This window comes from Lutjanus erythropterus, chromosome 7 (genome assembly GCF_056507025.1).
Source record: "Lutjanus erythropterus isolate fLutEry1 chromosome 7, fLutEry1.hap2, whole genome shotgun sequence".
Classification (NCBI taxonomy): domain Eukaryota; kingdom Metazoa; phylum Chordata; class Actinopteri; order Lutjaniformes; family Lutjanidae; genus Lutjanus; species Lutjanus erythropterus.
In genome coordinates, this window is record NC_139323.1 from 40,619,541 (window position 1) to 40,722,553 (window position 103,013).

Sequence of the window (103,013 nt, forward strand, 5' to 3'; positions counted from 1 at the left end):
CCTTTGCACGTTGCTCTGCACCAAGATTATGTGCAGTTTATCCGGTAAAAGTGGAGTTGGGTACAACCTAAATGCACCTGCACCACGCACTACAGATCGCCTCAATTAATATGTAAAGTGCTTTAAAGCAAACTAAAAGGTTTTGGTTCTGTACTGGCAATCTTGTTAAGAGAGCACAGAGATAGAAGATAAACAGTAATGTGGGTGAAGATGGTGAAAAAACATAATTACAGAAATGGAAACAAATTTTACTGCAGTGGCAGAGAAAAGCAATATAAAGGAACAGCAATAAGGACAAAGTGTACAATTGCAAACAAAAATTGCAAACACTGTATTTGCAAGTCTCAGACAAATAACTACTATCAAAATATTCTGCTGACCAAAACAAAATAACTTACATTTTCTTGCACCTTTAACCTTTGATTTTGTATATAACACATGTTATTGAATGTTAATTAAAAAACATAAGAAACATGGGCATGTACAACAATTTGAATGACCGGTTAGCAGGCTACTTGATAATGTCAAAATAGAATTCATAAGACACTGAAATAAAGTGTTATCAATCATTGTTTACTTACTATACCTTTCATGTGGTATCATTGTCATTAATGTAAACCAGTGGTAGTCAGTGCTGGTCATTGGTGACACACTGGTGTAAACCTATTCACTTTAAAAAATAAAAAATTAAAATTAAAAAACACTGTTTCCTTCCTCCAAATGAATAAAACCCCACAGTATTAAAACTATAGGAACTTCTTCGCTATGTACAGTAAAACTAAATGAGTCCCATTGGTGCTTGTTTCTTTTTTTTCAGTAAAAGTCTTTGATATATTTTTCATAAAAGGTACCTTAACATATATTTAAACTGCTCTCTCCATGTGTGACTTTTCTCTTTGGTATCTTAACTGAGGACATAACTTAGGTAGTTACACTGTGATTTACTCGTAACATGGACGGCTACACAAGGCAAGGATCTGCTGTCTCTTCAATATATTTGTTATTTAACAAGACACTGCAAACTTACACAGCAACATTAACAATCATAGCATTCTGCCCACATAAACTACCTTTCTGGTGGGTCGAATGTATCTGCTGGACCATGATGAGAACTATTTGTTTGGACTTTGATTCTTTTACACGTCTTCATTGTAATTTTACCAGCCCTAAAAACCTCACAATATGTGATAGCCATATACCCCGGAGGAAATGTTTTTGGCATCAGTGACTAAGGTAAATAAAACTGCTTTTGTTGCAGCCTCTACAACTCTTCTAGGCTGTCAAAAAGAGACATTCTCAATTTTTCAAAGACTTTACATAGGTGTCAAAATGACTTACATTCAAAGTGTTGTGGAGACATTTGCCCATGTTCTCCTCCCGGCACATCTCTAGTCTACCATCTAAATGATCCTTCCTTTCCTAATACATTCATTAGACATGATCGCCCTGCCAGCCTTCCAGTGCCAGGGTAAAAAGTGCTACACAACAACGCTTCAACCGTCAATAACACTCTATTACGTCTCTCAGTTTTGCTGCCATTGAGTGAAAATCTCTCCACTCCAGTTTTACCTTTGTTCTCGAAGTTTTCGTGGACTTTTTTGTGCCATTTGCTGACCAAGGATATTTGCATTGATGTACTGTTTTGAGGATAGGGAACAGGTAACACTTAACTTTGACTTCACTACATGAAAGTACAGAGGACGTGTGTTTCAAAGCCATACATACACATCAGTGGGTTACAATACATTGATTTTCGGTGCTGTAACACTACTGAAGTCTAAGGAATGGGAGGTCCATCTGACATAAAAGTATAATCTTTAGAATCTTTATCCTGGGGCAGAAAAGTGTCGATGTCAGTCACGTTATAGACTGTACCATTACTCTGAAAATACAAATCTGTTACAGGTCCTACTTATCACAAGGAGCTCTAAACTCTGGAGTTAGTTATTGTATAAAAGCTGATAGATGTGTACGAGTCCAGCATGAAGAGCGAGGAGAGAAGTGGGGAGGAGTTCTGCAAGCTATAGTGTGTGTAACTCTGGGCTTAGCTGCCCTGTGTCATGTTCTGCATGTGTTTGGCAATGTCGTACACGTAGGTGATGTCCGGCCTCTTCTCCGGGTCGGGGTTGATGCACATATCTACCAAGTTCCTCAGCTGGTGAGAGGGACAGGGGGTGTGTTGGTTGGGGAGTAAAGAGAGAAATAACACAATCAATGAGAGCCAACTGTGGATTTTAAAAGAGCAGCTCCAGAAACGAACAAACCCCCGCTAACAGGGACCTGCTCGTCTTTTAATGAGCTCTTTCCATAGTGACAATAACGAGGCAACAAGTAATCGAGCTGTGATAAGGATGCGAGGCCGAGTTGGCGCACTAATCGCTTATTGGTCTGCTGAATCCACTTTTACCTGAGCCCACACACACACACACACACACACACACACACACAAACACACGCACACACACACACACACTCACGCACCCATGCGCATGCACACACTGCTGCCACTCCATTGCCATCCGGAGACAGCACATACACTTGAAGCCGAGCGAAGCGGCTGATTGGAGCAGATAGATAGACAGGCTCGCAGGCGGAACAGCCACCGCCATCATTAAAAAAAAAAAAAAAAGAAAAAAAAGAGGAGAATAAAAGATGGAGAGGAAAGAAAAAAAATAACATCTACGCGAGGTCGCTATGGTAACCGTCTGCCGACTTCCTGGCCGCTGTTGCGTGGCACCGGCTTGGACGAGTTCTCGTCAGCCGCTGTGTTTATATGTGTGTGTGTGTGCGTGTGTGTGTGTGTGTGTGTGTGTGTGTGTGCGAGAGAGAGAGAAAGTGAGAGAAAGATGCAAATTCAGACAGTCTGAGAATTAGTCCCACAGAATGGAGATGGGGGGGAGAAGAGATGCAGATATGTAAAATATTCATGCGCTTCTTTGCATGGCGAATGGGGTGGGGAGGGGTGTCAGGTGGAGGGAGGGGTGGTGGGGGGGGGGTAGGAGTTAGTGAAGGGAGGCGTGGGGGGGAAGCATAGACGGAGATGGTTAAATGACACAACAAAGATGAGCAGCTGACAGTTTGCTGCCGATCCTTCAGGAGCATTGTTTACATCCAGACAGGCGCTGCAGGCACCCCCCTCATCTCCATCTCTCCATCGCCCTGTCTCTCGCTCTATCATTCCCTCCCTCTTTCGCTTTGTCTCCCTTTCTCCTGGATGGGGGTGACATGCGGGGCAACGCAGAAGCTCACTGTGCTGTGTGTGTGTGTGTGTGTTTGTGTGTATGTGTGTGTGTGTGTGTGTGTGTGTGGAAAGGGAGCTCTTGTAAGAAAATATACACTTGCACAATTGCTCCTGCACATGAAAAACACACACATAGACACATAGAGGCGCGAGACACCTCACAATTAGCCTTTATCAAGCTAATGAAGTAAATACAACGGTATAATAAAAGCCTCTCTCTCAGGGTTTACCATTTGATTAGAAAGACTTGGATAAGGACAGCCACTTAAATTAGCCAGCAGTGTGGAGGGCATGGAGATAAAAGACACAATAGGTTGAACACCTTTTCTGCTTTATACCAGTGTGTTTACAGGTTTTAGCCCCATAAGTATATGATATAATGTATGCTTTACATTTGTGTTAACACATTAAAAATACACTGAGGTTACTAAAACACAGTGTCATGGTTTGTGATGTAAATTACATGTAGAGATGCATCAATCACAATCTTCTTGGTTGATTCAGAAGTTTGACTCTTACGCCCATGTTGATGTGTTATCAAAACCCCCAGGTGGGCAACGGGCTTTGAAGCCAATTTGACATAGTGGCCACATGATGTAAAGTGATGCAGGGTAAACCAGGAGTTAGCCACTCAGCCAAAGGAAGTTTCTACTGCACTTGGCTCCACGCGGCCGTGCAACACAGACGCATATACAGGAGCTCCATCACCAAAGTTGGCTTCATGCACCGCTGAGCACCTATCACAATGCTGAACGGAGGCCTGCATCCAGTGACATCACTGGACGCAAGGAAGAAAAACAGATGTTGCAGCAGGAGAATAAAGTTTTCTCTGTACGTTTACCATCAACACTGATTGAACATCAACATTTAAAGTGCTGAATTTTCCCTTTAAGGTTGAAAAACTCCCATATGTTCTGGTCTCAGGTTCTCAAATGTGAAGTTTGCTGTTTGTCTTAGATTTATATAACTGTCAATGAAATGTCCTCATGTTTTGGATTCTTAAAGAACATTTGTAGATGTATTCTGACATTTCACAGACTCAACAACTTATCAATCAATCAAAAAGTATTGGGTTTATCAATTAATACTGAAAATAACTTCCCTAGCATAATTTATGGTATGGGCTTTAAACGTGCAAAAACACTGGTATGTTCCTTTAATTAGATCACGGATGCCTTTTAAATATCAAGCAATAAGACTTTCTGCTTTGTAAGGAAACTCTGTAGTAACAGTTAACTCACAAAGCTAATAAAACACAGTGTCATCACTACATGGATCTCATACCTGCAGTATGTGTGTGTGTGTGTGTGTGTGTGTGTGTGTGTGTGTGTGTGTGTGTGTGTGTGTGTGTGTGTGTGTGTGTGTGTGTGTGTGTGTGTCTATGAGTCAGTGTCTGAGTTTTTGCATGTGTGTACACTTGATTTAATATATTTAAGAGAAAAAGACAGAAATCTTAGGGAAAAAAATGCCACCCACAAAAATAGGGCATGCAAACGCAAAGCCATGCACATTCATACGCACGTCAACAGCAATCAGCAATAAGGCAATCTTTAACCGCGGCCCGACTAGATTACATTTTTGTGCGTGGGTAAGTCTACGCAGAATTACAGCAGATGATTTAACATTTAGTTAGGGAAACATGACACTCCAGCCCATTTAGCTTCACCCCACTCTGCAGCGTGGCCAGATGCTTTTGATATGTGCATTTAATTTTCAAACGGCTAAAATCATAGCCGGTCTTTTGATCACAGGGCAAAATCATACTGTACTGTAGCTCAGACAGTTGGGTGGATTTCACTTGCATATAAAAAATTTACTTTAATCGTCAACACAAGTCAAAATCAGCAGACTGGCACAGAGAAAGAGAAACTGGCCATGACTGCTTAAAACAGTAGTTCCCCAAAGATATTAAGGATTTTCTTTTAAGTTTCTTTTAAGGGAGTTCTTTTAAAAACACGGAGCAGGTCCATACCTCCGTACCACAGCAGTAAAAGAACCGATGGAGAACTTACCTCCTCTGAGTAGTGATCTGAGGGGAGAGGGGGGTAGTCACACTGTTCTATCTTCTTACAAAGGGAGTAAAGGTTCATCTTATCCCCATAGAACGGACTCTGTAGGGCCGCCATCTGAAAAATGAAGATATGAAGGAGCAGGGAGAAGAAAAGCTGTGAGAGAACGAAGAACCTGAAACACCGATCAAACTTTAAACTGGTGCTACACAGACGACACCATAGAGAACCCTTAAGGTTCCAGGTAGAACCTTTTTTATAAAGGTTCCACTTGGAACCCTTTTCAAAGAGTTCTTAATAGAACATAAGGAACCTAGAACCATGTGTGAAAGGTTTCACCCAGCACCCCCTAAGAGAGATTCTACAGAGAACCATTCTGTGGTGTAGTGAGGTGTTCTACCAACAACCGTTCCACCTTCTAAGAGCGTTAACTAGAATCCACCAGGGGTTCTACTGAGAACCTATTTATATTACAAGGATTTTATTTGGAACCCAACCAGGGGGTTCAATGGAGAACCTTTTTATACTCCAAGTGTTTAATCTAAAACCCACCAAGGCGGTTCTGCTGAGAACCTTTTTATATTGCAAAAGTTTTACTTAGACACTGAGGGTGCTCTATGGGGAACCTTTTTATATTCTAAGGGTTTTTGCAAGAACCTACCCATAGGATTCTACAGAAAATCTTTTTATATTCCAAGGGTTTTATCTAGAACCCACCCAGGAGCTTCTAGTGAGAACCTTGGAATACTCAAAGGATTTTATCTAGAACCCACCAAGGGAGTTCTATTGAGAACATTCTTATATTCCAACAATTTTATCTAGATACCACTCTGGGGGTTCTACAGAGAACCCTTTTATATAATGGTACAAAGTGCCCTTGACATTTCAACAATCCTTGAAGAACTCTTTCTTCCAAAAGGGTTCTTTGAATGTAAAGTGTTCTTAATGGAATCGTTAGTCTTATAAAGAACCTTTGACAAACACCCTTCTTCAAAAGAGGGTTCTTCAGAGGCAAATGGTTCTGGGTAGCACCTCAGCCCTTCAGGAAGAACAGCTTTGGAACCTTTATTTCTGTGAGTGTATGTAAAAGTAGAGCCTGCACATATTATTGATTAAATCAGGGAGTGTTTGGGTGTGAGAGACAAATAAATCCAGACAACAAGTCGATAAGTCTAAACTTTTGTGTACATATAAAATCAGTACACACTTATTTATGTTTTTTTTTTTTTTGGTGGAATGAGCAATGGTCTAAAATTCAAGTGAACCAAAACTGAAAAATCCATGAAAGCTTCTCTTAGCTCATGTGTTTCCTCCTAGTTTGCAGGCACTTTCTGCTGCACTGCTTCGAAAAAAAAAACATAGTGATGAGAATGAGAGAAAATACAGAGTTAAGAAAGGAAGAGGAGAAGGTGAGGAAGAGGGAGTGCAGGCGTATGAGAGGACAGAATTTTTCAGTTTGCTGGAGCAGCGAGGGAACTGTATCCTCTGGAAAACAAATGCAAGCAAGCAGAGCGGAGGAGAGGCGAGGCAGATGGGAATGGCAAGGAAGAGTGGAAAGGATGAGGAGATTTTTTCTTGGGTGGAAATAGGTGAAGAATCCCTCCTGCCTTTCTAAGAATAGAAAATGTAGCATGCCATTATAGCCAGGCTTAATAACTGACTCAGTTTCTATGCATGTGCATGCATTAGGTGAAGCCTGCAGCAGACTTGCATAAAAAGCAAATTCTTATCTTTTTGTGATTTTGTGCTTTTGAAATAAAGACTATGTTAGGCTTATGTGTTGGGCCAAATTGCATAAGTGATGATAAATAAAGATGGTTGGATTAGCTGTCAGTGTTGATGATGATGAGCTGCTCTGAGATCTTGGAGTTTGTTGACGTGGTTTTCATTTATTTACACAGGAAGAGGTGGGTTGCATCACGTGTTTAACCAGCATGATATCAAAGCAGTTTTCTCTGGGTAGCAAAAGGCTGCACAATCAAATATGTATACTGTATGCAAAATCCCACATTGCAATTTCATGCCCTGCAGCTGTTAGGGCAGAGCGCACTTCTGAGCACCTTGAAATGTTGCTGTATGTCTCAATGACTTCTGGGACACAGGAAGTGTCTTCTGGACTAATGTGAAACAGAATCTAGGGCCATTAATCTGCACATTAACGCAGAATAAAGAATATCACCTGCGACAATTCTGGGACAGTACAGAAATAAAATCACAAATCACAAAATAATCAACGCAAATTTCCAAGTAGGTTTTATTTGGATAAACTGACGACATGTTGGGAATCTAATTGGTGACTCTCGCCTAAAATAATATTAGGGTAGCAACTAATGATTATTTCAGTATCAATTAATCAACCGATCATTTTCTTGATTAATCAATTAGTTGTCCGGTCCATAAAATGTCAGAAAATGGTGAAAAATGTAGATCAGCCAAAGATGACGTCCTCAAATGTCTTGCTGTGTCCACAACCCAAAGACATTCAGATGACTAAAGAAAACAGAAACTATTCACATTGTAGAAGCTGAAATTAAAAAAAGACTTTTTTCTTTTGAAAAAATGACTCAAATTGAATAACTGATTAAAAAGAAGGCAATTAATCTAATGACTGACAACCAACTGATTAATCCACTAATTGTAAAAATGTAAAAACTTAATAAAGTAACATATAAACATGCCCAGGAACCTGCACAGCTTAAAATATGACTTAACTCTGAATTTTCTCACCCTACAATTAAAATTAACATCATATAAAGCAGAAATGTAATATTAATTACTCACTGCATGTGTGTATGTTCACATTTGCAGTGGCACAGCTTTACATTCATCTTTTTCAAAGAAGGAGTATCAATCAAGTCAGCAGCAGTAGAGCTGAAGGCAGCCGAGTCTGTATTTTCTCAACCTTTGACCTCTGTCGTCTGATGACAGAATCTGCATTAACATGCAGTTATCTGTTCATACAGGTTAATATTTTCCCTACATGTTACACCCTTGTTAAATTGAGCAAGGTGTGTTAACATTTGGCTCTGTGTATAAATGGTCACAAACCAAAAAAATAATATTAATACATTTGGGTTTTTTTCTGTTGTGTTCCTTCATTATTACTGGAGGATGTACCGTATGTGTTTGACAGCCTGTTAATTGTTAGAGTGAAAGGATGATGAGAACAATGAAGGCTCACTACTGCGCACACTTGGCCTTAAAATGACGTCACCAGCACAAAACGGCAGCGGTCGTATCCAGGATCACCTCCTCCTACAGCGTGCAGAACATGGGACCTTGGCTTGGGTCTTGAGGAGATGCAGCAGTTATTTACCAATAAATAACCTAAAATGTAAACATGCTGCACGTCATGGCTTCGTTCACAGCTAATTAATTCCATACTGAATACAGGAAAGTAGTGTAACTGTGCCACCTGACAAAATATGTGTAAATAGGACCATAAAGGAAACAGAGGCAGAGTAACAGAAGCTGTCTTTTAGTTACAGCAGGGACCAGCTGCCCTATTCCACTGTGTGTATGAACATTTTGGTAGCAATCAAAGACAACACCAGGTTATTTCTTAGCATTGCCTTACAAATGGTTTCCACCTCGGAGTTATAAAAGCGCACTCACTGGACCACCTACGTCTGCTACTTGCAGAATACTTTAAAAAAAATAATAAAAATTTGTTATTTGGACTCTTCGTCAGATTACCCCTTTAGTCACAAAAAACACTACTACTAAAAAAATCATGCCAAGTGGAAATTGGCTCACTTTGTTGCATGTAGATACAAATGTAACCCTTGCCCAAAAACTGCCAAGCACATCACCAACTTGTAGGCAGCTTCTTCATTTCAGTTTTCACTGAAAAATGTGTCACACACTGATGGTGCAGAGACAGAAAAGTTCTTGTTCCCTATCGGGCAGATTTTGACAGAGTCTCTGTCACAGCTTCCAGTGGGAAGTCAAGATGACGGCAGCAGAATCTCAGTGGGCCGTCTCTCCTCTGGACATCATTTACCATCATGCATTCATCTGCCCTCTTAAATCAAACGCTCACATTAATACTGTATGTCCTCACAAAAAAAACACGTGAACGCTGAGTAAAGAGGATCTCCTTCTCTCTGTCTCCGTCTCTCTGTGGACACCTCTCTCCCTCTGCTGCAACGACAACAACTGAGACGGGCGCAGCAGGAGATTGACAGTGATGAGATGTGTGAGGAAATGTGTATTCCTGCATGTGTCGGCAATGATGCACTTCCATTACTAACAAAGCCTCATATCTGTAACCTAAGATTTCAGATTTTGTTCTGCAGAGATTAAGAGACAAACACAGACACAGAAGCATAGACACAGGCACATAGAGAAATTATACATCCATGAAAATGCAAACTCAGAATTAACACTAGGGATGCGCTAATACCACTTTTAAATGAGCTTCTTGTGGATTAGTTCTGCTGTGAAGAGTACAGGAAGGTGCTGCAGTAATGTTACATAAACAAGAACATTTAATTTCTTTTTTGTGGCAGAAAACACAACACACACAGTAACTATTATACAGTGATCAGAGGTGATCTACAAACTGTATAGCTGACTGAAATAAAGTAACTGATCCTCAGCAGTGACCAGTGGAAACTGAAAACTTGAATATGATGATACAGTCATCTGCTGTATCTCACATGAATTCATGTATATAATCAATATATCGGCCAGCCCTACTGAGAGGTGGGATTGCATTTAAATGAGCACTTCCTTGGTCAGCGTTTTGATTGTCTAAACCTCCAACAATTAAATCACAAGCTCATCTGCCTGTAAATACACTGCTGTGATGTCAGAAAACCTTTTGATTTTATCGTCAGACATTTGCCACAAAGGTCAACGGACATCTTGCACTTTTATGTCAGAAACTAAATCACTTTCCAACCAACAATCTGAGCACTCTCATAATGCAAAAAGAAAAAAAAAGAAAAGAGGCCAGTGCCAGTTGGACTCAGCTGGCTTTCTCTCTAAAGGGTATGAGTTGATGTGCCCATGTGTGTGCAAAAAATGCTGACTACTAGCAGTAAAAGTTGACTTCAATAACTTTGAAAAGGTCCGTTAATTGCTCTACAACAAATATATTTACACCTTTTAGTGCTGTAGACGTAGTGGATGTGTGTCCCAAAACTATAAATTTCTCAGCAAGCAAGAGGAAAAAGGAGAGTGAGACAGAAACAGACGGAGAAAAAGAAGAAAATCAGCCAGCTATAGACACCGGGAGGCAAAGGGTTAAACAAGACCCCATCGTATTTTCATGCATCTTCTGCTTTTGACAGATGAAAAATGTCAACTGTCCTGTTTGTATTTGGGAGTTTTTGCACTATTCATCTGCTTCATTAGTGCCTGCTGCTCCTAGCCCCTGACAGCTGCCGGCCCCCTGCTCTCAGCACGCACACACACATGCACACACACACCTCAACACACACACTTACTCCTTTTTTCAGACTGTGTTGTCGCAATGGGTTAGATGATTGACTCACTCTCTGACCTCTGAGGCCCTGGTGTGTGAGTATGAGCCTGTGTGTGTGTGTGAGTGTGTGTGTGTGTGTGTATGGTTCATTGATATTCGAGAGACATACAATGCACACGCATGCCTGCTGTCTGTCTAAGGGGTGTGAGCTGCTGGTGGCAAAACACACACACGCACACACACACACACACACACACACACACACACACACACACACACACACGCACACACGCACACACGCACACACGCACACACGCACACACACGCACACACACACACACACTCCCTCCTTTGTTCCTCGGCTCTTCTTCAGCTGGCCAGGCTGTGCTCTCCCCAGCCCAGGCATGTAAAGCCAGCATCCCTGTCCGTGTAAAAGGTCTGGATGGGGCCTTCCAGCTTAATTAACACTGATCCCGCTCTTCTCTCTCCAGCTTCTCTCCCTGTTCGCCAATTAAAAGGAGCTGAGAGAGGCTCCCGTCTTCTCCCTCCACCTCCCTTTATCCCTGGAGCCCTTACAGCCTGGGTCCTCACAAGTTACTCATTTATAGACACACATATAATTATGATACATCAAAATAAACACCTAGATGGTAAAACACACACACACACACACACACACACACACACACACACACACAACATAGATGCATTTTTGTATATATTCTCTGTTTCACACACTTTTTCTCTCTCATACACATGCACAAACTGTACAAGTGAGGAGAGCATGACTTTTTTATGTGCTCATTGGTCCTTCATGTGGTTTTATGATGATATATTAATCAAGGCAATAAGTCACAGTGTAGGGACAGTCATTAAAAATACACCTACACCCAGTGGAGTCATCACTGCTCTACTTCAACACACTAAAAAGGGAAGACGGAGCGAAGAAAGATGAGAGGATGAAGAATGGACGGGTGAATTAAAAGTGTCAGATGGTTCCAGTGGGTTGAACCTTTGAGGAAAACTGCTAAAGTATGTGTTCTGGTGTCCCTTCTCACTGGAGCTAAACTGAGCGTTGGTATTTGAAATTGTGGAATTTAAAGGAATAGCTCACAACTGGAAATAGGTGGAAGCTGCTAACCTGGTTTTATCCAAAAGGTGACAAATCTGCCAACCAGCACCTCTAAAACTCACAAATCACTTTAATCCATACAAAAACTAAAGTATAAAAAAAAACAACAATTTGTAGTTTTAAAGAATTTTTTTTTCATATTTAATAGACAGATATCAGATCACGTCTCTATCACGTCTCAGCGAGAAAGTGGATACGTGTGTTTCTCAAAATGTCAAACTACTCTGGCACGATAGCGCCAGAAGTGCACAATAAATGAATGATGAATTCAACTGACGCCATTATTTTAACATTTCTATAGATACCATGATAATATAGTTATTGTGAATTCGTCTGGCCACGGTAATTTATGTTGGAAATCACGAGAAGCGATTCTTCGGTACCGACTCAACGCCAAAATTCTGAAAATGTGACAGCATTTTTTTTCCACAGTACTGTGGGTACTGGGATGCAATTCTTCCAGAACTGACGGGAACAGTATATGTGCCTACAAGTGTTCTAGTCTGTGGTTGAATGCCGAAGGAAGAAGAACATCTTGAAGAATAACAAGTTGTTATTATTCCATGCTGGTAGGCGTTGTTGTCAAAAACATGATGGCAAAAAAAGTGCAGCTGGAGTGACAGCTCCACATCGACTTGAAAACATTGACATATGTTAGAAATAAGACAATGACAGCTCCCTAAAACTAATGGATCTCAATCGCCCCCTGGTGGCTGGATGCAGTATATGTTTATATTTTTCCCCAAGATGGTTTCTGTCACTTTAGGTAGTTCTTATCACGATGTATGTTCAAGTGTTTTAATTAGTTAACCGATTATATAAAAAGGGAATTTCATCCTATGATTGACAGCTGAGCTCTGCTCTCGATTGAGTTGGCTGACTGTGTGGGTGGGAACTCGAAAGCAAAAACTCCAAAACTGATCACAACTGCGCAGACTCTGGCTCCAAATGTTGTACAGTGGGGAGGAAGTGGAGCCACGGCAGCCATCTTTATTTAAGATCAATGGTCAAAAAGAGTGTGAAGACAGTGAAGAGTCACGTATGGAAATACTCTGCAATTGAGGGAGATCATAAGGAATTAATAAAAGAAACCCTGCAAAAAACAATACGCAAAAGACAAAGGAAGAAAAACTTCCAACTTAGCAACTCAAGACATGCAGCTGGTGAGCGAGATTCAGTCCATGTTAACGTTGCATTTACAACGTATCCAAAGCGTTATCTTTATAATCCTTGACCTGAAATACACACACCATCATTTTTGCTTCAGACACCTGCCGATACTGTCTAGTTAACTATATTCCACAAACTTTGTAAAGGCTAATGTAAACGTAATGTAACTATAGCTCACAGTAGTTATAAGCTACTGTCATGACTCCTTACTGTTCAGTCTGTGTCATCTGTCATTAATGTACGTACATGAAATTTATTGTTTTGTTTTGTTTTTAATATGGTGTCAAAATTGGTAAATATCACTGGTATTAGTATGAATTTGGCACAGCCTGATACTGACACTGGTAGGAGGAACATGTATCTTAATGCACCAAAACTACATGAACTAGATAAAAGGGTAGCAAGGCTATCCACAGGCAGCAGGCTTTGTTTGCAAAACCCCCACTCCCATTTTCAAAAACATATAGAGAACTAGCCACAGGGCCAACTCATCACATGCAAACGCCAGCTGCTGAGAACCCAGCGTTTTTAGGCCTCATAAAACCAAGAGCAAAACAAGAGGGGAGGGAGAGGACTAAGGCAGGAGGCATGAGACGTGGGCACAGTCAGAGGTATGGATGGCTGAGCTCCTACAGGAAGGAGACGCATTCCTGTAAAGCTTTTCAAGATACTCTCCCTCTCTGCTAACCTTTATACAAAACACAGCAACCACAAAAACATCCGTACAAGCTGGAGACCTACGGTGCGTTTAAATGCATCTCTTTTACACAGAACACACTGAGCAAGAGGAAGAGGGTTACTAATAGAGCCGGGACAAAACTGTTATCTCCTGATTTAACACTATCACGATACTTGGGTGCCCATTCGATTTGTATTGCGATTATTAAGCATCGCAATTCTACAAGTATAGTGATTCAATATTGTGATTTCTGTTCTTTTAAACACAGGACATGAAATACTTGAATGATACATTTCTAGAAAATGTCTAACATAATTACATATAACAGATTACTTCTCAGTCTTTATTTCTTTCACTTCATTTCAGCAGCATGATTGCTGTACTACATATAAAAGTAGTAAATAAAATACTTTTTGAAGTAAACTGGTGCACTCAGCTGTTCCTGCTCAGCAAGCTAGTGCTAAAAGGAACAAACAAAAGCCTTTAAACTAACGTTCACATCGTAAACTGAACTTGAAAAATATCCTTTCATCACCCTGGACTTGACTGCATATAAACGTGGTAAATAAAATGCACAACTGATTGAAAAATGGTCAAAGGACACTAATAAAAAAAAAGTTACACTACACAAACTACACAAGCTTTCCGGACCGATGTTCAGTTTCATGTAATCTTACAAACAACAACAACAACAATGATCATCATCCTCATCATCACAAACATCAAGAAAAAAGGAGCGCTGCTATCGGTAGCTATCCAAATTCAGATGTTGGAATCGGATCAGAACTGAGAATAACTGGATACGTAAATTTTTCACATCAATGGTAATTCCCATTAACACTTAACAGCGAGCTAATGGCTTGAACTACTTATTTTTATATATAAATATGTAGATATACATATAAATAAATGGTTTCAGCAATTCAGAAATAAGTTGAGCAATCATAAGAAAAGGGTCAATTGTTTTCTCCCCCCACTTAGTTAATAACATAAGATATAAGAAGGTGGTTTTGACAGAGATCAGGAGGAGGAGGAGGAGACAGCACTAGGAGACCGCAAACACATAGGCTGGCGTTTGACCGAACCCCCTCCTTACCCTCCTGGTCACCCTGGGAGACAACCCCGGCGACTGCAGCATCCCTGTTTACTGCAGCGTAGGGGGTTTGGGTGAGGGGCACAGGGCAGGGTCAGGTGATGTAATGAGGTTGGACATGGGGAGAAAGGGATCAAACAGAATGGGAGATAAAGATAGACGCAGATACAATGACCAGGTATTGATGGACAGACCCTTCGGACCCTTACCCAACCCCCAGGCACGAGAATGAAAAAGGCAGGCTCTCTCAAATGGAGCCGTTTCACACATAAGGAAACAAACTCCCTGGGTTACAGGCACACACACACACACACACACACACACACACGGATGGACACACATACAAAAACATACACCAGCACCATCCTACTGTACGTTCAGAGTAAAATCAATGAGCACCAAAGGGATCAGGCGTGGATTTCTATGTGAATTCCTTATGCCTGAAGGTTAAGTGAGGAAAAGGGGAGGCATACGGAGGGGAACATAGCAGAGAGGAGGAGAATAGAGCAAAGAGGAATAGAGGAGAGAGTTTTCAGAGAGAAAGAGGCAAGTTTCCTGACACTGAATGCACTGTGGAGCTCCTCTTACCATGAAGAGTGGAAAGCAAGGGTCTGCTCTTCAAAGAGAATATGCATGGCGTGGTGAGCACTGCTCTGGTAACAATAAGGTTGTAAAATCTTTATCTCCACAGGCTCCTTGCATGGCTCACCTTGACCCGATGGCTGGAGTTCTGTCTCTGCTCTTGTACCTGCAGTACTTTCTCTCTGAATGAATACCCCCCATCCTTTTCTTCTCTCCAGCAATCTATAACCCTGCTCTCGCTATTTGTTATTTTCCCCTTCCACTTCTTCCCCTCTGCTCTTTCTCTCACTCTAACCTTCTATCTCCTCTTTCTTTTCATTCTCTCAGAAGACTTCTACTGCCTTCTCTTGCTTCCTATACTGTTCCCATATAGATTCACAGACTTGTTCACCTTACATCTTTATTCCACGCCTCCTGACCTCCTCAGGGGAGAGTCTCCCTCTATTTTTCCAAATTTGCTCTCTGGTTCTTCCCTTCCCTCTCCTCATCTCTGGTCTCCATCTTGCTTTCTCAGTGTTTAGTCCAGACTGTGACCCCTAGCAGTCGTCCTAGGGGTGAAAGCGATAACGGATCAATGGACTGTGCCCCATCTGAAACGGTGCAACAATCAATGCTCAGGCTGCACAAGCAGCTCTATGACAGTTTCACAATGAACCGCTTCCTCATCAAAATACTGAGAAAAATCAAAAGAAGTCAAGTTCCACCATGGACAGAATCTTCAAGCCAAATGTTTGATGATTTTTGAGGGACTTTATAATACCTTCAACTCTCAAGTATGTAAGGATTGTATAAAAGTTTAAAAATAGTGTCCAGAGCATCTGATGAGCTCTGTTTTATGTCATTACTCCTCTCTCCTTCCTTGTATTCCCCGTCTGTATCTCTGCTGATGCTGTCAAATAAAAGCAAAAATGCCTGCCAAAAAAATCTTAGCAACAAATCAATAATGTCCAAATATATGGCAACTGATGATACAATTAGTTAGTAAGGACCACTGTGTAGGATTTAATTGGATCTAACGCTGCGCTTATAGATTGCAAACACCTCGCCTCACCCTCTGCTTCCAAGCGTGCAGCATGGTTTTATATTTTTCATTTGTTTATATTTTTAGTTTATTTTGTTTTCAATTCAGTTTAATTTGAGCTAGTTTCCAGAGCGGATTTGCTCATTTCAGTTTAGTTTTCATGACAGCTGCATCGATTAATTGATTATTAAATTAATCTGCAACTATTTTGATGATCGATATGATATGATACAGGAATATTTGTCAGGGACAAGACTGAAGTCTAGGTATTACAATATAAACATTTTGTGAAGGCAACTGAGTCATATGTTTAATGAGAAATCCAAATCTCAATAAACATAGGCACCAATGGCACCTAATGCTTGTTGTGTTGACAAATTTGACCAAAGTGATAAAGACAAAAACTTGTCTAAATCATTTAAGTTTTTCCTTAAGTCTTGTTTTTATAATTTTTTAAGTACCAAAAATGTTTTTCCCACCTAGTTTTAGTTTTAGCTGAGTAGAACACTCTTGGCAAGTAAGAAAACCTACAGTGGTTGTGAAATACTTTTGTATATTATATTCCATTTCTGCCACATTCTGCCAAGAAACAGCTGGGGTGGTTAAACAATCATGGTACCTGCAGAAACTATGGAAGAGGAGTAATATAAACTAGAGCAATGTGTTTTTTATTAACAGTAAATGTAGCATCCTCCATGTAAAAAAAAAAAAACAACAACACACACATACACCACACATATAAAGAGTACAAAAACAGAATGTGACCTACAGCAACCACCGCTCTCAGCCAACCACAGCCATGAATTGCCGCAGTGCATTGTGGGGAACTAATTAGCATGAAGGACTGTGGTCTCTGAGCAACCATGACCTGCAAGCTGAGCTAAAACTTCTTCCTCGCGCGTTCTCCACCTCTATGCCTGAGGCGCTGTGCAGAAGGTGCAGTCACTGGTGCGTTGAAATGCAGCCCAAGTGATCAGCAACTCAGGGGAGCCGGGAGAGAGGAGGGGAGGAAAATGTGGGTGTTTCCTTGGCCGACAGTGTGCCTCTGAAAATGCGTGTGTGTGAGTGTTCAGTGCATGTGAAGGTTGGCAAGGTGAAACATCAGATTGACTGCTATCATCCATGTCTATCATTGTTCTGCTCCTCACTCCTTCCTCTTTGTTCCCTCCTCCCGGGATTGTTTCCACTCAGTGTGGTCTGCAGCAGAGCCCTGTGGTGTGTTGCTCCTGACTAATCAAACTAGTCAGTGTCACTGGGCGGCCTTATCTAAAACACATGGTCATGTCAGTTCCCTTCACTCCCTGGCTTTTCAACGTTTAGCAGGTTCCCGGGCAAAAGAACTTTAACTCAAAGAGGCTTCAGGCTTCAGCTCAGCCAGACCACAGCCAAAGAAGAAACAGGAGACAGCAGGTAAAGAAATGGAACATACCGTTTCAATAAAATATTAACACAAAGATGTGTGTATTTTTTAATCTGCACATTATGAATTGTGGCAAAGGTGAATGTAAATACAGTATAACCATGTGGAAAAGAATTTTACTTTTACTCGTGTATGCATTACACTATGTAATCTACTTCACTACTTTTAAAATCATAATAAAACAAGAGCCTGCTATTTGAGGAGAATAATTTGTGTTTTTTTAACACCGCTAGTTTTACTTGTAGTTCATTTTCATTACTTCTAGTAATATTTCAGTAATGCATAGGGATGCATCTGAAAATGTTATTCAGGAAACCATAAACAACGTGATGAAAACGGATATTTCTTCCGTCCAAAGGTGCTTGTTATTATTCTGGAGAAATTTCCAAAATGTAAGGCAATAACAGTATTGTATTTTATGTATATATATGTACATGTATAATATTCTAGTACTGTGAACTGCATCCCATCAAGAAACATGAACACAGCATCATTACAATTTAAGATTTTTCCCTCTGACTGAATTCTTTTTTAATATCTTTACTGTTAAGACTTCTATCTTCAATGCAAAATCTGCAGAATCTTTAAATTTCTAAAACTTTTACTTCAGCTTCTTATTGTTCAATATCTGCCAGTGAAAGGACAGATTGTGAGGTTAAGTTCAGAAGACTTAGTTTAGTTGTTAAAAATAAAACTGAAGAGAAAGAGAGAGAGATAAAAAAAAAAAAAATACTGGATCAAATTAACATGACTCTGAGTAGCTATACACCACGCCCATGTCCGGTCTTCTGTCAAAATACATGTACAGAAACAAGTACAGGTACAGATAACGACGTCTCTGTGCACCTGTAGTATTGTAGCAGTACTTCAGCCTGAGTACAGATTTTCTGTACTCTTTCCACCACTGAGAAAAGTGCATGAGGATATATTTGAATATATTTTCTCACCGTACTCTATTATATGTGGGATTGAGGATGGTTTGTTTGTTTATGTGTGTGTCTGAGCCAATGTGTTCTCATGTCACTCCTACAGTCGACTGCAAGGTGACAGTGTGTGCACACATTCCCATAGTTTACCTCGTAGAGCAGGCATCCTAGCGACCAGATGTCAGATTTGAAGTTGTATCCGTTTTCATGTATCCTCTCCGGTGACATGTAGTAAGGAGTACCCACTGGAACACAGAGGGAGAGGAGGGGAGGGAGCAGGAGAAGAGGACAGAATGAGATAGACACAGGTAGAAACAGGACAAAGAGAGAGTGAGCTTTAACATTTTGCATTGCAAACCCATCCTTCCCCCAGTTCATCAACATCACTGACACCCCTCACACAGTACGGGAAAACAGGTGAGGAATGGAGGTGTAATCTCAACTCTGACATGTTCAGAGGGTGGGATACTCACCATATTTCAGCGAGAGCTAAACAAAAACTAGAATTGCCAACCTGCTGTTTTATGCCTCCACCAATCAGTCATGTTCCAATTTACATCCACGTCTGTATAATATATGTAGCGCAGACTCTAAAGGGATTTAATAAAGGGTATTATGTGTATTTTTTATCACTCTATTGAAATGTATGATTTTGTGAATAATTTCTATTGAGAAACATGCTGTAATTAATTAGAGAATTTTTTACAGAAGAGTACAGAGAACTGATAGAGAGCTGAATGTTACATCACAGTTATTATGAAAAGTGAAATTCCTGTAAGATTTAGCACTGGCATGTTTTGTGAGATCACAGTGACCTTTCACTTTATCCTTGAGTCCAAAGGGACGTTTGTGATAGTGTGTTCATCCTTGAGTCCGAGTGGACCTTTGTACCAAATTTGAAGAAATTCCCTCCAAGCCTTCTGGAGATATCATGTTTATAAGAATGGAACAGACATGAGGTCACAGTAACCTCGATTTTGACCTTTGACCAACAAAATATAATCAGTTCATCCTTGTGTCCAAGTGGATGTTTGTGCCACATGTGGTGAAACTCCCTCCGGGTGTCCGTGAGATATCGTGTTCACAAGAGAGGACATGATGTCACAGCTAACTCTGACCCTCGACCACCAAAAGTTCATCCGGGAGTCCAAGTGGACGTTCTGTCAAAGTGTTCTCAAGATATCGTGTTTACAAGAACGGGACGGATTGCCTTTAGGTCACAGTCATCTTTAACTTTTTAACTTTGACCTTTGACCACAAAAATCTACTCATTTTCACATCCATGAGACTGACGTGAAGTCTTTGACCACCCACATCTAATTCATTTATCCTTGAATGAATGAATGAATAAATGAAGTGGACATGTGTGCCAAGTTTGAAGAAATTCCATCAAAAATGAATAAAGATATAGCGTTAATGAGAATGGGACAGACGGACAGATGGACGAACCAAAAACACAATGCCTTCAGCCACAGCTGTCACTGGCGTGGGGGCACAGAAAAGCAAACTAGAGGGAGACTTTAAAGTGCATTGCCTAAGTAAGATCAAGTAAGATTAGATTTAATAAGGTTAGATATCATCATGCACACTCATACAGCGCATGCAACTGCACAAGTACCACAAAGTTACATACATATGTACAGCAGACATACTCGCACACACTAAATATACATAAATCAGTTTTGATTACTGGGGCTCAGTAATGATCTGAAACAGTAGTCAGGGAATACGCCTAGGGAGCAGCGGTGGAGCCTTAAAAGTTGGCCCGTTTCTGGTTCTGGTTTGGAAACTCAAGAATCCCAAACTGCCATGGCGACTGGCAGAGCTCCAGAGAATCAGACCTTCACCCAACTGGACACAGAGAGGAACCGCAGCTCAACATCACATTCATAACACAGTGCAGGGAAATTTGGATATCTGCTGCTTTCTTAGCTGAATCTGACTGGCTGCTTTTTTCATTTGCTTTCTGTTTGCTGTGATTTCCCATGTAAAAGTCTATCAAGCACATCCAGCAGAGGTTTTATATTAATCACATGTGGTTAAAGGATGGAAATTTTACCAGACCTCTAACCGGTGCTGAGCGGCTCTCAGACTCTGCTCAGTCCAAATCCTCTCAAGCAAACATGTGAATGGAGGCTTATTGAAATATGAAGATGACAACCACACACAGGCTCAGGCTGAGTCGGCATGACAATGTGTGCAGGCATCACTGTAGAGTTTGTGTTCTACATGTCAAAATAATCAACATCTTCTTACATTTTCCCAGGGATTCATACTGATTATTAACCTGAACACTGATTTGTTACGCTTAAACATTGGACCTAGATTACTAATTAAGCTCCTTGTGTTTCAACAGAATAGTCTAGATTTTTTAGCGGCTGTACTACCTAAAGCAGATACCGACTTCAGTAAATCTAAACGTACCCTTTAAAACACCAAAGTCACACAATAACAATTGCACGCCACTTTCCTAACATCCAGACTGATTTCAACCTAAATGGATGGGACAATTACACAAAGAAAAGACGTTACAAGACGTAATAAGAAAAAACAGATGATAGACTCGACTGCCAAGAAAATGTGAGTTTCAGTTAACTTTGCACAGAAACAGCCAGTAGAAACTTTTTACTTTTATACTGTGAGTACATTTCAGAACTTTTTCACTTTTTCTTGAGTGAAGAAGTTGAATTTGTAAATCTACTTTTACCCGAGTCTTTTTTACACAAGTACCTGTACTACTTGAGAATGTTTTACGAGTGTCTTTTGTTGCTTCTGCTTATACTGTTGAACAGTGGTGTCCCATTGGAAAAGGCTGACTGCAACGTAAAGCAGTGAAAACATTTTAAATATAGTGAACATTTAAAGGAGAAATATGTAATTTATTTACTGGACTAAATGACAAAGACATCTAAATCATAATGGCCATGACATGTTGACTGAAATACTGGGTCCATGATACTACTACAATGCTACTACCAGTACTTTAAAATTTCCATTCTGGACTGGAAGGTCTGTTTTTGTTTTGGCTCGTGTGACTCTGCACACTGCCCGTTTCAGGTTTATTCACTTTATTTGGGGCTAGCATTGATACCAAATTATGTTAAAAGTTTGTCAAATGAGTTACTGTCTGTTTATAACTGATAAGAAATCATTAATGATGTTTTAGAAGGAAGATTTTTAAAGTTGAGTGATAAGTTAACAGAGTCTGTAAAGTTGGGTCTTTCGTTTTTTTTTTAGATGGATAAAATTACATGTTGCTGCTGAGCCTGTCCACAGCATTACACTGATGAACTTCCTACACAGGTACTCCAGCTGCTTTACCAAACTGGGAGTGCGCTCACCTACATCTTCTGTGAGTCAAACACATCAAACCCTCGACTTAAAAAAAAACAAACTTAAATTACATGAACACTGAATTCCAAGTCTGATTACAACATGAGATAGATTACATAACGTTGCACTGTTTCATTTCTTCCCCTCTGTTTATGACTTAAAACTCTTCATGTTGTGTCCGACGCTCTCAGGTTTTCAGTCCAATCAAACAAGACAGCGACTCATTTTCCTTCCTTCCTCTGGAGTTGTGCGTGTACACATTTATGAAAGAAGCTTGTGGGGTAGTTGGTGGAATTAAAACTTAAACAGTACTTGACACCACAGGCTGAAGGGGAAAGCTACGAGAATCTTGCATAGCTGCAAGGTTGCATAAAAAATAAGTTGAAAATGCCGTTGTGCCTCATTTGTACTTCGCTTTGGACAAAAGGCTATGCCAACGGAACAAGTGTAAATATAAGAGCTGAATGCAACATAATTTAGGTAGGTTGACAGAGCGTTTTTATAAAGGGTAACTGGTAGTCGGTGAGTTTACAATAGGCGCCACACAACAACAGAAGTGAGCTGGGTAGGTGAGAACAGCTCTCAAGTGGAAAGAACTCAGGAGAAAAGTCGGCTTACAGTAAAAGGTAGGAAAAAGCCATAACTGCACACTCACCAGCAGTGCACACATACACACACACACACACACACACACACACACACAGAGACACACACAGAGACACACACACACAGAGACACACACAGAGACACAAACTCTCCAGAGCCATTCTGCACATTAACAGGTCGGAGGAAACTCAACTAATGTAATTGCAATTAATAAAACTATTACAGAGGGAGCTACGATATTTGAAGTCTATGGGAAATGAAATGAAAGCTAGCACTTTTAATTTTGGTGCGGATCTAATTGGGTTGAGAAAACACACTTTTATCTTAAATGTGCGGTTTTGAATAATGAAGTGTTACCTGTCATTCCAAAAATAATCAGCATCTGCACAGGCAGAGAAGAAGCAAGAGAGAGCAAGTGGAAGAATAAACAGGGGACTAGGGATTGCTGTTTTAATTGGTCATCAGGTTGGTATTGTAGTTTGTGTGTGCCTGTGTGTGTGCGTGCGTGTGTGAGCTGTGAGGTCTCATGGTGCGGTCTGAACAAGCTCCCCTAACATTCATTATTAGTTGATTAAAAAGAATCAGCCTCTCTTATGCTAATAGTTGCATTAAAAAAAGGCAGCAGCGCTCGGCTCAGGCTCCTTCAGCATGCTAAATTAAGGCCACATTACTTATTCATGCAAATAAATTGAAAGTCATGTTGGGATTGATTTCCATTATTGTGAATGGCTGTGACAACACTGTATTCTCTGCGAAACAGGGTAATCGTTGTTGTATAGGAGGTGAGATGCCATCCAGTATAAAGTATAAACCCCACACTTCTAACCCCCTACTGAATGTACTGTAAGATAAACCATTATTTGTGTTTTTTTAAATACATTTATTGATTTGATTGCACAGACTTGTGGCAATTATTTTTTAATTTAAACCTAATGCTTTTACTGCAGCATTTAAACGCCGTGAAGCATTTTATGGGGAGTTGCCATTAAATTTCCAATGAAGTCAAAGTTGATGTTTAGGTGTTTTTATCACATATGTATTACACTATATGTCACCTATACATCTGGTCCAATGACAAAAAAGCTGTTTTGCAGATATTCTCAGGTATTTTTAATGGTTTTTCATTTGTCTTGATCAAGAACTGTTGATCTCTCATCATGCACTCAGGGGCACAGACTAAATTTGCATCTAATGAAATGCTTTCTTGCTTTTGATGCTAGAGAACATGCAAGAAGAATACATCGATTATTTGGAGAGGACTGGAGTGTTTCTGGGTGCCTCTCTGTACAAAAGCACCACTTTATAACTTTATTCACTGATATGGGTGAAACTGGATTGTATTTCAGGGACAGAATATTATCTGGTTTCACCTCTGATGTCCTCTGGCTGCTCATCTTCAACTCTCAGTCATTTAGACATAGACAAAGGCTATGACAGAATATTAAAACATTTCTTATTATTCCCTGTGTTTTTGCAGTTGGAGAATGTAGGAATCAATTTAAGCATCCAAAAATTAAAATTAAAATGTTAAAAGAACTGTAACTCATTTCCATATTTTTTTTTTTTTGTCAAAGCAGCTACGGAGGGACCAAAGAGCCACATGAGGCTGTGGAGCTGCAGGATGCAGACCCCAGATACTCCTGTATCTCAAATTCTACTGAACTGAATGATTGAATTTCTTGAATTCACACTCAAGGCAGCAGTTTGGAAAGCTCTGCTCTGTCATGCTTTAACAAATAAAACATTACGTTACAGCCAGAATGGACTCCATCTCATAGTCAGAAGGCGTTCTCTGGATCCCCTTATAATCCTACAACGTTTTTCTTAGTGTTCTATATGTCCTGCTGAGCTCTCGCCCCCCCATTTGGCTCTACGCCTACCCCTCTCTGTTTCACGACTCGCTTGCTCGCCTTTATAAGATAACCAAGTCTTTATATACATGTTGAATTCGTCACAATTATTTCCAACATCAGCCTCCCTGAAGTCATTCTGTTTCTTGTTCTCCCTCCTCCTCTCCTCTCTTTCCTTTCCTCCCTTTCCCCCAGTACTCATCGTTAACACCTCTCTCATTACAGGTGTTAATTGCAGGTATATTATACTACTTATTACTGCCAATTGGCTAGTCTCTCATTCTGCTAATGATTGCATCAACTTTCCAGCTACTACCATTCTTTTGTTCTTTTTCTCTTTAATCCAACTCTTGCCATAACCCTGCATACCCATCCTCAGTGCTGACAAGTGTGCAATGTGTGTCTTTTGCATGCTTGAGAGTTTTATTGTCAGTCTCGTGTCCCAGAGTGTGGATGTATATGTGTCACAGAGTGTGTGTCTGTTCGTATGCATGTGAGCATGCATGACTATCTGCCTCATAATGTGTGTGTGCATGCATTCAAGCCCATATGCACACACTTCCCTGTGCATATATACATCTGTATAGGAGACAAAGAGTCTGAATGTCTCTCAGTGTGTGCAAGAGTGTGTAAGAGACAGAGAAAAACTGTGTGTGTGTGACTGCAGGCTGCTGAGCGGCTGAGTTGAAAGCCTGGGAGCTGACAGGCTGTATGCCTGGACCTCCATCTCATCTCCACCACCCTGCTCTACTGTTCAGCTGGGTGGCTGAGCTCATTACAGACCCACGCTGGCACGCGACTGCACGCACACGCGTACACACACGCACGCGTACACACACACACACACGTACGTACGTACACACACACACACACACACACACACACACACGCACGCGTACACACACACACACACGTACGTACACACACACGTACACATGCACATGCACACATACACACACACACACACACACACACACACACACACACACACACACACACACACACACACACACACACACAGCTCTTTCTCACATTCTTTCTTTCTATCCTTCTCTCTGACTCTTGCTTTCCTTTTTCTCCTTCATTTTTTCTGTCACATTGTCATATTCTCTCCCTTCTTTCTCACACCCTTTTTAACTTTTGTCTTTCTCTTCGCTTTCTTTTTTCTCCTCTTTTTTTCTGTGTCACTCTGTCACATTCTCTTCTCTTGCACGTGGCACATTCTACCTTTCTTTTTCTGTTTCTTTGTCACCCATTCTTTTCCTGACATATTGCTTTCGTCTCTTTCTGTCTCTCTTCCTTTCTCCAATTCCAGTTTTCTCACACCTCTCCCTCAGTTTCTCTAAAAGTCACAATACCAGAGGGGGAAAGAGAGGGAAGGAGAAGCGAGGACAAGTTAGACAGACAAACAGCAGCAGGAGAGAAGGACAGGTTACAGAGAAAGATGGAGAGGAGATCTTCTATTTGAGACAAACTGTAAGAAATGTCAAGGGGAAAGCCAGGGACAGAGGGTGGACAGATGACGCACTCTGAGTCCCTTGGGTCAACAGACCATGCTAACATAGGGAGATCATCTCCTTCTAAAGCACAAGATCATTTACTGAGTGAGGTCTACCAACATCCTCATATAGAGAAAACATTCTTAAAATGCATCATTATACAGTCTCACACTTCACACGCTTAGCTGCAGTGATTAATGTTAAAATCTCAGGGCACATGAAGAGAGAAATACTACGCTATGATTTGCTAACGTAAGAATCTTGATCGCTTCAGAATAATGATGATAAGATCTTCCAGATTTTTTTTTTCAAAATCCCACACCTCTCTAGACTCAGATTTCCAGTTTATTCTGTAAATAAATGGTTTTAAAATCAAACTTTTACGTGTGTTACATTCTGACTGTGTAATACGGCTGCATGATTAATCATAAAAAAAATTTGGGATGTCAGTTCATCCACCTAAATGAACACGATTCACTCGATCCCATGGGGCAAACAAACCACATCATAAAATCACAGCCACCAGACCACGTAAATGTTACACACTGCTCACTCACTTTTTGATATATAATCTGTCATCTGTTTAAAGCCCTGCGTAGACAAAAAGCATCTCAGACAAGTTTCTTTCTTTTTACTTGCGTATCTAAGGGTGCAATAAATGTTTTTGTTGGAAAAAATAAGAGCCTTGTGAGAAAGTCGTGATGTCAATTTGTGGGAAGAAAAATCGTGATTCACATTATAGCAAGAATCATGCAGCCCTACTATGTCTGCTACCCTGTAAAATAATTGCCAGAAGACCGTATCTAAGACGCAGAAAGTTGGACATCTGTTCGCTGTTAATTTTAGCCCAAAAAGGAAGTAACCTCAACAGTGCTACCTTCACCTGTATTATTTTCCTGTAGCATATTAAATAAACAATATCATATTATTGTGCCCCACATACTTTTTTAGTCTGTCATATAAATAATAAACCAAAATGAGCTGAAAAAAGTTAAATAAAAATAATAATAATAAAATATTTAAGGTGTCTGTAAAGCCTGTGTCCATTAGGGCTGCGTATCATTTAAAAACCAGTATTCTTCAGGTGATACCAATAAAGTACATCATTTAATACCTTCTTTCAAAGGTTCTTCTTTATGAAGAACACTTGCAGTGATTGGCTGTGAGCAAAAACATTTAAATTGTAATTTTTTCTAAATCTGGGTTCCAAAAGCATTGAATGCAGTTATCATCTAACTGGAGAAGTTTCATTACTACTTGGTACTGGTTATTTCAATCAATACCTTAATACTGAGTATTGATCCGCAGTCATAAAGGTATGGTTTGCTGTAAACTTTAATGTTAAGACAAGCTAAATATTTGGTAGTGTATAAATGCAATTCAAAGATAATGCCACATTTTCTTTCAAACTAATTTTGGTTGCAGATGTGTGGTACAGTTATGAGACTCCTGGGGTAGAGGCGTTTTGCAGGCTGTGACGTACAGGTGCAGAGGCAGCTTCATGTAAGAGTGTGCACTCAGGCACACACCACACCACTCGCCTTGCTTCTGATGACATCAACCTCACTCTGGCCTGCGCGGTCTCACACAGTGGTTAAAATACTGCTCCAAACTCCATGAAGAAAAAACTATGTGCCTCTATGATGAATTTATTTTTTCTAAATTCTATGTTTTAGAAAACAGAATGACGACAATAGTCTGCAGATGCAAACATTTTTCCACACTCATTAAATTCTACACTTGTCCAAACTGCATAGGAACCCTGTGATTAGAGAATTCCAGTTGACCCCTCTGCTTATGGGGCTGCCTGTCCTCTGTCAGCCTAAAGAGGGTGCTGTGGACTCAACATTTAATGAGCAATCACAGACTGTTTTACCCGGCTCTGCTGGCACTGCAGGCTGCTTAGTTGATAGGGCTTCTGTTGAGTTGATCATGTGATTCACACTTTCTCAAAGGCTGGGCTGCTGCTGTACAGGGGCTGAGAATAGCACGCTGTTTGTGGTAATAACAGTTTGACATAGGGAAGTGAGACAGTGCAAATGACAGCGTTTATATTTGTCTACGGATTTTATTTTTCTACATTTTCCATCACGAAGCAGCTGAAATTGCAGAGGGGATGAAATCAGTGTAACCACCTCCACAACAATGATCTGAGCCACATTCTGCTGGACATTCGACTGTTCAAAGGAGAAACCTGTAATATATTTACCGTACTAAAGCATAAAATGACCACAGTAATTCATCAGAGATCAAGGCTTCTCTCACAACAACACTACAGCCACAGTGTCCTCCTTTGAAAATTCTATTCCAGACCAATATAACTGTTCTGTATGTTGATTTCACATTAATCAAAGTTCAAATTAATGCTGAATGTTATCTGAATGAGTAATTGTCTGTTCATGAGTCAGAAAAAAATATTACAAATCTTTTAGAAGGAGTAGATGTTTATAACAGTTAAATTGAGCATTATGTTAAAGGAGTCTGGCAGGCAGTCGCTCAACTTCAAGTCCAGAGTGTGTTCTTTTAGAGCAGTGAGCTTTGATTTTCAGGATATCGGGCTTGACTTCACATTGACAGACAACTGACAGCTGATCAGCTTACAGTGTAGGAGTGGTCCTCGCTTGATATTATCAATTTACAATGTTGTGCTCGTCTTGCATTCCTGCAGCGGTTCTGCAGCCTGCCCGAGTTTCCTCAAGTCTGGGAAGGAGGGGGCAGCAGGAAGCAACTCACTTCAACCATAGATCATATATTAAAGAGGATTTCAACCTATTTAATATACAGTCTATGGCTCCAACTTGCTATTTGCACTGCTGTTCTGATTTTTGCATGCACAACTGCTAAATATTGTTTTTTTAAGTACTGAAGGTGTGGACATTTCTGGATTCTAAGATGCATCATGATGCAGACATGGAGGCCATGGAGGATTCTGCATCAGTACAGAGACATAAAATAATCAGGAGTGCAGCCTACACAACATTAGAGCCTACAAATGTTGACTGTTGATTTTTTTATCCTCAGCTGGACAGTGCATTATCAGCTAAGAAGTGAAGAGGCCCTTTCAACGTTGCCTTCCAACTCTGAGAGAGAGAAGAGGATCACCAAATCTTTCAAAGCTAAGGAGGTGAGGTGAATCAAACAGGTACTAGATTCAGCTTTTTATATTGTAGATGGTCACAGTCTGATTTTTAAAAGCACTAAATACAAAAGGGAATTCATATTTATCTGTTTGCTTGTAGTAATTGATGAAAAAGTAGCCATGTGCAGCAGAAAACTGAGGATGAGATTCACTGAAGCATCAAGAATCACTGTGCATCTGAACATTGACAGGTTAGCTGTAATCATTATCAAATTAAATTGGAGTATATTACAGGTAAAATCAAGAGAACTATTTACCAAACTACTTCTCAACAATTCTACTGTCCAGAAACATGTTTTTAAATGTGGTGGACAATCTTCAGGACGTCCTGTCCTCATTTCTAAAGTCATGTCCAAAGTGTCTCTTGAACGATGCCTTAATTTAATGTCTTGAGCAGTAAATCACTCCCACATCTGATCATCAATGACAGACTGGACAGAATGAAGACATTTCTCCTATCATAGATGATTATTTCTGGAGAGGCTTTAGTGTTTTTATTGATTGATTTCTAACATTTTCACTTCTTAACAGTCTATCATGGTTTGTATGGGTGCTGGAAATCCTTGAAAATACTTGAGTTTTAATGTAACTGTAATTACTTTCATAATAAATAGCTATTTGACTAAATAGTTCCCCTTTTAGATAAATGACATAAAATAAGCCTCAGAAAGTCTAATTACTTTTGCCTTTCGCACAAAATAAAGACGACTCTGCTCGAGCCTCGCTTGCCACTCTGCTCATGTGGCTACAGTTTGTGTGATCTGTCAGTCTTTTTTTGATGTGTGTCCTCTGATGGAACAGAGTGGGAGGCTAACAGACGACAAGATGCCAGGAGGTTGCGATGAGCGCTGGTTTGAAAACTCAAAAAGTGAAAAAGATTTTATTGAAACTGAAGTTGTTTTGTCTGGAGATTGTTTGAGTGACTGTTTTATTGGCTCAGCCTGAAGTGTCGAGTTAAAGACAGGAGACACATTTTCAATCATGAAACTTTGTTGTGTTTTCCTCTAATTTGTCACCTGCATGTAGAATACTATCATGAAACATAACTGGTTGTTTATAGGACAATAACATGTGATTTAATCTAATAAACAAGTGAAATAATCATTTTGAGTATATCACCCAGTCTTGAAAATTGGGACAAATCATGTCCTACCCCAAAAAAACTTAACTTAAATATCAACAGTCTAATTCCAATTTTTTGATTAAAATGTATTCTTTAAGCATTTATATGTGAAATATGTATAAGTTTGGACATGTTCTGGCTTGCTTTTTTTTTTTTCTAAATTTGCTCTGAAGTTGTTAATTCTTGTCTGGACAGGGACATTTTCAGGCACAAACAATTTAAAAATATATTAGAAACCTTCAAAATATAAAACTAACGATACCAACTGATAACATAGGTATAAAAAGTGCTATTGTTATCATTATCTTAGTCTTAAAATAATTATTTAATGAAAATGTTTGTCAGATTTTAACAAAAACATGTTTTAATTCAGCATAAAAAGGTTTAGCTATAACCAAAGCTCCCCTGTCTCACTTCCAGGTTTAAAAAAGGAGGGAAAACTGCTCAAACACTGGTGAAAGTTATTACATAATATAGTTATCAGATGTGTTTCAAACATAACATGTCAACTCCACAGCCCTTAAAAATCAAAGCGAAATAAGAATTATGGTTTAAAAATGTACTTTGATTAGAAATAAGAGAACTCTTACCTTAACTCTTAACTTAAAAGAAAATAAAATGGCTGCTCACTACGACTACGCTGTGAAATGAAGAAATGCAACATTTGTCAACTGACATCTACATGTAATAAAAAATGTAATCATTTGAAGGTTGGCCCGTTACAAAGTTTAATAAGAACGAGTGGTATATAAATAATTTACCACAGCTGTAAAGTGCTGGAAAACCTTGAAAATTCATCCCAAGAATGCCTGAAAAGTGCTTGAATAAAAAAGCGTGTGAACCCTGAATATATCCATCGGTCAACGTCTCGTTCTTGACTTTGCAGCACCGTGATACTAAACAACAAAGAAGCAGCAGAGACTTTAACAATAGGGCTCAGTGATGAAGGCTGGTCGGAACAGGCTGTTAACAAATTGTTAATAGGTAACGCTTGTGTTTTAAACACTAGGACACCCTTGAACTGAGGTAGATGTGTGTATGTGAGTCTCTGTGTGCATTTGTGTTAAACCCCATGTCTCCAGTAAAGTGAGACAAGCTGCAGGTTTTCTCTGACACGACAAAGCTTAAAATGGTACAAGTGTCTCTGTCTATTCCTGTGGATATCAATAATCACTTGAACGTTGTTTCACTTTCTTTCTTAAAGTTACAGACTTGACTCCAAAAGATTTACAGTACAAGGCCCAAAGTCATTAAACACCTTGTGCTTTAAAGAACGTATTGAAACATGTGGTACCGTTCTGATTGTCAGTTTGTACAGTCTCACGTTCAAACTTGTTTTTTAGAGTCTTAAACTAACCCAAATGGACAAGTCTTCATTATTGCGGCAACTCTAATTCTCACTTCTTTGAACACAACAATAACATTATATGATTTTATTTCCTACAGGTGACAAACACACCCATCAATGCCAACAATAACCCTGATTGTAAAGTTGGCTGGCTTGTTTTATGGCACACAGTCACAATCAGAGCTGTGTGTCGAAGGCCTCTGCCCAGTCTTCATCTGTGTTGGGTTTAAAGGTCAAGGCAACAGGAAGTGGCTAAGTGGCCTATGAAGGGGCTGGGCAGAGCCACGGCCAGGCAGCATGACTGTATGACACATGGCTCTGGGCTCACCGTGCCTTAATGAAACACATCCAACACCGGGTGATTACTGGGGGCCGCTGTGTCTAAGTGTCTGTGTCTGTGAGCATTTGTGTGTTCATATGTGAAGAGTGTGTGTTTAAGTGTGTATATCCACATATGTATAGACGGTTGTAAATTACCTAGCGAGTGAGCAGCGGTCGTTTTGGAGCTGAAGAATCGTCCCAGTCCCAAGTCTCCTAGTTTCACTACTCCTGTAGCTGTGATGAATACATTGGCTGGCTTGATATCTGGAGGGGAATGAGGAGAGGGCAAACACAAAAATCAATCCAGGGCAACAATAAACCAAAACAAGTGTGTGTCTACCGTGATGGAGATTAATTTGGGAAGGTTTCGTTTTTGGTCTTTGCTCAGAAAACAGGACTGAATTATTGAAAATAATCATTTCGGCTGACGTGGGCGTCAGCAAACTGTTTCTGTTGCTTTTTCTAAAGTAATGTTAATGTGACACGCATCAGCCTTTGAAATTTACTGCTCCAATATAATTGTAAGCGGCTTTTGAATAGGGAGTCTCTGCTAAGTGGTCATTAAAGCCCAGAGCTCAGGGTTCATTAGTGTCCCTGCGCCCTAATCAGAGTCAGTCCAACGGAAGTGCACCACCTGTAGCTGAGTGTGTGTGTGTGTGTGTGTGTGTGTGTGTGTGTGTGTGTGTGTGTGTGTGTGTGTGTGTGGCAGCCTATGCACATGAATCCAGCACTTGATTTGACTGGCCCCTACTGAAAGCATGCGTGCCCATAAACACTGTGTTCTCTGGTCTATGTGTTGTTTAACACCTACACTTAAGCCTTCTGTCATATGCAACAAGGTCGTTCACGCTGAGGAAAATTCTCTGACTTCATGTTCCAATTTTATCCTTTTTTTTTTATTTTAAGGACTTAAATAGAAAATGGAAGGTAGGAAAGCAGCGACTTCGTAAGATCATTTTCCCACCTTCCAGACATCCACTGGCTTCAGTTTTATTTAGCACGCTATCAGAATTCACTTGCAGAGACTTGATTTGTTTGACTTGACTTGTTTGAGAGAATTCATCACAGCCAACAACTTAAAACTTTCATGTCTGTCAAAGTTGTGCTACTGTTGTATATAAATGCAGTTGCAAGCAGTGACTGTTTGGATAACTCTCCCTGTTGTGGCACATTCAGGACTGCATCTAATTTCATCTGAAGTCCAAGAGCCTTTCGTTAAAAGAGAAATTGGTAACATATTTACTGTAATTTATCATAAAACGACCATGGCACGCCATCAGAGATGAAGGAAACATGCTTCTCTGACAACAACACTATAGCCGCTGTGTATTCTTGAGAGAAATTGACAGTTATAAACAGCTGATCAACTCTTCTTTGCCTGCTACTATCAATTAACAACGTTGCGCTCATCTTATGCTTCTACAGCGTTCCTGCAGCCTGCAGGAGGAAACAACTTGCTTCAACCACAGATCACATAATAAATATGGATTTGACCTATTTCATATACTCTCTCTAACACACTATTTGGACTGTAGCACTCATTTTTGTACAAACAATTGTTACATATTGCTCCTTTAAGGCCTCTAGACAATTGGACTAGACCCAGTATTGCTGACCCATTTGTAATGAGGTCAGCAAACCTCACTAATGGTTAAAACTATAAACCAGCACAAAAATGATAATTTAGGAACCAACATAAACCACCATGTTCTGAACAGAGCATGGTGCAAACACTATCAAAAAGCAATATTTGCATTTTGGAACATGAAACAGCAAACTTAAACTACTCCGCTTGGGCATCATGGGAAATGTGGGCTGTCGCTACAATGTTTTAGTACAAAAACTCACTTTGATCCACTCCTGTTTGCCTTGTTAAAGTCATTGCTTTATGCTGTTAATAAAAAATTCAACTCTTTTGGAATTTCATGGTTTGCTTTGTTCATTATCAGTTTATAAATGTAGATGTTCTGGTAATTTGTCTTGTATTTTTGTGTGTTTTCAGTTGTTAGTTTGGGTCCAAGGGAGAAACATTTTTTTTCTTTAGGATCTTGAGTTGTTTGTGAAACTTGTTCTTCTTCAACATCTGAGCATTATTCAAACATTATGATAGAAATTAATATCAGTAAATAACTGACTGCAACAGAGTTCAGCTTTTTTAAGTCATTCAAAGTCTCTGCAAGTTCATTTTCACAACATAATGAAAAAAAATGAAACAAAATAGATAGTTTTGAAGTTTTCCATTAGTCCTTTAGTACTTTAAAACTTTGTCAAAACATTCATGGTGACTTAATTCTATGGATTCTTGTAATGAACCAATGAGCCAAATATGTGTGTGTGTGTGTGTGTGTGTGTGTGTGTGTGTGTGTGTGTGTGTGTGTGTGTGTGTGTGTGTGTGTGTGTGTGTGTGTTATGTTCAGTATGTGTGTGCATCAGCGTGTGCTACCTCTGTGCATGACTCTCCTGGAGTGCATATGTTCGAGCGCACTGCAGAGCTGGACGAAGTACTTCCACACTGTTCTCTCTGGGATAAGTCTCCTCTGCTTCTTAAAGTGCTGTAAAGTGACCACAAGCATGCACACACACACACACACACACACACACACACACACACACACACACACACACACACACACACACACACACACACACACACACAAAAAAAAAAAAAAAACAGAAAATCAAAGCAACATTAGTATACCTGAAAGAGGGAACAAATAAAATATTTTAATAGGAGTGGGAAAAGGTCTTGTGTGGCACGGAATACAATTTTAAGATGGTAGCAGAGTGTTTATGTCTGTGTGTGTTTATACAGCATCCATCCAGCCCAGCCTCAGTCCCCAGCTCTACTGACTCCACTGTTAATGCAACCCAGACCGCTCTCCTCTCAGTCTGTCCCTTGACTAACCGAGCGCCGTCTCATTTTCTCTATGGCCTTCAATGGAAAGCACATGCATTCTCAGGAACAGAGAGAAGAAATTTGTGATACCTTCCAAAACTCTCCCATCTGGCACACAGCTCGTTTGTTACGCACGGTACAGCTCTCAGTGGCGCAGTGGTGTGTATTTATTTATTTATTTTGGAGAGATGAGTGAGATGTTCTGGATCATCAGGAGTGTGGTCGGTGTCCAGAAAAGCCACAATGATGACAGAGCTTCAATTTAGGCATAACGGCTTATTGATTCACAATGAGAATCATCAACAAGTGAGGACAGGAAGTCGTCCTCAAACAGCAGCGGGTAAGACTAAGAAGAAGTCTGGCAACTGGCCGGATTTTTTTTAGGGTGTCTTCATGGTTCCATATGTAAGAAGGAAGAGGCTGGGCCTTAAGCCAGCTTGGATTTGAATGCTGCACATGACAATTACAATTCAAGCATTTAGCAGAGACTCGTGCCATGAAAACTTTGAGCTTTTTTTTGAGCCACAATGGATCATCTTAAACTAAAAGCAACAGTACAATAACAGGCCTTTTCCACCAACACAGAACCAGCCCAGTTCCAGGTCACACTCATAATTTCAAACCATTCTTACCATTTTCACCAAAAATAAAATTTGTTCGGTGCCTGAAATGTGCTTTGTGCAACTCCCTCTGTTAATGAGTGTACTCGATTACAATGGTTTTGCTCATAATTGGTGGAAACACGCTGGTTTGCTGGACAGCACCAAGGCTGCAACAATACTGAACAGAATGGGTTCAAGGACCAGAGGTTACTTGGTTTGAAAGGACCTTAAGTGAACATTTCCACGGCATCGACAAAGAAATTACAAGATGAAACGAGAACTCAAAACATTAATCAAGTAAAGAACAAACATCCCTGACAATAATTTGTGTTGTCATGGGAAAAATCTTCTTAAATCACATTCCCTAATCAACTGATTCAACACAGGCAAGAACAATACAGAGCAGCAAAATAATACTTATAATACTACTACTAATAATAATAATCTTTCTGTGACAGTATGTCATCCTTAAGAGCACAGGACAAGCTTTGTGACTCGGCTGAAGCGTATTTAACCTCTTCCTTTATCAGACTGTATTTAAGGTATTCTGACACACAATGTATGTTTGTCCTGGACCTACGTTACGCCTCAGTAACAGCCTATAATCTATTAGAACGTCCTCTCTGAACTGCTGGTGCATCAGTCACAAACTCTGTCAAATGATTCTAAAATGTGTCACAAACAGGAAAACTAAATTAGCAAAGAAGAACAGAGGTCACCAGCATGCGCTCACCACAATAGCGGAAACACATTTTATGAGATATCTGCAAAGCAACACAACCAGCTGCAACCTCAAACATGACTATGGGGCTGAATCACAACCTCTATTATAGTTCAATGTATTCCTATTATTTCGTCCATTGTATATCTGTGTATCTGTGTGCAGAAAGTGTGTTCTGGAATCTCCTTTCCACTTTTCCAACCTTCAGGCATCAGGTATCAGTGAGTATGCGAGCCTATGCACCAATCCGATTCTGCGTAATGTATTCGCCCTCCTACGGGGCCCTGCTACTTCCCAGCAGCATCTCGTATACCAAATTTTATGATCAGTAGAGGACAGAAATGCCAGCTGTAGGTTGGCATCAGGTTGCGTTGTGAAGTCCATGTTACTGTAGCCAGCTTGTGGTAGGGAGAAGGTCTCTGGAATCTGTTTCAGGAGGAGCAATAAAGACTGGATTGTGTATTTCATAGCCAAAGTTGCCAGTATTACGATGCTGCAAACCTCAGAATCTTGAAATTTTTTGGTGGGGGCAAATTCATGTATGCTGAAGGAACTCTGTGATTCTGCATTCTTAAAAAACCTTGAAAAAAACACTTTTAATTATTTTTATGCCTTTATGTTTTTTATGGCTGGAAGGATTATGCTTTCTCTCAATGTTGTAACCAATATCTCAAGAACACCTTGAGGGAATTTCTTCAGACTTGACACAAACGTTCATTTAGACTCAAATATGAACTGATTAAATTTTGGTGGTCAAAGGTCGAGGAACTTTGCAAATCTCTGCTGGTTGCATCTGGCAGCTGTCGTGACATCGCAGGAGGTGCTCTGTTGGAATCTGCACTCTATTGAGCAGACTTTTTAAATTGTCATCTTGTGATTGTGAACTTTAAAAAATGGATTAAACTTGATCCGCAAAGTTCAGGTATCGGAGGAAAATGATATGAGAACATCTCTATCCGTCTCTCTTAAAGGGACTGCAATATTTATGGCACTACATTAGAGTTTTATATGTCTAGTAGAAAGAAGGTTTATGTACTTAAGAAACAGAGTAACCTGTCATCTCTAGTTAGGTCAGGGGTCAAGATGGAGAAAGGACAGGACTGTTAAAATTACATAGTTCTATCAAACAAAGTGAGAGATTTCAAGAGAGACAGAAAGAGGAAAGAAAGAGAGGAAGGTGGATGGGGAAACAGCAAATGGTGGAACAATGGAAGAAAGTGAAGGAAAGCTTGCAGGTGATGGTCAGAGATGCAGAAAATGAAGGAAGTTGTGAGAGAAACAGAGGGATGGAGGAAGATAGACGGAGAGAGGGAGGGATAGACCTTGGCCTACATCCAAACAAAGCCTTAGTGAGAAGCCATTCTTCCCTTGCCCTCCCATTTCCATATCAGAGGACTGTTTGATGTCAATGGGGGAGCACATAGACGCCCACCAACACCACCACCACCACCACCACCACCACCCTCTTCTCCATGCCTTTAATAGCAAACACTGCACATGCAATATTCTGTAAGTGCATGCAAATCAAGGACCATTTGATTTCATTTGAATTCTGAGATGGTCAGAGAGAGAGAGTAACAGAATGAGGGAGGGAGAGAGAAAAGGAGGAGAGAGCGGCGTGGAGGACGAGAAATCAAAAAGAATAAAAAATGTTAAATTCATGCATCGGGGGGGTTCTGTTTTACATATGGCACACTGTACGAATGTGTTTACTTCACATTACGGCCTGAGGAGAAGGGGCGGGGGCTAATCCACGGCACGCACCTCTGGACTGCCACGGTTACATTATAAAAACAAATCATTTAGAACGGTGCATGAGACAAACGGTGCAGAGGAGAGGAGTGTACTTGTGTGTAAGACTATATGTTGTCAGCAACCATAAGGAGATGACACAGTCTGAATGCTCCCAGCATCCTTGGGTAGCTTAGCTAAGATAGCAGTGACGCTCAGTGGTTTGTTATCTTACCTCTTCAGGCTGCCATGATATGTCTTTGTAAAGTGAACATTTCACATGAGTGTGTTTCTGTGTCTCCACATTCTTTGCTTACACAGTATACCATATGTACGTATCCAGTGTGTCTAAGTGTGTGTATGTACTGAATATATATCTCTGGAGTGTGTGTGTGTGTGTGTGTGTGTGTGTGTGTGTGTGTGTGTGTGTGTGTGTGTGTGTGTGTGTGTGTGTGTGTGTGCTGAGCCTGCCATGTTCACTCTCTTGTACCGCTAATCCTCGCCTCTCCTAATTTGCTGTGTTGAACTGTGCGGATGTGGAGCTGCTGAGTATGACTGCAAACAGCTTGTCGAGCTGCGCCGATACAACGCTGCGGCATCATTTATGCATGGGAGAAGACCAGGCTTTTTACATGCACACCACTAATTTGCTATACTGGCAGGTTTTTATAATAACTGGGGGTTTGGTCTAACTCGGAGACGAATAACAGGGTGAGCCTGGGATGTAATCGCTACCACTTTTGAGCAGCCCTGTTCGTTCTTCTGCTCCAATTTCAGAAACAACATCTCCCCACAGAAATCCCTGTTGATCTAGACATGGTTTAAGACATGGTCAACCTGACACATCCATTGTGGCTCAAAGCCACACATTATGTACTTTATTCAAGTATACATTTGCTTCAATTTTGACTCAATGTTGATTTTACTGGTAAGAACCGCTGAAACTATTACATCTCTTTTCTGAGGGAAATCTAGCCAAAATGAGAAGCTGTACAGACTTCTTCTGAATGACATCTGGTCAGTATTAAGGCTAAAAATAATAATAAATAATCATGTGCATGAGACAAAAAAGAAAACAGTAAAAACCTCAAGTTTCCTAGAATCCCTAAAGTATTACCACAAATTAGGGGTTGACAATTGTCAGCCTGGCCAATAATCAGATCAGATATTCAGCATTTTTACAATTATCCAATTTGTTTTTTACCTGATTACTGATAAAAAATAAATCAATTTGGCCCTGATGCAGCCGCCTCTCTCTCTTATTTATATTTCACCACTGGTTATTCTAAATTTTGATTTAAAAGGTTTTTATTTTCATATACAGTAACAGGTATGTGCCTTGAAAAAACCATGCTGGTCGATCACTACCACAAATGACCAGTTTTTGTGAGAAGTACCTCACCTCAAGGTTTCATATGTAAAAGATATGAAGCTTTAAGAATAAAATCAAAGAAGTTTTGTTTCGTATTTGTTCAACTACCCCCAACATTGAACACATGCTGGGGTTTTATGACCATTAATCATTGCTTGATTTTTAATAACTTCCCCTCAACAGTCTCTGCAAATGTCAACACAGACCACTGAGATTAAAGGGGTCGCAGGAGGCTTTAGATTAGCTGGTTTTTGGTTTCAATGTGGAACGGATGATTCAGACTGACTCAGTGTCCAGGTAGTCAAAATCCCAAAACAACCACAAACCACAGACCTCCTGCCATCTTCCTTCAGTTATAAAAGGCCACGTCAGCACTTCCATTCTAGCATTCCTTTTGACACAAAACATGTGATATGGTTTTAGACAAGCTATTATTTCTCAGAAATTAGGTACGTCTTACAATAAGACTACCCTTATAAAGGGTTTCTAATTAGGTTATTAATTAGGTTGTAAAGCTGACTTTGTCTTCTTCATCAGCAGAATTTACACCTGTCACCTTCATCAGATATTTGTTAACATGTTCCAAGCATTTAATCACTGTCAGCATATCTTAACTGTCAAAAAGTTTGATTTAGTGTATTAAATTTAAAGTTTTTGAATGTATAACGGTACAGTGTTTTGAGAATCGATACAGTATCACAAAACACAATTTCACAATATTCAAGGGTATTGATATTTTCTTACACCCCTAATAATCAGTAGTAAGCAGCAGATTTTGTCAAACAGTGAGGCCACATCGATGCGTGAAAACTGTGTTATAGCTCATAGAGCTGCAGATTAATCGATTAGTTGTCAACTATTAAACTGCCTAACCCTAACTTTTTGTTAAGTTGAACTTCTCTTATCTCAGTTTCTTGAATGTGAGTATCTTTTGTTTGTTTTACTCCTGTGACAGCACACGGAGTATCTTTCGGTTGTGGACAAAAGAAGACAATTTTAGGACACACATGTCAAACACACGGCCCGCGGTCCACATCCGTCTCATGATATAATCATATACGGCCTGCGAGATAATTTCATGTGTCTATTATGAATGGCCTGCCAGTAAATAGCGCTCCCACCACTCATACTACAAATCCCACAATGCACTGCAACAGCTGCTGCGCAAGTCAAGGCCTGTGCACCAACCTCTCTTCCTGCTGCTTTAATGACACACTGATCAGAGGTCAGCGGATGAATGTCAGCGCTTTTACAGTGATACTTCAGTTAACCCCCAAAATAAATGACCTGGACAGAAGCTACAGAAGGCAGAAGAGTTTAAAAAGAGTCTGGTGTCACAGCAGGATGTGTTCACAAAAGCAAAAAGTGAAGCTGCAGTGAAAGCTAGTTTTATAGTGGCAGAAGAGATCAGCCCGGCCATGTACAGAGGGAGAGTTTTTGAAGCGCCGCGTCATTAATGTGTGCGATGTCTTGTATCCACACAAAAAGCATTTTTCAAATCTTAACCTAGAAATACTGTTGCTGATCGGATATGTGAGCTGAAACATTCTCATTTTGCTTCATATTACTGTGGAAGAAAAAAAATATTTTAGATTTTATTTATGTTATTGATGAAAAGGTTGTTGCAGTCAGTTCAGATTCATATTTCTGAATAAAACAGTCAGTTTTAAACTGTTCAAGAAAAGTTGTTAGTTCATGACCACATGAACAAAACAACTGCACTTCCAGCAGCCTGGGCGGTCTCCTGAGTGTTCACTAGTGGATTTGTTGTTGTGGAGACTTTCTTACCTTGATCATACGTGAGAGGTCCCCTGCATCCGCTAGCTCCAGGACTATGTTCAGCTCATTGTCCTCAATAAAAGACGCGTGGTACTTTATCACATTGGGGTGGTTCAATTGCTGTGGGAGGAAAAAAAAGTGACATGTCATGGAGACAGAACAAAAAGCAGCGAAGAGAGGACATGTTGGTGACACTTGTCATGGTCACACTACATAATCAAAGAGTGAAAATCATTCCTAGAAGAAACTATAGACAGTCTTGCAAACTTGTCATACAATTTATATCAAGCCTATCAGCTGATAAATAACAGAGGTTCATGTCGTGAGCTGTGCAATCCACTCTACTTTCACCAATTAAAATAAAACAGTTGAATCCATATTTGGAATCCGTATTTGGTAAGTGTGGACCTAATGAGACGGTTTTGTCCTCCAGTGTGACAAAGCTGGATGACATGTCACAACAACCCCTCTGTCTATGATGACAACAACCCATGTGTGAGACACACACAGACACACACATGCACACACACGCCTGACAGGCTGACATGGCTGGCAGTCAGAAAAACAAGCATCCCAGGCTCATCTCTGGCTGAGATTCCTTCCTGTTGGTTGGTCAATAAGGCAGGAACAGCATTCCCTGTAGTAAACAAAAAGTCTCTATCCATCCAGAGCAAGAAAGGAAAAGGGGGAGGGTGGGAGGGCGGCGCAATGAAGGGAAAGAAACAAATGACACAGTGACACAGACAAGCAAAAGGAATGATGGAGACAGGGCGGGGTGAAGAGGTAAGGAAAGAGAACAAAGGTGAGCAAGGAGGGAAAAAAGAGCAGGAGTGGGATGAGGTGAGCAGAGTTACAGAAAGGGAGAGATGGTGATACGTGGAGAGCTGGAGACAGAGCTGTGTGGCGTGGCAATGTCGAGGAGGAGGTGTGTGTGTGAGTGTGTGTGTGTGTGCGTGTGTGTGTGTGTGTGTGTGTGTGTGTGTGTGTGTGTGTGTGTGTGTGTGTGGTGGTGGTGGGCGGGCAGGGGGGTGGGGGGGTTGTGATGCGAGCAGACGGAGCAGTGTGACACGCGTCCTCCACTCAGCTCCGCTCTGCTTTCTCTGCTGTGATTAAAGAAATGTTCATGCTCCGGATGATGCCGAGAAGAGGGGAAAGGAGAGCGCAGTACAGTACACTACGCAACACTACACTCTCCACTCCATCTCTGCTGCATCTCTCCACAATCCCCCCTTTCTCACTCGTTCTCTCCTTCCCCTTCCTCACGTCTCCATCTTTTCCTTCTCCCTCCCTTGTCCTCTCTTGCCAGATGTATTTTTGGCTCAGAGTGGCAGTTCTGCACGTCTCCACACTGTAGCACAGCCAGGGAGTGATGACAAGTCCCCCCCCCCTCTACGCCCACCCCAACCCACTCCTCTTCTTCCACAGATTGAACCTCAGGCGGAGGATACAGAGAAATAAAGAGATATGTTCACATGCAGATGTTTATATAAATGATGGATGGGAGCCTACTGCAACACAACAGTTATTCATTGGGAAATATCACATACAGTCTTGCATGATTATGTAATTACACACCAGCGTGTGTAATTACTTAATCATGCAAGACTCGATGTGATATATTTGGTGAGCTGATGATGTGTTTCAACCAAGAGCAAGATACTGACTGATGCAATGTGATGGAATAAAATTAACCATGATAAAAAAAAAAATGGGTTAAAGCTACTAAAAAGAACTTTCATATTTTATTGATTTTTGAGGCGTCTGTGGACAAAACCAGTAGTGTTTCTACCATAATAACCATAAAATACAACATCAAAAACAAAATTATCCAAACAAAAATCTCTCTCTGCTTCCAGCTTCAATTCTGTGGCAAAACTGAGGCTGAAACAAAGGCAGATTTGTCTGTACTGTCTGTTTACTCTCTTGTCCTTTTGTCTCACCGTTGTCTCAGTGTTTATAGTATTTGTTTGCTTTCGGTTATTGTTGTTTCAACTAATGTTTACAGTGGTTGTTGGTATTCTGTCATTGTTGTCTCGAGGACTGGTTAGTGGTTGACTGTTTTCAGTCAATGCTGTTTTAATTAATATTTGTAGTGGTTGTTAGTGTCTGTTTTATTGGAAGTTTCCATATTTGTATTGGAGTGTTGTGTCTCGTGTTTTATCCTTTAAAAGCCGAACCAGGGACAAGGACTGCAAATGAGCCATAGCTGGAAACCCTATGTACATTGCACAGACTGCATTCTTTATTTAAATGTAACGATGTCTACATGCATCGTCCCTGTCAAATAAATAAATAAAAATATCTGTATTGGAATGTAAAAAATGTATTTTTCTTTAACAGTAAAATATTAATGCAGTGTTCTCAGCTTTATAGGCCGCAGTTTATCTATACTGATCCTTTTTCTTAATTCAAGTTAAATATACTTTTTTAAACTCCCTAATATCAATATTGGGATCAGTTCCAAAACTCCAGTGTTAGTCGGGCTCCAGTAGGAAAATGAACAACAATCCTTGTAAGATTTGGAAAGTGTACTTTGGCTGACAAAGATGAAGTAAAAGCAGCTTGTCTATCATCAGCACAAATGAATGCCTTGTGCTGCACAACATATAAATATAGAAATATGTATATGAAAATGAGACCTAAGGATTCAAGTGAATTAGAGCTTGTCTGACCTGCCTCTGATTGGCTGACTGCATTACAATATTCAGTATTTAACTGATACGAAGTTTACTAGTACTGGTATTTATTTAGCAATTTATTTTATTTCTTCTTTATTATCTCAATATTTCAACAGTTGGTTGATAATGTATATGTTAAATTGTTTAACATAGCAAATAAAATGCATTAAATGTGCTTAAACAGCTGTAATTGTGAATTTTTCCCTTCTAAAGTCAGTCTCAAAAATCCCATATCGGTCAGGCTATAAAGTGAATATACTGTGCGTGTATCAGGTTAAATGAAGCTGGTTGCTGCCAGTTCTGTCTTGTCAGTAAACTGCTGGTATAATCTAATCAAATGAAAAACCCAGACATGCACATGCACACACACACACACACACACACACACACACATTTGTACAGAAACACATAACACGCAGACATCATTACAGCTTTTCACTGCTGATTAGGGCAGATCATTAGTCTTCAGAATACAATCCAGGCTCGATGGTAACCACAAGCGAGAGGAATACACAGCTGTGGGATTTCAAGAATGGTGAAAGTAGCAGATTGGCAGGGAGCAGGCTATTTCTGCAACCAACATTCCTATCAGCGAGGATTTAGACAAAAAGGACCGAGTGAGAAGTGAGATTCTCAAGTTGAAATCATCATGCCAGAACAGGAAAATACAGATGAATGAGCAGACACAAACACAGACAGACAAACAAACAAATAGGCAGACTGTTGAAAGGCCATGACTGAGTGTGTGAGTGTGTATGTGTGCGTGTGTGTGTGTGTGTGTGTGTGTGTGATCACGCGCCAGTATGTGTGTCATTCCAGTCGGTCCATGCCAGTGTGCCTCTCATTATTCTGATTTGGCTGTGTCTCCTGTTGGCCTGTCTAGTGGGGGATAAGGCAGAAGGGACTGTCTCTCTCTCACACTCAGCCCTTTATTATCAGGCTGGCTGGGCAGCGCAGGGCCCGGCATAACTTCCATGTTCACAAGCAATCAGCTTACAGGATGAAAAGAAGGGAACAAAAAGGTCTGAGCGGGGGGACGAGCAAGAAGAGGGAAAAGGAGGAGGGATGGACGGAACGACACAGCAACTGGGTGAACAAGGTATAGACAGAGGGTGGGGAAAAGTAGGTATGGAGGAAGAGCATCCATACAATGAGTAGAGCTGCAGTGGTTAGTAATCGCTTAGTCATCAACTATTACATTAATACATATACATAACCTGTAGTTTATGTGCACTTGATGGTAACAAAAGGCTAAGATGAAGTGAACAAACATGGATAATTTAATATTCCACAGCTTTGACAAAACCAAATCTAACTAGCATCATTATTATGACAAAATGTTCAATGTTCATTTATCCTAGTGAAGTTCATCAAAGAAACACACATATTTTGGTTTTTATAGAGCACTTTGCACAAGATTTCAAATTAAATGGCAACCTTTTAAATGACATATTTGTATAGCATAGGGTTGCAAATTTTGTGCATTTCCTCAACATTTGAAAACACTATTGAGTAATCAATTAATCATTAATCAGATACAAAACACACATTAAACAATGTCAAATGAGGCCCAATTCCTGCAATTTCCAGTCTATCAAATAATTATCGATTAATACAGTGTTAAATTTTTAATGGCAGCTAATCTATGTATCATTCATCATTGACATCCCTAGTATAGCAAAAATGTATTAGCTAATATTCATTGATACCAATGTAATATTTATCATTCCTAGAAAAAGCTTCATAAATGTGAATATGTTCTGGTTTCTTTACCTCTTTATGACAGTAAACTGAATATCTTTGTGCTGTGGGCAAAACAAGACATTTGAGGATGTCATCTTGGGCTTTGGAAACATTTTTCAGCATTTTTAGACAATTTATAGATCTAATCGAGAAAATGATCAACAGATCAATGGACAATGAAAATAAAAATAAATTAATAAACACTGGTTGCAGCCCTTACAGTGAGAGAGAAATAAATGAAATGTGGGAGATGCATAAAGGAAATAAGGAAGTCACCTGGCAGAGTGTGACATTTAACCCAGCCCTGACCCCCCTGAGGAGGTCAGAGAAACAGATCCAGGCGAACCCAGCTGTCTCGTGCCGTCAAATCAATGATCTTCTACTCAGATTACAGCTCTCTACAGGGTCTCGCCTGCATCTGAGTATCGTTGTCTTTGATTGGCCCAAAGAGCCCCGGGAGCTTCACTGATGTGTTTGAAACAAACTAATTGGTTTTGTTTTCTTCCCCTAATGTGTACGTATGAGTGCGCGTATGTGCACAAACTGCCTGCAGTGCACACACATGCGCAGAAAGGCTTCACATATGGAGGGAAACACTAAGAGGAATGCATGAATGCACACACGCACGAACACAATCAAACCACAAAAACACACAACTTTGACACACATCTAGGATCTTGCAGACGGGGGGAGATATTGAAGCTGTCATTAGTTTGTTCATTAGTATTTGAGAGCAACCCAGCTGACACTTGTTTATGGCAGTTTGATAAATGAAACCACTTCATTGGGTAAAAAAAAGGAAAGTAAAGCAAGAAAGAGAAAGGGAGGAGGTAAAACATCAAGAGACACATGAGGGAGACTGCTAAATTTCCATGCTGATGCACTGCTGCCCAGCTCTAAACATTACAAAAAGATAAAAAACAATAGTTTTGGCATTTAAAAAAAAGAGTCAATGTGAGCCTGGAGGGATATAACACTTGTGCACCCCTGCACACACACACAGACACACACACACACACACAAGCTCAGAGACATAAGGAGACAGTAATACACATGTACTGTACAGTCACACACACATACTCATTCATATTCTCACTTGCGTGCACAAACACCCCTCTGCATTCATAACCACGCAAGGAAGCGTGCGCACACACACACGTGCATGTGCCCACACACTAACACACAAATCCGAGCCGTCTGGTGCAGATCAATTGTTTTCCTGTGGTGGAAGGTCTCAGCTGAGGCACCTTAAGAGAACAGAGCGCAGCGCATGACGCCGTCTCCCTCCTCTCTGGTTCTTTACCTTAAGGAGATCTATCTCTTTGATGCAATCTTGCCGAGCTTTGGCATCCATCAAGTCGAATATCTATCAAGAGATCAAAAGGGGAGAGAGAGGGAGAGAGGACAGAGAGGATGTTATGACATATTCAAGAAATGGTAAGATGGAGAGATGTAGAGAAAATAGGAAAAAAGCACTAAACAGAAAACATGGTTGCTGTTATCTGGAGGGTGGCGTTGGAGTCACTACAGGTGTTTCACATCTGAGTAACACGCACATATCCCTGTGTGAGGTGTGTGAGAGGTGTGTGTATACATGCTCAACCAGAGCATCACGTCCTCCTGGTGGTGTGGAGGCCTGTACAAGTCAGTGAATAATGTATGCGCAGTGCTGTATGTGCATGTATATATATGTGTGTGCACACCTTCACCAAAAGAACAGAGTTACACCATGAAGGTAGCATATACAGCCATATTGTATTTCATCACAACAAAAAATATAAATAATTACATGCATGTTTAAGTTGGGGGTGTCAAGATTCTCCATAATCAGATTAGACAGTATTTGATTTGATTTAAACATTTTTTAGTTGAGTTAAGATTCAGTATATTGAGATATATTGGAATACGGTAAGCAAGATGATATAATGCTATTTTGTTAATCTAATTTTAGGAAAACTGTCACTGTGTAGAGAACGAACCACTATATGTATAAAGTTTCAGTTAAAAAAGTTAACTTTTTTTGCAATCAGAACATGCAAGATAGGTAACAGCACTGCTATCTAGCGGTTAGGGGTTTTAACACAACACAAAACTACTGCCACTAATCTTTGCATGTATAATGCAATCATAAAATTGCAAAATGGAAGTCATCACTATACTAACATGTTTGATTCAAGTGAACAATTTCCAGTAAGAAACCTGCTGTTCTCACTATTCTTATAAAGGAGTACAGAACACTGATTCAGAGCATATTTGTGTGAAATTTTGTGTCATAATTAGCATATGAGTTCTTAAGTATTATGGCCAAAACATGTTGTGACCTTTGACCACTTCATTCTCATCAGTCAATCCTTGAGTCCAAGTTGCCGTTTATATGAAATTTGAAGAAATTCCCTCCAGGCACTTCTGAGATATCACGTAAACGAGAACAGGAAGGACATGAGGTCACAGTCACCTTGACCTTTGAAATCTGACCAAAGTCTAACCAGTTCATCCTCGAGTCCAAGTGGATGTTTGTGCCATGTTTGAAATAATTTCCTAAAAGCGTTTTTGAGATATTGCGATCACAAGAATGGGACGGATGGATGGAGGACCTGAAAAAATAGTGTCTCCAGCCACGGCTTTTGCAAGTGCAGCGGTATAAAAAGAAGAATTTTCTGTTTTGTCCAACTTTGTACAACATTTTTGTTGTTTTGTTTTGTTTTGTTTTGTGACTATATTTGTGACAGACAATCTGTCTGGGATCATTCATGAGGACAATGAAAAAATCAGCACAAAGATAGATGAGAAAGGCTGTTAAAGACTTGAACAGTTCAACACTCCACTTTGCCTGAACATACTGGCTGTCTAAAGTGATATTTTTGTGTCCTACCTGGACTTTCTTCAGAGCCACTGACGTGTTGTCTAACAGGTACCTCGCCCGGTACACCTCGCTGAACTGGCCACGTCCAATCTTCTTCTCAATCTGAAAGTTTGCCAGGGAGTTGTGGCCCATATCTGGTTGCAATGGTTTCTGTAAGAAAAAAAAACAACTCTATTAACATCTGTGCACCTACGCATGCTTGTTTCCGCAGCATATGCAAACACACACATATCACAAGCGGGGGAAAAACAAAAAAAAAACAAATGATTCACAGAGATTTTGCTGTAACCGTGTATGTGCCATTGAAGTGAGATATCAGTACATTAGTGAAAAAGGAAAGGATGAGGGCTGAAGGATGCGGGTGAAACTGTGGTGAGGCCCCAGCTTCAGTAGTTTGTTTTGCTGAGAGGTTGCTCTAGGCTGCTGATGATTTGACTGGCATTAGGCTGATGTGTCATGCTGCGAGAGGTCTTGAGGAATGTGCACTCACTAAACTGCTGTACCACATCACCTCACTTAAGCATGTAGATGGAGGAAAGTCCTTATTTTCTGTTATTTGCATAAGTTCCCAAAGAGCAACTGGAGGTTCGGGACTGAAAATATTTTTCCTAATCAATTTGAAAGTAAGAATTCACGAAGTAGCAAGTCAACATGTTACTTGATTAACTTTTTACAGGCAGCAGGATGGCATCACGATCAGCCTGACAATATTTTTGGAAGTGTTTGCCATGCTGGTATCAGACATTAACTTCTTATTAGAGAGGATTAACAGATTCACAATACACCATGATAAAATTCCCAATGGTTATTATTACTGTTTCAAATTTCAATTATCACTGAGACAGCGTTTGATTACTATGCTTTGAACTACTTTTGATAAATACTGTTCATCATCAACAGAAGTTAGCAACAGTCTCCCAGACGGCGGCAAAGCATTAGGGGTGTCACAATTGACATAATAAATCTAAAAATGATGAAAATGAGCTTTCAGAATCAATTATCGAAATCAAAGGCAGAAAAACAACAGAGTGTAGCTCATCAGCCATTATATCACACTTGATACCACAAAGTTTTGAAGAAGAATTTGAAAATGTAAACAGTTGTCAGGGTACACAACGGTTCAATAACAGCACAGCCATTGGCACTAAAAAGATAAATAAATAAATAAATAAACTGAAAAACTGGATCGAATGGTGGAAAGTCAAACTGGATCATGGATTTGGAGAATCATGACAACGTTACGCAGCAGCAACAAGGGTTCAATTTGCATCAGTGAAAAAACTGACATTGCAAAGGACATGATGGCTTTTCGAGTGTTTTCACCTGAGTTAGGGTGTCATTACCTTTTGAAGATTTTCATACACACATTTATATACAGTTACGGCTGGACGATATGGACAAAATCAAATGTCACAATATTTTTTACCGAATACCTCAATATTTATTGATATAACAACAACACTGTAGGGATGACTTGGCATTTTATCAAAATATTAACACAAATATATTTATGATAAATAATTATCAGACATATTGATAAAGCCTAATGATTAAGTGGGTAAATATATAAAAAACAGCTAAAATTGAGTGGTAAGTAAAATGACATCATGAACATCCAAACTCTAAGATGAGGTCTATCGATACACTGCCAAGTCCTACTCTGACCTTCCTCAAGTAGAGGTGAAAAAACTATTTCCCTGCAGGGATGGATAAAATATCTTATTACATAAATGTCAGCATCTTATCATTCCAGTCCATCTGACTTGTTTTTTAAGTTCACAGGAATCCAGAGTCCTCTTCCTTCTTTGTCTGCCAACTTATATCACTGACTGTCTGGCACTTGGCCACCGACAACAGGACTCCTCGCCACACGATTGGATGTACAAGCCGAGACACTCACCTACCACGATAAAAAAAACAAAAAACACAACACTCAAAAATAAACCAGAATGAGCCCCTTGGATATGATGTGTGAAAAAAAGCACGGAGCAGGCTGCTTGACCTTTCCAGCCTTTTGGTAAACTTGTACAAGGCGTCTGCGGGAGCAAACAGAAGGTGACAGATATCAGAATGCCACATGTCACCAGCGCTTCTGCCAATGTGGCGGTGGGAGCAGCTTAGGGGCAAGCGACTTAGGACAGAGGGATGGAAGACGAGAAGGGGGAGAAGGTCAAAAATTAATCTCCTAAGCACTAACACACACAAGACGGGAGTGTCATCACACTCATGGTAACTCTGTCAAACTGTTTCACTTGTGTTTTGCAGTTTGACGGAGTCACCATGAGCACAGACCGCAGGCTGTACAGGATTCCCTCAGCCGCCGAGTCACTACAAAAGAAAATGATGATGACATTTTTATTCAGTGAAAAATTAAAAATTAAATCCAACCAAAACACGGAAAAAAGAAACACAAGTCTAGCTGACTGCAACTGATTATTTTCACTACTGACCAATCAGCAGATTATTTTTGAAATTACTTAACCAAACATTTAAGTCTTAAACCTAAAAATATTCAATTTATAATAATATGAAACTGAGAAAAGCAGCAAATGTTTACATTTGACCTGCTGGAAATAACTGAATAAATAAACTTTTTTTTTTTCAGCATTAGTGAAAAAAATGCTTAGTAATGTTTTAAACAGTGAAAGCCTATATATCTAATGTTGACAACACTCAAGCAGAGTGGTATCATCACTCAGTCAGGTCTATTCAACTGCTTTTTAAAAGGGCCAGATTTGAAAAAAAAGTAAAGTGTTAAAGGGAACAGATGTTCATATTTCCTGTCTGACAACGCATTTCTTATTTTTTTTTCACCACTTCATTAGTTTCCACAATTGGAAAACAAAAAGCAGAGGAAAAAAAAGCAGTGAACTTTTGCAATCCTGGATTAGAAGTGGTTTGTTGTTTTAATAAATACAATGTTGGATTCATCATCTTTTTTCATTCAGTTTGACCTGAGTTACAACTTTTTACAACAATAGATGTCTAATTAACAGCATGAATGAATGGGCTAATTAGCTTAATAATAAATAAATAAAATCCTCTAATAAACAATGTAGCAGGTTATTTAAATAAAATTACAATTATATAGTTTTTGCCATATTTATAAAAGATCAAAAGGCCAGATTGGAGCTGTTAAAGGGTCAGACTTAACAGGCCAACTGAATAGTTCTGCCATAGACTGAATTATGTCTAACAAAAATGAACCTATAACTTTATTAACAGGTACAAAAACACACACACAGACAGGGAAGGGAAGCACAACTCCAAACAGGAGAAACTGTTTAACGTTGACAGCCAAAGGAAGAGGCGTGAGCCAATTACATGCCCTGTCCAATTAACACTTAACACCGTCGAGGTGTGTGCATTTTTCAGCATGACACCACCATCATCCCGAGCTGTCTGAGAGTCACTGACAGAGAGCATGACACACTCCACAACCCATTATTCAACATTACAGCAGCTCAAAAAACCTGCTACACACTTTGTTGATAGCTAACTCTGAATTCTTTAACAACATCAACACATTGTTCCACAAAACCGCATAAAAGAGCAGCAAAATACAAATATCTGCATTGAGAGTGTGGCCATATTGTGCAATGACTTGTCATAATGGTGACAGATGCATTTGTGCAAGGATGCAGGATGGACACTGAGGTGTATGAGAGAGAGAGAGAGAGAGAGAGAGAGAGAGAGAGAGAGAGAGAGAGAGAGAGAGAGAGAGAGAGAGATGGAGTGAGAGAGAGAGAGAGATGGAGTGAGTAAGAGAGAGGGAGAGAGAGGACAAGAGGGCATTGCTTTCATTCGCTGCGTGGTAGCTTGACAAATGTTAGCATGAGCCTCTAAAGCGCTGTGACAACCGCCTGCTGAGAGCACAGTCTTGCTAATGTGTCCTGGCATGCCAGCCCCGTAATCACACATTTACATATGCAATGACCTACATTTGCATGTCAGATCGCACACTGTCCGGCATGATTAACAGTGGGCACCTCCCCATGTGGAGTCGCCCTGGGTGGCAGCAGAGGCCGTGCGAGGGCGGAAGAGAGGGCTGGAGGGAGGGCGGCTTTTTTGGCAGCCAAGGGGCCGGGCTGCCAGGCAGGATTATGTCAGCCAGCGGCCCCGGCATTAGACACTTCATTAGAGCTAATCTGTTTAGCAGTGGGCAGTGTATGTAAACTTCACAGGCCATTTGCGGCACCTCTTCGCCCCCTGGCCTGGCCTTCAAAGGGCAGCCAGGCCAAAGCTGACTGACAGGCCGTCTCATCTGCCGCACACGGGTGTCACACATTCAGGAGCTCCCAGCTGAAACACAAGGCCCCGACAAACACACACACACACACATCGGGGGAAGTCACAGAGGAATGACCCTGAATGACGCAGGGGTCAGTGTCTGAACTAAACTGGGAAGAGAGGGTTATACAGACAACTGCTTGTGAGGGTCTAAACTTGATTGTTCATGTGTTTGTTAACGGCAGAGCCCAAAGACTTTTCAAAAGAACACGTCTTGTGTATTTTGTTTAGAGGAATGGGTAAAATATGGCACAAATGCTGCCAAAGATACATGTTTGATTCTTTCTTGGGGCATCAGTAATTAAAAAAGAAGAAAAATTAATTCAATAATCATGTTTTTAACATTTATCTATGACAAACATCTCATATCAGTGTTAAAGCGATAATATGCTACACATTAAAATGGCTAAAAACATTAGACATAGAGGGTTCAATGGTCAGAAATGTACTTGCCCAAAGTCAATTTTTACTTGCCCATGTACAAGCTGTTGTACTTATTAGTGGTTATCCAAAAACAACAAACACTAATGTAACTGTCATGTTCAATCTAGGGCTGAAACGTCTATAAAATGTGAAATAATGAAAAATGTCTATCGCAGTTTTTTCAAAGACCAAGGTTATGGCTTTATATGTCTTGTTTTGTCACTCAAAAACCCAAAGATATTCAGGTTAATGTGATAAATAAAGAATAGTGAGAAATCTCCATATTTGAGAGGCAGAAAACAGAATTTCTTGCAAAGTTTGAATAATAAAATTACTTAATAAATAATAGATTATCAAAACAGTTTGTCTCTTTTTTACCACTTGCCCAGTAGAGCAAGTGAGCTGCCAGATTTACTTGCCAGACATGGCATTTTACTGACCCCGGGCAAGCAGGCAATTCTTATTGGTGAGCCTTGACTTGTGTACTTGCATCATACCAAACGTTTCCGAGAGAAATCCATAATTTTTCAAAGGTGACGGTGTGTTTCCTCAGTCAGTTACTCCAGGCCTGGACTAACTGAAGGCTGAGACAATTCAATAATTGGTATTCGGCCCATCGATTATCACTGTCTTCATAATACAGACAGTCTTCATGTTTTTCTTAACTTACATTTCTATGCTGTACCATGTGGTGAATTTACTCTTTTCACTCACATCATTCTGGTTGGTGATGGGGACAAGCTGCAGGGGATGAAGATTAAGTGGCAGCCGTGCAAGGTATTATGGGTAACGTCTGTGAGGGACAGCGTGTCTTGGGTATAAAGGTGACATACAACCGCCATGGGCAACTCACTAGCAGGAGAATTGAAAGAGAGGAGAGCGAGAGACAGTGGGAGAGCAGACAGACAGCTCATCGGAGGAAGTGTGATTCGAGCTGCCCAATAATGACACCATTGCCAAACACAACTGACAAGACACATGGAGAGTGGAAGAAGGAATGCGGAAGACAGGGAGAGGGAGAGAGAGTGAGGGGAGGGGGGGGGAGACAAGCAGCAGAGGGGCGAGGGTGTGATGTGACAGCCCAGCAGTGCCAACGGCTGCCACAGAAAGGCCAGCGGCGGCAGAGAGGTGCTGTCTCCCATGGAGAGACACACAGACGGATGCAGAGACAGAGAGAAACGTCCACACTAAGATGGCGAAATTCAAAATCCCATCTCTCCATTTTGGTACACTGAACCAGAATTTTAGAAATCTTCAAACTGAGCTTTTAAGAAAACTGTCTCCAGAATTAATAAATCTGAGGACCATGGCCACGTCTTTTTGTGTCGATGGGGAACATTAGTTTAGACAAAAGTAGGAAAAAAGCAAAGGAAATAAGGGAAGAGAAAAATGGAAATCACATGCAAAAAGGTCACAGGCCAGACGCAAACAAGAGACAATGTTGTTCATGGTCAGTGCCTTAACCCTGTGGTTCCTAAACAGCGTAAAAGTCTGGGTTGTCCAGGCTGCTGAAGGAATTTGTGACAGCCACACAATTACTGTAATACACAACTATATAAAAAAGTTAAGAATTTTGTTATGCATTACATTTTTCAGCTTCACCCACTCCAGTGGCATCCTGTGGCACTGACAAAAAAATAATGTGGAAATAAATAACTTCCATTTATCATTGTTTTAGGGCTTAAGTCCTTTTTACGCTCTCCAACTGTAAAAGTGTGAAGCCTATAAACCAGTTTTTAAAAAATGTTTTAAAATTTCATCAGCTCAAATGTGTGTCATATGCTACATCACAGCTCAGTGCCCTTTTCTCTAAATTTTGCCAGGAGTTAGTCTTAAGGCTAGCTATGGAGGCCAAATCGAAAAAAAAAAAAGAAAAAGAAAAGTCCCTGAGGAAAACAGAGAATTTAATAGTTGCAGCTCTAGACAGGTTGTCCTGCTTTGCCAAATATGGCTCTTTTGATAGGAAAGGTTGCAGACCCCTGCATCAAAGGAACCTCATTTTTTATTGATTGCACAGTTGCGATCAGTAAAAAAGTTGCCAAATGGTGGAAGTGTTAAGAGCGTGACATATCAAAGGCCCTGACTGACTGACACCTTTCTTTTTTTTCCCTACCTGATCTCCAGGAACTCTGCCTCTGACTGGTCAATACTCATTGGTTAGGATGGTTATAGAGGCTATTTTGCATGAGATTTTGACTCAACCTTTGTGTGTTTTGGGCAGAAAAGGTTTGAAAAGCACTGCATTATTAGGCCACCAGGCACCCAGTGATCAGTGATCAGTGATTTTCAATATAGTGGTGATCATTTTTACATCAATATTCTCATTTCATTGAAAAACATTAAAAAGAATATAATTTGTAGGCCAGGACATCTCTGCAGCACAGCAATATAAATGGTATTTTGATACACATTTCGCAGCAGCCCATACTGCAATTTCAATAAAATTACAATTACTTGTTGACCCTACCGTTCACCTCATGAACAGTTATGACCTGTGAAAAACACTGCTTTCTGCTTGTTGAGCTATTGGACATCAAAAACTTCACAATGTATACAAATGAATTAATTAATTATGAGTTTAAATGTACTGGAACCCTAAACAGAGGTTTCACCAGCTGAGACCCAGCTAAATATCTGCACTGTGATGCACAGTTTTGTTTTTTGCCAACCAAAACAGGATGAAGAAGGAGAGATTTTGTCATTTGTTTTGTTTTCATATTGTTCAAGCATTTAGGAATGGACGGGAATCTGTACAGAAACTCTCAAAACTCTAGTTTGGACACATAGTTTTGGTTGTTTTTTTTTTACACGTAAACAAAATTAGTCAGATTACTGTGGATGTAGTCTCCATGAGGGACAGGGAGAGGGATACACAGAGAGAAAGAAACAGCAACTGGCAGACAGGGGGCCCATTCCCACCCTCACCAGTCACCTGCCCCCTTGAGCACAGCACCATGCAATATTCATCCTGAGCCAGTCAGCCAGCGAGCCAGCCAGGCAGTCAAACCGGCAGGATTCACCCCAAAGGTGCTTCTCGTTCTTCTCCTCTCAATCTGCTCCACAACCGTACCGCCTTGTCTCGGCGCTTACAGACAGATCCGTGTCTGTCAAACTCTGCAGTGACTATCAAAATCTGATCTGAGGGGGCCTCCTCGCCAACCCTCCCACTCACTCAAAGAGCAAATGCGCCATTAAAAATGCACATCTTACCAGCTCATCTCGTTTACCTAATGCATATGCATCATACCTCCGGGACCAAGAGAAATGATATTGCAAGCGATACAGAATATCCTTCATCAGATATACAATTCAGATTTCTTCAGGAGGAGGCTGGTGGTTTTTTTTCCCCTGTGCTACCGTGCAGACTGAACCTTGGGAAAGTGTGAAACAGATACAGGACTTGTTGAAAGACACCCATCTGGTTGCTGGTTAGACAGCCATCTACATCCTCTAACCGACTCTCTCAGTTCAGACGTGCTCTGTGAGAGTGAAAAAGCATGACGCAACACACAAAGTTCACTGTGCTACCAATAACCTGAGCACAGAAAGTAGGCCTGGCATTAACACTGATGTAAACTGCTAGAAATAGACTGAAAAACAGAGAGAGAGAAATCATTAAGCCTGAACAATAACACATAATCAGATGTTGGTAGAAGATCTAGTGTCTGTGCGTATGCGTGGGGGGGGTGTTGCCTAAGTGAAATTAATCATTAGAGCTTTTATCTGACTTTCTTCTGAGTGCAACCCAATTTATCCTTAATTTTGCAATTACACATCTTAGAATAAATTAACCCCCTTGGCAATTCCAGTGTTAATGTTGCAGTGCCCTTGCATACACAAGAAAAACAACAACTGAGAGAATGGGCCTATTTTTAGGGTTGTTTATTTCTAAAAGAAAAAAAAACCCACATGTACTCTGGGGCATATGGATGATCCTCTTTGTTTAAAGTCTATTCAATAGTTATGGAGGCAAAAACATCCTTCTGGAAAGAAATCAATGGGCCTGATGTTGGAGGGCGGTATTAAAATCCAACAATGACCAGATCTGCACAGAGCAAACCTGAGTTGTATTGAACCAAGAGAGGCATGCAGGGAGGCCAGGCTCTGCCAGCCTCCAGAGCTCTGCTGATCAATAGAAACAACTCAACATTCATCCACTGCTGTCTATCTCGCACACAGGCTACAGTGGTCTGAAGGATGCTCACACTGAAAGCACAACTTGATTGACGCAGGGAAAAAGGGGTAATACAGAATATTTACAGCTCAAAATATGAAGGAGGTGAGATACAATGCTTGGGCTATATGATCATAAATTATTTAATACTTCTCAACACTTGTCCCTTGTCAATTAAGCTACAGGGAAACAATTTATAATGCCACAATCCTTACTCAACTGAACAAAAAGGATAAAATGTGACACAGCCGTAATAAAAGATCCACTGAAACAAAACCCTGAGCAACAGGGATGGACCGTATGGATAACATCTTTTATCATGGTGCTTTTAATTTTATATCACAATTATGATAAAAGTACACTTTCTAAAATTTCAGTTTAGAAGGGTGAGCGACAAAAAGTATTTTAGCCACTTATGAAAGGTCCACCTAAAAAAGAAACATTAAAAAAAACAAATGAATCACTGTGCACACTTTATATGGAATATTTTCATCACTTTACTGTTCTTTGTAAGACAGCAAACTGCCGTTATAAAAGCCAAACCTCACCCTCTCTAAACCAGCCAAACCCCTGGTATACCACTGCCTCAACTGCTCAGTCTGTTTGTGTTACTGTGTGACTTCAGTACAGTCACACAATCATACAAACAGGTAACAGATCAAATGTGAGTCCTGTGTTCTGTGAGGTAAAATGATTTTACATATGGAGTTTGGTTGGTTTGGGAGAGAGATGGAAATATTTGGCTTATATAACTAAATATATTCATAATATAGTGTACACTTAAACAGATACAATTTTTGTTAAGGTGAACCTTTTGTAAGTGGCTAAAAAACCTTCTGTTGCTGACCCCGCCACCCAGCACCCGCTGTAGCTAACACACTGACTATCAGTAATTACCTCATGCAACCCCACTTCAAATAATCCAAACTATCCATTTAAATATCTGAAAGATCAAGATACACCTAATTGATGCAAAGATTAAAAGAGCGAAAACTAACCGAGTATAAAAGGCATGACAAAATATCTGGCTGCTGACAGTTTTCATCATCTCATCCTGCTTCACAAACCAAGTCGGCAGGTTGGCTTGTGTTCGTGTGTGTGTGTGTGTCTGTGTGTGGACTGACTCTACCTGGGGTTGAAAGACTGGCACGGCCGCTTGCTGTCCTTGTGGCTGCGTGTCCATATCCATGGTGTTAGGAGCTTGATCCTTTGCACCTCTGAGAATAAAACACACAAAATAGAACGTCTGGTTAGTCGACCCGATGTGGACCATCCAACAAAACACTCAGCTGTCATTCCCTTTACAGAAAAGCACTGAATTCTACAACAACGTTTCACAACAAGTGAATAACCTCAAATCAACTGGACAACTGTTCTGTGTTGTTCAGCACCAAACTACTGAGTGCTAGTTGCTGCCAGAGTGTCCTGTTTCAGCAGAACTGGATCCCACGTCATGCCTGTGGATTTGACACTCTTTGTCTGGGTCGTTCTCAAGTTGCAGCATAGCAGAGCTACAGCAGGCAGCGATATTAATCTGAAGAAAGCACAGATAATGCCACTGTGCGGTTCCTTGGCGCTCATCCAAAGAGCCTTTCATGGGAATTACTGGTTATACCGGCATTCAAGCAGTTCCACTTAATTTTCTATTTTCTGAGAAAATATACGTCAGACAGGGGAGAATGTGTTGAGTATGGGTGTACACCTTAACGCTGTATAATTACATGTTCTGGCTTGTAGCCTGGAAGCAAGCTAATTGCATAAGATACTCAGTTGTTTGTCTTATCACCACACTTAAAAAAGACAGTGCCATAATATGAAATGTTACCTGAATGAATAATTTACACAAATCTTTGAAAAAAAAAGTATGATGCAAAAGTTATATTCACACATGCAATTAGACTCCAGCATCTCCACTCAACTCATACATGTGGGAAGAGTTTGACAGATGCTCTAGGATCACCTGCAGTGCATAATGTAACACACATGATATGGTTACATAGTCTAACAATTAACACCAGTTTAAATATAATTTACATGGGATATACGGGGTGGGAAATTAACATCAGCCACCAGCCAAAAATATAAGTTAATTCAAAAACAAAACAATAACTTACTATTAAGTGACAGGTGAATTTTAAAGCTACTACAAGGAAATTCCATATTTTGCTGATTTTTGAGGCCCCTGTAGACAAACGCAGCATAATAACCACAAAATATGAGGTCAAAAATAAAATTAACTACATAAAAACCTCCTCCTGCCTCTGTTTAACTGGCTAACATACTACTCACTGTTACTTTAACAAGATAATGTAAACACAGGCTCATTCATCTGATTTCAAGGAGAATGCAACCCGGTGGCAGGCAATAAGAATAACCATATGTAAATAGCCAGTCTTCTTGTGGATAGTCTTGTTATCTTATGTAGGTCGTATAAAGGCATCAGTAATAAATTAAGACTCTTTCAAACCACTTAAAAACCCTTGCACTAGCTTTAACATTAAGACAACACATATGACATTTCCATCTTAAAGACATTACAATACTAATATTTCATATCAAAAGTACCAAAGCAATAAAAAAATCTAAGAGCTCATTCAAGACCTCCTTTCAGTTCAATCTTTATTTTCCTATAAGTTTACAAGCTTATATTTTTATGCCTACAACTTTTTTTTTCTTTTGGCTGTGGTATCGATAGTGGTTTCGAGCATTGTTTTTATACTAGTATTGTACTGACGTTTAAAATTCTGGTATTGTGACATCCCTAGTCCACATATAATTGCTGTGATGTTTCAGTGTGTGCACATGTGAGCATACACATGCATCTGTACACACACTGTGTGCTTGTGAAGAAAATGGAAAGAGCTATTGCTGAATAGCATTAATGAGTTATCAACAGAGGCAGATAAACACTTGTATATTCAGTCTGTCAGTAAGGGGTTAAAAAAAACAAAAACAGTACATGGTTGGTTTACCAATCCAGATTTAGGGATTTAGTGATGCTGCATGACATAAGAAAACAATAATATTGAAATTTTGAAAGATATTGTGACTGCCATATGTTCCACAGTAAGTGAGAATGATCAATTTTCATCACAAGTTTCATTTTGTCTGGAAAAAAAAAACTATTAAAATCATGATGATGTAACATTTGTTGAGGTCTGTGCTAAACGTGTTTTCTTACATGTGGAGAACAGAATTTGATATTTTGTCACACATTTTTCCCTTGTCAAAAAACTCAGAGCTCTGCAAGTTGGATGTTGTGCTTGTCTGTGTTGCAAATTCAATAATATAATGCAATAATACACGTGTGTGTAGAGACAAATGGACATATTCACGTTCAAAACGGGACACAACGCACCTCACAGTGGGACATTTGCACGATTTTCCACTAGAGTGAAGGCCGTCTATCTGCAGATCTGTCAGTTTGTCATTTGTGTATTACTAACTGTCTCTATATCTGTGTCGCCTCAAACCTCCCCAGCCAATTAAAAATCCCCTGGTACAATGGAGAGGAGAATGGCACAGAGGAGCCGTCTCCCTGTCCTCCCTCACTAAAGGCTAATGATACTAATTAGACATCTGCCAAATATATACATATATAGAAATGCATGGCACTATAAGTGCATGTTTGTGTGTTTGTGCTGGGGGTCTTAAATATGCGTATGAAGGCATGTGTATGTGTGCGGGTGAGCAGGCACGTATTTTGCAAACACTGTGGTTGTTTATTTTAGATTAGTTCAGCTTTTTTTCTGGGGGTTCACTGGCCTTCATGTGAGCTTTGAAGATCAGGAAAATAAGTGTTTACACAACACCATTTCCCCTGGGATTGCATTGACTATATTGGGAATATTCTTTTCTGAAATTTACATTAAAAGCTTGTTTCAAACAACTTTAAATCAATTCAAATGTAAAAAAGGTAAATAATAAGGATTTAAAAGCACCCACTGCTGGAGGCAAAAAAGGAAAACTAGAAAAACATTGTTAAATGTCCATTTCTGAATCTTATGGTTCTCATTTTAACTTAATAAACCCAATAAAGAAAAACAATTTTTGAAAGCCAACTATGCGACGACTTGTGAAAAAGCCTTATAATGTTAGGCTGCCTAACTGTACCAATGGTACCATATGTTGATTAATTTTTCACCATTTCCAAGGGAACACAAATAAAAGGATCTTAGGCTACCTACAGTGTCCCATCCTGTGTCCAAAACCACGCTGCTCGATTAAACAGCAATAAATGAATTTTCATAAGTAGAAAAACATAATACTAAAGCTTATGCAGAGAAATGTGTCCATTATATGTGCAGGTGAGAGCTGGCATAGAAAACAAGTGGTAGGACAGATAAACACAATAACAAAGAAAAGATCAGCACTTCAGTAGTCTGCTCTATCCACAAAGTCACCATAACGTTTGAAACATAATCACATCAATGAGTTTATTCATTGAGCTAACAAAGGTATTATCTGCCAAATCTGTATCTCTGTATTTATCTTCACATGTTAGATGAGTGGTCGGCACTTTGCTGCACTGTGGAGGAAAAGTAATGTCACGAGAATCTGTTTTCCTCATTACCATGCAGATCTATGCAGTGTGTTTTACAATGTGATTAGATCACTTATTCCACAGGGGAAACATGTGATCTCAAAGTGAAACTTGTATTGTGTTGTTCTTGAATTAGTATGTTCGTAAGACTGACAACCACAAACAGACAGCACCATTACAATACACTGACCCACATACTGTCTACTGTAGTGACAGGATAAACACAAACCATAACAACAAGAGAAAAGTGTATTGTTATTCTTAATATTTGTACTTATATTAACAAATTGTAATGATTAAGAAAACTGTCCAAAAAAACTTTTGATATCATGCCAGTGATGATCAAATATTTAACAACATCAAATTAAATGACGACTAATAAAAAATAACTAAAAAATTATTTTTTTCTTTATTTTTCTTCCAGTCAGTACCGCATTAATCCTTAAAAACTGGCAAAAAAAACCTGAAAACAGTAGCCCAAAATGTATTTAAGTATGTACTTCAGCCATTATGTTTTAATTTGGCTTCTTCAACCCTCTTAAGACAATCCAAAGACATCCTGGATAAGCTTGGGGCTTTTAAATCCAGGTGAAAAGAGGGCCTATTAGACAGAAGCGGACTGGAAAGCTGGTTGTCGTGGCATTTTGGTGTCGGTGTCACAGGGGACTTTACAAGTCATCCACCCAGGCGGCCTTCCTGCCTCTCCAAGTGATTCTTTGCACTTCAGTCTTGTGTTTTGTTAGATTGTGGCTGGCACCCTTACCGTTCTCCCTAACCCTCTTGTGTTTCTGACTCTCTACGTGTCAAAATAACCAGGGGGCATCTGAGCTCCCTGACGTTCTTTCGCCTCCCACATCCCACGTTAACAAGATCAATTAAGACTGCCATGTTAGATTAACACATGCCAGGAAACGGCACAATTAACGGAGCTAACTCAATCAAACGAGGCAAGGTCACACTCTCAGGGCTCCCATTCACACACAGTTCAAGTAATGTGCAACCAATCAAAAGCAGAGCATTGCCCCAGTGACTGGACAAATCAAACACACAGATTTATTTAAACTTTCATCATGTGAACTTTAAATCTACTAAGTCTCTTTCATTATAAACCCTGCTCCACTCTTTTTCTTGTTGTCTCTGATCCACCCAAGGCTCTTCACAAGAAGAAATGTTTGACTTTCAAAACATTTGGTGGGAACAAACAGCAGTGGAAACTCAAACTACCAGTCTGCCTGCCTTTATGTCATGGGGACAAGAAAAGGTGGCGAGCTGGCTAGGATTGTGGCAGCAGCAGCTAAAAGCTAAATCCCCAAACTATTCATAGATGCATGTCAGAGAGTAGTTCAGAGCTTTGGTCAGAGACAGCTGCAAACATACAACAGGACAGACTCATGTTCAAAGTGTGGTAGAGAGTCAAAACAGGCTGAATATGTGGACACACAAAAAGTTTGTAGCGTGTACATAAAATGAGGCCTGAGGCGATTGATCGACATAACTGACGTCATCAAAATACATCAATTTACATAACGTGCGTCCACATGTTGCAATGAACTGCTGCCCCTGGTCAAATCATGGATTCACCCAGAGGCTGGGACGCGTCGTCTAAAATTTCTATTATGGTAAAATTTAAAGCATGGTCAGTATAATACAGACTGTATTATAGAACATATTTCACATTTTTCACAGAGATAATTTAAGAACATCTGATGTGCAAAACTGGAATAATAAAAAACCTTTCTCAAGTATGTCAAGTATTAGCACCACTTAGACTTGATTTGCAGATCATGGTTGTCTGACATTTTAAACCTGAACTATGTCCACATAATAACAGTTGCACCAGTCTTTTTTCCAACTCCTCCTCCTCTTCGTCATGTGCACTGTAGTCAATCGTTACAAACAAGTTAAAACCAATGCAGTCTGTATGCAGTTGGTTTAGCCTAGTTTGCCAAATATCTTCAAATTTGGGAAAGCTCTGAAGTTACTGGTTCTTTTATCTGTGCTTTTGTTTTGTTCTAACTTATTAGCAAGTTGAATTTTGGTCCATCAAAGTAGTATCACAGTACAGTCAAACCGTAGGGCAAATTTATATTGGTGTAGTTTCTATAACGTTTATACCTTCCACCCCGACAGTGAAGTCAAGTCAGGCCGCAGCAGGACAGCAGCATTTACTTTTTGTTTTTGTTTCCACCCACACATGATATATTAGGATTATCAACATTCAGAACATGTTTCTGTTAGTAGTAGTCACTTAAAAATCATTTTCTAAATGTTTGTTCCTCCCAAATTTCATCATGATTATTAGCTCAATTAATGGTAAAAAAAAAAAAAAAAGTTAGGTGCAGCCCTACCTTTAAGTCATAACATATATTTTAAGTCTCAAGTTTTCCCATCTAGACTCATGTGTTAGTGCCTTTGGTACCATCTTGCAGCTGTGAAGTGACAACTGTTGACTGTTAAACAATTATTTTGTACCTGAAAACAAAAAAAGTCTACAAATTATCTACAGTCACTCTCGACGTTTCCATTACAGTTATGCTGTCAGGTGTGAATATATAATTTCTTTGCAGATAGAAATTGGCAAGATTTACAGTGTATTGTTAAGCGTGCTAGCAAGAACACCATTTATCTCTCTGACAAAGTGATGGTTGTTTTTCTGTGGAGGAAAGTGAAAAAAAACAAACTTTCTCATCCAGACCACCAACCACTCTCTGTAAACAAACACTGTTTTCTGACTGTGTTCCATCTAATGTGAGACTCCAGCCTGACATTCTCACAGCAGGCCCAATCACACGTGGGTAATTATATGATAGAGGAGGGAAGAGAGAAACGGAGAGAGGCAGAACGAGAGGAGGAAAGAAAAGGATATTAACAAGACTATTCAGCAGTTTTCTTTGAACAGACTTCTTTGTTCTCACACTTCTAGCACACACCATATTTGTTAATTTGCTTTTTCCCCCCTTTACTTGAGACACATCTCTATCTCTCATTGTCTTCCTACCATACTCATCTCAAACCTGTGATTTTTTTGTTTAATGTTCCCGTGACCCCTTGTACTGTGCAAAACTCTGTGGCTTCTGCTAAACAAGCATTAGATTTTGGATAAAGTGTCACTTTGAGCCAATCAAAAATTCAGTGTACAGGGGCACTTCAGCCCTTAGCTGTACTTTTACAAAGTTGGGGGACTCATCTGATGACATCATGAGGTTTATTTTTTTCAAACCTTTGAGCACTCTCTCGAGAACCACACAAGACATAATATTATACACCAGGTTTCACAGACATCAGTAGTTGTCTTCTTGGCAAGTGAACTGAACTTCATGGATAAAATCAGTGGCGCCCCTTTTATGTCAATGGAAAAATTCACTTCTTTTTCTCTTACGGCTTGATTCCACCGGGGACAGCTGTGTCGTGTTACGGCGACACCGCGGTCACCGGAGCTGATCACAGCCATTCTACACAATGACTGTGATTCCACCAGATGCGCTGCAGCGCATCCCAGAAGTGGCTCTCTGTTCTGCTCTACGGAGAATACGTGCTGAGCTTATTTTTGACAGATGCCACATCAAGCTGCACAGAGCAGATCGAGCGGGCAGGAAGTCAGACACAAAAACAGCAGTGAGAATCCAGATAATTTTCAAAATAAAAGACCCTGTGCAGACTTGCGATCATAAAAACAGACAAAAGAGAAACAACTGGAGTATGGATTATGCAGAAGCACAAAAAGTGAGAAAAAATGACAAAAAAATCCCACTAAATCTGAGGAAGTCAACATAATCAGGTGAGCAAAAGGCTCCAGTTTTAAAACACTGCTGGTTGGGCATGAAGTTGTGTGAAGGAATGATCAAACCCAGGGTGCAGACTCGATGCCCATTGGAATCAAGGAGTTACATCTCTTGCAGTGTTTCCCCTTAACTGTACACAGCTGATGGACAACCAGGCCGATGTGAACCACCCCCATGCCAAAAAAATCTTTTCTTAATGCAAAAAATAATGCCAAATATCCATTTATTCTAAATCAATGATTTGCATTTGCTCTGTATTTCATGCAGTGTTCATTATGTATCAATGTTTTTCAGAGGTCACAGGTCACAGATATTTTCAAGCAGTTAATGCAGCTTATTAATTCATCCTCTACTTGAGATCACTTTATTTAAATATACAGAGTGAACCCAAATTTGAAAACAAATATAAACTGGAGACCACCTGCTGCACCATCTGACAGAAGTTGACTGTGTCACTACATCAAACCACACGCCTCGTCTGTTTGGAGTTTTTAGGAGGACATCACCAGGCCTGAAGACAAAGTCTGATTAACAGAATAAATACATTTACACACAAACTTAAATCTATTATCATTTGTTATGCAGCGTTCAGTTACAAATATGTAACTGTCTCTGCTTGTTACAGTCAGGCTGTGATGGTGCCAGTCTGCTAAATGTTTTCACTAGTGGTGTGGTTAGCATAACTGATTGTACAGAAACATTGATTTTTTTGTGATTAAATAAATCTTGTTCCGCAAAATTACAAAACAGATATGCACCAATAAACAAATTCGCACCACTTTACTTTCTTTAAATCAGACTCACAGTTTGACACATCTTGCCACAGAAGAGTTCGACTTCATCATTCTCCCGTCACTATGATGATGAGATTTTTGCACAACCTTCAAAAGACACTCAACAGCACTGTACAAGTTGACTTTTCCCAACACGGTGGACAACAAGTCGTCCGATGTTGATATGAAAGAGCATATCTTCAGTCAACTGGGACAAAACTGAGTAGGAGAAGGCAAAAGTGAGTAGGACACAGCAGGGATGGAGTAGGAAAGAGTGGGACAGATGCAGAACTGAGAAAAATGCCAGGAGAGAAAAAAAGAAGCTTGTTAGCCCTGATGTGTTCATGGTCCTGTGAGAGACGGTGTGGAGCTGTGCACCACAGAAGTTGGCACTGGCTTTAGCTCCTCTTTAATCCCCATTTCCTCCCTTCTGCATTATTCATTTAAAGCAGGAGAAGAGGAAAAACAAAGAGAGGGAGCCGATTATAAAAAGGTGGATCAAGGCAAACTGGGAGGGAGTGGGGGGAATGGCGAAGCGGAGGGGAAGGGTCCCGGAATTAAGCGGTCCCAAAGAGAAGAGTGCTAAATCAGCTCTCAATCCGAGGACAATAAATATGAACACAGACTGATGAGCTTGGGTCTGAGGAGAAGAGAAAAAGAGAAGGGCAAGAAAGGAGTTGGGGGGTTGGGGTGTAAAAAAAAAGGAAAGAGGAAAAATATAATGTGACACTATCCGGCCTGGGTGTAGGATGTGAGGGAATCAAAGGCACCTTTGAGGAGCCAGAAGACGACAGTGAAAGTGCTAGAAGAGTGGTGTCCATGATTACAAGAAGTGGAGAAATCTTTGAGTCTGTGCTCATGAAAGCCCACCCCGGGCCTCGTCTGAAACCCCTGCTTGACTAACACTGATGACACAGAAAGAGAAAAAAAGGAAGAGAGAGGAAGAGAACCACTAATGATGGAGGGGTCCGGATACTACAGAAGCAGCGCACTCTCCAATTCATTTTAATCACTATTCAAAATCATTAGCCCAAATGTGCAAGCACTCGTGTTCGTTGGACCACGAGCCGACAGAGAGGAGAGAGGGAGAGGACCGACTACACCTCAGCATGTGAGCCAGTCTTTGAGGTCTTTGAGAAAGACGGTCCAAGACTTGATGGAATAGAAAATGAAGAGAGGAAACTTTATTGTCTCTTAATCTAAAAGAAAAAGCACAACATGAGGATGAAGACAGAAACCTTTGTAGTGTGCTTGGCTAGCTTTGCAAAGCCTTTTTTTTTTTTTCCAGAGTCAAATCACTTAGACTTTCCGTTCCCCAAATCGAGCTACAAAAGCATAAAGTTAATCAGGGAGCAACTCAGCATGAGAATATTACAGAATCTGAAACAGTCAGACGGAAGACCCAAACAACAACAGTGACATCAAACAGGATTCATTATTCAACAGGCAGAACATGGATGGATTAATGGCTAGGTCTCTTTGAGACAGTACAAAGTCTGTGTATGTCCCATGTCTGTCCCGTGTCTGTGTGTTGGAGGTGAAATGTACAAATCAACGTATCTGATCAAACTCTATGTGGCTTTTCAGACTCTTCTTCCAACCTTACCAAAACTGGACTTTTGAGGCCATTACAGATATCAATGTTAGAGAGCCCCAAAAAATAAAAGAAAGCAATATCATTATTGCTGTATTCTTTATTGTAAACACAGTAAATAAACAAACCATCTATATGGATGCCTTAAAATTTGTTATTTTTAATTTGTGACCAATATTTGTACTGAGGGGGACACACTTCTACATGACGTAAACCATAGCTTTCTTATTTTTATTTCAAATGCAATTTCTTGTTACTTCTTCGGACATATATGCAAACACTGGGGCTGCACAATATAATAAGAAAATCATACTGCCATCACACTATTTTGACAGATATTACAATACGATTCACTACTAGAGAAAACAATATTTGGTAAAATGTCATGTTGGGCTAGTAAATCTAGCAAAAAATGAAAAAGACTTAAACTAATAACTAGCTATTAATTAATGGTTTTGATATATATACACAGATATATAATTGGTGAATGATTAATGTATTTTTTCATGAAAACATGGCAGACAATTCTGTTTTCACTTCCTCAAATGTAGAGATTTCCTGCCTTTCCCTGTTTAAAATGGAATATCTTTGGGTTTTGGGCTGATAAAACAAGAAATTTAAGACATCACTTTGGATTTAAAGAAAAGAGCATGGACATTTATTCACCATTTTCTGACATGTTCATTATAGATGTTGCCGCAGGCCTAGAATAAACAATTTATTTTAGTCTCTGTTGTAAATGACTGTTAACCACTAATTAATAAAATAACTTCTACACGGGCAAGTAAAAATTGATTTTGGGCAAGTAGTTTTATAGGGAAAAAAACAAACGAACAAAAAAAGCTGAAATTTGTAGACCAGGGTACCTCTGCAGCCCTGAAGTTCCTCATTATAATGCTGTTTTGTCACACATATTTCTTCTATCAAAAAATTGCATCTTCTGCGATTAGAATATTGTGATTTCAATATTTCAATTAACTGTGCAGCCCTCGCAGATACTGATATACCTGAAATTACTTAAAACAGGTTGATGTGTCAGTTAAGCCAAGATACTGGTCTAGCTCTACATGTTTTAGAAGTTAAGTTTGACATGAAGTATAAAAAAAGTGAGATATTTCCGCTCTGTTTGTGTGCATGTTTGAATATGACTGTTTGAGTGTGATATCTTACAACAACAACTCAGACCTTCACCCTCTCCCTGGTGAAGAGAACCCAGCGAAATGATAAAAAAGGGAATTAAGACAAAGAAAACCGCTGAGGTCCATGGGGACACTACAAGGCCAGTGATCCATAATGCTGCTTTCTAACTATTTATAGGCCTCCTTTACATTTTTCACTTTCAAATTTTTATAGGCTAATGATTATTTCACTGCAGAAGTAAATAGCACAGCACAAACAGCCTGGGCTTCATGTGAGGCCTAAATTGATTTATTCCCCAACAATCCAAATAAACTAGCACAGTGCTCTGCTCCGGTGTGTGTGTGTGTGAGTGTGAGTACATTTCACCTACTGCAGCCTGTATAAAAACACATCTGCACTATCAACTGACCTTCCAAGAGCCAGTAATCCCATTAACAACACTGGACTCTCCTCTGTCTTCATCTGTGCGTGTGTTTGTGTCTGCCTGCACATGCACACCTGCACATTTGTGTTTCCTCCCATCTCCGTTTTCCCTTTTTGCGCTTTCACCCACTGCGTATAAGTAAAGACGTCCACCATTGAGAAAAGAACTCAAGCACATGCAGGTGTCAGCCACTCTCCTCCCCTTTCTCCATCTCCCTCGCTCTTGTCCTCCTCACCTCCTCCCCTCCGTGCTCCTCTGTGCTCCGTTGCTCCTGTGTGTTGCCGACACGAGCTGGCACGTGGCTAAAAGCCCGGGCCACCTCTCCGCTCTATTGTCCTGCCCACTCCACAGCAGCACTGACGACTCTCTTGTGGCGAGCGGCCCTTTGTTGCCAGCCTGTCACTTCAGCAGGTGCCTTACAGCAAAAGGCAGGAGCCAGCCAGCCAGCCAGCCCGCACCGCTTCGTTAGTGCAGCGCACTGTTTGATGTGCTCATTTCATCAGCCGGAGACGGCAGCCAAGGAGGATGCTAATAATCACTTGAAAAACAAAAACATTCCACTCAAGCTTGTAAAAGATAAACTCCAATTTCAATGATAAAAGAAGAGTGACAGACAGCCATGGTACCAGTCAAAAAAAGACCGTCAGCCACACTACCCCTCTCTCTTTTCTTCCTCACCACCCCCCTTTTCCTGGGTGAAACCAATTCATACTGTCAATCACTGAGAATAAACAAGGTATATTGACAAATTGCTGACTGTGTAAGGAGAGACAAAATCGTGTGGGCAAAGTATGCAAAAACAGAGCTGCATTTAAGACAGCTGTGTGATCCCTCAGAAACCAGCTTAGTGTGAGAAGGAGCAGGCTGTGTGAAGGAGAGAACCCCCCAGGCGTTCAGGAGAGGGGACCCTGGGGGTTTGGGCTATGCTTGCACACCCTCACTACATTCACAGCCTTTCAAAATGCCATATCACCATCACACCTCAGTTAAAATGGAAACTGAATGCATAATATGTCACAGAAAATCAAGAGCACTTAATTTAGATTGGCTGATCCAGCTGAAAGTGATGCCACAAGTTTTTAGGATGTTCGAGGGACTATAAAAATGGATGTAGCTCTAAATCCATGCTGCACTGGTTTGAGAGCAGAATTACAACTTTTAAGTTCACCATTATAGAGGAAATCTTTGAGACTATGCACATATCAGCCCAGTCAGAGCAAGGCCTGAACAATTAATCAAAACATGATCAAAATCACAATATGGCAAGCACAATATCCAAATCATAAATGAAGCACTGTGGTTTTACAGAGATGCCTCAGCCTACAAATCATATTCTAAAGATTTAGGGGAACATGCTTGTTTGGTACAGACCCCAGTAAAAATCACCATGCATGTAAAATCATTATCATTTATTTATTTATTTATTTTTGCAGTGAGAATGAAATACAGAAATTACTCTGGGTGTCATGATTCTTCAAATCATGATTCGATTTGACTTTCCAATTTTAGGTCACAATTCGACTCAGCTTCAATTTGAACATTTCTGAACAGCTATCGTGTTCTCACCCGCAAAAATTCACCAGAAATCCATGAAACAATCTCAATTTAATACAAATAGCTCTACATAACGAACATAAGCAAACTAACCCATCAGTGAAAAGATTGGCTATTCTCAAACATTAGCTGGTGCCAGTTTGTTAAATGCAAGGATTTGCTGCTTTTCTTCATCATGTATGATAGTAATCAAATAGTCTTTGGGTTTTGGATTGTTGGTTGGACAAAATAAGCAACTTAAAGACATCCCCTTGGGCTGTGAGTGTAAATGTAAATATAATTGCCAGATTCACTGTAAATGAAAATAATCATTAGCCCTAGTTGCAGCCCTAGAACCTCATGTTATATTATCGAATGTGCCTCGCCCCCAGTTGTTAAAACTATTCAGGTCATTCTGTATTTCAACTCTTCTACCATCAGCAAATTAAGAGTGGAGGGAAGAAAAGCTAATGTCTATGGTTTAGTTATGTGGTTATTAAAGCAGCTACAATTTATGGCATTTTTAGGAGCCCACCTCTCAGTTCATTTGAACCTTTGAACCAAACATCCACACCCAGATTTGCACACCACAGCATGACGAAGATCCCAAGGCTTTAGGTTGCGTTAGTGCCCTGTGGCAACAGCTCGTGGTCTTTCACAATGCTAAAACAGTGCATTGCACAGCAGCGCGGAGCTTCCAGTGCTCCAGGACCAATAAGGGCTTTGTTTGTTAGCCATGTCACTTACTGACCACCAAATTAGCTTCATCACCTCTGGCACCAGGATATCGGATGTGACATTCTGTACCACAGGGCTGGGACTCTGTTTGTCTGCAAGGCCAGAGGGCTTATAGTAAAAAAAAAAAGACATAAACTAGGGACAAATGAGGGAATTTCATGAAAAATAAAATAAGGGAATGCCATGCTCACTTTTTTGTTCTGTTCTAAATAAAGGATTGTGTTACACAGCAATTCCACCAAGGGTCTGGTCTTCATCAGTACAGCTGTGTTTTCTGAACCTCGTGATCATTCTGGCAGGAATCAACAGATGAGAGCATTCTGAAATTTCATTAACCTTCTTTGTCCTCTATTAATATCCATAAAGGAGGAAATGAAGCTGCAAAGAAGGAGACAGACTGACATCGTCCAACAATAACTACATGAAAGCAAACGGTCAGCAGACAGAGAAACTTGTATGTGATGTGGTTCCAGATAGGGCTGGGTGGTATGACCTAAAATTTATATCATGGTACAATTTGAAGCAGAGACTGTAACAGTATATATTACAGCATATTTGTTTTTCTTAACTGTACCACTAGGACATATTCTGCATACATGACATGTATTTTTAGTGTATTTAATGTGCACAACTTGAATAATAATTAAAAAAAGGAAATCTTTTCTCAAGTATATCAAGCAGCCCTTGTAATCACTGCTGTCTTACGTGATATGCAGATTGTTTTCTGCTCGTTGTCTGGCTTTTTAAACACAAAATATGTCCATATTAAGGAAGCCGCACCAGTCTTTTACCCAGCTCCTCCTCTTCTTCGCTGTGTGCACCACAGCAATGCAGTCTAACTGTTTAGCTTAGTTTGCAGCACAACTTAAAATTAGGTATAGCTCCGAGATTATCGGTCCGTTTAACGTGTTTGTGTAACTTATTATCTCGCTGCAGCCTGCTCTCTTACTCTGGGCTGAGCTTCTCCAAATACACACACGTGATGAAGTCAGCAGAGAGGTCATGTTGAAGACAGTGAAGTGAACCAAGTGAGGATAACTCGAAGAAGAAAGAAAGGGATATCTTATTCTGCTCTGTCCACAGTCTTTCATCCACTGCTGCTGTTTTACACAAGCACAGTGCATTAGGTTCAACTGTGCAGAGCTTTCAGCCTTCTCTTTGTTTCAATGGGCTCTCACGTCTTCAAGACAACAAGCTGTCGTGGGCTGATGGCAGTGAATCCTGCGACTTAAGTTGGGACAACTTCTTTGGTTGAGCAAAACAAGGACTCTAACTAGTAACTAACTCGTAAGAAACAAGAAAAATGCTTCTGTTTGGGATCATTTTGGTTTCAGTCCCGATGATAAAGGTAAGCTAACAAACACTGCAGACAACTTACTGGTCAGAGAAGCGTTTTGTCACTAGTGTGTAATGCCATGAATGACAGAGTAATTACTGTCAGGTGGTAGCGTAAAGGAAAGGGTGAGCAGTGAAGTTAATGGTCTGGCAGTAAATGAGCAGCAACGGCGCTGTACACTGTGTTTAAGTTTGTCAGTGAACGAAAGCTGCAGCTTCTCAGACCAAAGCAGAGCTCCTGTGTTTGTGTGTGTGTGTGTGTGTGTGTGTGTGTGTGTGTGTGTGTGTGTGTGTGTGTGTGTGTGTGTGTGTGTGTGTGTGTGTGTGTTATTCCCAGCTGTGGGAATGGCTATGATGATCAGCTCTGCCTACATTGAGGAAGTACTACAGTACAGCGGACAGTCAAGTTGAGCCATTTTACACGAATATTGCCATAATACCATAAAACCCGGTAAAATATCAGGAAGGTATAAAGGTACGAAAAAATAGATGTCGCCAAAGTGTAATCAATTTATTCCAAACCAGGCTGAGTGGCCTCTACACTGTTGGCTGGGTTCAAGGACAGCAATGACAAGGCAGCAACTGCTGACCCATCTCTGTGTTGTTTGGAGATGATGAAGCCTGTCATTTGAGTTTCTCATCTATGAAACAACCATTAAAAAACATCTGGTGAATGCAGTCTATTTTCCCTTCACACAAAACCAGCAGTCTCTCATACTCCCTTCAAGCACGTTTTTTTTCCCCCCCTGCTCCCTGGATAGTTTGAAGCAGTTACCCTGCGTCAGCATCGAAGTTTGTCTAAGAGGAAATGACAAGAGCAAGATGTCCAAATCATTAGTAATGTGAGAGGAGCAGTTCCCAGGCATGTCTCGTTACATAGTTGAGTGCTAACGTGAGGCTAAGGGCTCGTGTTGGGGCTTTTCTGGGCCCAAGCCTTCTCATATGCTCTGTGGAGGGACAGGGGAAGAGGACCACAACCCCTCAGCATCTCCATGGTCAGTAATGGAAGCAGCCAAGACCCTGAACCCAAAACAACCTTAACCGTCATACTCAATGACGAGAGAAAGAGATACCAACACAAAGCGAGAACCAAACATTTATGTAATGCACAAATAGAAGCAGGCACATACAGAAATGAATGTAAAACTGGATGCATATACCGAATACATACTAATAGTGGGCCCATGGGAATATGGCTTCACAAAAATCAAGCTTGGGTCTGGCTCTGGTTCGGTTTCAGCCTGCTGTGGCTTCTGTGGTGGGCCCTGCTGGCTGCCGCACACACACGCACACACAATCTTCTAACCAGATCCAGAACAGGGCTACTCAATCAGAGGTCAAACACAGTACTCTCACTGCATATGAGAGTGTGTGTGTGTGTATATACACCCGTGTTGTTGCTGTACTACCAAGGAGGATGACTCCTCACTACGAAACCGACAATAACACAACTATTTCAGTTGATTCCAGTAGCACAATTTATCCTAGTTTACGACTGAATCACATCACATAGAAATTATTTGGTTTGACCACATGTGTAAATCAAAGCAAAGCCAAATTAACAGCTGGAGGTAAGTTTTCTTCAAGGTTTGAATTTGGAATTTGAAAAATAGAAAGTGTGTGATGATTTATAACAGGGGCGCAGGCAGGCATCCGTTGCTCATTTCTAGACATATGGCTCCGTCTTGAAGAGTAGGTGTACCTTTGAGGAAAAACTTGGGACTGAAAATAAATCAGGAATAATGCGACTATATAAAAGCCAGTCAACATTTTTGGAATGGGTACTTGAAAAAATAAAATCTGCTGGCTTCTTCTGCTTTCTTTACTTCACTTGTCTATTAGACATCAGTATTCTGGGGAAAGAAATATACTGTTTTGTCTATTTTCTGTGCACAGCTCTGAAGTGAGAAATGAGGCTAATTCCACCATGTCACTCACTTAAAATTGCTCTGAATCAGCCAAGACCAGAAGCAAAACACCTCTAAAATGTACATTTGTACATAAATTATTATAGAAACGTAAACTAACACGCATGTAAGCACCACACATGCATAGGCAGACACACAAAAGAAGTTTGATGCTTATTTTTATTCCTCAGGCGCTCATCCTTCTTTGCATGAGTGCATCACCCGGCACACCGACAGAGAATCCTCGTATGTGTGCGAGCGTGTGTGTAAGGAGCTGACGATCGGAGAATAACGTTACCCCTAAGGGGTCGCACCTCTCTCCATTCTCGCCCTCCTCCCTTATCCCTCCTCTCGACTCTGTGCCTGCAGGGATTTCTCTTTTCAGTTCAGGAGAGATGTCAGACCTGTTCCACCATCCCTCACACAGAGGCTGGACTCTGCCCCCCATCCGCCCAACATCTGTAAAACTCCACAAATCGGCCTCATTTCCAGATATAAGGACCAACTGAAGCTCATGAAGGCCACCGCTGAAATAAAAACGTCCCCGACTCATCTTAAAATTATTTTTAACCTAATTCCCAATGGGAAGTTAATATCTGCTGGACACAATATTAATTCAGAGACACCGATCAAAAGATCCCTGGCAAACAACTGGACCCCCAAATTAAGTGAAACTGTCCCAAAACACTTGTCCACAAGCACAAGTTCTGCTGTATCCAAATGATCCTTCACAAACACTCAAAAATGGGAGCAGAGCCCAGAAAAGTAGGAAACAATCAAATGTCAACCAAGTAAACAGTCCCTTTCATCCAGCTCATAATAGCTAATACAGTTTTCACCACTCTCTTAATCCTGTCATCAGATCTATCACACTCCACTCTCAACATCACACAACCAGTTCTCTTCTTTCTTCTCTCAACTCTGCTTAAGCTTCACCACTTTTGCCACATCTTCATTCTGTCAACAGGAACAGCACAAGTAACGAGAACCACTGTCTGTAAACTGTTCATGGGACACACAGGAACAATCTTTTAGACTAACTGATCACACAAACTGCTGCCTTCAACTGCGTTTTCTTTTATAGCCTTAAAAGCATCAATACTCAAAATTCATCCAAAACTGCACAGGCCTTGGAGTGTCTGGTCAATTGAAGCATCAGTAAGGCTCATTGTTTTTTATTTTTTAAACCTGGACTTTATGTCCCCACATATCCAACATCAGCATCATTCAAATACCACTACCACTGCCTAAAATGCTGGTATTGCCGAGTACAAGAGTCTATGTACCAATCTGATACCACGTAACTTATCAGCCCCCAAAACGGTCCCTGCTACTTCCCAGCAGTATCTCATATTCCCTCATTTCCAGGAGGACAGAGTCATGTTCTATGGCATTCATTTTATGTATTACTATCAGTCGGACGTAGTTTCAGGAGGGCTTTAGGTAGGGTTAATCAATTGAACAAATAAATCCATCCAATACATGCATTGCTGGTTGGATTTTTGGGCAATATTTGTCATTTTATTTTGCTAATGTAATGGTCTGCAGAGTGAGTGTCACTGCTCAGCAATATGCTCTCATCCTGCAGCCGGAGCAGAGTGCACTGAGCTGAGTGAGAAATGAGAGGTAAACAGCCTGTAGAGCCAAATAAGGAGTTAAGGAGCCAAATAAAGCTGGTCTTAGCTTGGTAAAAGAGATAAACTTGAATTCAGAAGGTGTACTGTTGTACTTTTCTTTTCAATAAGGAAAAGAGTTGTGAGAATGTTTAATTTCTTGACACTTGTGAGTTTATTTGTTAACATGTCGCCCAACCCTAATTTTTGGGTACATAGACCAAATCCAGCTGAGATTTAGCAGGTCATTCATACAGAGCTTTCGCCTAATTAAAAGGCTGTTTCGTGCAAAACAACTACAACTAAAAGTACAGATGCTTAATAATACCTCACATCAAAATCCTACATGTTATTATTTACATTTATTATTACCCCAAAGAATCACGTATGAGTCTGAGTGTAGGCTTATCTATGACAGAACCATGCAACAGTATTCAGAAAATTAAAATATCAGTCACCAAAATTGTGGAGAGAAAAAGAAGGAAAAGAAAGAGAGCAAGAGGAACAGAAAGAGAGAGAGAAAAGCTCCACAACAGGGTTTGAAAGCAGCTAAGCCAGATAGGTCTTCCCTGCCTCCTTCACATATTAGAATATTAATATTAATGAAACTTCCTGTTTTCCCCCCCTCTGTTTTTCCCCCTCAGACGATTTGAACATGAAAAACTTAAAAAGCGCAAATTCCAGGAGTTGCATATCACAGTTTGACCCGGAGCCACACAGCAGACACCAACCATGACAGACTCGCTGTTCAAAGCAAGCGGGAGCTGCTTTCATCAGGGGATCCTAGTGTTTTTTTACAGTGTGACACCACCAGCCAATGCCATCTGCCTTTTTCTAAAATCAGAACTTCAAGATGTGCTTCCTGCTTGTGCGTTGTTTTTAGGTGGGCTTCACAACCAAGGCCCAGCGTCACGCAGGGTTTTGCTGCTATGCTGCTTGCTGACTGCTGTTTACAGCCAAACCCCGCAGTGTGGCGCAATGTTAAATATTCACTGTTAAACTGTCAAGCCAGAACTGGTTGGGAACCCAGCCAGGCATTCACAGTACAGAGGCATTGGATGGTACCCCCCTCTTCAAACACAACCCAACCAAATCAATCACTTTTCCTCCAGCCAATCCAGAATCAGACCAGCCTACTTCCCTCCCCCTGCCACACACCCACTTCCTGAACTGCCTAGACCCCTGAGGAACATTTTATTACACCTCTTCTTCTCCTCCATCCATACTTAAAGTTCATTTTCTTTGTCATAAATACTACACACAAATGCATTAACATGCACATCGTTTGCACTTAAAAGACACCTCTGGTCTAGGCCTGAGTAAGCCGCTGGTAACTCCTGATGCCTGCCTTCAGACATCTGTAAAATATTTTTATTTGGTGCCCCAATACCGCACTGGCAAAGGTCTCTCATCCTTGGCTTGGCAGGACTTCTGACAGAGTCAGCCGGCAGCGCCATACAGGCCTAACCCCTGCTGCTGCAGCTTCCTGCTGCTCTGAGGGAGTCAGGCTGCCTGCCTCCCATTGACTGTGGGCCAGGCTGGGCAGGGAGGAGGAGGCTGAGGGGAGGCCCGGGGTATAGAGGACCCCCTGGAGACAGGAGCAGAGGCAAGAATAGGAGGGACAGACTGAGAGTCACAGAGGTTGAGGGGTGGAAAGAAAGGAGAAGAAATAGAGAAACTACATGAGGAAGAGGGGACTAGCAAGCCAGAGGAAGTGAGAGTCGAAGACAAGAGGCTGTAATACAGAAAGAGAAGAAGAGAAAGGTGGCATGGAAGTGGAAAGAGCAAGACAAAGGGGCTCGAGGGTAGGTTAGGCAGCAGGAGTTGAGGGGAGCTTCTCATTATGACTCCTCTTCCTTCTTCATGCCCCCAGGCCTTGACCACAACCTCAAAGCCCCGGGCCAAACCAAGAGACCAGGGAGACCGTGGAAGACTGCTGTGAGTCAGGGTACAAACAGAGGCGGAGGAGGGGGAGAAAGATGTCCCCTGAACCCAAACGAGGCAGCGTGAAATAAAAAGACTGAAAACGAAAAGAATTTCACAATCAGGGTTTTGTGCCTGTGATCCAAGTCTTTATAGTGGTATTTACCTATATACCAAAACCAAACTGATGTGAAGATTTTTCACAGCTGCACAGTGCAAACAGGTCTACATTAAAATTAACAAAGCCAGTCCAAGTTAGAAAGTATTTATTTAACAGCTAAACAGCACTGCCTTTATAAAAAACTGCTCACATCACAACCTTTCCTTCCTCCTTTAGACAGACATGACTTGAGTATCAGCAGCAGGGTTTGCCCCAGTGTACTGAGAGCCCGTTGGCCTACTAAGTTAACCCCCCACCAGGACTAAGCATCTGGGAATTTTATATACAGGGGGTGTATTTTTAAGATATTTGTTTCAACAGCAGTTACAGCGGGCTGGCCTGGTTGGAAACATAGATCCAGTGATTGAAAAAACACATGATCCATATCATGTTTGTTAATATAAAATATAATTTTGCAAGTCAAGAAAGCTGCAATTCCACTTTCTTTGTTGTTGTTGAAAACAGCATCCCAAGACTGATCATCGTCAGATTCTTTGTAAGACTCTACTATAGTTGTTGATTTTTTTTTTTTCATGTGTTTTGAATAGAGGACAACACATTATGTCCTAATACTTTCAAATCTCCAGACAAATCTTAGCACCAGTGTAATGCAAGACCTGATGAAATCTGTTATGGCTTCTCTTTCTGCAGTTCCAGCTGTGATTCAGTTCTGACAGAAACTATAAGGCCCTACCTTGATGTATTCATCAGTCTGTTGCTGACTCAGGCCAGACCCCCATCTAAAAAGATTAGAGGTCATGATTCTACAAATTCACTATTCAATTGGACTTCAGATTTTTTCAGTTTGAGCACATTTTTTTAGCAGTGACGGCTATACCAGTGTTAGATTATCAAATTTTAATTTGGAAATATATACAGATCATTGCTTTTATGCCTTTACAACTGTCATTTACATACAAATTCTTCATTAAAAAGATAGTCTACATGATGTCAAGTGTGATATAAGTACCAAACAAACATGTTTTCTTAGATCTGGAGAACAAGACTGTTAGGCCAGGTCATGTCAGGTATGCAGCACTACAGAAAAAAAGGTAAAAGATACTTGTCACCACGTTGAACAACTTTGTTGAAGGAAACCCTGACCAGCATGAGCAAGATACCATACAATGTTTTGAAGTTTTCAATGAATAGTAGCACTTAAATCTGTGGCACATCTGAAACAGGTGAAACAAATACTAATGGTAGTGGTAGTAGTTCTACTCTGCTAAATACACTTTAACTGCACAGTTTAGCAATTCAGTCATTTTACACAGTATGTGTTATATATATTGTCAGTGCTGTAACGGAGTGCACTGAGGCATTGTTTACAGCTGTATACCTTACAATAAATAAAGAATTTGGCTTTACAAAAAACAGTACTGATTAATTAAGGGTTGCCTCTGCTGGCCCTCATCCTGCATCAACTCACAATGTCACAAGAAAAGAAATAAACACAAAGTGAAAGAAAAGAGTGCAGGAGAGACAGTGAAATGTCCCTGGCTTCTCACACTGAAAAGGGGGAGGGTAAAACAGACAGTCTGTCAAAACAAGATGCTCTCATACAAATTTTCTCTCTTATGCAGTAAATCCCGTGTGAAACATTAAGGCTCATTTGTGATGAGGCTGGAACAAACGCCCATAGCAGTCAACAAGCAACACACACACACACACACACACACACACACACACACAAAAAGTCTTTCTCCCTCATTCTGTTCGTGAGTGCAAATTCATTCTGCTTTTGTCTCATCTCATGACAAATGCATACTGTCACTGTCACTGATGTGGTGTTTACAGTGGCATATAGCATCTTGTAATTATTCTGTGAAAGTGAATTTGTATCCTGAGGGATTTGTATTTTTGCGTGTGGATAATCAAAAGAGATAGAGAGGGAGAGGGGACGATTGGAGAGTGATCTCCAATAAAAAAAAAAGGAAGATTCTGCTTTCCAGCACAGTTCACAATATGCCAACATGGATTTGGTAGCTTTGTTTACATGGCAACAAACAGCAGCCTCATCCTCAAGATGCAGTAACCTACAGACACAGCTCTTATTTCATAGGCGTGTGCCATATCATATCGTTCACCATATAAGGTTCAACGGAAATCTTTTCTTCCATATGCCCGATCAGAAAAGTGTGTCAGAAATCTACTTGCCCAAAGCCCATTTTTACTTGCCCCTGTACAAACTGCTTTATCAGCAGTTATCAAACAACAACAAAATACTAATGTTAACTGTCTTGTTGAATCTACAGCTGCAACGTCTATAAAACGTGTCGCATTTTGTCTAAAATCTAAAGATATTTATCTTAACATTAAAATAAATGAAGAAAAGAGTCTGAAAACAGATTTTTTTTTTCCATTTTTGTGATAATAATTACTTCACTGATTAATCAATTATCAAAATAGTTCAATAGTGCCAGTTAGGCAAATGAGTTATGTGAATTATTAGCCCAACATGGCATTTTATTTGCCCTGGGCAAGCGGGCAATCTTTATTGTTGAGCCCTGGTTAGATTTTTTTTTTTATGTAAAAATAAAAACATCATATTGTGATAATGGCAATATTATGACTTGTTGAAAGAATGATTTTGCAACATTACACACAGCCACAACACATGTGGCTAAAAGCTAAAGTAATATTGCTACTGGCCACAGAGTGGAGGAGTAACCTTCAAAACTGGAAGTGACTTCTGAGGAGTGGATGTGGTTTTGTTTACAAAAGATAAACCATGCTAATATGTAAGAAATGCAAGAACACTGTGATGACAAAAGGGAGCGACACAGCAATCTAATTTCTCCACCTGAAGCAGAAGCACCTTGCTGAGTAGGAGGAGAGACAAAATCCTGCAGAGAGCTCTACAGCTATTGTGAGTTACAAACCAAAGATAATCCTCTGTATTTCATCTTACCACCAAGAACATCGTTAACACAGAATAACCAACCACATGTGCAGTGAGACCATAAACAGCTGACCTAAATGGGTCTTTGTTTGGGTTGCCACTAATTAAAAAGGTTGGTAAGAAAGGCCCAAATAACAAATAACCATAACAGTTACATGACACTTTTTCAGTTGGGTCAGTATCTCCAAATAATTCAAACAGCATGGTAGATACATCAAAAAAATATTGAAATGTTTTCTCTGATTCTGTGTAGATTAATATTATTTCTAAGTTGACCTTGTTGTAACCTTTTCAGCGCGCACTTTGGAAAGGCAGGCGTATCGAAGCTATTTATTTATTCATCTTTCTTTAATCATTTTTTTCCTGCTAAAAGCCACTTCACTGCAAGTGGGAAATAATAATCTTTATGGTACTGCTTTAATTAATCCATTATTTTAACAGGTTCATAACTCCACTGCATATAAAAAGAGCTGTTTAATATAGAGAAGGAATTCAGGGCCAAAGACAAGACCGTGGTTGTACTTGAAAGAAAAAGAAAAAGCATGAATAAAAACCTTTTCCCTACACCCTTTGCAGTGAAATAAACCACTGATATTGTGTGGTCACGGCATAAGCTGACCCAGGGGCGCTGAAAGCGTTTCATAAACTTTAAACAGGGTCCTAGGTCAGTAATTTTTGTGTTTGCATGTCTTTGTAGTCTGTTCCCCCCCAGAGCACTCCAGAGCCCATTGAGAAAAGGCATCAATGCCACAGTGAAATTGAGAACTTTCACGTGACATGGGGAGCCGCGAGGCATCCTCCAAGGATATTTGAATGCTTGAAACATCAGTGACCCTTCATAAGATAGAAGGGAGATGGATATGAAAAATATTGACTGGCTGGCTGTTTGAGGGGAGTATAAGAAGCTGCTTAGCCAGCCCACTCTCACTGCCAAAGACCTTACTCTAAACTCTAACCAAACTGAGCCTGGAAAGGAAAGACTCAATTCTAAATTCTTCTGGGGAAGGCATCAGGCTTGTATCTTCTTTTTCTTGTTTTTTTTTGTTATTTGACAGTACAACAATTAACAACAAAGAAACTACACCAAATAGGCCTATATCCTAAGCAGCCATGTGATACCTTTGCCAGCATCGTTTCTGTACAATACTTGGCCAAGGTCTTTGACATCATGCAAAAGACAGTGCTTAATGTAGCTCAAAAATTGCCCTAGGAAGCATCTTCCTTCAAATATGCTTTATGCATAGAAAAAAAAAGCGCTAACATTTTCTGTTCTTTGTGAAACCCAAAGGCGAGATGACTGTTAAAGTGGTCAGATGACAAATGTCTCATCTGATCTTTAATCCAGAGGAGGGGCCAGCTCCAGGGCTAAAACAGGAAACTCTCACAGGAGAGAGCGATTTGGTAAATTCCACTGTGCTAAATCATTTCTTTGGATAGTGCACATTTCTCCACACCAATGAATGGCATTTTAGGTCTGAAGGTCTTAGGAGTAGAAAGACTAGCTGCCATTAAAACTGCACCGACAGAAAAGATATGTACAGTCTAGGTCAATACACATCTATGTGAATGTGCTGCAACTCGCCATTATTTTAATTTTTGATTAATCTGCCCACTACTATTAAATGACCAATCATTTGGCCTAGAAAATGTCAACAAAGGAAAAAGAAAAATGCTCATCACATTTTCCCAGAGCCCAATGTGACGTCCTCAAATTAGAGCCTGACCAATATGGGATTTTTGAGACAGATGCCGATTTAGAGGGGGGGGGGGGGGATCAGAGATTACTGATACGGTGACCGATATAGTGAATTTTTCAGCTGAAACAAAAATATACCTTTCCTATATGGATTGTGCACCAATTTGCACCAGTATGAGTACACAAAAGTCCTCAGAAGGCTGTTTTCTTTAATAACTTTATTAAAGAATATTATATATTATATATATTATATATATTTTATTTAACATGTTAAATAATTGGTCACATGCATCAACCAATTTTTAAAATTATCAGCAGAAAAACTTAATGAATAAACATCAAATAAATAACTATATAAATATCAGTACTATTCTGTATCAGTCAGTTGCTGAATATTTTAATACGGCTTCTCAGCATGGACTCCTGCAAGGCAGCTGGTCAAAAAATGACTGAAATTAATAAGCAATTATTAAAATAGTTGTCAATTAATTTTCTTTCAGCTGATTGATGAACTGCCCATTAGAACGGTTGCTGCAGCTCTAATGTGAACCCAAGCTGAATCATATGAAAATCCTTGCAAATAAAGATCTATGCTTCTTTGTCGCATGATAATGACATCATCAGTGCTTTTTCCAATAATCAAGTAAAATAATTAATGAAGGGAAACATTTACATAGTTCTGACAACAAAGTTCCTCTTCCTTTGTGCTTCTTTTTTCAGGAATTGTCATTCAACCAGGCTAAAAACTACTGTTCACTGCTGCTATCCACTTTCTAGTCAACCCTTATTACCCTTAGTTAATCCAAACAATAGAACAAGGCAAAATAATAAGTTTTGCCAAGCGCTGTCAAAAGTAATCCACCTCTCATCAGCTGAAATTCAAAGCGGAATATACTGGCAGAAATCCCTCACCGCAGAGACTGATGCAAACATTTGGCAGCCATTCGCTGATCATCCGGTTCATGACACATTCCTTGATAGTCAACTTCACAGAGCCAGCCGGTGTTCATCTCCATCACCTGATGACGCTGGCAGACTCAAGCCTGTTGTCTTTGACGATGATCGAATGTGGCAACAGAGAAGTGAGTAATAATTGGGTCAACAAGGTATGTCAGCTCCCACTAACTCTCGTCTGAATCATCTCTCTGCAGCGTAGCCAAATGTGATAGTATGACGCCTGAATTATTTGGCTGTGATAGGCAGCGACAGCAACATGGCATGAGATACCGTTTTCAACCTATGTGTGACCCCCAAAATGGTTCGGCCTAGGAAAGGCGAGGCACTGCCTACATACCTGGATTATTAATCTCCTGAGTTTCGTTTTCAATGCTTGTTTGTTGTGCCTTTGGGTTGTATTTTCTTCTTATGTTTTCTCAATTATTTTTTGTTTTAAAGAAGAAAATAGTCAACTCAACTCCAAACAGAACTGTGAATGCAATCACCACATGGAAGGTTTTGCAATAACCGTTCTGACTCACAAAAAAAGCAGTGAGTCAAACAAAAAAATGTTTCTTCTCCCAAAGAATACTTCTTGATTTATTTTTCATTCAAATAAACCATCTCTTTACAACTATCAGTCGTCCTCATCCAAAGAAACCCCGTCTTCCAGGCTATAACTCTTTCAGTGTTTAACAGCGTGAAACAGACAGCTGGAAGCAACACTTGGGCCAAGATTTTTCCAGACAGAGATGGTCCGGAAACAATACACACTTTAACTGTGAGCACACTGACACAATTTCCACTGAAAATGACTTAATGGCTAAGAAAATTTTACTTGGTAGTAAGACGTGTAAACACAGTCTGAGGGTTTAAAAGAAACACACAGGTGGCCTTGTGTTTGCATGCTAACTATTTTGACTGCCTAATACATTCCCACATTCGGGTGGGCTGAAACTAACATGATACTTTTGGTATTTTATTTGTCACTACATATATATTACATCAAAAATCAATCATAATGACCTTTCAGCTTCAGTGGAAAAATCTGCAGGTCTCCCAGTATTTTTTTTTCTCCTGTCCAGGATAAAGAAACCATTCAAAGACAACACAGCATAGCTTACCAGCCTTTATACTTGATAGTCTAATAATGGAATAGCCATTACTGCAAAAAAAACAAGTTTAAATCGAAAAATTGAATCAAATCGTTAAATTAGAAAGTTGAATCGAATGATGCATTTTGCATTACACAACGTTTATCATTTTGTATGAGAACCGGTCAGTGTACTAATCACAGGCCATGCTGCTGCTTTCTGCCTCCACAACTACCTGAAAGACTCGAAGACCACAACCCAGCAAGAAGATCTGAGAAATAACTCTTTGTGATAATGAGGCATTTTAACTACTGAACCGACAAGCAATTAAATCAAATGTCAAAGTGATTTTACTTCTCTCTCATCACTTCAAGTAGCTGTTTAACCTACAGTCAGTACAACATTGGTTATCTAGGAATAATGGTGTCAATGCAATTTTCTGATTAAAATAATAAATCAAGGTTTACTCGGTCATCTTGTCTTATCTGAGCCAAGAAAAACCCAGACCGGTGGCTCTGTCTTATCAAAAGCATATTTTTCAATTTTTAATCAGAGCGGCTGCACAGCAGAGCGGGTAGTCAGGTGATGTTGCCTGTTAGACTAAGCAGATACAGTGTGGATACCTGTACTGCAACTAACTGAGGTTTATGGTCTTTACATTGGAAAATGCATGAAGCACTTGTGGTCAGCAATTTCTGTAGTGTACAAGTTAGTTTGCAGGATGCAGCTGTAACATTTGGTTATACAGGCCAGAGTCATATGAGAGGCATTCATCTAATGCCCTTATTGAATTTGAAAGCTGAAAAGTAGTGAAACATTTTAACTACTCTCTAAAAACTGAGTTTGTTGAACAAAAATTAGTTGCAAAAGGTGGTTAAATTACACCCATACTACATTACAGGAAATCATCACAAACCGAGTGTGGAATTTCATTTTTTCACAGAGGTACAACTGAACTGACACTGAGTAAATGGTGGGTGTGTTTGATTTAGGGACTAGTGCAGGCCAAACCACACTTAGGCAGCCCAAGGATGTGTTTTAAGGAGAGGATAGGGAGCAATTGTTGAGGTGGAATCAGGAAAATGCTAACTTTCTAGGGAAGTATTCTGAGGGAGTATTCGATTGCAGACATCTTTGTCGCAAACCACAGGTGATTTTCATCAAATAGCAGGTGAATGTCATTAAATGACAACAGTGGCCAACGAGCTGTGGCACTGTGCCATTCAGTACGGCAAAAAAAAGTCAGGAGAACACTATGAATATGTGGTTTATAATTAACTACCTAAACAACACCACCCAAAGTCATTAAAGACTGAAAATCTACTGAGATTTGAATGTAGTTACAGTTTTTCTCATTTCCTTTGGCTCAGTTTTTAGATGATTTTTTGAAACAGGAAGTTCAAATCTCTTAACAACCAGTTTGTTGTTCGCACCAGGTTTGAATTTATCATTCATTTAACAAAACTGCATGTGTTTTGGCACAGGTGTGCAAAAGAGTAAGCACACTTGTCAACAACTTGCACTATAACCACTTGCACATCGCTTGCCAATCAAAGCTGAAGAGTCAATAAATTATCTGTGAAACTGTCAAACTCTTCACAAATTCAAAACATTCTGTCATTGTTTGACCCGTCACATACAAAATGATCCACTCAATCATCAAAATCTGTCAGACATACATGTATTATACATTACATTACACATATTCCATAAATATCTAAGACAGGGAAAGTCAGTGATGTCTGCTGATTTAGAAAATGAGTTACCATGAGACAGTAATGAACTAAAAATCACATTTTGTGGCCAGTTTTCTGTGTATGACTTCACACTAAAGATCGAAGGTGAATTTCCAGTTCACAGTACATATAACACATTACACTAATACATTTACTGTATATGTACAAATGCGCATATGCTGTTGTTATTCTACAGTATTACAGAATGACTTTTCCCAGTAAACATTTACTGACTGCTGAAATGTGAATCTACAAAGCTCAGTGTGATGCACAACAGCATTCAACTAGACTAAACTGACATTCACAGTACAATAAGCAGTCTGTGCTCACAATAAAGTAGAACAAGACAAATATTTGTATATAAGAAACATTTCTAGCACTGACCACCACGGTGACAAAACAACTGAACATTTTGACCAATATGGTTCACAAGATGACAAAACAATTTCACTTTGGTGGCACTGGCCAATTTACGGACACAAAAACTCAGTTTACAAACATGAATTTAATGTTTTGAGTGAGTCATTACCTTTTACAGACAGTTTATAAAGTTGTGATGTCTCATAAAACAGTTGTGACAATTGCACTTACAGTTTAGAAAATGTTAAGTCTGTTTCGAAAAATGGACCAAAGCGATTGAGAAATACTGTAAATTGATACCCAACTACTGCAAACTAGTAATTTAATTTGGGGCCAGACACATTTATTAGTTGGCCAATATTATCCACCAGTATCTGCCCATCACAGCTACATCGATATCTGTGCAAATCTTGTCCAATATGCACCGATATGAAAACCTTTTTGCATTGTAATATGCACAATATAGTAAAAACTCATGATGCGAGTAGTTAGACTAAAATTACAATTGCGATATGGAGTTTGATTAGTGGGAATGGTAATTTTTGCATTTCAATTTTACTGGTTAAAATAAGTGATAATGTGACTGAAGTATTTACCACACAAACATGTTTCCCTCCAGTACTTCATTAAAATGAACATATTTTGTATAACTGCAGAGTTCTGCAATTAATTGTGCAGTCATAATATATATACACACACATAGACTACTCTATTTATGTGGGTTTTAATTTATTTATTGTTATTTATAATTACTAACAATATTAGTTAAAGCTTACTGTTACTGTTTAGTGATATGATTTCATTTTAACCAATACAGTTTATTGTTAAACTGTAAAATACCCTGCCTCCATCACATATCTTTGTAATTTGCAATATTCTGATTTGGTTGATGAGCACATTTGAGTGTCTCTGCAGTGTTGACCGACATATCCAAATCAGATTTTTTTTTTTTTTATTCCCTAATATCGTTAGTGGCATGGCCTCAAAAATCCTGTGTCGTTCAAGCCGTAATTGAACTACATGTAACTTCAGTGAACTACTCCCCAACTCTGCACAAGTTACACACAAACATGCCAACACTGCAAAGACAAACAATCACAAGCCAGCAGAAGTAGAGCAATACACAGACCTTTCTGCAATGTCATAATATAAAATCATTTAAAAAGCAGAACCCTAAATTTCATAAGTAAGGACATACAAAGATGTTATTATTCAGTTTATGTACTTATACCATCACTGTAACAGAACTGCATGGCAGCAGTGAATTACTACTTTATTTGTCATGTTTCCACCTCAGATTTAGCTAACAAACATTACTTTCTCACGGTGCTAAGCTACATGAAAGTTGTTTTTGTCGCTCAGTGTAATCATCACGCTGGTGTCATTGTAAACTTTACATGACAGTGGACACTGTGGTCTCAAAGTAGTGAAAGTTAGCAATGCAGCATGCTAAGTCGGCTAACAAGCTAAGCTACAGTTAGCTAGCGAACTTCGTAGAAACTTTTTCAATGAGTGTCAAGACCGCGTTTACACTGTGAGTGGTGACTGTTTGTCAGCTCTGTCAGACTGTCAACTCCCAGACAAGTCAAAACGGAGGTTTAAAACCGTTTACAGGTGGTTTGTTAGCGGTCCAACGTATAGCACAAGTTTCAGCTAACTTAACGGTGTCTTACCAGGAAGTGGGACTCTTGTTGCTAAGCTATTCCTTCTTCGCGTTCACAGTTTCTCCTGATGGTTATGGCGGTTGTCTTTGTTTTGACTTTCCCTTTTCTTTCCAAGGTCGCTCCGTAAAGTCGACTCTCCGGCCGGGGCCTCTCTTCTCCTGTTGTCTTAGCGCTGAAGAAAAGTTTGTTCAGAGATACAGAGAGCCTGCTGTGCTGTGGAGGCAGCCTGTGTGTGTACGTGTTTTCAGACAGTCTCCTCTCTCTCCACTAGGCCCCTCTCATCACCACACTCCTGACCCGTGTGCCAGTAATGTAAACAACCCAGCATTCCCGGAGCGCAGGGGAGGGGCAAGTGTCAAAGAGTGGAGGGAAGCTGTCAAATACCGCGAGATTCAACAGAGAAACTCAAAACACCACAACACCACTCCTTCTGACACTGTATTTTTTCATTCCCTTTAAAACTGCATGAACATTTTTATTACTTTATATTTACTGAGAGCAGGATAGATAGCTAAAAGTTCATTCTTGGAAACTGCTGACAAAAAATCTTTAAAGGGATAGTTCACCCAAAAAATTATAATTCGGTCAACAGCTGTGTTCAAGATGAGCCAGGCCTCTGCGGAATAGATCAGTGACAATCGCCACACAATGCATGCCGGCGAGATTTGCGTCCTACTTGACTTGACCGATGTCGTGCGTTCGTGGGCATCGATAACCTCACGAGATCAAAGCGGCTGCAGGTGGAGTTGCTCTCCACCGACTGCAAGGGCCTGGCTGTCATCTGACTGATGAGCTGACAGGCTCCGATTGGCTCTTAATTTTGACAGCAAACACCGCATGTTGTATAAAACACAAATTTTCTGTGTAATTGTAATGTTTAATTCTAGATATACCGTAATGTACTTATGTTATGTAATGTATTATGCAGTTTTAATCCGTTATCAAGCATATATTTTGTGGCTGATAATAATGATAATAAAGATTATATATGACTTATAAAATTAACAGTTACAAAGTGTTTTACAGGGCAGATAAAAGAACAGATGATCATGTGACTTTAGGGGATCTCTTCTGTTTCAACTCTAGTCAGCAATCAAGAACTCACACAAAAATTAAACTACACTCAGCCTCATGCCGATTGAAAGTCAGGTTTAGTTTTTCAGTCCGTAAAACACTGCTGGAGTTTCATAGGAAAACAGTGATGCAGAATCTTCCAAACAATTGAAGTGAATGGTGACCAGTTTTCAGAGCCTCCAAAAAACATAAAATGCCTCCATACTGCTCATCTGGTGTAAAATATGCCTCCTAAAGCCCCGACATGCCAAGTTTACTTGAAAACACACACCAGGTTTTTCAGCCTAAATCTTCACTGTAGATCTCTAACTCAGAGCCATGTTCATGTGCGCCTGCATACCGTCTCTGGCATGTGTGGTGTGATGGTGTGTGTACACAAGTGAATGACAACTCTGAATTCACTTCTAAAAAGGCGAATCAAAACAACAACAAAACTTTGTGTAAAGATACTCAGAGATAACAGTGACGCTGGTGCCTCTGCAGCTGGCTCATGCACAGGCGAGCTGGAGGCTCCTCTGCCACATGTGGTGGTAAGTTCCTACCACTGATTCCTACCAGATATTTTGCAGACTTTTATTTATTTTGCAAGGCTTGCAGGCCAAGTCAGGCCCAGCACCTCATTTTATGAGGCCTGTGAGAGCTTATAACGAATACAGTAATGATAAGATGTGCAAAACAATTCTATGCAAAGTGTTTGTAGTTTGTTAAAGTAACGGCAAAGCAAAATGCCATCATTTTGTTTATTTAGGAATAAACTTTTTGGATTTGAAACCTTGTTTGTAGGCCACACAAACTGAAACAACTTGTTGTTATTTTGACTTTACTACTTATGCTACTTTGTATATTTCATTTTTTAAATAAATTGTATAATGAATGTTGCTGTATATTGTTGTATAGCCTTACATTTACAAACAACTCATTTCGGGTAACCATAATTCTGATGTTACTGATGATTAATGTGTTGATTATGATCTTGATTAACTTAAAAGATGACGTCCTCAAATGTCTTGTTTTGTCTACAACTCAAAGATTGTCAGTTTACTGTCAGTGAGGAGAAAAGAAACCAGAAAATATTCACATGTATGAAGGGGAATGAAAGAATTGGGATTTTTTTTCTTAAGAAATTACTCAAAATATCAAAATAGAATAAAAAAAAAAAAGAGGAAATATATGTATATATGTATACATATATAAAGTGTATAAGGAGTACAAAAACACATTACAAAAACCATTGCATAATAGAATAACAATAAAAGTAATATAAGTTAAGTAAAAAGTGAACTATTATTCGAAATTATACTAAAAGGTAATAAAAAGGTAATATTGCACCTAATATTGAGTGCAGTATTGCATATAACAAATATGTAATATTTCATATAATATTATTCTCAGTGTCCAATTTTTCAGCTGTTCCAAATTTATGTTATAAAATATATTTTTTATGTTATAAATATATCAAATTTTCATTATTCATCATGATGGAATATGATGCTTTGTTAACAGAGAAAGTCAGTGGAAATCAAATAAGACATTGTGATTTTGGATGTAGCAGTCTGCACATTAAAATCAATTAAAAAGTATAATATTTTCCTCTGAAATTAAATGGAGAGCAAGAATAAATTGTAATGAAAAATAATTGCTGTATCTCCAAATTTCACTTAAGTGTTACTGATGAGTAAATATACTTAGTTACTTTACAGCCACTGAGGGCGACGCATTCTTAAGTTTTACCAGAGATAGAGGCAGCCGAGGCTTAATGGATTCTCCTGAACTCACAGTTTCATGCACACACTTCGACACACAGTGTTGCCTGCAATCATTACACACATGCATGCAGAATACCCACACATCCCATGACACACACACACATACACACACACACACACAAACACACACACACACACACACACACACACACAATCTGTAGCTGGAAATATCATGAGACATTATTGACAAAAATGGTATTGCAGATTGACTCGCATGGACAGCGAGAGCATCTGGAATTGATCAGCTTACTTTGCTTTGATAAAAGCTTCGGCGCTGATTTCAGACTGACAATTCAAACACCGCTGATACACAGGAAACACATCTGTCTCCTTCCCATCCCCGTTGTTAATAATCAACAAGTTAGGTGGGGTTGTGTTTTTTCTCCCTACTTCAATAGCCTTTTTTGTTAACCTCACTGCAAATATGGAAAAGGGAGAGATGCCTGGAGTGTAGGATTTTTCCCCCTTTTTCTTCAACAACAGTTGAAGATTAAAAGAAACGTCTCACAGAAATCTGTCAATTCTGTATGTGAATAATGCTGTGTGGAATTTAATGGCATGAGTTATATTGGGTTTCCTCTACACCCACATTTTCTTTCAATAAGATCAATGGCGCTCAGTGACAGATAGGGACGGTCTTTTGTATCTTCAAATTTCAGGTTTCTGAGGGAATAATTAGATGGATGGATGAAAAGTAATGCATCAGTCTGCGAGGGGAGCTGCACCCAGAGATCCTCTAGTTCAACACGCATGCCTCCACGTCTGTTTGGTAGAAAACTGTTTAATAATCGTGCTGAATTTCCATTGTTCTAAAAGTGGCTCTCTGCACTGATCTGCTGCTTTAAACCAATAGCAAACTTTTTGTGTTCTTTTTGCTGATATTGTTTATTTAACAGAGAAGGATGTCCTTTTGATTCGGGGATATTTTTTTTTTTTAGCATGAAGAGAGTATTCTCATTCTCATCTATTTCACTCTCTCTTCCCCCTTCAAACTTTCTGGTGTCGCTTGCAGGTAACCAGGATAGAAAAGGTTCTCCCTCCAGGGGAAATGAAGAAGGTTGAATCGCTGGATTTATAGAGATGCTTTAGACATTTTACTGTAAACGTGACATTTAACTCTGATGTGTTAGAACAAGCTATTGCTCATATTTTGGGCTTTTTTTCTGAGCTAAATTGCTGTCAAGTGTAATCCAATGGCAATTAAGTTAAATTTACAATGTCTTTTCCTTATGAATATACACAGCACAAGAAAACACTTTAGGCCAGAATCTATAAATACAAAGAAAAAGACTCATTTCAGATCATTAGTAAAACAGCGTACTCCAATGATAAAACCACAAAATACCTACACTAGACAAAAATAGAAATGCAGAACTTCCTCCTATTTTTCATACTGTTTTTATAACTCTTATATTTCGAACACACATTTGTTGAAATCTGTGCTAGTGAGAATTTCTCATTTGCCAAAATAATCCAGCCACCTGACAGGTGTGACATGTCAAGATGCTGATGACACAGCAGGATTATTGCACAGGCGTGTCTTGGACTTGTCACAATAAAAGGCCTTTCTAAAATGTACGGTTGGATCCTGAAGAAAGACATTTATTAGACACTGAACTGTTTGGCTACGGGGACAGATAGAGATGCACAGAGACGTCATTTGGATAGACGGCTGGATGTTGGTGTTGTTTACACCGGAAGTCACATTATAATCAGCAAAGTTAATTTAATATTGACAAATAATTAATTACGAATTTCCACAGCCTCATCTCTCTCTTTTTATTTTTATTTTTAACTGAACTAAGTTTAAACTGAACTGAACACCCCCCCACACACACACACCACCACCACCCCTGTAACTGTGGTCATTTAGCAATGAGAAAGTGAAAAAAAAAAAAAAAGGTTTATGAATCAAAAGATTCTGTTTTGCATTGAAAATAGAAGCTCTTTACAGTAAAGATAAGAAGATATCCTTCAGTTAAAAGAAAAAATCTTGATGCAGTGACGTAGCTTTCATGTTTCTTGATGTGTTAATCTTGGTGCAGTTCACAGTACTAAAATATTATACATGTATATGAATATTATAATATATTATGATAATAATAGAATATTGAAATGAAGCACTTGTGGAAAAAAAGGTACTTGAGTAAAAGTAATACTCTGAATGTAACTGAAATTATTTTTTCTGAATAATGTGAAGAATGTTTCCATCACATTACGGAGTATGAAATCTTTTTTTTTTTTTTTTTTAAGTATTTGGATTCAGGAGCTTTTCTGGCTACAGATACCAAAAACTTTTCCCAGAGTCGTGACCTGCCTTGATTGGCTAGTTTTCATTGCCTTCAGTGTTTTGGTTGGTTATTTTTAGCCATGAAAAGTGATTGGTTTGGGTTAGGAGTGTCAGCCAATCAGAGGTAGAGGGTCATGACTTTTCTCTCCTGGGAAAAGAACTCGTATCTGTATCCATAGTTATAATTCAGTGCCTGATATCATTTTAAAAAATTACAATAACAGTACCAGCACCCTTACAGTGATACCTTATTTTCTGCTTTATTTGATACAGATGATGTGAATTGAAGCATCATGCTGTTTAATTAGCATCTCTATATGTCACACCTGTCAGGTGATAGATTACCTGAAGTGTTCACTAACACAGATTTTTATAAATTTGTGAACATAATTTGGGAGAAATAAATCTTTTTTTGTGCACAGAAGAAGTCTTCGGGGTTTTTTGCTTCAACTCGAGAAAAACGGGAGCAAAAACTAAAGTAGCATGTTTATATTTTTGTTGAGTTTATATTGTGAACGAGACCTGTAGCATTCGCACGACACATGCACACTACTCCAGTTTTTGTTTTCAACAACGTACACATTTCATTGCAATGCTACCTGGGTTTTCATTGCTAAATATGCAGAAATGTTGCACCCAGGGGCTGAAAGCACACTTTAAACACTTAAAAAGAAAAAAATGTTGATGTTTTCACTCATGTCTTTTTTATTTCCCTCTGTGTTATTGATCTGGCTCAGGGGTTAGGTATGACTGCAATGTGGTAGAAACAGAAGCTGCAGTCAAAGCTCCTGTGATCGGGTGCAGACTTCATAGAGACCAGCAGATGGAGGGGAGAGGAGCTGCGTGCATCCTGAAGGTTTAGCGAGAACTGAGAGGTTACACTCCACCAGTACAAAGATGACCTGTCACACACTGAAACATGCCGTATCAATGCAGACGAGCTTCCTGTTTATGTACCTCACAGAGCACAGCTATCAGAGGAAGAGAGAAAGGGATTACAGATGGAAATATGTATGAAATGTTGTCTCTCTCCTCATATACCCAGGCGAACTTGGAGGCAGCATGCATGTGACGCCTGCATTTCCATTTTATACGCTAATTAATGTTGTTTTGTCTTCAAAGTGCAATTGCAACCGGTAGTTATCAGCCTTGATCGCAGCATTTTCAAGGTTGTCTAGATGTGAGCCGTCACATAACAAATACCTGTAAATATAGAATAACAGCACAACAGAGAAATAAAGGATTTATGGCGTGTGGAGAGCAGCGCTCAAATGAGGCACAGGAGAGATAGTCTGTGATAATGTGAAGGACAAAACTGACAAAACGGCATATTATCTCTGCCTAGATCACTCTATAAAATTTGTTTTTCACTGGCTGTTTTTATATGTCTGGGTTGTGTTTTGTGCAGAGGTGACAAATGTACACACACTCTTTACTTAAGTAGAGGTACAGACACTAAATAAAAGACTCTGGTAAAAGTAGAAGTACTGATTCAACTTCTTTCCTCAAGAAAAAATGTAAAAGTACAAAGTCTGAAATGTACTCAGAGTATAAAAGTTAAAAATTCTGACAGCTGTTTCTGTGTAAAGCTAACTGAACCTCACCTTTTGTCCATGGTGGACCGCACCTCTCTGCCTGTTTTGTCTTCTTACATCAGTTTTTATCTTGTTATGTCATGTTTGGTCTTTTTATGTCATTTTCATCGTGATACGTCTTTTTTTGCCTTGTTAAGTCACTTCTGGTCTTGTCTGGTCATTTTTCACCTTGTTACCTCATTTCTTTTCATTTTGTTCCATCTTTTTTGGTCTTGGTACGTGTTTTTGACCTGGTTACATATTTTTAAATCATTTTTGGTCTTGTTACAGGATTTTTGTTTTGGTGCATCTTTTACGTCTCTTCATGTTGTTTTGGTCTTGTTACGTCTGTCGTGCATGACGTGCACTGATAGATACACCAAAGAATCGTCTCTTCTGTGTGTTACTGTCGTCCATTTAGGTTGAAATCAGTCACCTGGGAGGGCAGCGATCAATGATGTAAAATAAAATTAATCAATAATTCCTCTCAAGTGAATCAAAGCTAAAGTGACGTCTGTTTTGAAAATGTAAGGGGCAGAAAATACAGATTTTTGTCTTAAAATGTAGGGAATAAAAGTAAAACTTTGTCAGAAAAATAAATATTTAGGTAAAGTACTGAGAGTACTGAAGAGTAATAAAGTATCTGTTCTTAGTTACTTCCCACCTCTGGTGTTGTGTGTACTTGCGTTGGTGTATTTCTTCTCTTGGCAAACAACCAGCACAAAGGATCTCTCCACCTGCTCTGCATCAACCAGCGGGGCAGGCCTCACACACACACACACACACACACACACACACACACACACACACACACACACACACGCACACACACACACACGCACACAGCAGTTTAGCTGTGTCTCATTCACATCGTCACCCCTCTGACATCTACCTGTGTGTGTCTGTGTTTGTGTGTATCCCAGCGCTGGTGGTTGGTGTGTGAGGTCAGGTTAAGTAGACGCCTAGCAATGAGAGGAGGGAACTGAGGCGGAACTGGCAGAATATCACACACACACACACACACACACACACACACTCAGGCAGTGACAATAGAAACAACACTATCAGAGAGCAACATGTAAACTGCAGGTGTGGCCTATGCCTCAGTGATCATCCCATACTTTGTTTTGACCCTGTCGCCTGTCACTGTGTGTGTATAATGTGTGGTACTGTATGTGTGACCGTGTATGTGTGTGTGTGTGCCTGCAGAGACACACTGTTCTGAGAGTTTGCTGATCACTCAGTTGGGTTCTCCAGTTAGTTAGCAAAGATAGTGTGAATCACAGGTGTTTCCAACCACAGTGAATACAGCTATTCTGAAACTCCACTGGATTCAGGGGACCGATGCCGATACCGATATTAGACAATATATCAGCCTATATTCTTTATACAGACTGTAATATACAATGTATAGAGTATATACATAAACAGACATGTTTTGCAAACATGGTGACTAAATAAATATTAGGGTCAGTTTAAAGCTACTACAGGACTTTTGAACTGATTATGAAACAGTTTAACACTGATGCATCTTTGTGACTTACATACTGTGAGTCAGCAAGACCATCCCCAAGAAGATCAGCTGTTTCTCTGTTGTTGCTCTTAATGCACGCCACCAGGTCGGTGAAGTCTGATGAAACAAGCCCGTGTTTACCTTTTCTCAGGAAAAGTTACAGTGAAAAGTACACTAACCTGTTAAAAATAAACATTTTTATTCAGGTCCCATTGAGGTACAACATTTCTTCTCTCACCATGTCCTGGTCAAGTTGGACAGCAATAAATAAATAAATAACATATATTTATTTTCTAACAAAAGAGTATGTTGACACAGACGAACAAGGTGCTTACGTTAAGCGATGCGGCTGGCACAGTGTTACAACTGTCCCCATTCTTGCAGCCATGATAAATTTTCATATGCTAAATAGCAATATCTATGTTAGCATTAATTATTCATGTTAATTTTTAACCAGTAACCTGAAGATAAAAGTTTAAAATATATTTAAATTCACAGTCATCTAAATTTTAGACAGCAGAGGAAAAATACTTTGCATCCTAAAAGCAACTTTCATTCCAGTTTTTTGTTGAAAACCTCTGAAATGATCCCGCTGCTGCTCCACAGGCAGAGAAAGAATCCTACTGAGCATGTGCAGAAAAAGTGTCATCGCTCTAGCTTGTTTCTGATTGGAGGAACTGAGTGTGTTACAACTGCCCCTGATCTTCCTTACACACAGCAGACAGCCTTCAGATACAAACCACACATCACAAAATAAGAGACAGACACCAGACTTGCATGAGTTCAAGTGAAGTATGCTCTGCAGCTCATTCCAGGCGTGTGGGGCGTGAAAGGAAATGGCAGATTTCCTCAGTTCGATTCGCAGAATTTTCTCTGATTATCTGGTTTTATAGCTACTGGAATGATGTGTCAATAAATTGCATATGTACAGCAGTAGATTAACAAGTAAACTATCTAATATTGTTTGTGATGACAGGCAGAGTGAAGTGCTTATGCTTCTCGCTGGCTTCTCATTTGACCTTCATATGTAACTCATATTTTTCAGGCTGAGATGACCAAAGAGGCCCTCAGCTGCAGATGTCACAGTTTGGAAAACCTGACCCTGACACCAGGTATCTGGGCTACAAACTCTGATTGCATGGGACTCCAACAAAAGAAACTATTATTTCTGCAGCAATAGGTGGTGTCTGTGTGTTTAATTATGAGTTTAATTTACTTTGTCCTTGTTCGTCTCCAGCCGCGTCCATGCTGAGAGCAGCACTGATATCTACAGAATGCTGGACACTGCAGGATGTGACTGTGTGGTTGATCTGGTTTATATGGCTGTCATTGAGCAACATCTGACGTCAACATGATTAACATGACAGGCGGAGTAAAGTGCTTCCCTTTTTATAACCTAGCTGGCTTCTCATTTGACCTTTATATTTTATTTATGGTTTATTTGATAGAGACGGATACAGACAAGCTGAAAACAACTATCTGATTCAAATATCACAGTGTTTATAGGGAACGCAGTGAATGAAGTGATCATGTAGGTCCAAGACTTTGCTTCTTTCACAGAAAAAAAAAGTGTCTGAGCATTCAAGATTCAGTTTATTGTCATTTTGTTTTGTACTTGCATACATAAAAAAACTAAATGCTGTTCCTCCTGACCCATAGTGATGTTAACACAAGAGATAAAAATATATATCTAACATTTCCTTAAAAAAAACAGCAATACAACTAAAACACATGCAACTCAGTCATACAGATTATCAGCACAAAGCAATGAAATGCATTTGTTTCAGAGAGGTGCACGGTTCAGTTTAAACAGTGCATGGTTCAGATTAAAAGGTTCTTGTTTCAGTGCGTGTTTGCAAAAGACATTTAACCACCCGATGCTACTCTGGTATGTCTGCTGAAGATTTTGTTCCCTAAACTTCTGGTAAAATAGTATTTCTGCAGCAATGGATGGCAGGTCTGTGTATTTATTGTTTTATATTTTTCATTTAACTTTTATTTAACACAGCAAGTCATTCAGAGCACATTCATTTTATAAGAGCTTTATGAACAAACTGCTTATAGGACAGAGGACATACAGCACTGCCAGCATTGTTTATGCACAGTCATGGTACAGAGAGGCTGCCATTCAGCAGGAGGAGGAGATGAGAGACGTGGAGAAGGATGTCACTTGTTAGACACCCTCTTTTCTTACCTGATGAGGTCTCTGCACAAACAACACCGTCCTTGTGTTTTTTACATTTATGCAAAAGTAAGGGTCGCAGGTTGGAATTAGGTTTGTGCTAAAAGTTTACAAAACGCATCAAACGTGATAAATACTTCAGAAAAGTACATGCCAAAAAAGGAAAAATAGAGTCTGCACACTAGATAACGCTCCCATGATCGTTTATTCCTGTAACACCATGTGTCCCATCCTCAGACATGAGACAAAATCAGAGACACACATGTTATACCCATCCAAGGTGTCACCTAACAGGTCATGTTAAAAACCAAAAAAGTAAAAAAGAAGTACATGAAATGGGCGGCGCAGTAAATAATACAATAAATATTATGGATGCTGTGAGTATAATTTATATGTGCAACCACTAAAATCACCTAAAAATCATCATGTAAAAACTGTCAAGGTATAGTGCTATATCGAGAGCAGAAAACAACTCAGCAGCAACATTAGAAACACACACGATTCATATTAAAAACACAATAAAGTCTGAACACACCATTTATGCACGTAGCACAAAAAATACACTTATCTACAGGTCAAATAACAAATTATTCAAAACACGTTAATCGGAGCATTATCCAGTGTGCAGAATTTATTTTTCCATTTTTGGAAATTAGGTTCATCTCATGATTTCAGCTTCATTTCATGATTTTACAGAAAACCACAAATACATGTGGTTCTCCAGTGCTTGAATGCAATATAGTTACAAGGGGACGTTCATTCTTCCTGTTATATATTTTTGGAAGTAAAGAACAAAATACCTGGAGAAGGGAGAGCCAATCCTATTGGCTGATGAAGCATTGCTTATACAAACACCGATAAGATGCATTCCAGTCACCAACAGCCCCACAGCAGCAGCAGCAGCAGCAAACCCCTGAAATTCTTGTCAACACATGAGGGGCCGTGACGCTGTCCAGAATTTTTCATCCCCGCTGCTCCAAAAACTGAGCAGGGGCTGGCTGTGTTTGTTTGTGTTTCTGCTCCAGCCCTGCTTCCCGTAGCTCTGTGGTGTCAACCCGCCCACCGTCCTCCCATCAGACCCAGGGAACACACAGCCCTGCTGCTGCCACAGCGCACAAGCACCCCGGCGACTGAGGTTTCCTCTTGGACTGACTGAAGTGTTTGCTGTTTCCCACATTGTTGGAATTCAACACCAGCCTGTTTACTGGTCCCCATGTGGCTTCAGTCTCCCTCCATCCCTCCCTCCTTCCTCTTTTCTTTCCATCTTTCTCTTTTTTCTCCTTCCACAACACACCTTCTTTACATGGCGTACATACCCAGCATTCATACTAAGTAATGAGACAGAACACTGGTAAACAACTCAGTGGAGCAATCATGTTTTCGCCACTGTTACATTCAGTGTTGGGAGGATCTAAAATATATTCCACTACAGAATTCATATCCTGTAATGTAATTTGTAACATTAGATAATTAAATGTTAAAGGGACAGTTCATACCCAAATCAAAAATACATCATGTTCCCGTGGCCTGCACTGCTATTTATCCATCTAGATTTTTTTGGTGTGAGTTACAGAGTTTTGGAGATTTCACCCAAAAAGATGTCTGCCTTCTCTCCGATATAATGAGACTAAATAACACTCAGCTCAAAGCACCAAAAAAATTCTTTCCAGAAATTATGACCCAGTTACTCAAGATATTTCACAGATAATTCAACTACTTTCTTTCGGCTTGAAAGAAATTAGTGTGTATATATCTGGTATCTCCAAACACCTAAAAAATCTAGATTAACAAAAAGCACTACAGGCTGGAAAAAAATATGTGTTTTTTTATTTTGGGGTGAACTGTCCCTTTAAGTCACATACTCTAAATACTTGGAGATTACTTTAAGGATAACTTGTTTGTCCTGATCACACTGAATGCAGTTAAGACATTTATAAGAAATGTTTGCCACAAAAAACAAAAACAAAGTAATCACTTCAAGTAATCTGTATATATATATATATATATAGAAAGTAACTATATTCAGAATACCACCAATTTAAAGTAAACCAAAATACAGTTACTCCTATTTCTGCCTCCTGGGTGTCCTGTTCATGTTTTGTCTGTCTTTTTTTTTTTTTTTTTTTTTTGCTAACATGCATTGGTCAAAACTGAAGTCACAACTCTTCACACAGTCAGTGAGACAGAAGTCTGTGGACCAAACTGTGAATCATTTTCCATTACTTTCACACAAAATGCATTCAATGACCACATCCACCAAGTCTTTTCTCATTCAGACTCCACCACCTGCAAAACACTACATACAATATTTGCAGCACATTTTTCAGATGCTAGCACACTATTTTCAAAACACAATGACGGCAAATTTTGAGCGTTTCTGCAGAAACCGTATTGAAATGTACAGAAAATATCAGCAGAATATTTACAGTGAGGTGAAATTATAATAACTCTTAACACAGCTGACTGCATTTTCAGCTGAAATCCTCCCAGGTGTCCTGTGTTCAGTCTCATTACTGAAGAAAGGTGGACGGTACGCAGTACAGTGTCGTATGAGTGATTGTTCTACACGTGTTGATGGGTTTTTGTGTTTCTGTTTTTGATAATTGCATATTATTGCAGCCCTGGAACTTAAGGGATTTCTTTGGGGTTTCGTTCGGCCATTTTAGTGAATTCGTCATTTTTATACTGAAAGGCTGATTTATGAAAAAAAATCCTTCAAAGTTTAAAGATAAAAGTTCATCATTTCTCTGTTGTTAGTGGGTTTTTTAGGTTGTTGCTAGTGTTATTCTGAAACATGTATTAACACGTACATTAAACCGTCACATGTATAAAATAAGTCTATATTTTATTTCATTCACATGTTGCACATGAGTCTGTATGAGTAACTTTTTGCACATCACACATTCCCAGTTACTGCAAAGAATATTTCTAGTTTGATCTTATTTATTTTGGATTCTGTTTCAATTCTTGTTTGATTTCTTGTGACTTTTCTTCTTGCACCGCTACTTTTTTTTTGGTCTGCTGTGTCAGCATTCCTCTTTGGACGATCATTTAAGTCTTATCTTACCTTAATCTTATCTCATGTATGTTTGACATACATTGTCCTGTTCGACCAAGATGCCTTTTGGTAATGAAGACTGTATGAAGAGTTTTGCAATTGAAAAAAAAAAGGTAAGGTGCTACATAAATAAAGTTATTATTATCCTTATTGTTATTATTATTACTTGTATTCCCCAAGCCTGGTTAAATTGTACTGTTTTGCTTCGTATGTGTCACATATGACTCAGACTGGTCAACATTTAGTTACAACAGAAACATTTACGTGTGAAAATGTCTGACTGTACCTTTAAATCAGTCTGAGTTTGAGAGAAATAGAGCTGAAAATGACTGTTGCATAAATAGTAAATAATCTATAGGAGCATTTTTTCCCCACTCTGAGGTACTATATGGGCATCAGGGACATCATTTTCATACGCTTTATTTTGCAGCTGACAATGAATCATACAGTGAATCAAAGGAAATAATATACATCTCAAGGAAAATGTTAACAAGATGATGAGGCGCAT

The 103,013-nt window shown here is 39.7% G+C and overlaps 1 protein-coding gene across 1 annotated transcript; it reads right to left on the reverse strand.

Annotated features, from left to right (window-relative positions):
• Positions 1-227: 227 nt before the first annotated feature.
• On the reverse strand, positions 228-89,369 carry nek7 (NIMA-related kinase 7). Its single transcript, XM_084723786.1, has 10 exons — positions 89,058-89,369; positions 58,325-58,412; positions 48,318-48,458; positions 46,749-46,811; positions 41,034-41,144; positions 34,367-34,475; positions 32,080-32,187; positions 18,855-18,949; positions 5,254-5,367; positions 228-2,155 (listed from the first exon to the last, which is right to left on the reverse strand). The coding sequence occupies exons 2-10, from the start codon at positions 58,382-58,384 to the stop codon at positions 2,045-2,047; spliced, it is 912 nt and encodes a 303-aa protein (XP_084579912.1). The 5' UTR covers positions 58,385-58,412; positions 89,058-89,369; the 3' UTR covers positions 228-2,044.
• Between the last annotated feature and the right edge of the window lie 13,644 nt (positions 89,370-103,013).

What these genes read in the sequence shown, in the direction of transcription:
- nek7 (XM_084723786.1), bottom strand. Translation starts at nt 58,384, where the DNA reads ATGGATATGGACACGCAGCCACAAGGACAGCAAGCGGCCGTGCCAGTC. An exon ending in GACCGCTGCTCACTCGCTAG is followed by an intron (nt 18,950 to 32,079) that starts GTAATTTACAAC and finishes TCTGTGTTCCAG; the next exon opens with TGGGTACTCCTTACTACATG. An exon ending in TAGGATGCCTGCTCTACGAG is followed by an intron (nt 5,368 to 18,854) that starts GTAAACTATGGG and finishes TTCATTTTTCAG; the next exon opens with ATGGCGGCCCTACAGAGTCC.